At 38.9% G+C, this 142,689-nt stretch overlaps 2 protein-coding genes across 3 annotated transcripts; one reads left to right on the forward strand and one right to left on the reverse strand.

Moving 5' to 3' along the window:
- Positions 1 to 4,656: 4,656 nt before the first annotated feature.
- LOC139452501 (cilia- and flagella-associated protein 99-like) lies at positions 4,657 to 47,981 on the reverse strand. Its single transcript, XM_071234002.1, has 19 exons — positions 47,881 to 47,981; positions 44,729 to 44,890; positions 41,541 to 41,685; positions 28,292 to 28,386; positions 25,920 to 26,032; positions 24,469 to 24,560; positions 24,216 to 24,274; positions 17,012 to 17,119; positions 16,592 to 16,744; positions 14,823 to 14,911; positions 13,110 to 13,314; positions 11,734 to 11,792; positions 11,009 to 11,091; positions 9,606 to 9,658; positions 8,601 to 8,741; positions 7,985 to 8,068; positions 7,386 to 7,465; positions 5,960 to 6,137; positions 4,657 to 4,986 (listed from the first exon to the last, which is right to left on the reverse strand). Exons 2-19 carry the CDS (start codon positions 44,834 to 44,836, stop codon positions 4,849 to 4,851), a joined length of 1,983 nt encoding a protein of 660 aa, XP_071090103.1. The 5' UTR covers positions 44,837 to 44,890; positions 47,881 to 47,981; the 3' UTR covers positions 4,657 to 4,848.
- A 5,334-nt stretch (positions 47,982 to 53,315) lies between these two features.
- Positions 53,316 to 121,605, forward strand: LOC139453148 (uncharacterized protein ZK1073.1-like). Of its 2 annotated transcripts, XM_071234775.1 has the most exons (14): positions 53,316 to 53,432; positions 53,605 to 53,655; positions 92,853 to 92,910; positions 93,312 to 93,429; positions 101,082 to 101,117; positions 105,014 to 105,076; positions 107,620 to 107,680; positions 108,953 to 109,039; positions 110,616 to 110,693; positions 116,214 to 116,329; positions 118,010 to 118,045; positions 118,777 to 118,921; positions 119,559 to 119,610; positions 120,186 to 121,605. In XM_071234775.1, the coding sequence occupies exons 1-14, from the start codon at positions 53,421 to 53,423 to the stop codon at positions 120,395 to 120,397; spliced, it is 1,125 nt and encodes a 374-aa protein (XP_071090876.1). In that variant the 5' UTR covers positions 53,316 to 53,420; the 3' UTR covers positions 120,398 to 121,605. The 2 variants fall into 2 exon arrangements, with proteins under 2 accessions (XP_071090876.1, XP_071090877.1); XM_071234776.1 differs by lacking the exon at positions 101,082 to 101,117.
- Positions 121,606 to 142,689: the final 21,084 nt, after the last annotated feature.

Consider the following 142,689-nt stretch of genomic DNA (forward strand, 5'->3'; position numbering starts at 1 on the left):
CTTATTATTTGATCTTACCGCGAATCTTTTCAGCTGAAGAACACCATCTTACATTATGAAAAGAAACGGATAGTTTTCTTTCGGGTGTTAATAATATTTTAATGCAAAACGTGGCGAATACTTCTGGATGCAGAGTAATCTTTATCAAATTGGAAGATAAACTTGTCATTACAACGAGGGCGAGGATTAGTTTAAATGCGATGTCCGACGAGTACTTATAGCCCGGATAAAGGGACTTACGCGTTCATGAGAACCGTCTGGACTGGGAGAATTTATATCAGGACTTCTACTGTACGCCGTGATTGCAAGGTTAAGTCAGTCCGCAGTGGACCGCTGCATCAGTCATAACACTCGAATCATATCAGTAAGGGCTTTTGCCCGTGAAGATCCGTGGTAGAATAGGTCTTCACCAACCCATGCTTGCCATAAAAGGTGACTGTGCTTGTCGTAAGAGGCGACTTACGGGATCGGATGGTCAGCCTAGCTGACTTGGTTGAAATATGTCATCGTATCCCAATTGCGTGATTGCGTGATGTCCATCACTTGATTGTCTGGTCCTGACTCGGTTATTTACAGACCGCCGTCATATGGCTGGAATATTGCTGAGTGCGGGGTTAAACAACAAATAAACAAAAGCTGGTATTACAGGTTTGAATTTGAATCAGCTGAGAGAGAAAGTGTTGTTTGAGTGACTTAAACCAAATATGCTTGGAGCAGTGGTCTTGGGTCCACTTCATGTTCAACACATAAATTATTTGTAAGCCGGAACAGCTAGACTTCCATCTAGTCTCGAAAAGGAAAACAGCGTACAGAAAAAAACAGTTGTTAAAATATAATAAAAAGGAGCCCGATATTCTGTCTGATACTTAAGTACTAGACTTGCCAAACATTATAGACTGGGCTGCAGTTGATATATTTGTATCAGGGTCTGTAAGACAGACTACCGGAGGAGCCACCGCCTTATATATATTTACGTGATTGTTGTGTGAAACTTTTATCAGGTCATATTAAACCGTTCACCTGCATGAAATATACCATCGTGTCAAGATTAACAAGGAAATGATCTCAACTAACTTTAATTATGCAGGGGATTAAACAATTTTTCATAATTGTCTAAACAATTATGGATCAAGTGAAGACTTTTACAGGCTGGAAGAACATGAATACATGACATTTTTATAATTTTTTTGGATAGTTCCCCTTATATAATACAGGATTGATTATGAACATAAAACACAAAACAGTCAGATACATATGTGTTATCCAGTAGAGCAATATTGATACAAACTGAAAAAAACATGATGATAAAGTAGTATTGATCAACGAGGGAGTAAAAGGTAATGGACAGCTGTTAAATATTGTTAGTATATCACCGCTGTCAAAGATCAAATAAATTACTATCTCATATGTAATTTAAAGTCGTACGGATCAAAACCGATAATTTCACTTATACAAATTCATATTATTGTGAGGGGATTTATTTTTAATTACAGTGATTTATGCCTGTATGGATAGCAAGCGCATGCACAATCTGTGTGGTAGATAAGCCGAAAGGAGTTGCTTCCCTTGAACTGACGCGCCGCCGTCTGCATAAAGTGGACACCTTTTTTCTCCGGTATGGACGTCAGGCGTTATAAGAGAGACAACCTTGACTCTTTGAATACTCCGTAAAATACATTCGTAAGAAAAACCAAGCAATTTTATGCGCAGGTCAGATTTGTTTCTCGTTTCCATTTACTTGTTTGTTAGACGGCCAACAACATGTTGATGAAGATAGGTAATAGTCGAATGATCCTCGCAACCCCTTACACAGCGGTAGGTTTGTGTGATATATATGTTTATTCTATCAACCAAGAAATTGGATTTGGAAGCACCCAAAATAGAGTCACCTTTTGAGCCGGGGGTATATCACCCCACCCTACAAAATGTTCAAACTCCTGGATCCGACTCTGCCCAAAGGAAGTCCTGATAGAAAATGTCGCTAAGGTCACACATTTATTGTTTATTTGTCTTGTTTATTTGGTCAAGGGTAAAGAGATAGCAGCCAGGTTGGTTAAACTCATTATCTTTGGCCATATCTTACGATGGGATTTAAGTGAACAGATAATAAGGTTAACAGAATTTGACTTTTTCCTTCATTTAAACAGAACCTTGGTTGGAAGGAGTTTTGCCAAGGTTTCTTGTTTGTTGTTCAACGCCGCACTCAGCAATATTCCAGCTATATGACGGCGGTCTGTAAATAACTGAGTCTGGACCAGACAATCCAATGATTGACATCACGAGCATCGGTCGTCGCAATTGGGATACGATGACATGAATCAACCTAGTCAGAGAGCCGACCTCCCGATCCGGTTAGTCGCCTCTTACAGCAAGCACGGGTTGCTGACGACCTATTCTACCCCGGATCTTCACGGGTCTGCCAAGGTAAGTGATGGAGTGAATGTAAATATTGTTTAACACTGCAGTCCACAATATTCCAGTTATATCAGGATGTCCTGTAAATAGTATGGACCAGACAAAGCAGTGACTGAGATCGATCCATGCTAAGTGACAGATTAATCTCTGAGTTTCCAGTTTAGTCAACTCTAATGATAAGCAAGTTTACTGGGGACAAACCCGACCCTCACAGGGTTTCCCCGAGGGTGGTTTGTTTGTTTGTTGTTTAACGCTGCACTCAGCGATATTCCAGGCGTCAGTCTTTAAATAATTGAGTCTGGACCTGACAATCAAATGATTGACATCATGAGCATCGATCCATGCAACTAGGATATGATGACATGCATCAAACAAGTCAGCGAGTCTGACCACCCGATCCCGTTAATCGCCTCTTACGACAAGCAAAGTCGTACGGCAAGCATGGGTTGCTGAAGACCTGTTCTACCCCGGATCTTCACAGCCCCCATGATGGTAACCAATTATGATGTCATAAATCTCAACATAACATCACCTTACATTTACCATTCGAGCAATATTCCAGCTATATCATGGCAGTCTAAATAATCGAGTCTTGACCAGACAACCCAGTGATTGATATTATGAGTATTGATCTACACAATGAGGATACAATGACATGCCTCAACCAAGTCAGCGAGTCTGACCTCCATCCAGTTAGTTGCCTCTTACCACAAGCATGGGTTGTTGAAGATTAATTCCCATGGTGTATGTTGGCAACATAGAAATAGACAACCTAAATATAGTCTGGAAGGTAATTTAAGGTAATGACGTTTACTACAATATCTGAAAAATTATTGGACCTACTCCAGTCAAAGTAGGTATGAGATTATTAAACAGTCATACATAACTGGATATTAAATTTAAAGACAATCAGTGCATGAATAAAAAATCTGTCTATTTAGCTATCACTATATTTCATCCACAACCAAACCTTGAACGAGCATTCATTGAAACAGCCATCAGGATAATACTACCCCTGTGTCACAGGGCCATATGACACAGTTGAACCAGTCAACTCAACTCGAAAGGGTGTACGGGAATCACGCACGTTGAGACGCCCAACGCTAACACCATATTTGTGTGTGATTCCCGTGCAACCTTTCGAGCTTCGTCCCATTTTGACAGTAAACCACCGTCAAGCACGTCTACAGAGGTGCAGACAGCATCTGCGCTGGACGGCCATGCAGTGGGGACAAGTTCTATTCACTGACGAGTCTCGTTTTCACCTCAGCCAGCGATGGACGGATTCGAGTGTACCGACGTTGAGGTGAACGTTACGTCAATCATTGTGTCATGGAAGAAGATTGGTTCGAGTGTGGCAGCGTTATGGTATGGGAAGGGATTACAGCAAGGCAGAGGACCCGTTTGATAGTTGTAGAGGGAAATCTCAATGGACAGCGCTACTGTGACGAGATCATCGGCCCTGTTGTTCAACCGTTTTTTGCGTCATCATGGCCCAGGCATTACCTTTCAACATGACAACACCCGGCCTCATATTGCTCGACTTGTTCAGGATTCTCTTCAACAAAACAACGTGAATGTCATCCCCTGGCCGGCTTGCTCCACTGATCTCTCACCAGTCAAGCACATGTGGGATGAGATGGATCGGTGCCTTCGACGTCAACCACGTGTTCCACAGACACTCCAGGAACTTCGAAACATGCTCCAGCAGATATGGACAGATATCCCACAGGACTTTGTGCGACGCCTGGTCCATTCCATGAGACGAAGATGTCTTGCTTGCATCGCAACCAGAGGTGGACACACGCTATTGATTTGTAAATTGACATTTTGGCATGTTCATGTTTTTTTATGAAATCACACATTTTCTGAAGTCCGTATGGCAAATTAAACCATTTGAACACTTACAGGAGTCTTTAATCTGTTGCAAACCGAAATTGTTTCAGATTTGGTTAAAAACATAACTTTGCATTAAATCTTATTCACTGTCACAGGAACTTTTGTTGTTCAGTATATAAGTGCATGAGTGAGTATGGTTTAAATTTTCTTTTTATAGTATTCCAGCAATATGGCGGGGGACACTAGAAATGGGCTTCACACAATATAACCTTGGGAGGATTCAAACCTAGACCTTTGACATGATGAGTGAATGCATTAGCCATTAGGCTACCCCACCCCCCATCACAAAATGAACTGACTTAAAATATAAATAATATACTTTATTCACTGTGTACTGGCAACATTTGTATTCATAAAAAACAAACGCTTGTTATTATGTACAGATATGTTGGTACAACAACAATACAATGGACGGTTTCATTAAATATCAAATCTTATTAATTATTTACAAAATTGTTTGCACAATAACAATATAAGGGATGGTTTCATTAGATATCACAGCAGAAATAATAATGCAAATAGCTCTTTATTCCATCATGTTGTCATGGCAATTGCATTGGCTCCACGGAGGCGACTGGCTGATTTGCTACTGGCAACTCCTTGTGACAATACCCTTGCATTTTTCTCCCTTGACTGTTCAAGCTCCTGCCATCGATTCTGCTCAAGGCAATGCTGCAATGGAGATAACACAAGTGAAGTTACAACATTTGTATCATGGCAGTCTGTAATAAAACAAATAGTGTGGGTCAGTGTTTGAGTGCATGACGTATAAGATGTAGGGTCCAATGATACGACATTGAATATCGTAACCACCCAATCTGCAGTTGGCTCTCAGCATGTGATCCTGAAATCCAGATTGAGTGAGTCTCTCCTTTAAACGGTATTTCAGTTTTTTCACAGGGAGCCAGATGGACGTTGGACCAAAGCCTAAAATGAAGCCTCAGACGTTTACCACTTTGTGAAAACCATGAACTCAAGTATGGTGCAAACCTAGAAACATGATCAGGTCAAATTCACATTGGTTTCAAGCATGCACAAGGGAAGCAACTCTGTACAGCAAATTGCGATGCCTTGAACAAATAAGCTACCTTTCCTTGACACCCAGCAGGGGGAGGGGTTAGTGTACAGGGGAAACAGCAGTGTGTGTGTGTGTGTGTGTGTGTGTGTGTGTGTGTGGTGGTGGTTTAAGTTTACAGGGGAAACAGCAGAGGGGGGGTGTGTGGGTGTGTGTTAGTGTACAGGGGAAACACAGCAGGGGGAGGGGTTCGTGTACAGGGGAAACACAGCAGGGGGTGGGTGGTTTAAGTTTACAGGGAAAACTGGGGGGGTGTGTGTGTGTGTGTGTGTTAGTGTATAGGGGAAACAGCAGGGGGAGGAGTTAGTGTACAGGGGAAACACAGCAGGGGGAGGGGTAAGTGTACTGAGGAAACACAGCAGGGGGAGGGGTTAGTGTACAGGGGAAACACAGCAGGGGGAGGGGCTAGTGTACAGGGGAAACACAGCAGGGGGAGGGGTTAGTGTACAGGGGAAACACAGCAGGGGGAGGGGTTAGTGTACTGGGGAAACAGCAGGGGGAGGGGTTAGTGTACAGGGGAAACACAGAAGGGACAGGGGTTAGTGTACATGAGGAGAAACACAAACAAACCTTCTGGTGGATGAGGCTACGCGTCCTAAGAGCAGAATGGCGACTGGCCACCAGTTTTGCATTTGCTTGTTCCTGAAGTCTCTCAGCCTTCTTCTCCTCCAGGCGGCGCTGCAGCTCGGTCAGCTTCTCATCCTTGACCTCTACCTTCACGCCACGCATCTTCTTCCTCTCCTCATGCCTGCAGTGACAAACAGTCATGTACAGACCTTACATGGTCTCAGGACATCCACCCACTGAGAGCCAGTAATTTACCAGGAAAATTGGCCATGTACCAGTAAAATTAAATCCTACTGGTATCTTTAAGTGCTGCCGGTCCAGTGAACACAGAAACACTGCTAGTGTTTTATTTGCACAAAATACTTCAGGCTTAAAAATGTCTTGGTTCTCAGGCATCGCCCGCATCATTAGAAAGTTTGCCGCACATTTCGTTTTTATTTCCATTTTTAATTTTTTTTATAAAACCCTTAAATTTTCTGAGTCCAACAGTAGTCAAATACTGTATTCCAGTAATTTACTTATCAAGGAATACATTTATGTAGGGCGGACCTTTCCAAGGTTGATTGTATTTGGTTACACAACTATTTACATAGTAGTTTGAACTAAGAAAAATAATGAAACACCGCCCGCACTATATTTTCAAAAACCAATTCTTTTATTTTTTAAGCCTAAGGTATACAGGCTTAAGGTTTTATTTCCCTCATGGGTACAGTGTGTGAAGACACATCTAGTGTCCCTTGCAGAAATATTATTTGGCTCCTCATCCAATTTACAATGTGATCAAGTTGTGAGCGCATGTTCAAATCTCCAGAAATAACGTCATGATAGAACAATGTTCATCGTTATTTTCTATTTACCCTAGGATAGCTCAGCGGTTAAAGCATTCCCTCTTCATGCTGAAGAAGCAGGTTCGACTCCCCACATGGTTAAAATGTGTAAAGCCTGTTTCTGATGACTTCTCTGTGATATTGCTGGAATATTGCTAAAAGCGGCATCCAAACTCACTCACCAACTATGAATAAATGTACATTTACCTGAATTAATCCAAATAGTGAGCTATTTAAGGCTAGGTTATAAAACCGTATTCGACGTAATAAGCGCCCAGGGCACTCTCAAAATTAGAAATAGGGGGCTGTTATTAGAACATCATTTTGGTGAAAGAAGACCAGAGTTGAAACATAAATTTCGTGGTTTATGCTGACAGCCTGAAATGTTTATGTACGACAGATATATTTTTTCCAGAATTTAATTGTCCATAATTGAGGGTGCATATAACACGAGTACGTAATATACGCGAATAAATAAGTCTTGTGTACATTGATCAATCGGAAGAGGTGCTTATTGGGATTGTCCACTAGCCAATATATTAGCAAATATTGTCGTGGGCGCTTATTACGTCAAATACGGTAATAGGGATGGTTGGACTTACTTGAGAGCAGCTGACCTCGTCAGCTCTGTGCGGTGTTTCGAGATCGTTTCCAGTGTATCCAACAGAAGCTGATCTTTGGCCTACAGAGACACATAGGAACACGTGATTTGTTTGTTATTTTATGCTATAAAAATGTCAGCAACATTCTACTATATCCTGGCAGCCTGTAATTAATCAAGATGGGATCAGACAACAAATGGGTATGATCAAAGATGCAGGTTGTCGTGGTAGAATGACACGTAATCAGCAGAGTGCTGTGAACCTGTGAGGAAAATATGAAACACTGTACATGTAGTTGAAGGACCTTTTACAATGGTCAAAACAGACAATGATGCCAACTTAAGCAAGAAATCCTCAAATATTTCTGTTTATATCCCCTGGTGTTTAATACAAGAACATTGCATTCAGAAGAAAAATCTTAAATTGTATTGACCAAAATGAAAACTAACCTTAGATAATACATGGAACTGTTTAGTCACTTGATTTGAAGAATTTAATTTGGACTCAACTTAGTTTGACAATAGATTACAAACATAAAGTAAGAAAATTCTTTAGATATTGGTACTTTGATAACACAGCTCAAAGACGGGTGTGCTGACCTGTTTGGATGCAAGGATATCGTCACGGCGACGCTCTTCCTCCTCCTTTTGGGATGTCTTCATGAGACACAGCCGCTCTTGTAGCTGCGCAACAGAACACACACAACTAACACTGTGTTCTCTCACAGCTTGTACAGCATGCCTAAATCGACAATCAGTCCTTTCTACATATGGTTTATTATTCAGAGAGCTGAAATAGTTTTAATTGTTCAAAGACATTTATTGGGAACAGAATAGGGTACAAATATACAAAATGATGAAATCAAGAAATAACAACAGCTGTTAAATATTAATGATGACAAACAATTAGCTGTCTTTAAATTACTAATTATTGAGAAAAAGAAATTCCCTGCAATATTTTAGTGGATGAAACCAAATATTTGCTGCTGAGCCTTTGCAAGTCTATATGACAACAATGTTTGTTGTTTAACGCCACACTCAGCAATATTTCAAGCTATGTGATGGCAGTCTGTAAACAATCAGATCTGGACAAGACAATCCAGTGATTGACTTAAAGAGCATCAATCTACGCAATTTGGATATGTGGACATGCATCAACCGAGTCGGCGAGCCTGACCACCAATCCTGTTAGTTGCCCTGATTACAATAGACTTACCTCAGCTATAGACATCTCACTCAGCAGCCCCATGCCTGCTGTAGATGTCAGGTCCACAAACTTCTGTCTGATTGCCGGGACGGCCTCCATTGCACGTATCTGATGGATTAGCTCCATCTTGCGCCTCATCTCGATCTCCGCCTGAAACAAAGTGCCGGAGAATGACACCATGTAAGGCCAGTGACTGGCCTCTCCAATAGTTCTCTTCTTCACTCTGTCTTACAGTCCCTCAACCATATTACTTACCCTTTAGCCCAGCCCTAACCCTAAATGAAGCAAGTCTAGATTTTCCACATTTCATCCTATCTCAATGGGGCTCCTTTTCTTTTCTTTTAATCTATCACTTTTGACTCCCATGAATTGTAATATCTCTCTCTCTCTCTCACACACACACACACACACACACACACACACACACACACACACACACACACATATATGGCCTAAATTTTCCTATGTAATGGTTTGAAGATATACTAAAAACTTGGTCGCCAGTGAAAATATATCTTTGTAGATCAATGTATCTTGTTTTATTTGTCATTAAAACATTTGGTTCATTTGGGTAAAATTGGGAAAATAATTATGTTGACAGGAACAGAGAGAGGAAAGAAGTGAGGACTTTCTGGCTTCGCTTAGGGAGATTAGATACTATTAGTATCTCAACTAGTTGTGGACAGTTGACAGTGAAGAAGACTTTTGTTTAAAATCTTAAAATATTTATTGTGTGATGATTTCTGGCAATAATGTAATAAACGTTTTGTATTTGTAGGTATTAAGGAAATGTATGCAGGTCTGTGTTTGCAGTGGCTAAAGACTACTCCATGCATTTGATCTGTTATTACTTTAAAAAAAAGTTACCAGATCTTTTGATTTTTGATCATGCTTATCATTCAATGTTTTTTAATGTTCTTTTCCATCAAGTATGTTTATATTTACCATTTGTAGCTCTTGGCTGTGGTCAGTTTTAAAAACGACAACAAGCAATTACATCAGTCCTATTCATACCTTCTCCAAAGCTTTCCTCATCAGCTCTCGACTCTCCTCGGTCACCTCCTGAACTGTAGACAAGAAAAATATACATGATGAACAACCCATCACAGAGTTTCAATGTAAGAGAGCTGATTATACTCATAGTAAAAAGTCAAAGGAAAACGCAAAATTCAGAGACTTTCAACCTCAACACAAATGAGTGAATGTTGTTCTACTCAGCAGTCAGCAATATTTCACCCCTACAACAGCAACTGTTAATAATGAAGTCAAGGACAGACAAGCTGTTGTTGATGTTATGAGTAATGTCCAGTGCCCCGGGGTATACGATGACAAGCAATAAACCAAGTCACTGAACCTGACCACGCCATCTGATGTAGTCATGTCTTACCACAAACATTACAGTGCTGGGGACCCAGCCTAACCCGAGTCTCCACAGGGTAGTACATTGCAAGTATATCAACTATCATTTTATAACGTCAGACTGCCCATTTGACAAGACAGTGAAGGCTACCATGATAGAAAGTATTGTGATTGTCTTTTACAAGCATAGCTTACATGGGGCAAATTCTACCCATAATTCCCATGGGGGCAATATGACAAGCACAGCTTACATGGGACCAAATCCACCAATAATTCCCATTGCAGGGCAATATGAGAAGCACAGCTTACACGGGACAAATTCTACCCATTATTCCCATTGCAGGGCAATAAGACAAGCATATATTATTTGGGACCAATTCCACTGATAATTCCCATTGCAGGGCAATATGACAAGCACAGCTTACTTGGGACAAATTCAACCCATAATTCCCATGTGGGCAATATGAGAAGCATAGCTTACACGGGACAAATTCCACCCATAATTCCCATGTGGGCAATATGACAAGCACAGCTTACACGGGACAATTTCCACCCATAATTCCCATGGGGGCAAGATGAGAAGCACAGCTTACTTGGGACAAATTCCACTGATAATTCCCATTGCAGGGCAATATGACAAGCATCGACTTTTTTGGACCAATTCCACCAATAATTCTCATTGGGGGGCAATATGACAAGCACAGCTTACTTGGTACCAATTATACCCATAATTCCCATTGCAGGGCAATATGACAAGCATATATTATTTGGGACCATTTCCACACATAATTCTCATTGCAGGGCAATATGACAAGCACAGCTTACTTGGTACCAATTGCACCGATAATTCCCATTGCAGGGCAATATGACAAGCATCAATTTTTTTGGACCAATTCCACCCATTATTCCCATTGGGGGTCAATATGACAGCCATAGGTTACTTGGGACCAATTCTACCTGATATGATAAGCATATAAGGATATTTTGGACCAATTCTACCCAGGATTCCCATGGAGCCAATATGACAAGCTCACATTTGTTAATACAATCGTACCAACCTATTTTCTGCTTGTACTCCTGCAATTTCTTTTTTGCATCCTTGGCGTTTCTGTGTCCCTGCATTGTGTCCTCCACAAGTTGTCTGGAAAATAGTACCACTTGTTATCACTCATCATCCTCAACATCACACATGCTGAAGGAGAAATAGGGCTTAACGTTGCTCTGTGTGTTTGTGTCTGTGTGTAGCTGCTTTTTTAGTCTCTTTTCAAAGCTGGCCTGTTGTGGACTAAATGAAGAGATAAGGCTAAATATGTGAAGACTAATGCCGATATTATAGTGCTAGCCCGCTGAGATATCATGCCGCAGTTTAACATGAATATCCCACTCAGACACAGTATACTGACTCCTAGCCGACCAGTCCTTGTTTTAGCCCCTTATGCTGAGCGCCAAGTACCATCTTTTAACGTCTTTGGGTATGACGAGGCCAGGGATTGACCCACAACCTACAGCTCTCAAGGCAGATGCTCTACCACTGGACCATGGAGGCGGTCTATAGTGGACCATAAACTTTCACTGGTTGGTTGGTTGGTTGGTTTGTTGTTTAACGCCTGACCACCCGATCCCGTTAGTCGCCTTTTACGACAAGCACAGTCGCATTTTACGGCAAGTATGGGTTGCTGAAGACCTATTCTACCCCGGAATCTTCACGGGTCAAAAGTTTCACTGAACTACAGTGAGGTAAATTATGTCTTAACACTGGGACTAGCTCGGCCTCATGACTCACTTCATCATCTGCTCCTCTTGGAACTTCTTCTCCAGGAACTCTTTCATCAGCTCCTCAGTCTAAAAGAAAAAACAAAGCACCATCGTTAAGTCACCATTGAGGTCAGGTGAAATGGGTTTAACGTCTTGTTCATGATTATGGCACTTAAAAAGTTACGTCTGGAATGTCTGGAATGACGGTTTATAGGTTCTAGTCCACTGAGATACCATGCTGCAGTTTAACATGGAAACTGACTCTGAGCCAACCAGTACTTGTTTTATCCCATTAATGCAGATATCCACTAGACCATGGAGGCGATCTCAGGGCAGATGCTCTAGCCACTAGACCACAGAGGTGATCTCAGGGCAGATGCTCTAGCCACTAGACCACAGAGGCGATCTCAGGGCAGATGCTCTAGCCAGTAGACTACAGAGGCAATCTCAGGGCAGATGCTCTAGTCGACCACAGAGGCAATCTCAGGGCAGATGCTCAATCCACTAGACCACAGAGGCGATCTCAGGGCAGATGCTCTAGCCACTAGACCACAGAGGCGATCTCAGGGCAGATGCTCTAGCCACTAGACTACAGAGGCAATCTCAGGGCAGATGCTCTAGTCACTAGACCACAGAGGCAATCTCAGGGCAGATGCTCAATCCACTAGACCACAGAGGCGATCTCAGGGCAGATGCTCTAGCCACTAGACTACAGAGGCAATCTCAGGGCAGATGCTCTAGCCACTAGACTACAGAGGCAATCTCAGGGCAGATGCTCTAGTCACTAGACCACAGAGGCAATCTCAGGGCAGATGCTCAATCCACGACCACAGAGGCAATCTCAGGGCAGATGCTCTAGCCACTAGACCATGGAGGCGAATTCAGGGCAGATGCTCTATCCACTAGACCACAGAGGCGATCTCAGGGCAGATGCTCTAGCCACTAGACCACCGAGGCGGTCCAAGGGCAGATGCTCTAGCCACTAGACCACAGAGGCGATCTCAGGGCAGATATCCACTAGACCATAGAGGCTGTCCAAGGGCAGAAGCTGTAGCCACTAGACCATGGAGGCGATCCAAGGGCAGATGCTCTAGCCACTAGACCACAGAGGCGATCTCAGGGCAGATGCTCTAGCCACTAGACCACAGAGGCGATCCATTTAATTTTGAAGTGAGAGGATGTCATCCTCTCTAAGTACTGGCAGTGGCACAGTACACTCACTTAATATGTTCAAAGGTTAGGATTGTTTTGAATAGTTTCATATTACCACAAATTTAAGAAACATATTCATCATATCGTAAAAATTTGTTATTAGCATCATGTTAGAACGCAGACTCATGATAGAATAATGATTTTTGGGGGAATTTAAAGTTTGACAACTGACAAATGGAGCATGTGACCTACCTCTTTCTTCATGTCCTGCACTTTGCTCTTGTTGTCCCGGATCAGGTTCTGTCGGGCCAAGATGGCCTCTTCATGGCTTAGCTTGCCCTCAAGGCGCCTGCGCTCAATTTCCGCCAATTGCACCTCCAGGTCCCGCTGCCTCATATCGGATTGCCAGCGCATAAAAGCAGAGGAATCTCGCTCCCCAGCCTCCAGTTTCTCCAGCCTGCAACATCACAGGGATCGTGTCATGTTCCAGTCTTACTTTAGGTACACCACAGAACACTGGATACCCATCCGCCATGTTTGTTTGATGCTACTAATACAGCATATCATGGCAGCGTGACCATTTTAAAACTAGATCAATGAAGCTCAAATAAGTAGAAAAAATTACTGAATAAACATCAAAACACAATATCAACACAATTCATTACATCGGAAAATCAAAATCAACATTGAAATGTTACTCGAAAAAGGTTCCATAATGGTATGCATTAACCTCATCAGTGATATCTATCGGGACCACATTTTAACAAACATAGTATTTCTTATTAACTTTGGAAACTAAAAATAGAGAGTACCCGACAAAATATTACCATGTTTTACAAAAAATTGAATGCTGACCTTGACCTTTGACTAATCTTAATCAAAACCTAATAAACAAAGGACCTCTGTCTGTCTACGTATTTGGCTGAATGAACAGGTGCCAAGGAGGCTACACAGAACTGTTTCCCCTCAACTGACATAACACAAATTACAAATCACAAAACTGCAAACGTAGAATTCTTCCCTGATGTATTCTGAAGAGCACCGAAGCACAACACATGCTGTTTGACATGACTTTTTTTTATACTGCTGTATTCGCAGTCATTGCTAACAGGTCTTACTTTGCAAAGTGTATCAAATCACAAGAGCACCTCGATTAAAAACATGAAAAGATTTGAAAGAAATCTGTTGATGCTAAGATGATGGTACACATGCTTTGCAAATCCTGGAGTCGACCGAAATCTGCGCTGGAGGGTTTACGAACCAGATGTTGTTTTCGTTATGTGATTTCGACTATGCATACTCGCGAGTCCAGACAAAATATAGCTCCATAATTCCAGCCTAGTTCTGCAAGGGTGGAAACGGGACCTTTATAGTCAGTTCACAGTTCCCTCCCTTGCCTCGGGAAGGTGGCTTATTACAACACACCCACAATCGTAAACAGGGTTTCACATCTCTTCATGTTCTAGGACACTGACTTAAGGTATTAATCAAATTTGTTAATGATATAAAATAATGTTTTATCAAAACTTAATAAAATCATCAAAATGTCCTATTGTCATTTGTCTCCAGCAAAACCATTGTCTTCTTAAAGGAAACAAATCTTAGCACCAACATATATAAATTACCAACAAGAGAGAATACTGGCCCACCACCACCCTTAAATAAATGACCAGTCACATAACCAGTTACTTCATGCCTCACATAAAAAATATTTTTGCTTTCTGTCTTCAAGCATTGAAACATTCATAAAGAAAAACACATCAGGGGAGATAACTCCATGGTGCAAACTGACAGCTCGAGAAGTCATAATTTGAACACTAGCAATCTAAGTAACAAAGAATCATTTACCATATCACAGAACATACTAACACTATCAAATATATAATCATTTGTCATAATGCATTCTTGTCAAACTACTTTGTTTCGTCTCAGCATTCTACAAATCAGATGTACTAAAATGTTTACTTCTTGATCTCCTCAGACTCTTTGCGATGGTACAGCAAGCCTTCCCTGAGAATACTGGCCGCATTCAGTTTAACTGGAACCTCCTTGGTCTGAAAATAAGTTAAGGAGGTCACTAACCTAAAACTGTATTCAAGTTACCCAAAATACAGTTAAGTCATTCAGACAGAACTGTACCCAAAATACAAAGAACTGTACCATAAAACAGACATTTTACCCAGAGTGCTAACCATGCTTATAGCAGTGTCTCAACTCGGTTGGATGTACATTCTAGGAGTCACCAGGACCCCACACAACAGGTTGCCTTTACTTATATATCAAAGACAGAGTGGCTTAAAGTTGCTATGTTCTAGGACAGGTTGGCTTTAAGTTCGTATGTTCTAGGACAGAGTGGCTAAAAGTTGCTATGTTCTAGGACAGGATGGCTTTATGTTGGTATGTTTAAGGACAGGATGGCTTTAGGTTGGTTTGTTCTAGGACAGGGTGGCTTAAAGTTGCTATGTTCTGGGACAGGGTGGCTTTAGGTTGGTATGTTCTAGGACAGAGTGGCTTAAAGTTGCTATGTTCTAGGACAGGGTGGCTTTATGTTGGTGTGTTCTAGGACAGGGTGGCTTTATGTTGGTATGTTCTAGGATGGCGGCTTTATGTTGGTAAGTTCTAGGACAGGGTGGGATAAAGTTGCTATGTTCTAGGACTGGGTGGCTTTTTGTTGGTATATTCTAGGACAGGGTTGGTATGTTCTAGGACAGAGTGGTTCAAGTTGCTATGTTCTAGGACAGGATGGCTTTTTGTTGGTATATTCTAGGACAGGGTGGCTTTATGTTGGTATGTTCTAGGACAGGGTGGCTTAAAGTTGCCATGTTCGAGGACAGGGTGGCTTAATGTTGCTATGTTCTAGGACAGGTTGGCTTAATGTTGCTATGTTCTAGGACAGAGTGGCCTAAAGTTGCTATGTTCTAGGACAGGATGGCTTTATGTTAGTATATTCTTGGACAGGGTGGCTTTATGTTGGTATGTTCTAGGACAGGGTGGCTTAAAGTTGTTATGTTCTAAGACAGGGTGGCTTTAAGTTTCTATGTTTTAGGACAGGGTGGCTTTATGTTGGTATATTCTAGGACAGGATGGCTTAATGTTGGTTTATTCTAGGACAGGGTGGCTTAATGTTGGTGTGTTCTAGGACAGGGTGACTTCATATTGGTATGTTCTAGGACAGGGTGGCTTAATGTTGGTATATTCTAGGACATGATGGCTTCATGTTGGTATATTCTAGGACAGGGTGGCTTCATGTTGGTATATTCTAGGACAGGGTGGCTTCATGTTGGTATATTCTAGGACAGGCTGGCTTCATGTTGGTGTGTTCTAGGACAGGATGGCTTTATGTTAGTATATTCTTGGAGAGGGTGGCTTTTTGTTGGTATGTTCTTGGACAGGGTGGCTTAAAGTTGTTATGTTCTAAGACAGGGTGGCTTTAAGTTGCTATGTTTTAGGACAGGGTGGCTTTATGTTGGTATATTCTAGGACAGGATGGCTTAATGTTGGTTTATTCTAGGACAGGGTGGCTTAATGTTGGTGTGTTCTAGGACAGGGTGACTTCATATTGGTATGTTCTAGGACAGGATGGCTTAATGTTGGTATATTCTAGGACAGGATGGCTTCATGTTGGTATATTCTAGGACAGGGTGGCTTCATGTTGGTATATTCTAGGACAAGCTGGCTTCATGTTGGTGTGTTCTAGGACAGGATGGTTTATGTTGGCATATTCCAGAACTCACCAGAAATCCAGGCACAGGGTGGGCTTTATGCTTGTCAAAGTCCAGTTTGCAGTCCTCTTCTGACATGATGTTATTGAGAACTTCCTTTGTCTTCTGGGACTTCTCTGGGTTGGCACACGCAAACTGAATCCTGGATGCTTCCATCAGCCTCTCCTGAAGCATTACATACATGAGGCATTATACATGAAACATTATACATGTGACATTAAAGTTCCGATATACAGACTCTACACCTGAGATGGGAATTAACATCATTTGAACATACATTTCCTTTGATTTCTGTCATTTCCAATGGACCAGCAGCTTATAATTTATATATGAAACTGATATTCAGACAGTTTGGCTCTGACAAGATTGATTCTCTTATGAATTAACAGTGAGTCGATTCTAGCTGAAGGAATTTGTTGCTGGCTGTAGTACCTCAGCTGCTCTGCGGTTGACCTCCTTCTGTCTATTGATGCGGTCGAACTCTGAGGGGGTCCGGTACAGTCCAGATGGGGGTAGTGTGTGCTTCTGTAGCTGGGGGATCTGACAAGGAACACAAGCATCCAATAAGTTACCATTCCACAGACCAGAGGATCTGTCTAGGAACACAAGCATACAATATGTGACCATTCCACAGACCAGAGGATCTGTCTAGGAGCACAAGCATACAATATGTGACCATTCCACAGACCAGAGGATCTGACAAGGAACACAAGCATATAATTTATTAACACAAGCATACAATATGTGACCATTCAACAGACCAGGGTTCTGACAAGGAACACAAGCATACAATATGTGACCATTCCACAGACCAGGGTTCTGACAAGGAACACAAGCATACAATATGTGACCATTCCACAGACCAGAGGATCTGACAAGGAACACAAGCATATAATATATTAACACAAGCATACAATATGTGACCATTCCACAGACCAGGGTTCTGACAAGGAACACAAGCATACAATATGTGACCATTCCACAGACCAGAGGATCTGTCTAGGAACACAAGCATACAATATGTGACCATTCCACAGACCAGAGGATCTGACAAGGAACACAAGCATACAATATGTGACCATTCCACAGACCAGGGTTCTGACAAGTCACACAAGCATACAATATGTGACCATTCCACAGACCAGGGTTCTGACAAGGAACACAAGCATATAATATATTAAAGCTACCATTCCACAGACAAGGGATCTGACAAGGAACACAAGCATATAATATATTAAAGCTAACATTCCATAGACCAGGGTTCTGACAAGGAACACAAGCATACAATATGTGACCATTCCACAGACCAGGGTTCTGACAAGGAACACAAGCATACAATATGTGACCATTCCACAGACCAGTGTTTTGACAAGGAACACAAGCATACAATATGCGACCATTCCACAGACCAGAGGATCTGACAAGGAACACAAGCATACAATATGTGACCATTCCACAGACCAGTGTTTTGACAAGGAACACAAGCATACAATATGTGACCATTCCACAGACCAGGGGATCTGACAAGGAACACAAGCATACAATATGTGACCATTCCACAGTCCAGAGGATCTGACAAGGAACACAAGCATATAATATATTAACACAAGCATACAATATGTGACCATTCAACAGACCAGGGTTCTGACAAGGAACACAAGCATACAATATGTGACCATTCCACAGTCCAGAGGATCTGACAAGGAACACAAGCATATAATATATTAACACATGCATACAATATGTGACCATTCAACAGACCAGGGTTCTGACAAGGAACACAAGCATACAATATGCGACCATTCCACAGATCAGAGATTCTGACAAGGAACACAAGCATACAATATGTGACAATTCCACAGACCAGGGTTCTGACAAGGAACACAAGCATACCATTACTTACGTTACAAATAACCAGCTTCAGAGACAGAGAGAGTAGTGATGTTATTAATTTGACATGGATGTCATAGTAACCGATGATGTACAATGGCCACCAAAACACAGGATGAACTTTCATTGTAGCAATCTCAGTTTTAGGTGATACATAATATTAGATTCCATTGTTCAATTGCAAAGTAGTATATCACATAAACTGGATTAAAAAACATGTTTATCTCCCCTTAATACAATCGAAATCCCAATTCACCATAACATGTAATCAAATAGCACAAGCAACTGGTCCTGAAGACACCCTATGCACACGTACAAGACATGGTCAGACAGGAGGGAAATAAACGCTCATGAATAATCAGACAAGGCAGGACAGATAATTATCAGTCATTATAGAAGAATCCTGAAAATAATGACGCCGCCTGGCAGATGTCTCACCGACAATTATCTAGTCAGCAGATCAGGCTTGCTGCGTGAATGGATTGCATCTGCGCGTCTTGGGAGCTTCGGGGTGACGGAATAAAGACGGGGAATAATTACCAGATTATATACATACACCATATAATAACAGAGTTGTTTCTGCCTGACAGCAATCATTATGCTTGTTATGGGTAATTGCAGGGGTTGCATAATTTTAACAATTGTAGCATTTGGCACTATTATTATAATATTAATGGGGATAGAAGGATAGGATTTAAAGGGCATTTGGACATGGTGTAGTTGAAAACACACTAACATGGCATAGTGAGTGAGGAAATTTGTTGAATACACTCGTTAAAAAATATTCCAGTTTGGCAGCCTGTACTAGTAGTAAATTACCATTGTTTGTAGGGGCAACCATACACTTGGTTGGGGTATGATGACACGCAAACAACCAGCATCAAGTACTGTCAGGATAAGATTTCATTCTATTTTACCACTTGCACAAGGTGCAACCAAGTGATTTAATCAGGCTGCAACACCAAAATATTGGCTGCACCATTTTATCATACACTGTATTTTCAGTTATTTTGAATATTAAATAAATTCAAAGAGAAAATAAACTTGAGAATGTGCTCCAGTATTTTATTTTGAGGAAATCTGTATTAGGCTTTTCACATCTTGATATCCAGAAAACAACATTAAACAGAAGTTTCAAAGTGTCTGCTTGTTGTGATTGTAACCTCATAAGTGACTGTTCTAGTGGTAATTGTAAAGAATTAGTTCTGCAAGTTCACTGCATTCAGACCATTTGTGTATTTCACTTTTTTCATGAACTTTTGTTTCTTTGATTCTAAAAGATTTGCAGCCAATTCTAAAAAATTAAGATTTCCACTTTTATAAAATATATCTGCTGCCATGCACTTTTGGTGGAAAATGTTACCTGCACTGGGTGCAAGCTGGCAATACAAGTTACCTGCACTGATGCAGCTTGGATATATCGATCCCTGAGAGTAACAACCTTCCTCAATGGTGGATGTATTCATATGCATGAGGTATTATCTGAAGATCCTGGTTAGAATTGGTCTAACAGGATCGGGTAGTCAGGTTGGCTGACTTGGTTGATGCATGTCATCGTATCCCAATTGAATAGATCGATGCACATCATGTCGATCAAAGGATTGTCTGGTCCAGACTAAATTATTTACATATATTCTGATCACAGCTAATCACAGCATTAACAAAGAGATCAAGGATGTTGTACCCTACTTTCAAAAGTGGAATTTGGAGTAATCTGCCCCTGGTTGTTTACGATAGGGATGGGATGGGTAACTCGGGTACCTGGGTTGGTACCTGGGTGATATATTGTTCAATGACAAAAATTATCTAGAACTCTATGGTTAAACTACAAGTCACTAATGTTCGCATTTCTTTCTGACTGAGCACCCAGTCCTTCTGATTTTTCATATGTTTGAATAAAGATATAATTTAATTCAACTTCAGTGTATGAGTGACCAGATAGTTTAATACTTGTATCTAAATACATTTTGCCAGGGCTATGCTAAAAATGTTCCCAATCGGACATTTTGAGACATCTCCTGAGACCTACAGTGGGTACCTGGGTTGGTTCGGGTAATAGGGGGTGGGTACCCGGGTAGTAAATTTGGACTCGTCCCAGCCCTAGTTTACAAACACAACAGGCTTGATCATTCAAGAGTGAGTGAGTGAGTGAGTGAGTGAGTGAGTTAGGTTTAACGCCGCTTTTAACAGTATTCCAGTTATATCACAGCGTGTCAGCTTAATGTGGGAGGAAAGCCTGAAGTGATGCAGGTCTCAGACGTTTACCACTTCGGTGAAACCCACGAGCACAGGTATGGTGCTGACAAACCTAGAAACATAATCGGGGCGAACCGGATTCGAACCCACAATCATAGGTTTCTGGCGTGCCCAAGGGACGCAACTCTGCACAGCGAATCGCGGCGCCTTAGACAACTGGGCCACCCGTGCCCCCTGATCATTCAAGAAGTTTTGAGATGGAACAGTTTCTAAAAGGCTGGCTATATCTGTATGAGAGCAAGATGAGGGCCTTTTCTTTATCTTACTTGCATCTTATTTACAAGCCCAGTGCAACTGGATACCTTATTAAAACAGCAAATTCCTCCCATCTTTGAACACTATTCCGGATTCAAGAATGGAGCCAGGCTTATATCAAGATATTGGACAGTGATAAAATTCTGAACATTACAGAGTCCACTTACATTAATTCTAAGGCCTGTTACTTTCTGTTCCACTTATGTGACCCATCGTATTACCTTTTTTTATTGTAAACCTTTAACTCTGTGTTTCAATATAATTTATTGACTATTCATTATTGTGTTTCGTGATTTACTGATTTCACAATTTACTTCTGTTGGAACCGATTTCATTTTTGAAAACCATCTCGTGACACACATAGATAACCCCAACAGCTTCTATCTGATGATGTAATTCATTCCTACTGGTATTCATAGTTTTCTGTGTATGTCTCAGTTGAGGGAAAATAAGTATTCTTGTATTTTCAGGACAGATCAATATCCATAGGCCTCAACTTGGAATATCTTCGTCAGTTTGTGCCACACACAGCATCCGCAGCGCTCATTGGGAGTCTCAATCAATGGCTTGCTTCAGGCATGACAATAACACCTCTAAATTGAGGTAATAACTCCAGTGAGACTATAAGATGGAAAGGACTGTGTTGGTTTGGGGCAGAAACCATACCTTGAGATTGGATGGGGATGGAAAATTGTGCACCATAATCCCCCTTAATATTTCCCCACCCTGTTAAGATCTGGGTCAGGATTGGTCTTCAGCAACCCATGCTTGTCGCAAGAGGCAACTATCGGGATCAGGTGGTCAGGCTCGCTGACTTCATTGATGGATGCCATTGTATCCCAAATGCCTAGATCGATGATCAAGATGTAAATCACTAGATTGCTTGGTTCAGACTCAATTATTTACAAACTGCCCTCATATAGCTGGAATATTGCTGAGAGCAGAGTTAAATAAAAATCAAAAACAAATATTCCTGAACATGTGAGTAAAGATAGTAACCAAAGTAATTCAACTGTGAAAACTTTGTAAACTATGATGTAAACTACTGACTCTTATATTGTAATCTGTATTCCTTTGTTTGTTTTGTTTGTTATTTAACATCATACTAAGCTAAATGATGGTAGAGCATGTAAATAATTGAGTGTGGACCAGACAATTCAGTGCTTGATATGTTTGAGCAACACGGGAACAGTGACCTGCAATCCATCAAGTCACCAAACCTGATCACCCAATCCATGAAGTCACCAAACCTGATCACCCAATCCATCAAGTCACCAAACCTGATCACCCAATCCATCACATCACTAAACCTGATCACCCAATCATCACTTCACCAAACCTGATCACCCAATCCATCACGTCACCAAACCTGATCACCCAATCCATCACGTCACCAAACCTGATCACCCAATCCATCATTTCACCAAACCTGATCACTCTTTCCATCACGTCACCAAACCTGATCACCCAATCCATCACGTCACCAAACCTGATCACCCAATCCATCACGTCACCAAACCTGATCACCCAATCCATCATGTCACCAAACCTGATCACTCTATCCATCACGTCACCAAACCTGATCACCCAATGCATCACGTCACCAAACCTGATCACCCAATCCATCAAGTCCCCAAACCTGATCACCCAATCACTTCTTACAACTAGCATAGGTTGCTGGGGACCTATTCTAAACCAGAATCACCACAAGGTGATTCAGTTTAAAGAAATTATTTCTTAACTCTCCTGTCCTATTATCATTGTCTTAACTGCATAAATCACTTCTCACCAGTGCCTTTAAATATCAAACATATGAACATCGGCCAATCAAAGTTCCTTTTGATATCAAAGACACAAATCTGTAGCAATGGTGGCATCATGATGTCACAATTGAAAAGTGACAAAATTATGAACCTATCGTTAAACTTAAAAGCTCTCTTCCATTTTTACCTTAATTTCAATGTATTTATCCAAATCACAAGTTTTGGTGGTTGTATTATTACTTTACGAGTGAGTGAGTGAGTGAGAGAGTGGGTGGGTGAGTAGGTGGGTGGGTGAGTGAGTGAGTGAGTGAGTGAGTGAGTGAGTGAGTGAGTGGGTGGGGTGTTTGGGTGAGTGAGTGAGTGAGTGAGTGAGTGAGTGAGTGAGTGAGTTGTGTTTGTGTTTCAGGCACACCTCAGCTTTCTGTGTGAGAATTAAGACAATGACCACTTTGTTGAAACACACAAGCATGGGTATGATTCTGATTTTCTAAACTAGCATCACCGGGACTACACCCTCCATCTACATCAGCATCCATGAATCCATTTTGTTTGAGGCTTAATATTACTGGCAAGAAACAATACCCAATAACCAACTGACTACACAAACAGCTTTCCAATGTCACAGCCACAGCTAAAACAGACACAACCACTGAAGCTTTTCATTTTACAGACATTTCACAATATGCCCAGAAGCAGGAGGGAAAGTAGAAATCAAACTTCGGATGAAATTACTTCTAGAACAAAGGTCAAAAACAAGAAAAAGGATTTATAAAACAACCTATTTCAATCAAACACATATATGTTTTTATTAAAGTTAAACTGAAAACCGTGGTTGGATAATCAAAACCTTTCAATAATGGCATTCAGTTTGGAATATTATTAGAGGAAATTGGTTACCTGCTATCACAAAGCATGCTATCAGAAAGGATGGCAACAGTTGAATGTGACACACAATAGCACCATATCAATTAAATCATGCATGATAGCACTTCTGTCAGTAATCCAATGAAATACTACCTCTCATTTTAATAAACTGATTATTGAAGCTTGTAATTGCAAAGTGCATTCTTTCCTTTAAAACTCTTTTTATGGTTTGAGGACACTATAACACTGGAGGCAACGATGGCATGGCCCTGAAAACAAACATACACACCCACTTCCTTCTGAGCTCATTTAGAAGTTGAGTAGAGTAGTAGGGGAGAGTGGGAGGAAGAGGACAGGGGGAAAGAGAATGACACAAGGGAAAGGGAGGTTAGAGAGGAGAGGGGAGAGGAGAGGGGTGAGTGTAGGAAGGATTGAGAGAGAGAGAGAGAGAGAGAGAGAGAGAGAGAGAGAGAGAGAGAGAGAGAGAGAGAGAGAGAGAGAGAGAGAGAGAGAGAGAGAGAGAGAGAGAGAGGAGAAAGGAGGAGGAAGAAGAAAGGAGGAAGGAGAGGAGAGGGCAGAGAGAAAAGAATAGATTGTGTTGTACTCACTGGCTCTGGCACTGGAATACTTCTTGCTTTTGGTTGTGTCAAATTGAAAGGTTTCATCTCTGTGAAAGAAACACATTTCGTCAACACGTGGTTTCACATTGTCACATGATTACATGTACTTTGTGACATGTACTCATAATATCACTACATGTACTTTAATAATCAAACAAAACATAATATCAATCACTGATTGTCTGGTCCCGATTATCTGTCTTAACAACCCTAGACCAGATGTGACTGTTGCCTGACCCACCTGTGGCTGGGGCCACCTTCTTCTTGGGCTTCACCTTGTGGTCCAGCTTGTCCTTCATGCACATCACCATCTCCTGCAGCTCCGGCAGCCACCTGCAACATCAACAACATCAACATGTGTCATCATCGCTAACAGCTCTCACAGCCACCTGACACAGCACACACAGCCATCTGACAGAGTATCAACAGCAATCTGATACAGTATCAACAGCAATCTGACACAGTATCAACAGCAATCTGATACAGTATCAACAGCAATCTGATACAGTATCAACAGCAATCTGATACAGTATCAACAGCAATCTGACACAGTATCAACAGCAATCTGATACAGTATCAACAGCAATCTGACACAGTATCAACAGCAATCTGACACAGTATCAACAGCAATCTGACACAGTATCAACAGCAATCTGACACAGTATCAACAGCAATCTGACAGTATCAACAGCAATCTGACACAGTATCAACAGCAATCTGACACAGTATCAACAGCAATCTGACACAGTATCAACAGCACAGTATCAACAGCAATCTGACACAGTATCAACAGCAATCTGACACAGTATCAACAGCACAGTATCAACAGCAATCTGACACAGTATCAACAGCAATCTGACACAGCATCAACAGCAATCTGATACAGTATCAACAGCAATCTGATACAGCACCCGACAGCCACAAATACAATCTTAAGTTAAACCTGCCACCTTATGGTATGCCTATGGTATGCCTATGGTATGCTTATGGTATGCCTATGGTATTGTAGGTATCTTGCCATCTCATTGTAACATTTGAAAAGTACAGTAAATTACGGTTAGAACGAACTCAAAGGGTTCACTGATTTTTGTTTGTTATAACCATAGGCTTTGATCAAATTCCTTTTAAACCGAGACAGGCCGTAATATTTCACTATCAGGTTTTTCATTGTTTTCTTATTTTTTCTTGTAACTCTTGCATTTAGACGGTTCATAGGTTGCATAAAACACGCCTCCACGGATTTGGTTGAAAATATTAAACCTTGAGCTCAGGAAAACCATTGGGCCTTTTCCCCATTTGCGGTTTAACATTTTCAACCAAAACCACAGAGGTGTGTTTTATCCTATACATATTACACATCACTGACTTCAGTTGTCTGCATGCACTTGGCCTTTCTTTCAACTGCTGTCATCAAATTTGTTAGATAGCGTGACTACAGTATTGTTTCACAATAAGGTGTCCCGATATTTTCTTATTCTTTCTGGTACTTTTTGCATTTAGAAGGTTCAAAAGTTAGATACAACTCAAGCTTGAGAAAATGTTACATTTTCAACCAAGAACTTGGAGTCATATCTTAACTCTAACATCAACATGCACGTCACCATCTCCATCAGACCCCCAACATGCACAACATGCACAGCTGTCCTTACACCAAGGACATGTATGTAGGGGATTCCGGTGTCAGACACTCACCTCTGTATGGGGGACAGGAGATTTGCCTCTACAAAACTCTGTTCATAGAACTTGCCCCACTGATCCTTCACCCATGTCAGTAGGTTCCTCTCATCCAGGAAGAAGTTGAGGAACTGCCATACAAAAAATTAATTAAAAACTGCAACCAACATGGTCTCAGTTCAGGGAAGTGGGTGGCATTCAAGACTACTGAACTTGTATAGCGACATATATGTGTGTGTGTTTGCCAGTCCCAGAAAAATTCTGCGATCTTAAAAATATTCGCAGAAAATCTAACTCACCTCAGAATTGCAGAAAAAACATGGAATTTGCCATTTTTATCAACCACACTAATTTTCATTATTTTCAAGTTTTTCTAACGAATGATGCTCAAACATTTAACCTGTGATTCAAAGATACGAAATGTGATCCTGCAATAAAATGACATTTGAAACATTTTTAACATTTTTGTGGTATTATAATATCAGTGACACTATGCATATTTATTTGCATAATCAATGTCTTAATCAATAACTGTTTAAAATTACAGTTTGTGGAATCATTTCGTTTCGGATTTGGATGAGAGTTTTCGAAAAGTGACTGAGGTTGTATTAATGTTTTATTGGGAATTATTTATATTCTTACCACAGAATTTTGTAATTTTCGACACAGAATTTTGGTAATTTTACTGCAGAATGATGATAACTTAACTGCAGAATTCGTCTGGGACTGGCTTGTACTTGTCCAGACTCATTACAATTCTAAGAGCTAGTTCAATCAGAGAAGCCATACTGCAGTTTTAACACGAATACCCTACTCAGACAAAGTGTACTGGCATTACTGACTCCATGCCAAGCACTCCTTGTTTCATTCCCCTAATTCCAAGAGACCGCCTCCGTGGTCTAGTGGTAGAGCGTCCTCCCGTAGAGCGGAAGGTCCGGGGTTCGATCCCCAGCCGTGTCATACCAAAAGACGTTAAAAGATGGTACTTGTTGTTACCCTGTCAGGCGCTCGGCATTAAAGGGCTAAAACAAGGACTGGTCGGCTCGGAGTCGGTATACTGTGTCTGAGTGGGGTATCCATGTTAAACTGCGGCATGATATCTCAGTGTGCTAGCACTATAAATCGGCATTAGTCCGGACTAGTACAAGCAGCCACACACACACATACACGTGCATGCACGTCGCTATATAAGCGCAATAATCTTGGACGCGACGTTAAACCCAATTTCACCTCACCTTAATTCCAAGCACCAGGCATTGTAACCTGTTGAATAACTCAAGACTGATAATTTCCACAAATCTGGTTTGAGTTTTGATTTTATACCACTCTCTTCACACATTTGAATCAAATACAATTAAACTTTATTGAATACGATGACATCCATCAACCAAGTCACTGAGTCTGACCACCTGATCCATTAAGTCACCTCTAACGACAAGCATAGATTCCTGGGGACCTATTCTAACCCAGGACCCCAATGGGGGCCTACTCCATGAACTTACCAAACACAGGTCTTTGAAAGGCATTAGCCTAGCTGGCTTCAATTTGCCTCTTGCAATGTCCATTCTTACACCCATCAGTGCTAATTATACACCAACCCACCCCCATTTGCCCAGTGTCCATTACCAATTACTTAAGTGTTTGCTTCCATAGTCTAATGCCAATCACCTATCAGCGCCAATCATCGGTTGGCTTCCTTTGTTATTTTCCACCTTTTGTTATCTTATTCATTTTGTTGTCCTTACATGTACATATATATATGCTCTCTGCCTCATGGCATTCATTCACCTGATGAACATGATGAAGGAGTAAGCATATACAGTCAAGTCTCGTTAATCCGACACTCGTTAATCCGACAATCAGCTTTATCCGACACTAATGATGGGAACCGATAAAATCAGTTCTATTTAGACCTGTTAATCCGACAGTCTCGCACTCCGACTCCGACACACCTAATTTGCAACGGATTACCGAAATCACTCATTAATCAGTCTCGTTAATCTGACAAAGTGATCAGCGTACTCCATGGTCATCTGCCCACGAGTACACAGCCCGTGTTTTGATGCAAGACGAGTCGGCTGGTAGCTGCATATTACAACGGCTGCAGTGATAAAATTGCTTAACAATAAACAATTAATGCTTTAAATGAAGAAAACAAGATTAATTGCATGCTTAGATGACCGACCAATGAAATGACTTTACGGTCTCTTGTGTTTGTATCATTTTCGATCACGAACGTTGATACTACTAAATCTCTTTTATCCGACATACTCTTTAATCCGACATAATCATGGGTAACCAACAATGTCGGCTTAACGGTACTTGACTGTACTCCGAAACTTGTGTTCCTCATAATAAAGAAGTTGACATCCATATATCCTCTTCCTTACCTTATACAGTTTGCTGGCACTCTGGGACTGCACAAATTTTCTCAGGTGGGGTAATCCAAGTTCATCCAAGCGAAACAAAATCATGTAGCATATCACTGGAAGAGAAAGCACAGAGAATAAGCATGAAAGACTCATATCCCCATCAATATGACATGTCTGTAGTGGGCAAGGCAAGAAATATTGTACGGCTTTCAAGATTTCTCCAGAAACGAGCACTACTGCTTAAGTCAAAGTCATGCTATGGAAACTTGAAAAATAAACATTTCAAAAATCCCAAAATATCAAAAGGCACCAGTTCACCACTAGACCTATCTATGTGCCAAGTTTGGAAAGATATCGCTCTTGATTTTTTATTTCTGCTCCAGAAACAAAATGTGACAGATGGATGGATGGACAGCACCCCTTCCTATATCCCTCTTCCAGTTCGTGGCGGGGGATAATTAAACATTATCAAGCTTCTCTGTTGATGAAGCAGCTTACACATTTCTCTAATAGTGTTAATCTGCTAAAATCATGGTAATAACCACACACGGATGTTGCTTTGTTACTATGCCAAAATGATGAGGTTAATTACTTACTGCAGCAGCAACTTGCCTTACTGATGAGGCTAGCTAAATATTGCTGTCCAGGCATAAATTTCCCCATCTGATGAGGCTAACTGCATATCGACGTTGCAGTATATGTCTACCTTAATGATAATAGTGAGTGAGTTGGGTTTAACGCCGCTTTGACAGTATTCCAGTCATATCGTGGCGTGTCAGCTTAATGTGGGAGGAAAGCCCGAAGTGATGGAGGTTTCAGATGTTTACCACTTCAGTGAAACCCACGAGCACAGGTATGGTGCTGACAAACCTAGAAACATAATCGGGGCGAACCAGGATTCGAACCCACAATCATAGGTTTCTGGCATGCCCAAGGGATGCAATTCTGCACAGCGAATTGCGACGACTGGGCCACCCGTGCCCCCTTAATGATAAGACACAAAAATATTGCTGTTGTTGTAATACCTTGCCATCCCGGAACCCACTATCAATCAAATATATTGCAAGTGATTCTGTGGCATTTGATTAACAAACCAAGAGAGTTTGTTTTGTTTCCATAATTAAAAAAATTCCATAGGCCACGCCCACTAAGAAACTAAGTTTACTGATTGGCTGATAATAGAATGGGTGGAGCTTGTGTTGCACCATTGCACTGAACATGCTGAACGATGTCACCAATTTCATACTGGCTGTCTACAGTATTAATAATTAAACTAGCAGTCTGTGGAGTTATTAATGTTGACTTCAATATTTTTTTGCACCTATGGAGTTTATATACAAACATGAAACCAGAGTGCACATCAGCAGATTTACAGTGTGCACATCAGCGGATTTACAGTGTGCACATCAGCAGATTTACAGTGTGCACATCAGCATATTTACAGTGTGCACATCAGCAGATTTACAGTGTGCACATCAGATTTTATCTCCATAAATGCCATGAATATCACTGAAAGTCTTAAACAGATGCTTGACCAAACAAAATAGCCAAACCAGGAAACCTAATTTAAAGACTAGTCTGGGTCAGTACCAGAAGTCATTGTACTGTGTTCATCTCCTCTACCATCAATCACACTCTCAGAAATTATACAGTTCCATTGAAGTCCTCAAGTAGTGAGAACAAGAGTTTTTGACAGACAACAGGGTTTCATTATTAATTCTCTACAACATTTGGACTGTCAGTGGCACAAAAACCAAGAGAAATGATTGCAAAAATATAGGAAAATGTATTATCGTGTCTTCTTCTTTCAGTTGTTTGTTATTGTTAAACAATCTGGTTAATTTACAGGTTGACATGGCAACCAGTGTGAAAATTGTTAGATGGTGAGATGGTTCGATATCGTGTGTTTGCTTGTAACAGTTGTTGAGGATATCTGGGTTTGATTACAATGATCCAACGGTGCTACACTTCCAATGTGTTCTGTCCAGAGCGTGGTAGGGGATATCTTTGTGTTATCTCTGTATTAGATTTATTGTACAGGCCTGCTTGTGTTTGGTCTGGTGGATAAACGTCAGAGGCCAATGCAGAGGGGTGGGGTGGGTTGTGGTTCTGTATTAGATTTATTGTAAAGGCCTGCTTGTGTTTGGTCTGTTGGATAAACGTCAGAGGCCAATGCAGAGGGGTGGGGTGGGTTGTGGTTCTGTATTAGATTTATTGTAAAGGCCTGCTTGTGTTTGGTCTGTTTGATAAACGTCAGAGGCCAATGCAGAGGGGTGGGGTGGGTTGTGGTTCTATATTAGATTTATTGTAAAGGTCTGCTTGTGTTTGGTCTGTTTGATAAACGTCAGAGGCCAATGCAGAGGGTTGGGGTGGGTTGTGGTTCTGTATTAGATTTATTGTAAAGGTCTGCTTGTGTTTGGTCTGTTTGATAAACGTCAGAGGCCAATGCAGAGGGGTGGGGTGGGTTGTGGTTCTGTATTAGATTTATTGTACAGGCCTGCTTGTGTTTTGTCTGTTTGATAAACGTCAGAGGCCAATGCAGAGGGGTGGGGTGGGTTGTGGTTCGGTATTAGATTTATTGTACGGGTTTGCTTGTGTTTGGTCTGTTGGATAAACGTCAGAGACAAATGCAGAGGGGTGGGAGACAGACAGACAGACACACACACACACTCTGACACACACACAGACACTCTGACACACACACAGACACTCTGACACAGACACTCTGACACACACACACACACACACACACACACACACACACACACTGACACACACACTATCAGTGACACACACACAGACAGACACTCTGACAGACACTCACACACACACACACACACACACACACACACACACACACACACTTTGCACTTTGATAAAAATGTAACAAAAATACAAGTCGATCATAGTGTCATCCTTGTTTTAAGGATAAGACTTTCAAATTATTGTGAGAAGAAAAAATATTATTTCCTCCCTTTTTTCTTGTTCGTAGTTTCATGTCATTTTTTATTTGAAGAGCCTTTCTCAACATCACGTTTCCATCGGGCAAAGCTTTATCAAAACACATTAGACATGCACAGTGTATTGCCCTCTTGACAAGTTAATGCGCATTCTGAGATATGACCCTGTACATCTTCTTTGTTCTACGACCATTAACCCATTTAATCTTAATCTAAACAGAAATACAATTACTTAGAGGGCCATGGTATGTGGACTGTCAGTAAGAGGGGGTTGGTGTCAGGAGGGCGGGGTTGTTATGCATGTGTGGAATCCAGAGTTGGGGCATGGACCTTCACCTGTACAAGTATTGTAAACCTGACAGGTGACAGGTGGCCTCCAAGGTCGCCCAGGTCACACTACAACATGTATATGTCCCATGACTCGGTGTGAGGCTTACAGGTCTCGTCTCGACAACAGTACACACACCCAAATGCATAAATATGTTCATTTGTTTTGTTTGTTGTTTAAACCCACACTCTGCAATACTCCAGCTACTGAAGCGGTCAGTTAATAATCGAGCCTGGACCAGACAATCCAGTGATTGACATCAAGAGCATCGACCTACGGAATTGGGATGCAATGACATGCATCAAACAAGTCCACGAGTCTGACCACCGGATTCCATTTGTTGCCTCTTACGACAAGCATGGGTTGCTAAAGACCAATTCTGACCCAGATCTTCATGGGGCCATAAACAATATCAACAAGGCACCAAGAGTGGAGGACCTCACTGTTTCTTGCTTCTGATATCTTTATATAAAGAAAACAGGTCAAGAAACGAAGAATCTTGATTGGCTTTTACTGCAAAGGAGAAAAATGCCTATTTGAAACATTCAAACATAATATTGTTTCAAAAAAAGAGTTCTGACTACCCATCATGGAACTACTTGTTTAGACAGACCAGGTGAGAGAGGATGAGGATGAGGATTACAGTACTTTCAGCTGTATCACAGAGTGTGGGCTTAGTGTGGGAGGAAATGCCAGCGTGGCACAGGTCATTGATATTTCAGGGTTTAATCTAGGATTCTAAACTTAACGCCTTGGCACGCAAAATGGGAATAAATAATTATTTTGTCCAAATGACAGTAAACTATGTTTAAAACAAACATGCTTATCATTGTTAGAAACTAACATTTTTAGCCCACTAGTCCTTATGATGATAACATATAGCAAAACCCTTAAAAATAGCAAATTTCTACCAGTCCTTATGATACCTTAATTATTGAGTAGATTGGCAAAGACTACAGGACTAGTGCCAGTTTCTAACGCTGTTTATCGCCATTTCCTCTAAGCTCCGAAAATATTAACATGCCATGTGCTGTGCATGACTTCCAGGCTTTGACCTTAATCTATACAATATCCAACAATTTTCAATAATTTGATTTATGGACTGAACAACTAACAGTGCAACAGGACTACTGTATTAAACTGGCAATGAATCATGCAACTATGTTTCAAAGTAAGCTCAAACGATCACCTTGGCCTTCCATGGACATGCAACCCACATTTCATGTAGGATATATAAAGATATGTGCACATATACACATAAAGTTCCAAGCATGTAACAGAAACTGACAATGATATTACCATGTTTCCCCAAAACCTGAATGCTGACCTTGACCTTTGATTAATCTTAATCAAAACCTATTACAAAAGAATCCTGTTTGGCATTTACAGAAAATGCATTCCAACTTTAATCATAAATGCAGGAATAGTTTTTTGAGATTATAACCCCACAGGAAAAACATGAAGAACACATATTTCTGATATTTGCACATTGTCACTTTATAGTTAATAGTTATCCTAGGCATTTGATTGGCTGACTGTGAACCCTGACCTTCATAGGACTACTTTTACTACCTACTAGTACTAGGGAGGGCAGATGGAGAGAGAGAGAGAGAGAGAGCGGGAGAGAGAGAGAGGGAGAGAGAGAGAGAAGCGAGGGGGAGGGGGAGAGAGAGAGAGATGGAAAAGCGAGAGGGAGAGGGAGGGGGAGAGAGAGAAAGAGAGAGAAATGGAATAGCGAGAGGGAGAGGGAGGGAGGGGAGAGAGAGAGAGAGAGAGAGAGAGAGAGAGAGGGAGGGAGATGGAATAGCGAGAGGGAGAGGGAGAGAGAGAGAGAGAGAGATGGAAAAGCGAGAGGGAGAGGGAGGGGGGGGAGAGAGAGAGAGAGAGAGAGAGAGAGAGAGAGAGAGAGAGAGAGTGAGAGAGAGAGAGAGATGGAATAGCGAGAAGGAGAGGGAGGGGAAGAGAGAGAGAGAGAGAGAGAGAGAGGGGAAGGGGGGAAAAGGAGAGAGAGGGAAAAGGAGGGAAAAGGAGAGGGGGAGGAAGAGGGAGGGGGAGAGGGGAAAGGAGGGAAAAGGAGAGGGAGGGGGAGAGGGAGGGGGAGAGGGAAAAGGAGAAAGAGAGGGAAAAGGAGAAAGAGAGGGAAAAGGAGAGAGAGAGGAGAGGGAGAGGGAGGGAAGAGAGAGAGAGAGAGAGAGAGAGGGGGGGAAGGGGGAAAAGGATGAGAGAGGAGAGGGGGAGGAAGAGGAGAGGGAGAGGGAGAGGGAAAAGGAGAGATAGCGGGAGAGGGAGGGAGGGGAGGGGAAGAGGGGGTAGGAGAGGGGGAGGGAGGAAGGAGAGAGAGAGAGAGAGAGAGAGAGAGAGAGAGAGAGAGAGAGAGAGAGAGAGAGGTGGAAAAGCAAGAGGGAGGGGGAAAAGGAGGAGATATAAAAGAAGGGGGAAAAGGAAGAGATATAAAAGGAGAGGGAGGGGAGAGGGAGGGGAAGAGGGAAAAGGAGAGAGAGGGGGAGGGAGGGAGGGGAGAGGGAAAATGAGAAGGAGACTACTTGAATTTCTTTGCTTTAATTGTCTCTTCAAATAAACGTTTACTAAATCACTTTTAATAATCTTGTTTTGAGCTCAGCGACTGCGATAATACTCACATAATTCTGGCATCACATCCTGACACAACAAGTATAAAGACATGCACTTGTACGAAAGACGACACTTAAAACGTTATCCTTGACCCAAAATGTGACAGCTTAAAACACAATAACCATGTTATAGGGCCTTCATCCGTTGGGGATAAATGGGTCACGTGTACGCTCACTGTGCATTATGTAACTACTTGACTGTTTGAAAACACACATGACATATTATTATCATAAGTTATTGGTATTTATAAGATCAACAATTGTTATCATCCCAATTGCTGACTTGTAGGGGATTATAAAGAGCCAATAGCAGGTGTATGTCTTGTCAGCTTGTCATTTCAATGACAGTTTGATAAATAACCAACGATCTATGAGGGGGAGCACTACTTAACTCTATAAAGGCTGTAACTTGAGAACCAACGTTTTCTTAAATGAATAGTATATACCATATTCAACGTAATAAGCACCCAGGGCACTCTCAAAATTAGAAATCGGGGGTTATTAGAATATTATTTTCGTGAAAAAAAAACATTTGAAAGGTTAATTTCGTGGTTTATGCAGACAGCCTGAAATGTTTATATACGACAGATATATTTTTCCAGAATTTAATTGCCCATAATTAAGAGTGCAGATAACACACGGGTGCGTATTATACGAGAATAAATAAATCTTGTGTACATTGATTAATTGGAAGGGGTGGTAATTGGGATTGTTCACTAGGCAATATATAAGCAAATATCGCCATGGGCGCTTATTAGAGCGCGGCGCTTATTACGTCGAATATGGTATATTACAATATTTTGATGAAGACAATACTAAGAAAACAAACCTTGATAATGTTATATCTAGACTTTAGACTATTAGACTTTGGAGAAATCTACGAGCATGGGTATGGTGCTGACAAACCTGGAAACCAAACTGGCACGAACTGGGATTGGAATCGATAATAGGTTTCTGGCATGCCCAAGGGACACAACTGTGGAGGGAATTGCCGGGCCCCCAAATGTTACATGATTGTTGCTGTTTTTGTGTGTTGTTTAACGCCTCACTCAGTAATATTTCAGCTGTATGGCACAGCCTGTAAATAATCAAGTCTGGACCAGACAATCCAGTGATTGACATCATGAGCATCAATATGAGCAGTTGGGATATGATGACATGCATCAACCAAGACAGCGAGTCTGACCACCTGATCCCATTTATCACCTCCTACAAGCAAGGTCGCCTGTTAGCGCAAGCATGGGTTGCTGAAGACCTATTCTAAAATGTCAGTACAGAGAAGGTTGTTTTATAGCACAGTATACACTATCAAGGGTCTGTCAGATTTTGTTTAAGTATTCAAAACCAGCAAACAGCCAGTCAAACACACTGACACAGCCCAAAGCCCGTTTTAATCATCTCTCATGAGTGAAGGGGTACAGGGGACTTCGTCTGAAACCTTGACAACATTTATCGTCCTCTTGACAACAAACTTGCTAAATATTCTGAGACATGCGATAAGTCTTTTTGAAATATTAATGTCACACAGTATAACCCTCAGAGATCGAGGTAGTATATCATAACCAGATTCTATTTTAATACTGTCTGTTTACAACAGTGTGAGATAGTACCAGGTAGAGGTCAAGGTGAGACTCATTGTGCCATGGTGTGTACCAACAACGACCCTGTCTACGTGATGACAGCCACATTGATATATGCCACGGGACAATACCCAAGGTCCAACTTTGTAAATGTCCTTGACAAAAAATAATCTTGAATAATGACAAGATGTAAAGTATGGTTATTTATTCGGATTGCATTCAATCAGTTATCAAAGCGACACTGAGAACTAGTACAATTCAACATGCTGTTGGAAGAAAAAAATCTTCTCACTTACCTGTACTGACAGTTGCTATGTGCCTGACTTGCTGTCTTGTATATTATTTGTTAAAATGTTTACTTTTTTGTATACATTCTATAACCAAGAGTTCCCTAAGGTCAAACTTGGTACACAGTAGTCCTTGCAACAGTTCTAAGGAAGCTATGGATTGGTACAATCTCATTAAAATCAGATCTTAGTTCTCGCTACCGCTAAAAAATTGTTTAGCGGTAGCGAGAACTAAGATCTGATTTTAATGAGATTGTGGATTGGTATGTCAGCTCTGTTAGACTTGTTAAGCCAAAATGTGTTTGTATTTAGTCTGTAATTAAGACTGCAATGCATTATGAGTAAAACAATGTCTGATGTGAGCGTGTTGTACAATATGTTTTACTGGGTCAGTCTACACATATTATAGAAGAAATTTAGTGTCCAAACATAATTATGCCTTACGTATAAACAAAACAAATAAAACTAAGTATCAACCAGACAAAAAGTGAGCAGGGTTCACTAATACCTAGGACCTCAACCCTAACATATTTCTAATTTCAAGACATGAAAAAAGCAAATCCACTTATTGAAATCAAAATTTGCACTGCATCTCTCCTATTGGTATAGAAACTGTAACTATAAAGTTGTTTTCTCAATATAGGTCGCATAAATGTTTCAGTACGAAATTTGGAGTAAAAAAAAAGGAAAATGGCTGTCATTTTTAAGAAAAGTCAAATATTGAAAAAAACCTTTGCACTGCACCTCTCCTATTGTTATAGAAAGTGTACCCCCAAATGGAAAGAATCCATGAAGTTGTTTTCAAGCTATAGGTCACAAAAATGTTGAAGTTTAAAAAAAATACAAGTTCACAATACGAAAAACATCATATTTTTGTCAGAAAATACACATATGATTATCTAACTTTGCACTGCACCACTTTTATTAGTATCAGCGTTAGAAATTCGCACTTGTCCTGTAGTCCTTGCCAAACTGTCCAGTAGTATCATAATGACTAGTAGAAATTTGCCATCTTTAAGGGTTTTGCTATATGTTATCATTATAAGTACTAGTGGACTAAAAATGACAGTTTCTATTGCTGAGTATGGAAACTGTTCCCTAAATTTGAAAAGAATCTATGAAGAAGTTTTCATGTTATATGTCACACAAATGTTAGCACGGTTACCAAAAAACATTTTTTTAAGTAAAACAATGAAAAAAACTGTATTTTTTTCTGAAAATCCAAATATTGAAATAAAACTTTGCAGTGCAATTGGAATAAAAAAGTTCACCAATATTCACAAAGAACCTATGACCTAGATTTAGAAGAGTTCAGACCGCCTCCGTGGTCTAGTGGTAGACCGTCCGTCCGGAGAGCGGAAGGTCCGGGGTTTGATCCCAGGACGCGTCATACCAAAAGACGTTAAAAGATGGTACTTGTTGTTACCCTGTCTAGTGCTTGGCATTAAGGGGCTAAAACAAGGACTGGTCGGCTCGGAGTCAGTATACTGTGTCTGAGTGGGGTATTAATGTTAAACTGGGGCATGGTATCTCAGTGGGCTAGCACTATTAATCGGCATCAGTCCGGACTAGTACAAGCAGCCACACACACAAACACACGTGCATGCACGTCGCTATATAAATGCAATAATCTTGGATGCGACGTTAAACCCCATTTCACCTCACCTAACCTAGAAGAGTTCAACACTTTCTAGGACATCAAAAATATCTTTGCTCTTTTTACATATTGGGCGCAACAAACCCAGCATTGTTCAGTTGTAAATTTGTAAACAATAACTCAAACTTTGTTGATAATGCATTACACATCTTATCGCTTTATCACACTGATAATCATGTTACACACGTCTTGGCCTAGTAGATAATGTGAGTTGTGATGGCTGTCACGCAGTCATTCCTCTCTGAGTGGGGGACAGGATCAGGTTGTCACGTAATGACGCTGGAAACACATACCCGAATTACTTGTGTTATCTAACAAGACCAAGGTCTGCTATATTCCCACGTATGACCTACATCCCCACGATGACATGTCTATATCTCACTTCTCGGGGAATGGGAAAAAGATCCCTCGGTATGACATTCATTTCCTGCCTTATGTGAAGATGCGTCATTTAAGAGTGTTTTCAAACAAATTTATGACTCAATAACACTATCATAAAAGAGAGTTGGTCAAAATATATAGTTTAATGTAAATTGAAGATACAATACCTCTTTGTGTAAATCACAATTAAATGCTTTTCAGAACCGTAGAAAAACGAAAAATCCCTGAGAAGGATGTTTCCTACGAGTTTGAGTCACTGTCATTGCAAGTTGTATGGTAAAATACGAAGTCCATGAAAAAAATAAGCATATTTGTTGCTGCATTCAACAATTTACTGAGTAAAATTTGAAAACCCATTTGTGTTGGTTTTGCTGACTTTTCTTGTCCAGACTTGTTTATTTACAGAAGACTTACCAACAAACAAACAAACAAAATGACCTACCCCGTCAGTCTGTGACAAACACTTTTGAGTCTAGTAGACTCATCTTGGATCTTAGCCTAATCTTTTGTACATTTTGGGGTGATCATATGGACCTTTATTTGTTTCCACCCTTGCCGAACTAGGCTGAAATTTTAGAGTTATAATTTGGCTGGACTAACGAGTCTATGCATAATCCAATAAAAATCGTGAAATTAAACTGACAATCGGTTCATAGACAGTTTGGGGACTGCAGTGTAGATTTCGCTCGATAGTAGGATTTGCAGAGCATCTGTACCTTCAACTGGGCGTCGATAGATATTTTCCAAATCTTTTCATGTTTTTAATGAAGGTGCTCAAGTGATTTGATGCACTTTGCGAGGTAAGACCCACTTTATTACAATAAAAGTCTTGATTATTGATCAGATTGTCTTGACTGGGCGTCACCATTTTGTTTGAAGCAAATGCAAGTGATATGAAAGATGGATCTGATTGGTCAATAGGAGTAACATGGAAGGGACATAACTCGTAAATGCCAGTGGTGGCGCTACGATCAAACCCAGAAATTCCAGCCTAGCTCGGCAAGGGTGAAAACTGGACTTATAATTTCATTAACTCCCTTGCCTTGGGAAGATGAGGTAACTAGGCCAAAAACAATTTTACTAGACCCCGGCTTCGAACTTTGCAGAAATCGCAGACTGCTTATTAAACAAACAGGAAATTACACTGAGCAGGGCTGTGTGGAGCTTGGAGGAATTGGTGCAGTCACATGGGAATCTGTGACATCCTGATTGGTGGCAATGAATGAGAGTGTCTCAATGTCAAGGACACTCTTGATAAAAAGGTTATTTATAGGGGGTCCATTGTGTAGAATTTGTCCTGAAGCCTATGCCGTGGTACACTCTGCAGTTAGAATTATATGCAGCCAACAGTTATATATTCTTGGCACGCATTTTGAGATGTTATCCTTGTGATGTCATTCCCCTTTTATCGGGATAAAGGGGTAGTGACACACTGATACAAGCAATGAAGAAGTTGTCATCCACAACTAGTGGCATGTCTTTTTGTTCTTCCATATTCTGAATACCCATCCAAGACATACAGTACATATAAGTTGAAAAATATCCATTTGTAAGATATTTATGAGGTTCCAAGGTTTTCTGCTGCAGATTTTTTTAATCCAAAAGTTTTCCAGACGTGCCTGGCAAGGACTCTCTTAAAATACTGGTTACATACATAAAACACTGGTTAATCCAAACATGACAAACAAGGCTCTACATCCAGCAGTAGAAACTAACAGTCTCAGTAATAGTCTTTATAAATAACATACAGCAAAACCCTTAAAAATGGCAAATTTCTCCTAGTCCTTATGATAACTTAACAATTGGGCAGTTTGGCAAGGACTACAGGACTGGTGCCAATTTCTAACGCTGTAAGTCTTTGATATGCATATCACCAAAAACATTATGATGATAGCATGATATCAGTTGACAAGTAACTTAAACCACAATATATTTTATGAGAGTGAGGTTGTGCCACTTAGACAACTTTTCAAACTGAGTAAACAATAAACAAGACAATGTTGGGAGACTTGCTGATTATTTAGTTCTGCCTGGCTGAGCCTGACACTGTAGGTTTGTTTACATGGTGTACTCCTGGCTTCATGTGTTTCCGCACAACAACAGTGTATGCGAGATACGCTAAGATAAATACTGGGATACATTCAAATATTCTGTTCATTGTATAATCACTAAAACAAGACCAAGGTTTTTCAATTGAGTTTTGTAGACTGGCCTTTTGATATAAATCTAATGTTGATTTTTGGATTGTAAAAGTCACAATTTATTCACATAAAAATTCCATGATGTGAATTAAACCTGCAACCTCACATGTTTAGTTTTGTAAACCACTGTTTTCCAACTGAGCCACCGGGGCAGATGATGACAGGCTGTTCAATTTTACGTCATGACTTCAGTTGTGTACATGCTGCACATGGTCTTTCTCTTGCACATTTTCAACAAATTCCTTTTATAATGCAATGCACTGTATTGTTTCACTATACAATATCCCCATGTCTTCTTATTCTTTCTTGTATTTCTTGCTGTTAGACGGTTTATAAGACGTCTCGACTGATAATGTAAGCCCAGGATGCATCACCAATATCCCTCTGCTTACTTTCTCAGTCAAGACCTCAGGGTCAGTATTTATCCCTTACTTAAACCACCATGCACTTACAAAAACAATACTTCCAGACATTGTCCTTAACCAAGACAATAGTTACCTATTCTAACCTGGATCTTCTGTTTCAAAATAACCTCAGAGATGACCTTGAACTTTGATAGACATTGCAGCACCATTAGATGTGGTAGGATTTGTAAAGATACAAGCAAACATAAAGTTTCATGCCTGTAGAGGTAGCCATGCCTCAGAAACAATGTTCTACAAAAAGCTACACTGACCTTGACCTTTGTCTTATTTTGACCTATAGTATACCTTTCCAAAGCAGTGCCCACTCCTAAAGAAGGTATTCACTAAGTTTAATGATACATGCATTAACACCTTTTGAGAAAGTGTAACCACAAGCATTTGAGTGAGACTTTTTTCTATTTAATGACCTTGACCTTCAATCTTTTTATTGCAAGTGCCAAAAGAACTCCAAGGTCCATGTGTATGTAATAAGACCATCGTAGGAAATCCTCTAATGTCAATAATCTTGGCGCCATATTCACACGTAAATGACACTACTGCTGAAAATATCCTCCATGGTGTCCTTGACCTTTGACATAAGAGCATTTGACATTGAATGTGGTAGGATTACTGAAAAAAACCCATGTAAATATAGAACCATGTAAACATATCTGTAATGTCAATACTCTTTGTGCAGTTGTCACTAGAAAACACTGAGACAACAGCTCAGTATCACACACATGTCTAGACTACAAATGGGTTTCAGACAGTAGTTAAGTCTGTCTGCAAGTGTGTCAGTATAGTTGGGATGTGTTGCTATGGTTGCTTTTCACAATTACCTGTATACAACGACTGGTCAGACCGAAGTGTGGACTTCCCATCTTTGGCATAGAATCCCTCTGTGACGACCTTCATGATGACTGAATACCTCACACAGCCGGAAAACACCTCCATTATGAACGTTCTGTCGCCATCTTCTGTTACCTAGCAACCAATAATAAAAGAGATATAATGTCAATGCCACATAAAGGGAACCCTCATTAATAACCAATTCTATGGATAAAAAAAAATAAAAAATTAATTATTCTGAATACAACATGACTATCACCTAAAGTGCATATTGTGAAATATGATTACCAATTCCGAAAATTTTCTCATTGCTTTGATATCACTGACAGGAATAATTGACACTTCACTCATTGATGGACAATTTGGGCCCAGGGGATCTGCATTATTTTTAGAGAAAATAAGCAAAACTTCGGTAATCATCAGATTTGTTCACATGAATAAAAATTAGTCTCTTTTCAAAGCTGGCCTGTTGTGGACTAAATGAAGAGATAAGGCTAAATATGTGAAGACTAATGTCGATTTTATAGTGCTAGCCCACTGAGATACCATGCCACAGTTTAACAATAATAATCCACACAGACACAGTATACTGACTCTGAGCCGACCAGTCCTTGTTTTAGCACCATAATGCCAAGCACTAGACAGGGTAACAACAAATACCATCTATTAACGTCTTACCCCCAACATTCTGCAACATTCAGACACACTATGCACTAGACCACTGGGACGATCGATTTTCTAAGAAGATGTAGGTAAAGATAGCAGAAAGGTCACCGCCTTGATCATATTTAGATTTTCTCTTCAATTACGGAAAAATATCAGCCTTCTTCACTCAATTTAGGACTACTTATGGTCTTGAGCAGGTAATAACTCAACAAGTGGACAAAAGGAAAACGGAGTATTTTCAAGTCATATTAATCTCGCTTATGTCCCAATGACTTACAAATCATTTGCATTTGGCTAAAAAGGTCCCTCATCATAAAAGGTACACATTACATACTCTAAAAAAAGGAGGTATACATAGGTACTGGAGGTCATTCAATAGAGAAGATGCACACATAATGTGGTGCAAGGCCTGCGTGTATACACTGTCCAGGCACTGATGCACTGACAAGACGTAGGGGGTAACTCTGTTAGGACTTTTTCAAGCCTTGAGGACAGCTTGGCAGCATCAGCCCACAGAAGCATCCGTTCCCGAATATCGTTCTTGTAGTGCCAAAAGCAGGCCCTCAAGTGTGTGAGGTGGTCGATACCTCCCACAAACTCAGCTATCAAGGATATCCCAGTGACGATAATTCAGAGATGGGTCAGGTGATTGTGCTGGCCATGTTAATGTTCCTTTGCCACTATTGGCATTTCTGAGTGATTGAGTTGGGTTTCGCGATGCTTTTTGCAATATTCCATCAATATCACAGCAGGGGGCATTAGAAGTGAGCTTCACACATTGTACCCATGTGGGGAGTCGAACCCGAGCCTTCAGTGTGATGAGCCAACGCTTTAACCACACTGCTACCACACCACCCCTAGCATTCCTGAAGGGAGGGACATGACATTGAAGGATTTCCTTTCTGTTGGTAACTCTGTGAGTGTACCTGCAACACGGACCAGTGCCGTTCCGGGCACCATGATGGGTACCAGGCCACACAACAACACTTTCACCACCAAAACACAGAACCTACTGCACACAGTTTGAGGCATTGCATGTATATCGATGTCTGTTGATACGAACATGTCCATCAGCATGTATCAGTAGAAATGTGATTCATCACAACAGTCCTCCACCATGCACATGCCCATACCAGCCGCTTTCTGCATAGTTGACATTCGTTCCCACTTGTCTGTGAGCAGCAATAGTGAGTGAGTGAGTATGGTTTTACGCCGCTTTTAGCAATATTCCGGCAATATCACGGCGGGGGACACCAGAAATGGGCTTCACACATGGTACCCATGTCAGGAATCGAACCCGGGTCTTCGGCGTGACGAGCAAACGCTTTAACCACTAGACTACACGACCGCCCCGTGAGCAACAACATCTTAAGGATGGTTAGAACTGATATTCTCCGTCAGGAACAATTGAGGTTGCTGTCAAGAATCCATCATGTAGACGTCGAACCTGACATCGTAATCCTGGGCAGGGGTGGTTACTCCAGGTCGACCTGACCTTGTTTTGTTCCTGTGTTGTATCATGCCCATGACCTGTGGATCACAACCCTGTCACACCCTGTCACAACCCTGTCCCACCCTGTCCCACCCTGTCACACCCAGGTGCCCCGATTGTTGTGATGCCCTAGCTTGTAATCAGCCAATAGCATTGTTGCATTTGGCTTCCACCATTTTTGGCATTTCATTGAAGCCTAGCATGACTTCACATGAGTTCTGTAGATCTCGGTTGTGTTGGCCTTACATCCCCAACCAACAGATGCATCAGCATTTGTGCTCACAGGCCAGCATGAGTAAATGGCTTTGTGCAATTCACAAAATCTATGATCACAGATGTTCATTTTCTAGAACACATCGACAATTGTATGTTATAACAATAATTTATACTCCATTTCTAAAAGAGAATCAATTTGCAGTTGTATACTTTTTTAAGAGGATATTTTGGGATTTCTGTTTGCTTACCAAATTATACTCAAACAACAAACAAACACTACAAATCGGCAGCAAATGTCAGAAAACATTCCCAAATTAGAATTACAGATTTCACAATTCAAACTTTTATTGTTATAACTAATGTAATGGCTTGATAAAGTTGACCTGAATTTTGCAGATAACATAGCCAATATAGAAGAAGATTTAATGCTTACTTACATATTAATGCATTGAACGTATTACTAACATACAATATTAAAAATACCTTCAAATTTACAAAAATAAGAACTTAAAAAAATTTATTCAAATCTTGATCAAATAACATATTTTTCCTTAATTTGCCAAGGGCACTTTGTTTGGAATCGCATATAAATCCATTGACATTATTATTATAACTGCATTTCTTATGTGAAATGTCAAGTAGATTGCAAAACATTATGTCAGTATATTATAAAGATCCTAATGATCTTTTACAACAGAAAAAACTGCTAGGCCATTAAGTTTGAAATACTAACACATGACAAGCTGACACAATGATACAATATACCAGCAAGATAACAGGTTTATTGATGCGACTGTAACATACCTGGTGTTGCTTCAGATAGGAATTGATTTGTTCCTCTAATGATGTCATCTCACTGTCATACGTGTCAATGACACGGGTGCAGTGTCCCAAGAGCTGACCGTGGTTCATTGTTGATGGTTAGATGGTCAGGGGAAGCTGAATGGAATCAATTGTGCAGCTGATCTGGAATAAGACAGACGGCAAGATCATCAACAGCATCATAAACATCTCCCATAGCCATGTCGAGGCCAAGAATGTGGAAGGTGAGAGTTTGAATATTAAACAAACCTCTACATCTGTTTCTGTGATGGTGCATTAAATATGGGGATTACGCAGGTCTTGATTGAACTATATAAAACATTAGGGGTGAAACGATACAGCAAGGTCACGATATGATACATATCACGATACGATACGTAGGTCATGATACGATATGCATCGCGATACACATATTTATGTCAAATCGCATGGAAACTTCTTGACAATTAATATTTCAGAGCAGATTCAAAAAGAAAAGCTAGCTGTAGACACATTTTTGTAATGGCTACTTTAAGTAGTGAACTTGAAACGCTAATTACAACACATTTTCATATATCTGACTGACAAAAACATCAGGGATCATATAACGAGTAGTAAGTAAATTATTTCAGGTAATATATATGTCTTGCATCAATACAATGAAAAACATATCGTGTATCGTTTTGTCACATGAAAACTTATGATGCACTGCTTCATTGACATATTTTTTACCCTATAAAACATGCACCAGTGCAAGCTATTACTGAAAAATGCAACCTAATATTTACGTTAACCTGACAAGTGCATGTTAATAAAAATCAAATTTGGGTCTGACAATCCCTTACTTTCCCACACAACAACAATCTTTGAACACATTCAATATCTCCAAGCTTTATCATACTACAACACTGATCTCTGTGTTATCAAGATTAAGTGAAATTTGTCATGCTTTCTTGGGCATCAGTAAGTCATGTTCCTATTAAGTTTTACAGCGATACATCTTTAATTATCGGTATGTGAAATCATGACACAGTCATCAGAGATCTGAGATTGTATATAATTAGACCAGTTTGTGCAACTATTGTGTCTATGTTTCAACTTTTGATACATGTATGGAACAAGGGTGCAACCTGGTTTTGTCTGCATGGTGCAACCTGGTTTTGTCTGCATGGTGCAACCTGGTTTTGTCTGCAAGGTGCAACTGGGTTTTCAAGTAGTAAGTAAAAGTAAAAATAAAATCAAGTTCCTTAATCGAGACCTGTATAGATGTTTCGAGAAAAAACTCCCAATCAACTATTTTCACTTTGGAAATGAGGAATTGGATTTCAGTCAGCTTAAATATCTAAGCAGAAGTGTTTTAATGCTTTCATTAAAGTGGCATTATTCAAGTCATTACTGCTAAAAAAAAGTGTGTGCTTCAGTTTACTTCAGTGGAATATGAGAAAAAATACTTGCACAATACACATCATACAGAGCTCCAGATAATTGTTTGAGCAATTGAGTTCTTACTCGAAGGTTTCTATTTAATTTGGGTTATTACATTTTTCATTGGGTAACCAATATTCTTTCACTCATCTATTCATCACTCTATTGGTTTTTTTCAAAATTAAGTAAATATTTTGGGGATTTAAAAAAGAAAAGACAAGAAAAAGGTTTTAGATGTTTAAAAGGGTTCTAACTATAGGCTTGACCCAGAAAGTAAATTAGCTCGTAATTGTGTTTTGGAAATTAGCTGCTGAAAAAGCTTCACGGGGTATTTACGCATGCTGTTTTAATACATTTGAGTTTTTCATTTAAGGCATGCATTTCTATACGCAAGTTAAAAAGTAATTGGGTTTTAAATATTTTGGGGGGGTATGTTAAGCAAATATGCAGCTTATCTGTAGCTCTGATTAAATTTCTTTGAAAGATGTTTTGAGGACTAATCATATTAAATCTAAACAAAGGTGCTCAGTCACTTACTTTTTCTACCAATTTTATGCAATAAATGGGTTTTCGCATTTAGACAATACAAGTGGATAAATACTAAGCGTGACACAAGCCCGGCAGTCAAGTGTCATACTTTGTTTCTTCATTGCCTTTTGTGACAGTCAGCACTATGCTAGCTAGATCACAGTATATGGCACCAAGAAGTATCACATATAGCCCATTGGGCAGCCAAGAAATATGTTCTGGTCCTCCCAGAACCTTTGCAGGTGGACCACCCAACACACAAAACACTCTGCAAGTAGGCCCTCTAGATGAGTACAGAGGCATGTATCCCTTAAAAACTCTAGATTGCAAATAGTGCAATCAGGAGCAAGAATTAACACCAGCGCCAGCCTCAGACAACCTTGTGACTGCTGTGGCATGGACACTAAGGCTAGAATATGTCTGTGTTAAGCCTGGGGCATGAGAGAAGGTTGACATCATCTTGCTGTATTTCTTCCAACGAAATAATATTCAAATATTAGACAAGTTTAAAGAAACTATTTCTCCAAAAATTGGATACGCCATCTTGCTTGACAGTAATGAAAGAAGGATACGTCAAGGTTACCAAGGATACGTCAGATCACGGGGGAGGTAATTTGTACAGCACTATGATGTCATTCCATTATGACGTTACTTAAGAAGTGTACTTCATCACAGGATAAAGTTCACTCAGTGCCAAACATCTCTTAACACCTACTTGTAATATAATTGTATTCGTAACTTTGTGTATTTGTTATAGTCCTATTAAATAGTATAAGTGTTCTTATTCCTAAGTTATTAACATATTTTTAATAAACATTCAGTCTACCCATTCCAAATTCTCAACCAGTAATAATTGTGAGGGCAATAATTATTTCATGCTAATATTAGGCCTAACTACATGTAGCAACTTAGTATGATTTAGAGGTTACCCATATTGGCTACTGTATTTTATAAATACCCTAAATTTAAAACAAAACAATGGTACGTACGCGTGATCTTATGTATATCGAAACCGTAGATTTGTAAACGAAAGAATATCCCCATAAGTAACACGAAAGATATCACGAAAACAGGAGTCATGAACATATGGCTATTGCTACGGCAACCGTAAACAAATTAATTCTTCGGTCATTTGGAGGGATTTGAGGTTAATGAAGACATGACTTGAAACATTATTGTGTCAGAGAATCATTATTGATTACCTCGACTAAACCACTACACGGTGAACCAGCATTAGTCCAAGCGAATCACACACTTTGTCGAATAGTTTAGCTTCCCAAATCAGTCTGTCGCCATCTTCTCTTGGTGCATTATGGGAACATACACAAGAAACGATTTTGAGGGGTTCTCCTTGAAGCAATCATTTCATTGAAATAAACTAAATTCGCACTACTTACCGTTAACAATAACAAATTGCTTTATGTTTATTTACCAAAGGACTTTTAACTAGTATAAACAAATTACCGGATAATAACGAGGTCACCGGAATTTAATGTAGACGATCTTCCGTACGACTAATTCACAGCATACCTAACCAGGCGTATCAAAGTTAGAAACGTAGCCAACGGTATGTGAGTTGAAAGGAGCCCAAGAATTTCGGTAATTTGCTGCTTGAAATTTTCTCGGTGACTCAGCACATTCCACTATCTCCCTAGCATATATTCTCGCATTTTTTGGGTCGCAGGGTCCATAATGCACGTGAAAACCTCAGCTAAAAACAGTGACAAAACACGTTTACAATTGTCATTGGCGTAATAGTTTTGAATAATTTCTTTGAAACAGGAATGGTTGTATGCAAAGTTTTGGGGAAAATCTTTGCATTTTAACAAATGAACCATCAATTATATATACAGTAAAGTACGTTTATAACGAACTGTTTATTTTTGTCCCGGCCATTTGCTCTGTATATGCTTATAACGAACAACGGTTATAACGAACTAACATTAGTGATCCCTTTGAGTTCGTCATAACCGACCGCCTCCGTGGTCTAGTGGTAGAGCGTCCGCCCGGAGAGCGGAAGGTCCGGGGTTCGATCCCCGGCCGCGTCATACATGATGGTACTTGTTGTTACCCTGTCTGTTACCCTGTCTGCCGCTCGGCATTAAGGGGCTAAAACAAGGACTGGTCGGCTCGGAGTCAGTATACTGTGTCTGAGTGGGGTATTCATGTTAAACTTTGGCATAGTATCTCAGTGGGCTAGCACTATAAATCGGCATCAGTCCGGACTAGTACAAGCAGCCACACAAACACACACACGTACATGCATGTCGCTATATAAGTGCAATAATCTTGGACGCGACGTTAAACCCCATTTCACCTTACCTCACCTCACCTCACCTCGTCATAACCGTAGTAGTACTATCTCGTTTTAAACAACGCTACGTTGTGCAGCTGACCTAGTTCTGTGCCCATTTCTGACGAAAGGGCAAAGTAAATGCTTCATTCGGGTACTTGGTCCATCTACTTGATACGAGTAATCTCACTCTGTGATACAGAACAAGGTTTTATCGATGTTGTTCTTGTGAACTACTTTGTTTACGTCGCATATAGGTCGTTACGCCATACAGCCATACCGGGTGGACACAGTCTAGAAAAACGCTTAATCTCTGAAGATATATAAATTTGATAGAAATAAACAGCTCCATTTGAATGAAAAAGGGATCTAGGCTTGCTTCTTTGTTAAAGTAGACTAATCACGTTAACGTATACAAAACAGAAAACTGAAATGTTTTCAACAAAGAGAAAACAAATATTTGACAGTCTTTTGGCTTGCAAACTTTTCACAAAATCTCCATTTATAAAAAAGAGTGATTGAGTATGGCTTTACGCCGCTTTTAGCAGTATTCCAGCAATATCACGGCGGTTGACACCAGAAATGGGCTCCATATACATTGTACCTATGTCGGGAATCAAACCCGCGTCTTCGGCGTGACGAGCGAACACGTTAACCATTAGGCTACCCAACCGCCCCCATTTATGAATAAACAAAACAGATGCCATCGTATACCATATATATGTGTGTGTGTGTGTATATATATATATATATATATATACACCTTATATTTACAAGGTGAATCTGACATATCGGTAAAAGAAACAAAACAATTCATACCAAATAATTCAAAACGAACTTCCTTGACCAACAACATAACTCCAATATGTCTCTAGCAGCACTGCGATGTTGTGAGGAACGACTTAAGTCTCGTTTAGCAACACCGCAGCCATATCACAACTGGGGCACGAAAAAATCCTTTTTATTGTGTTCGGGTGATGAGGCGAATACACGCATGAAGCATAAGCAGCTAGAACGTGGGTATCCAATACTGAAAATACACGTCATTTATCGATTCGGATAAGGGGTATTTATCACAAAGTTTTCAGGCCCTACCCAAAATATCAAACGACTGGTCCCTAAGGGTGTGATGTATCAGGATAAATCTAATTGGTTGGATTAATATATGAGTATATATATATTTAAGCCTTTGGACATTTTCCCACAACTGTCCTTGAGGCCTTTTGTACAACAAATTTCCCGCATAGCACGAACGTATTACTTACCGACATGGTCTTTAATAGTAGGCCCGTGAAGATCCGGGCTGTAGAATAGGTCTTCAGCAACCCATAGGAATCGATCCATGCATGCAATTGGGATAGATGACATGCATCAGACAAGTCAGCTAGCCTGACCACCCCATCCCGTTAGTCGCCTTTTACGACAAGCATAGTCACCTTTTACGGCAAGCATGGATTGCTGAAGACCTATTCTATCCCGGATCTTCACGGGTCTCGATGGTGATGTATTTGAAAATGGGTATTATAGGCAATATTACATTCACATATGTGCGCTTGACGTGTCAAGAATCGCAATTTCACATTAAACCGTGATATAACTGGAATACTGTTCAAAACCGCGTTAAACCCAACTCACTCAATTTCACAGTGAGGTGAGATGAAATGGGGTTTAACGTCGCGATTGTAGCGACGTGCATGCACGTGTGTATAATGCTGATTGTACTAGTCCGGACTGAATCCGTTATCATCCGTGGGTGTTCCAGCAGTTGGGGGTTCTATGGTGGAGGGGCGGTCGGGTAGCCTAGTGGTTAAAGCGTTCGCTCGTCACGCCGAAGACCCGGGTTCGATTCCCGACATGGGTACAATATGTGAAGCCCATTTCTGGTGTCCCCCGCCGTGATATTGCTGGAATATTGCTAAAAGCGGCGTAAAAAACATACTCTCACTCACCACTCTGTGGTGGAGGAGGACGCCTCCTGATCTGACGATCTAGATGGTGGTGAGCGAGCTGGTCATGGAAGAACGACGATGGTGAATGCAGCCAAGAAATCCTCTACGACCCTTGCAGTGTGCGTTCTAGCGTTGTAGTGTTGCTGTTGGCGAAGGAATGGTAACACCGAGAGTTGAAGAGCACAAACCCCGTAGATACACTTCCTGAATGTCGCCTTGCGGCAATCAGTTATACACTTTAAACCTTTACCGTAAATGTTTACGGTAAATAACCAAATCTCGTAACTGCAGTGAGTGAGTTTGGTTTTACGCCGCTTTTAGCAATATTCCAGCAATATCACGGCAGGGGACACTAGAATTGGGCTTCACACATTGTACCCATGTGGGGATTCGACCTGGGCCTTTGGCCTGAAGAGCGAACACTTTATAACCCCTACGCTACCCCAGCGCTCGTAACTACATGCATATAAATCGTATATTACATTGGTGACTTAGCGTTTTTACCGTTTTCACCATAAATTGATGTGCTCATCTACTGCTTGCACTGGTAATCAGGAGTAGTTCCGACTGGCGTATATAGTTGACTAGACCCGTGAAGTTCAGGGTATATAATAGGCTTCAGCAACCCTTGCTTGTCGTAAGAGGCGACTAACGGGATCGCTGCCTTAAATGTCGTATCCCAGTTGCGTAGATCGATGCTCATGACGTCAATCACTGGCTTGTCTGGTCCAGAGACGATTATAAGAAGAGTTAGGGAGTATTGCTTTACGCCGCTTTTAGCAACATTCCAGCAATATCACGGTTGTTGATACTAGAAATGCTAGACCATGCGAGGATTCGAACTTGGTCATTCGGCGTGACGAGCGAACGCTTTAACCACTGTGCTTCCCCACCGCCCGTATATAAGTGAGTGAGTGCATGGATGAGCTGGATATACAACCAAGCAATTATTTCAGTTATGTCATAGACAGAGGATAGGCGACACACTATCGACAGGGTCCCACACGACTGTCAACTTAATGTGTCTCGTATCCCCTATCTATATGACACAGTTTCCCGATAGTGTACCACTCAACATGTCTTTTACACACATATACTAACGAAAAAAGTAACTTTAACTTCATACAAAGTGATGGAAGTGTTGTGTCATTGAAAACAGTTCAATTAAACATGTCGGTATCGGATATAACAACCTTTTGCGTTGACACATGCAGGCGAAACGGCAAGGGATGTTCCCAAATTTATGTCAAACAAAGATTGGACCAACTGAGTTAGCGTTTAAACCGGTTGGTTCTGGTCCTGTCGTAGGCGTCTTCCAACACATTCACGACATGTTCTATGGGGAAAAGGTCTGGAGAAACCGATAAAGAAGTTGACATCCACCAGGTGAATGATCACCTCATGAAGGAGTTAGCATATACTCCGAAACATTGTGTTCCTCATAATAAAGAAGTTGACATCCACCAGGTGAATGATCACCTCATGAAGGAGTTAGCATATACTCCGAAACATTGTGTTCCTCATAATAAAGAAGTTGACATCCACCAGGTGAATGATCACCTCATGAAGGAGTTAGCATATACTCCGAAACATTGTGTTCCTCATGATAAAGAAGTTGACATCCGCCAGGTGAATGATCACCTCATGAAGGAGTTAGCATATACTCCGAAAGGTTGTGTTCCTCATGATAAAGAAGTTGACATCCACCAGGTGAATGATCACCTCACGAAGGAGTAAGCATATACTCCGAAACATTGTGTTCCACATAATAAAGAAGTTGACATCCATATATTCTCTTCCTTCTCTTCCATTCATAACATACAGAAGCCTCGTCCTATCTTTCTCAGCTTGGATATATCTGATTATTAAAATTCATCGTCATATTTACAAACGATCTTGTCAAAGAAAAACTAATACTTAACGTATTTCATTTTATTATGACAGACCGGGGATTTTGCTGAATGTAGGGCATAGCCATTCACTCACTTCTCATCATTCGTAAAAAGTTAAAAACAAAATATACACTACACTATCTATATACAAACACATATGCTTGGTCAACAGATCGCATGCTAATAATCCGCAAGAATGATCCGCACTTGTAAAAGGTATACGTGTGGAAGTGCACGCAATAAGGAACAGTGTCTCATTCAGTTGTGACACTCGTAAATGAGTTCTTTTACACGATGTGCTGTAAGCTGTTGAATGCGAAATTTTCCATCCAGTGTAGATGTATGCTCATAAACTTAATGACTGTAAATTGCAAATTACTTTTTGTATAACGAAGCAACAAACGATGGGTTCCAACAGACAACGTCGGAACAAGAATGATCCATATATAACTAGTTGTAGGGAAAATAGAATGTTCCATTGACCTCGCGTTCAACTGCTCGGGAGAACCCAAACAAGAGAGACCTTGGTTTGTAAACGCGCACTGAGGCATTCATAGCAGACGTTCATCGGATATTTCTATACTTTGTAATTTAGAGAACATTTCAAAATGGGATTAGAAGTAAGTGTCTTTTTTGTCAGAAAAATGCAATTGTTATGAATACTTTCTCTGAAGAATCTTAGAAGAAATTCTAGCTAATTGCGAAATTCCATCGATTCCTGAGCTTGGAAATTTGGTAAATCGCAAAGTGAAGAAAATGTTTAAGTGCACTCATATATATTTCTGTTTTCAGGCAAGAGAAATCTCAGCTCCAAGAGTGGGAAGGTTTAAGATTTACATTCAGGTAAGATTTTAAATTATTTCATCCAGAAAGTATAGCGACTTAACTGCTTCTATTCTGACAGCTCAACAGCGAAATGCAGTCTAATTCTTCAAGTACGCATTCCAAAATTACGAGAAAGACAGACGTGGGGGCAACGTGGATCTATGTGCAACTTATTTGTACGCATATGCATCTGTTGTCATTGTTCATTTCCTTCTGAACAATGCGTATTGATTAATCAATTGTACTTTTGCGACGCAGCTGTTTGCTTGCTTGTTTCAACCAGATCGCATGATCAGTCCCCGAGACTGGTGCTAAGTGTCTCTCATAACAAATATTCATGGGCGTTTTCAGGGAAAATCTTCTCCGACGCAATTAAAAGAAGACTTTGATACAAACGTACTGTAAATTGGCCAAGATATAAATGTGTATCTGTATCTATACGTTGTTTTAAGGACACTGCACATTTTATCATATTAGACAATTAATTTTGTTAAAGAATATTAAACTTACAGCAGTTTGTGATTATTGTCTGTTAGGCTAAATAAATTCAAAGAACAGGGAAGAAATATGTATAGTAGGAAAAGATTGATATGAGGAAAATGCTTTAATGAATGAAAATGAGAGAACAACATGGTGTTGCATTTTTTCATGAAATATGCATCTAACTTTGCAACATCATAACATACCACTGCATTTTGTACTAAAGAAAGTAATTTGCTTGCAGTCAAGACTTATAATTGTCTCGTTACTTTATTGCTGTCTTGCTTTACAGTCTGTTTCTTACCAACCACCATTTGTATGTTCAGGTCAACAAATTCTCTCTGCTGGCTCTGTTGTCATGCTAATGTGCATGCAGCAAGGGCAAGCAGTTTGTGGCGGGAAGTGTTTTGCTCAGTGGTTGTGTTGGGTTGTTTACTATCACATGCCCTCATTATAGCGTGCACAAAGGGAAAGAGGTGTTTATTCTCAAACAGTGGACTTGACACAACGGAAATGAAATGACATTTGTGAATTTGTAGTAAAAGGATTGAGATTATGTGTTGCTGAGGTGGGAACAATGGTATCAGTGTTTTTCAACACTGTCTTTTTATAGTGAAGGCAAACTGACTTCATTCAGCAATACTATCTATGATCTAATAATTTTTTTATTGTTGATGTTTGAAACCCTTTCAAGTAGGGCTGGGACGGATAACTCGGGTACCCTGGTTGGGTGGGTACTGAGTAGGACCCGGGTACCCACAGGACTACCTGAACCCGTTGTTAGTCATGTGATATATTGTTTAACGACAAAAATTATGTGGAACTCTCTGGTTACACTACAAGTCACTAATGTTCGCATTTCTTTCTGACTGTCCACCCATTCCTTCTGACTTTTCATATGGTTGAATAATGATGACTTAAGTCAACTTCAGTGTATGCATGACCAGATCGTTTATTACATGTATCTAAATACGCTGTGGTAAAAAAAAAAAATCCCAATCAGACATGTATTTATATCCCTTGAGACCTGCAGTGGGTACCCGGGTAGGGTCGGGTAATAGTGGGGTGGGTACCCGGGTAGTAAATTTGGACTCGTCCCATCCCTACTTTCAAGGAATGCTTATATATCTGAATCTTAAGTCATAGATTTATAAAATATTAATAAGACAAATACATGAAAGTTTTGTTGTTTTCATTCAGGGCAGACCTGTTTAATTATTTGTTTTACAGATCAAGGTTACTTTTGATGTTTTTTTTTACAAAATTATTGGGAAAATAATTGTGTTTGCTCTAGTAATCGTTTAATAATATCAAAACGTACAGTGACATTGACAATTTTAGGTGTGTATTCTCTACTGCTGTGTCCAGGACAGACTTCAACTGTTGCAAAGGAATAGCATTTGTTCATTCTCATAATGAACTCCAGTTTTGTGGGTGTGATTATGCACCAGGAAATGTGGTAACAATAGTAAATTATGGTAATAGGCACAATGCACTATTAACTCAATGGATTTCATTTTGGAATGTAAAAAAAATCCAAAAAAAAATCAATGTTTTAAATAGCAGGTAATATAACCTGACATTTGGATAAATTGTCTGGAATCAATTGAAATATTTTGATTTATTTATTTGATTTATTCCTCTATCAACTTTTATGAGGTTGTGGATGTGGCATTTAAGATGAGCTCCAGTCAAGCTAATTTTGTTTTGAGCTGTTGTGAGTGAGTGAGTGAGTGAGTGAGTGAGAGTAATGGCAAGGCCATTGTAAACAGTATTCCAGTAAAAGCACCTGGAAGTGATGCAGGTCTCAGACGTTTACCACTCCGGTGAAACCCATGAGCATGGGTATGGTGCTGACAAACCTTTCGTAGGAAGCGTGCAAGAAACAATACCCAATAACCAACTGATTACACAAACATCTTTCCAATGTCACAGCCACAGCTAAAACAGACACAACCACTGAAGCTTTTCATTTTACAGATATTTCACAATATGCCCAGAAACAGGAGGGAAAATAGAAAAATCGAACTTCAGATGAAATTACTTCTAGAACAAAGGTCAAAAATAAGAAAAAGGAGATATGAAACAGCATATTTCAATCAAACACATGCATTCCTTTAAAACTTAAATGAATAATCAAAACCTTTCAATAATGGTATTCAGTTTGTCACTTTATTAGAGAAAGTTCTAGCTATCCCACAGCATGCTATCAGAAAGGATGGCAACAGTTGAACAATTTCAAAATAAGTTGCTGATTTGCTAACCGAATATGCAGGGATACTTCACAGTATTTTGATGATACGCCCAAGTTTTATTTTTTTGTAGCGTATCTGTAATGTTTGTTGCATATTTGATTTGCTTGGATTTTATTTTACTGCGTATTTCTGCATTTCTGATGCGTATTTCACGCAGATACGTAGCTTATCTGGAGCTCTGTATCTTTCGTTTTAATAAATTGAGGGAGGGTGGGGGAAGGGACGGGTGGGGTCAAGGAGTAGTAAGGCATTCCATCCTGACTCAACAGGAATAAAGACCTGCACTAAAGACTACACTGATGTTATCCTTGACCCAAAATATGACAGCTTACGACACAATAGAGATGTCTGTTATAGGGCATGCATATGACTGGAATAAATAGGTCAAGTGTAAACTCACTGTGCATTAAACATGACAGACTAGTTCTGCAAGTGTAACTAACTGAGAGGGAGAGTTTTTACAGTAGTACTGTAAGCTTCTAACATTCTTTTATGAATCACAAGGAGAACATGGGATTTAAACCCATGATCAGTAAATCCTGGTGCAACTAAGGGATTCAACTCTGCTCAGCAAATTGCAAAATCTTAGATCACCCATCCCCCAGTAAATGTACCAATAAGTTGGTTTGTAATGATAATCCTAAATAAGTATGAATTTTTTTTGTTTGAGATGCAAATATGTAGACATAATCATTAGCTCAGAGTAATTTGCTCTCAAGGAATTATTTCAACAAGATTGATACATATGTTATTAGTAAATTTGGATGATTAATGATGGAGTCCAGATGCATTTGTTGCATTAATGCCCACAGAAATGGGCAATAATGGCGGATTTTGTATGAGATTATTGATGCAGATTACAAATAATGTGCCCGGGAAGACCATTCTGTCAGAATTCTTCAATAAGAGGATTATTCATTAATTATCTGGGCATGATCTTATCTGATAATGGCAAGATTGTAGGAACTGTTAATGCAAGCTGTACCTCGGCAAGAGAGCAAACATCATGCTTGTTCATTCTAGGTCATTCTATTTTCTATTTAAGTACAGATCTAGTATCAGAAATAGGTGATTTTTTTGTGGGTTTGATCTAGGGATGTGATCATAATTTGTGATATTGATTAAGGTTAATGCTGTATCGATACAAATTTTGATACAGTGTCATTACAAATTAAGGAATATCAATACCGAATCAATACAATTTTATGAATATTGACACTGTATTGGTACAAATTTATGGAAATTTATAGTAATGATTCACTCCCAAGGAAACGTTTCCATTTATTGAGATTACCATGATAAGGATGGACAATGAGAAGGTAGAAAATTCAATTTAATTCATTTAAATAATGGATCAGCTGAGTTCATTTTTAGCATCAAATTGATTAATTGCAGTTCTACACAGGTAATATATATCTATATGCATACAGAATAATCAACGTTGCTATTAATTGATATATTGATATATCTATGCTTTTGAGTTGCTATATCAATACAAACTTTTCCAATCATTGACACTAGTTTGATGGTTGATTGGCTAGAAAGGTGACATCTGTCTTCATGAATTTCATGACAGTAGCAGTGAAAACAAATATGTCTCAATTTGAATATAAAATAGGTTAACTGTACCATAATAGAATGTCTTGGGATTGTTATAAATAATTTATGATCCCATCAGGCTGGACCCTTTGTTAATTCTCTTTAAAATATATTTATCTTTTTGAAGTTTTATGAATATGTTGCCTTATCAGCTTCCGTGAAGCTGGTCTCATAAACCTTGAAGTTTATCATATGTTACTTTTTGTGGTGAATATATGTAGGTTTTCAGTGCTATGAATGACATATACTGCTTTCCAGTTTTAAATAGCTTTTCCTCTGAAAATAAATTATAGCTTTTGCCAACGCTCATTTATCTCAGGTTTAACCAGGACATTTCCCATGTCAAAAGAAACCTGATAGTTACTTGACTCTCGGTAATACTCACTGACATCTTATTTTAAGTATGTTGAGGTTGATGGGTAGGTATAGTACACAAGGGGGAAACAGTGTACATTAATGATAGCATGGCTGTCAGCCAGACACCATTGTATTCAAACCCAAAGTGATACAAAAAAGGGCCTGGTTGCTCATAGAAATATGTTTGAATAACCAACCCAAAAATGGTTACATGACCATGCTACTTCTTAAGATAACTTTAGATTTCCTATTTTAACAACTAGGAAAAAAAATTAAAGATGTCTAACCTGATATTCACCCAAATTACTTTAACTTGTCAGTTATGAAATGTCAGATATTGTTGGCGATTCAATATATTGTTGTGATAGTGTCTAGGTTTTACATTGATAATATAATACAGCCTCCATCCTTTGAACAGATAGATTGATTTGTAGCTCACCTGAGCCAAAGCATATGCTAGTTTATATAACAGACTGCAGTGTTCAGAATTAAGTGGGCACTGGGTCCTTGAAGTTTGCTGCTATAGTATTGGAATCTAGGATTGCCCTTAAATATTCATTTTTAAGCACAAGGGCATTGACAAAGACCCTTTGACTTTTTTGCCTAATTTCAAACCCTGGACTGTTTCTCAAGTGTCCAAAATGTTCACTGTCACAATAGATACACAATAACCTTGATATTGTTTTAGTGATCATATTTTACCTGTCATCAATCCGGGGTAGGACAGGTGTTCAGCAACCCATACTTGCCGTAAAACTACTAAAAGTTGACTATTCTTGTCGAAGGAGGTGACTAACAGGATCGGGTGGTCAGACTCGCTGACTTGGTTGATTCATTCCATTGTGTCCCAATTGCGTGGATCGATGCTCATGATGTCAATCACTGTATTGTCTGGTCTACATTATTTATTCACTGCCGTCATATTGCTGGAATATAGCTGAGAGCGGCGTTAAACAACAAACAAACAAACATATGTGATCTAATAAAGTGTTAGGTACTAACATGATTAGTCCACTAGTCCTTATAATGATGAACATACAGCAAAACCCTTAGAAAAGGCGAATTTCTACTCTTCCTTATGATGGGTACTTATTTCCTTATTTCACTGCAGAGTATCTGATGTATCACTGCAGTACAGAATCAGGATAGGAACGCTGATTGTCACATGGTTGAACAAACCAGAGTGTTGGAGGTAGATTGTTATTTACCAGATTATTTACAGTTTGGATAATTTGCAATTCTTGTTTAGGTAGGTCACGTATTCTCCTGATCTCCATCTATTGTGTTTATGCCTCGATAGGATGCAGAGTGTAGGTTGCAGGATGCTGAGTGCTGCATCCGGTAAAACTCTTAAGATTCTTTTTTCCACTATTATTTTGATGTGATTCCATCAAGCCTGGAGGCTGCTGTGAAAAGGTCACAAACTGGTCCTTTATGGCATTACCATGTAAGACATTTGCTGTATTTATGACCTTGTAATGAATTAAAGTCAGGGTGAATCAAAGGCTAGTTTGGTTGAATTGCTATCTCAAAGACAATATTTAACATTGTCAAGGGTTGAGTTACATTGGAGGGTTTTGACACAGCCTCATTTATCATCCCTTCATGTTGGAGTACCATCATGTCCCTTACTTTCTGTTTCAACATTTATGTGTACTTGTGTATCGTGTTTAGAATTGTTAATCAATGTGTTTGTCTAGGGTTCAGCAATGGTCCTCTGCAACATTCACATTTTGTCATTAAAACTGAGTATTGAAGAATATTTGAATACAGTTGCAGGGATAATTCTAGGGTGAGGCCTTGTGCTTTTAGCCCCTAAATTTGAAAAAAGGCCCACATTTTCAAATACAATGGGGCACTTAAACATTGTGCTGTATAGGCATACCTCTGGAATATTTAAAATTTTCACATAAAGGGCCCATGTCAGAAAATTCCTGTCATCCCTGCAGTTGGCCTGACAAATTTTCAGACATGAGAAACTACCTATAATGTCCCCAATTTAGGGCATTGTCTGTTTTATTTGCTTTTGTCAATGCTCTCTCAGTCTCCTTGCTGAATAAACTACCGGTATATCATCAAAACTCTAATGTCCCAGTGCTCAACCATGTGCCACATTTACATTAGAATTGAAAGCTCATCGCAGGAGTTGGTGTTAGTGGTAATTCTTGAAAAGTGCTTCCTGCTGCTATGCAATGAGCTTCAGTTTCCAGCCTCATGCTGTTACCTGGATTTAGGACCATCACATGATGATCATCATGTCGCCTATTCATTGTAACCTTCAGCAAGATGTATTTGTCATAACTCCTATCTATTAATATAAATTAATGACCCATTTGTTGCAATATGTCCTTCCTTGTCATAACTCCTATTATGTTTATACATATTTATGACCTATATTTACGGTTATTGTTGTCATGACTCCTGTTCTAGTTACACAGGTTCATGAATTTTAATACAGAATTTCATATTCATTACTCCTATCATACTTGACTTTTATTGCAGTATAATGTCATTGTTATAACTCATGAACTTTAAAGCAGTTAACTCCTATTCTGTTAAGTCATATTCATGACCTTTATTTCCGTATATTGCGTACATATACTTTTTGTGTCGTTGTCTTCTGGAAAATTAAATCATTTCATCACAAACGTAAAGCCTTGAAACATAAATTCTCCCTACCTAACTCACAGCGACATTCACAACCCCTGTATGCTGTATGCGACTTAAAAAGTAGTTCCATGTTTGCAAAATCTTAAAAAATGTAACCAAAGGAACAAAAACTTTTTAGTATCATGAAAATTCTTTATCAATCATTTAGATATAATAATATACAAAATCAACTTTAAAGACATATTCTTGACATCTAAAAGACCATTGTTGGAAGCCAAATAATTGACTCTGGTCAAGTAACAAAAATGGTGCTTTGCGACACCAACAGTCTCGATTGACGAGTTAAATGAGAAATTCACAGTTAAAACGAAATATTTTCAAGAGCATAGCAAACAGCAAGAAGCGATATTAACTCTATAAATAACCATCTGTTGTCATTTTGCCTTGTCAACGTGGAACTAAAGTCACCAGTTTGTTTACAGCCCAGACACTTATGATAAAGGGAGACAATTTGCTGGGAGGTAGCTCTTGTATGACGATAGTTCCATCAAAGTGTTATGTTCGCTGCAGTGAAATATCAAGTGTTATGTTCACTGCAATGAAAATGTCACTTTTCTCAACTTCAGAAAACACATTCTTTCACAATGAAATATTATAAATTGCTGTCATAACTCCTATTCTGTCACTATTGATTAATGGCCCTTTCTATAGCAATATGTCTGTTATAATTCCTATTGTAATTAAACACATGTATGATGGTTTTTTCAGTATTTCATTGTCGTAACTCCTATTTTTATACGTATTTATGATCTTCACTGCAGTATTTCATTGTCATAACTTGAATTTTTGAATTGTATAGCAGTTTGTCATAACTCATATTTTTTTATAATGATTTATGACTGAAATTGCAGTACACGTCATTGTCATACCTTTTCTATTCTATATTGTCATGCCCTTGACATTACTTTGGTCAAGGCTCACATTCAGCTACATGGATTCTGACATTGTACTGGCTGTAATGTTTTGTTTGACAGTGTTGATTCAATGGCCTGATTATCTAATGACTCACACTGATGCAGCATCATGTGACAAATAATTTCATTTTTCATGTTTCTTTTGCCAACATGTTTAGTTATCGTAATTGTTAGGACCAATATTAAACATGTATTATAAAAAGTATTGCAATAAACCATGTAGTAATTACATCACTCGTTTCAAATATATTACTTTTATACCCCTGACCTAAAAGTGCAGGAGTATATGGTTATATCTATCAATTCCGTCCGTCCATCTGAGGACATTTTTGTGAGCGACTTGGAAACTAATGCATAGATTCTTTTCAAACTTGGTGAACACTTTCCATACCAATACGGAGAGGTGCAGTGCAAAATTTGATTTCAATATTTGGAATTTCTGAAGAAAAATAAATACAGCTATTTTTTATTTTTTAACTTAGACTCTTTTTACTTTAGCATTTGTGCACCCTATAACAAACTGCATGGATTCTTTTCAAATTCAGGGAATAGTTTCGATACCGTCTAGTAGAAGAAGTGAAGTGCAAAGTGTGATTTTGAAATGTGGATTTTCTGAGCAAATATGAATTTGTACATGTCTTGAACTTTTGTGTGACCTATAACTTTAAAAATACTTCATGAATTCCTTTCCAATTGGGCCGATGGGGTTACAGTTTCTATACCAATACTGGCAATAGGAGAGGTCCAGTGCAACGTTTGATTTAGATAAGTGGAATTTCTGAGAAAATATTGCTTTTTTTCATGTTTTGAAGTTAGAAATAAGTCAGGGGTATAAGTGAGCCCAGCTCACTTTTTGCCTTGTTTCTATAACTCATAATTTCACACAAAAAACCTTGTATGAAATTTGAAAATAGAATAAGTTGTTTGTTGTTTAACGCTACACTCAGCAATATCCCAGCTATATGGCGGTGGTCGGTAAATAATCGAGTCTGGACCAGACAATCCAGTGATTGGCATCATGAGCATCGATCTACGCAATTGGGATACGATGACATGCATCAACCAAGTCAGCGAGCCTCACCACCCGATCGCCTCTTACGACAAGCATAGTCGCCCCTTACGGCAAGCATGGGTTGAAAACAGAATTATGCACATTCAGCTGTATACATATACGCCAATACATCAATTACATAAACATCCTAGGAATTTATTCACTTCTGTCATATCCAAATATGTTGTCATATTCTAAGGAATCACCTATCTTCCTAAATTTGCATATTGTCTGATTTGAGATTGTTTTATAGAAACTGCTATTATTTGATTGTTATGTAGACTAACATATTGTCTCTGAAATGAAAAAAACCCATTATATTTTCTTAATCCAACATGAATAAGGAGATGCCAAGAGAGCTCTTCTTTCTCATAAATTGAAATTTTAGGAATCTAGACTTGCCAACTATTATAGCCTTGCATGGGCTGTATTGGATATATTTGTTTTAGGGTCTGAATGACAGACTAGATTGATATGCAAAGCCTAGAGATGTATTGAAAATATTAAGATGCTATATATATATCCTGAGTTGCTAGCAGGAATATTATCAACCCCAGTGATGTGTCCTTTTCTGAATCAGAGCTGTGAGTTAACCAGAGATGTTGACTCTCGGTCTGCATTAGCTGTAGGATAAGTTGTTATTTAACAGCTCTGTAACTCTGATTTTCACATATTTTAGAAGGAAATCAACTGATGGAGTCATAAATAGTAGTAGATGCTATTCTTGTTTCCTCAAACCGTATTATATACTTTAAAATAGAATTACTCCTTTTCCAGAGTGATATGAAGGCAAAATGTTCATTATAATTTCAGTCGTAGGAAGATTACTCATATAGAGTCAGAGCACCAGATAACTTTTTGAGCAATTGAGTTTTTACTTGAAGGTTTTTCGTTTTTTTTCATTGGGTAACCAATATTTTTTCAGTCATCTATTCATCACTCTATTGGGTTTTTCCCAAAATTAGTAACCATTTTGGGATTTAAATAAAAAATATAATGTTTTAGATGTTTATATGCAAGTTAATTGAAAGTAATTGGGTTTTCAATATTATGGGAGGGCATTTTACGCAAATACGCAGTTTATCTATCTGTAGCTCAGTTATTGATCCTAATATATTTGGACCTGAACATAAATTTACCGAAATGGTTATGTGAGTTCAGTGTTCACAGTGATTATTTGCTTGTTGTGATGGTCTTATGTGAGGCGTGCCCCTTTACACGAATTATAAACCTGTTTTGGATAGCCTCTAGTGCCCTCTTCACCTTGCCCTTATACATGCTGTTTGTTAGCTGTAGACAAGTTTTCTTGTGAAAAAGTAGTCTTGCAACTCACAAAACTGCTTCCTTTTTGCTGAGTAAGGCTGAGGATCTCTATATATTGCAATTTTCTTAACAAACAAGACTTAGTTCAGCTTTGGCGGGGTTGAGAATGAAAATCAAGTGCACATTGATCCATTTAATGTAATGTCTGTGCTTTGAGCATGCACCGAGTGTAGAGGGAAACTCAATATAAGTACATTATTACAGTATTATATTTATTGTCTCTAAATTCTCCATGTCTCACTGCTTCAGCATGCTGGAACATGACTTTGTCCATTGTTTTGAGATATCACGGCAGTTCAAGGGGAATCATAGTTTCTGCAGTAAATAATGTATATCGGATATCACCACTGTGCAGTAATGATATCCGATTCCTCACAATTAGATAGGGCACCTCACTCATGGCTTCACCTCCGTAGCAGTTAAGTAATACCTGTTCATTATGTTTGATAGAGGACGTAATTAGGATGTATAACACCATTTATGCTCCTATGATTTCCTGTTACAACCTGTTATTGCCAGATTGAATTTAAATAGATTGCCAGATTTAGATTTTGGGTTTTGTGAAGCAGAAAGACAAGCAGATAAACATCTTTGAATAACTACGTTGACATCTATAAAGTTTGTTTGAAACATGGTTACAATTGTTGGTAAATCCTTCGAAATGACAATTAAGAATGTTGATTAGACCTAGATATTGTTTGGAATACAAAATAAAAGAGACCATGTAAATATGTAAATGAAGTCTTTCAAGGCCATCAAATCAAACAAGTCGACAGGATACTTCCCAGTTAGACAATATGGCTGAGAGCTGTGGCACCACTGCATATGAGTCCCATGGCTGATAGTATTGTTATGTGACTCAGCAGCAGAAATTCTGACATTTCATCTTTGAATACCTCAAGAGGTTTTAGGCACATTCAGACTAGGACTGGGACGGTAACTCGGGTACTCGGGTCGGGTGGGTACTAAGTAGGATCCGGGGACCCATAGGACTACCCGGACCTGTGGTTAGTCACGTGATTATATTGTTTAATGGCAAAAATTATCTTGAACTCTATGGTTACACTATAAGCGACAAATGTTCACATTTCTTTCCGACTGTGCACACATTCCTTCTAAATTTATGTGTTTGCATAAAGATAAAACTTCAACTTCAGTGTATGCATGACCAGATCATTTTATACGTGTATCTAAATACATTTTGACAGAAGTATGGTCAAACGTTTCCCAATCGGACATTTTGTACCTATCTCTTGAGACCCACAGAGGGTACCCGGGTAGGACCGGGTAATAGGGGGTTGGGTACGTGGGTAGTAAATTTAGACTTGTCCCACAACTAAGTCAGACCATCTGATTATCAAGGCAACCCCAATTTTCTCACAAGATCAGTCAACTCAGACTGCAGAATCACTCCCTAAAACACCGAATCTCAAGTTCAATCAGTCATCATTTCTCTCTCAGGAACACTCAGTCAACTCCATGACCTCAGTCTGAAACAAATGAGAAGGTAGCAGGAAGGGGATTAGCTTTGCATTGGCCCTGTACTTTGTTTATATCTGTAGATGATTTGTCATGTTGAATTTTGGGAGGATATCCATGAAAACAATGATCATTTATAAACAGAATTTCATTTTCATAAGTAAAGATGTATTTCGACTTCACAACATTGTGTGAGAGGCACTACACTGCAGGATGAAACAGGGCCAAATTAGATGACTTGTATTGACCTTGTATCATTGTAAGCCAGACTGTTATACTGTGGTCCCTATAAAATGTATACAATTACCCTGTAGACAAGATGACCCATCACTCATAGGAGCTGACCTGGCACTCTGACACAGCCTGCTCTCCCTAATACAGTTTCATTTAGGGTATAGTCGGTAAAATCCGAACAGAACCATAATAGTTTTATGAGACAAGTCCTTTGTCATCAGTTGAAGGTGACTTTCGGACTAAGCTATCATGGCAACATTTGATACAGATTTCAGTGTTTATCTGGTGTAAATTACTGTGTCACATTGCATGAAAACATCCACATTGCTAACCTGAATGTTGGTTAATGCAATTAGATATTTTAGGTTTATTGGTTTCGGGATTTTTTAGATTTCAGACAGGATGTAGCCCCTTCGTCAGTAAGGGCGGCCTGTGGAAAATGTGGATTTTTTCGATTCCAACCACAAAACTCGGTTTTTGTATGACCTGTGTACTGGTGTCATTGATCTGTGAGCGCTTTGCTGATTTTTTTCTGGTGTTTTTCTTCTTTTCTAAAGGAAATAAATACAATTACCACAAATACTCACAATTATTTTTGTTTCTTAAAGTGAGTTGCACTTCTTTGATAACAAAAAGGGTACAGAATGTTTAAAAACAGGTCTAAAATGCTCTAACTGGATTCCAAAACATTGACCCCTCAAAAAGCCACGTAAGTAAGAGGCCCCGCTGACTGGACATGAGGTTCACATAATCATCATTGAAGAGTAACAATTCTGTACTCATGTTGGAGGTTGAAGGAGATGTCACTTTTGTTGACCATGAATATGTCAGAAGCATCCTTTGTTTATGGTAGGCTGGTATCACAAAGCTATGATGGCATCAGATGACCACATGGGTAAACCAATTGTCAGCCAGGCCTGGCTGAGTTGGTGTGTCAACTTACCCCAATGTTGTACACACTATCATCTGCTGGTGTACCTGTCTGAATGCTAATTGTGAAGATGAGCTACTGCTGATTACAGCGTTGAACCCAAAATGTGCTTTGTAAAAAGTAACAATATTTGTTTATTCATTTTCAGGTAGCTTGTAGACTTGTTAAAACCAGTTTTATAATATGAGACTTTTGATGCCTCTTGACTCAATAGCTACTGACTTCCTGTTCATAATAAATGACAAATGACTGTTTAAGTGTTTAAGATACATTTGTTTGGACAGTTGTCTGGACAGAGATTGACTTTATATGGACAATGAATTGGAGATATGTCTGTTCCTGGTCTGAGGGGAATAGCAAGGGCCTTTTATCATGCAATGGAGTTTTCAGTTTACTTGACATAAATTGAAAATGATGCAAGGCCTTAGCATGTTCTGAACCTTGGTTTCGAAAATGAAGTAATGATTTTGACTTTTTCATGATTATCATCATTGTGCATTTAAAAAATATTATGAAGTGAACATTAAGATACTGTCCTTAAATATTTTAATCATGCTCTGCAGTCTCATGACTCTAAAGTTTAAGTTTTTTATTCAGTATTTAGTCATTTTAATCTTGATGCTATTTTGTTACATGAAGCTGTATTCACTGGTACCTTTGAGACAATGCATGAATATTGTCATTTAATGTTTCCCATAATGTGACTATTATTTTCTACTTCAGTTATTATATTACATTTTAATAATCATTTAATATTGTTTATAATTTTGTCTTATTATTCTTTTGTTTCATTTGTTTCCATCTTCGACCCATATGGTTATATATATGTCATCGATGTTTCCCATTGCATGACCAACATCTAGCTAATTTTGTTTGCAAATTCAGTAACATTGGTGGAATGCTTTACCTGACATCGGAATGATATTTCAGGTGAAAATCTTTCCTGATGCCACTATATATCTAGAAATACAGCCCAAAATATCTGCTGTGACGGCTATGTGTATGTAACAGCAAGTTGAATTAAACCCATCCATATCATTCCGTAGAGATCATCAAATCAATGACTTTGAATGGCTAACTGCTTACTTGCAAAATGGTGGCAGCACATGGCCATATGCCTAGCAATGAAGGGGAAACAGTGGAAAAGCAGTGTACAGATCGCATGTTTGGTGGCACTTTTGGTGAAAAGTGAAAAGTAGCCAGTGCTGGGAGATATCATTCCGTGAAAGACTGTGATTTGTGGGGAATACCATGCAAGACTTAGCCATAATTGACACATGAATATGTTGTTCTTTCTGTATAAATTCATTATATGTGCCATGTCGTGACTGCTATATCGTGATATGTATAGCATCGTGACTTTGTGCATTGTGCCATCCTTAACCCTGTATACTAAACCAGTTGATCTAAGTGGTGTAAGTGCACATATATATGTCAATTCTGTGTTGTGGTAGTGGGGCATCTAGTGGTTATTGTATTGACTTGCATTCAGAACACATGGGCAGTCGGTGCCGTAAACGTTTGTGTCTACTAACCCGAATCTTTCTCTTGACATCAATTTCTTTAGATATTATTAGTTTTAATATATGGACTTTTATTGCTAGACTGGAAGAAATTTTACTACACTCAGGCTATGGACTTGTGGCTAAAGTCACAGACTGCATAATCCCTACATTAGGACCATCTGTGAAGGTCATTTCTTTCGTATGCCCCCAGTGATATTGGGAGAATAGTTCTAAAGGCAGAGTATTACCCTACTCCTTCATTCAATTTTGATGCCTGTGAAGATCTGGGTTATAATAGGTCTTCGGCAACCCATGCTTATTATGAAAGGTAAATATGCTTGTTGTTAGAGGTGACTAATTGGATATGGTTGTCAGGCTCGCTGACTTGGTTGATGCCTGTCATCATAACCAAACTGCGTAGATCAATGCTCATGACGTCACTCACTGGATCATTTGGTCCAGTCTCGATTATTTACAGACAGCCATCATATAGCTGGAAAATTGCTGAGTGCAGTGTTAAACAAAAAAAACCACTAAAAAACATTCAATTTTGTGTTTGCAACTTTCTTCAACAGTGATCAGTGTTGCTTTGAACTATATTTCATATATGTGAATATCATCATTAATAATGTTTCAATATTTTAGTCCATTATTGTTTGTCTGTATCATAATGGATATGATGGACACCGTTTAATATTGTGATGATGTTAAGTTAATGTAGTAGGAATATTAAATAACAATGTGAGCTACAGTGCTTTGGCAGTATTGTAAATTTGTATTAAGGCCAACTTGCCATCTTCATCCTACAATGTTTCAATTATTAGACTTCTTTCTTCAAGACTACATGGACAACTTTGGTGATACTTTGCATGAAAGGTTCCTGAATGCTCTTTGAGCTTTTCTGCAATAGCGTTTCTGATTCTAGTAACCGATGGATGATGAACCCGGTGAGCACTCTGGTTAACTCTAAATATTGTTTATTTCAGAATTAAATGATGGTCCCATAAACATTAAACATTTGTTTTAATTCCTGATATCATTTGAGGAAGAAAAAGTTTTAACTGTTGGTGCCTCAGTGTGCCAGGATAATCCAGTCCACTACAAATTGGCAATTTCCCCAGTGCCACATGAGGAAAGTCAATTTTGATGTTAAATGACACAAGATATTACCATTAATGAATCCTCCATGGTGATAAACAAGATGGTATACAGGAGCTGTCAGCACGCTGAGTCCTTTGACAATACTCTAGAGCCAGATTAATCTTTGCTACTCCCGATGATTACATTAATTGTAAGTTGTGAGATATGAGATTTAGATGTTAACTGTGTGCTGATCAATATTCAAAAATAGGAAATGCTCAGAAAAGAACCCTTAATTGCTTCGTGAGGCTTCTGTACACGTGTGCTTGGTATTCCCTTACACTTACTCATGTCTAGGCCAGGAATGTCGAAAGTGTTGTACAACTAGTGCAGATTTCGCAATAGTGACGTGTATGTGGAAATCATGTTGAGCTAGTGTGCAGACTTAGCAAAATATGTGTGCAGTGGGTTGAGGATATCAATTATCGCATGTTAGAGTGCTTTCTAATTGGGTTAAAGCAGGAATGTTGATTTTTTTATGAATACATTTATTGGTGTATATCTTTTTATCTTCCTATTTGTGTCAGTTGCCATGAGGGAAAATCCAATCTTCTGTAGGACAAATCTGTTTACATTACACATAAATAGGTTTTAACTTGGTTGTCAGTATCTAGGCACTGTTTGAAGGTGATCTCAAGTCAAGGTCATGGAGTCAACCTCTGCTGTTTACACCCTAGGAGTATTTAGGTGAGACTATGTCCCCAGCAGCCGATGCTGGTCTTAAGAGGCAACGAAACAGGATCAGGTAGTCAGACTTGGTGACTTTTTGGTGCCGTGTCATTGTATTCAGACAGTGCATCGTTGCTCGCAATATCGTTCTATTGATTGTCTGGTTTAACTTGATTATTTCCAGGGTGCCATCATGTGGCATTAAAAACACACAAAAAACAAAACAATTCTGCTCTTTACAATTCCATTGATAAATACTATTGGTGCTTGAGACGTAACATATGTAGAATACTAAACGAGCTATGATGCGTGTAGTACCAATTTTATGAAACGAGTGAATAGTTCTGGTATCTGACGAGCAAAAGCAAATCAGATAATTAGATTGGTATTACACGGGAGCCAGTTTAGTATTTTATTTATTACTTGCCGTTTATAATTTTTCAGAATTTTTACTGTCATGTGTATATAGGCATACATCTACATGAACAACAGCATAATCTAATTGAGTTTAACAGATTAATACTTCTAACAGGTCAAACTTAATAATTTTATACCATACAACACCCCACCTTTAGAATTCAGGTGTCTGTTTCGCAAAAACTGTCATGGCATTAAGTTTATTCATATACATAGACATACTCGTGAGTGTTGTTGCGTGCCTTTAACTACAATCGCCTTGTGGAACAGGGACCTGTACCACAAAGTTTACAATCATGTCACAATAACGTATGTCAGTGTTAGAAATTGGCACTAGTCCTGTAGTCCTAATGCCAAACTGCCCAATAGTTAAGGTATCATAAGGAGTAGTAGAAATTTGTCCTTTTTAAGGGTTTTGCTATCTATATGTTATCATTATAAGGACTACCGGTAGTGGACTAAAAATGTTAGTTTCTACCTCTGTATGACATAATTTATATAATTTTGTCGCAAGTTCCACCAGCGAAACAATGCCATCATTGCCATGTGTCTTTGAATAAGCCCTGGGATGTTGAGAGTTTTTGATATTTGTTCATGAAACTTGTATCTGCAATTCATAAGCATGCGCTTTGTATTAGACAATGTGTAATACAGCTTTATGTTTTTTAGATGAGTAATGAAAAACATTTATTAAATGATGCAGGGAGGTTTTATCAGTCAGCAATAAATCCATATGTAACAAACAAAATATACATCAGAATGTACGTGTAGTTTGTGAAAAAACATTTGATTTAAGGTGGTAATGCCATTATTTTCTAAAGAAACGTCCATGAAGAATTTAATGCTAAGATAAATCTGTATTCTGTACTTCATGCTTCACAGATCTCCTATCTTAGCAGCTGTGTTTCAAGATAATCATATTACATTTCTGTTAAAGGGATAAGTAGTGTTTTATATTAACCATGAAAGTCAGGTGTTCTTTGCCAAACCCTAATATTACAAGATTTAGGATATCCCTAGTTTCCTAGTACAGGTGCGAAACGTCAAGAAGCCCATAATGACAGGACGCCCCGTAATATCAAACACTGTAACGTGATGCATCTTTACAAAGGTTACAGAAAAAAATTATGATGATTGATGTATGAAATAAAAGCTTTGAAGTGCAGTTATTATAAACTGTCCTGTGTTTATCTTGAGTAGTGATGGGCAGTGCGGTAGCCTAGTGGTTAGAGTATACCCTTGTCACACCAACGTCCAGGGTTGAACTTCAATTCCCGACATGGGTGTAATGTGTGAAACCCGTTCTGTCCCCCACCGTGATATTGCTGGAATATTGCTAAGAAAGGCATGAAACCATACTCACTCACCTCACTCACTTTTAAGTGTTGAGAAATAATTGGGTATGGACCTAGTGTTACCTATGGTGACAGTTTGTGATGAAAGATAAAAATAGGGAAATGTGAACTTTTTCACCATAATCACTCTGTAGAGTGGAAAACAGCAAGGCTCTTTGTTGAGGGCATAATTGACAGTATGACAATTATATTTTCATTGTGTTCATTGTCATTCCTGAATTCTGATTAGCTGACTTGGTCACTTGTAATTGCATTCATTTTCCAATGAATGTAAAAAATTAAGCCACGCCCACCGAGGCGTACTACTTTGAGTTTGATTACTAAGGAATGTCAGGAATCCAGATATTACAGTCCAGCAATTCCTATTCTGCTCACATGTATCGACATGCGCAGGGCAGGTAGCGAAATTCATGCATATTCATTGTCCACACTACCCTTTGAGACTGGAAGTCAAGAAGGAATGAAACAGCAACTTTTTTTTTCCAACTATATGTTCCCATTCCCAGGGAACTCATGTTTGAATCTGGCGGTAACTGACCATGTCATTTGCCGCCTTCTCCCAAACATAATTGTTCCGGTTCGTTACAGTTCTTCTCGCCTCCTGCCTTGATTGACAGGTCCTATGAACTTTGTTTTGATCATACTCTATGTTGATTGGCTACTGACTTTGTGGGCGTGTCTACTTTTGTGCATAAATTAAACAATCACCTGATTTATGTTACTCCTCAGTCCACAATATGTATTCCTACACATGGAATGTTTATCATTCTCGTCATTTTTGTCTGCCTTAATATGTGAACTGTTTTGGGTTAAGCTATTGTAGATAACTCATTTTTTCTTTGTAAAATTTAAATATAATGATTGGCTGTATTCTTTTCGGTTCACTGAGGTATGAATTGAAAAACTGATGTGCACACTTATATGAAAATCTGCTATGCCGATTCATACAGTTTGCACATTGTTTTTTTCGATTCATACCTCCATGAACAGAAAAATATACACAGTCAAACCTTAAATAAAATGTACATTCTGACATGTCCTTTGATGTATTTGTTGAGTGTTCTTACACAGATATCTAATTTAGTGTTCTAAGATTTGTGGCTGATAAACTGATTTCTGTGAACAATTCATGTCTTTATTACACTCTGTCAGGCTCTGTAAGGAGTGTGTAAACATGAATCATTACTGAAAATATTTTCATAGCAACCACAAAATGAAACTAATTTAGTAATGGATTATGAATAAGAGATAATTTACTGAAGCCATTGTATTGGCCGGTAATGAACAAATACATTTTCATTTTGTGGAATATGATTTTCATCGACATGTAAGCTGTTGAATGGTTGTGAGTGTTTGTGAAGGTTTCTGTGTATTGACTGAGAAAGAAGAAAGATCAATGTAGATGTTCTCGCTTCAGCTTAGCACCGGGCAGGCAACCTCCCTGACCCCACCATGTCTACAGCCACATAGATCTGGAGGCATTGATTTCCACATCTACCAGCAACCTCAGTTCAGACTTCTGGGAGGGTGGATGCCAGTTAGGAAAGAAATCCCCAGAAGGAAATAGATTGACGTGAACATACAGTCAATTTGTTTGCTGTATACAGACTGACACAGCTTCCTCACACTTGCTGAAATAATAAATGTGTTTATGATTCCCTTATGAAATCATGTTGCTGATTATGTGTGATATATGAACATCAGTTAAAGTGATTGTTGGCGGATAACTAATGATATATTTCAGTGTATTTCTGTTCACAAGCCCCAAAAGACTTGGTTGTCCAATTGGCTTCTTAAATATCATCTGTTATTGACTTCCAAGATGATTTGTTCCTGATTTTCACTTCCAGCAGTTCCATCACTGCCTTAGTTAACTTGAATATCAATGATTTGTTGTTAATACGCTGTTTTCCCTCAGCTAAATATGCTTCGATTTTCTTATTACCTTCCTGACAATTCATGCTTGTATTATTGCATGCAGCTTCATTGTGTGGGTCTGTATATCCTGCTGTGCAACCTGTTGAGTGCACTGATATTGTAGTGAGAGTCATTAACCATAGAACACTCCATCTGAACCGCCTGAATCCTGATTCCTTGCTCCACAGACAAGCTTGGAGTCTTCTGCCTGTCAGCAGTATTGATTCCAGTCTCCCTAACTCAGTATTCACCAAGAATTGTGCAGTTGAACACGGAACTGCTCGGCATTTGGGACGCTCTATTAGTGTAAGAATCAATTCTGTGCGTGGGCCACTGACACTGTGCTTGAATTTGTCGTGGAGAGGCAATGATTACGAATTGTTCCACTTTTGTGGGGTAAAGTCTGTTTGGATAGAGATCTGTGAGGGTTAATGGTCACAAAACACTGCTGGTGTATGATCAGTGATCATTACCAGTTCGATCACTTGTTGTGTCCTGTGAGCAGGTTCTCCTTAGTTCATCTGTGTAATGATTACCCTCAATGAATGTCACCACGCACCATCAATAACACTGACGGACACTTGCTGTCATGGTCCAAATTTAGAAATAGTCCTGTTTTCAAGAAATAAGTACCAGTGTTGGCTGAAGAGCGCGTTTTTGCGTCTTGGACGCACAAAAATAAGTTTGAACGCACCTGCGTAACATGTGTGGGTCTCGTGGACGCAGTGACTGGGGCTATATTAATTTCATATCGAATTGACACTGTTATCGTAAATCAAAGACGTACGTCTTTGCGTAAAGGTATTTGTTGCCAAACAAGACAGCGAAGCATGTTGATTAACACTTCCGTTTGCTAAACCAAACCAGTTTCATTATTCTCTCCCTTTTTATGACAAATACCCAAACCGGTTTCTTGAACTATATCTATTGTCGGTTTTGCATGTATTAATTTTCGGTATGGTCCGTAGCTTTGCTTCAGCCAATCAGGTGCCACATATTAAGCAAGTCGGATATAGTCGTAATTAATTTAGCTTGCTGATTGGTCGAAAATATCCTGACCTTGTGTCAAACTAAAAATAGCCAGGCACATCAAGGGTATACTTCAGAACGTGGTAACAGTGACCCGCGAAATCGAGCGACCGTGTAGGATGATACGCTATGTTATCGCGGTAGTTAATTTATAATGGATCGTAGTGGGGCACGCTTACAAACTTATTAAATATGTGATTCACAAAATGTTTGTTGTTAATTGGATTGATTGATGCTGATTTTCTTTACCGAGTTCGGTAAACAAAGTACCTGTCATTGGTGAGTAAGGCTGTGTGGATTATATGGTATATCACTTCCTGTTTTGAATTTTGCATACGATGGAGGTTTGGTCAAGGGACTTCGTTTGAACAAATGGGTTCTTTTTCTAATCAATTTTGAATGGAGGAAGGGGTAATTCCACTTCAAAAACATCCCAGGAACTGTCATAAAAAAAAGTTAACGTGTGTACAAGTAGCCGTGACATACCGCAACGAGTCCTGTATTCGATCATACGATGAAATATATCGTGCTTAGATTTGCATAAGTAAACAGTCGACAGGTTGTGTGGATTACGAGATTTATCAATACCGCTATACTGTATATGATAAAGAATGAATGCGAACACTTGAATGTACAATGATGTAAGCATTGTTTTTATTTAGCGGACTCTGAATATTTAGTTATTCTACCACAGACTTATCAAGCTGATAATAATTCAGTATCTTGTGAGTCATATTAAGAATTGCAAAACACATTTTGCCAGGACCGTTTTTGGTGTTACTGACATGTTTAAACATTTATAGCACCTGAAACATGTTGACTTGATTTATCAAGGAAATGCTGGATCCTGAACATACTCTTACTAAAAAAACGTTCGATATGCCAATTATATTTTATGACTCATTGATCATTGTCACAGTTACAACATGAACTCAATACTCAGTACAGTAGCATCAGAACAGCTATTGAACTTAACTGAATCCATAACTTCAAATCATTTGTAGATCTCGGTAAAAACATTCACAAATGTCTGTCACAATGACCCCTTACCAATGGCTGACCCGTGTACTGCCTTTTCATATACGAAGTTAGATATTAACATGGATAATTTTGTGTTCTAATATTCATTAATAGCAAATGTCCCTTTTAAGAAATTGTTTGTCCCTTAATGTAAACCTCTTGGTTATGACAGCAGGATGCGCCCTGATGTGAACCTTTCTCTCACTTTGCCTGTTTGTTGATATTTTGAAGTTGCGAAAAGATTTCTTATTTTTCACAATCACTGTGTTCTGTTGTTAATGTTATGTTATAATGCCATAAACTGGACCCCTCCATTTTTGTTTGGGACCCCTAATTTTATGATGAAGGGGTCCAAGTGACCCCAAGAAAATTTAAGCCAGAGCAGACACTAAAGTACTGAATTTTCTAAAATTAGATCATCTGTGTTTTTAGTGCCATCTCAAGCAGGATCAGTTTATTTCTTAGCTTATACTCAAGTTTTGCAATATTTAAGTAGAAAAAGCTTTTAGTGCATATGAACGTGATAGTAATACTTCATATATTTTTAACAGCATGACCCCATAGGGATTCTAGATTCCAGTCTCTAGGAAGCTATGTTTGTCATGAAGGTGACTGAAAAGGTTCGGGTGGTCATATTTGGTTACTTGGTTTGTTGAGTATCACTGAGTCGGACCACTCAGTCCGTTTGGTTGCCTCTAATGACCAGCATAGGTTGCTGGAGACCAAGTCTAACATAGAAAACATATGCATTGACTGCTATAGTATATATGCTATTGCAAACATATGCATATAGTCTGGTGTTGTATAATGTACTAGATACATGATGATGGATGGTATATCATTCAGTGAACAGATGTTTTATGGATAATTCATTCCATATATTATTTAATGTTTATATTTTACTTAATGACTAATGTGAGAATAAAGCAATAAATCATTTGTGTGTTGTGACCATCACTTTTACGAGGGAGACACAATTAATATACCAATCTATTTAAAGTGTCAGACATCTGACCAAGACTCATGAAGCTTGTCATCATACGCACAGTGTCATGATCAGCATGTCTGTCTGACTGTCTGCCATTCAATTTGTTTTTCGGTGCAGGACTCCCAAACCATAGAATATATCTTGTTGAAACTTGCTTCACAGATCAGTGTAGTGGTGAACTGGTGCCTTTTGATGATTTGGGATATTGAAAAATATTGAACAGCATTATTTTTTTCTTCACTAAATAGACGGTGTCAAATCATGGCAATGAACCAAAAGTGGGGTATAAGTAGCCAAACTTGATTTCTAAATTGCACCAGATTGGGGGATATGTCATCCCCTGATGACTCTTGTTTAACTTTGATATTTTATAAGACATGCAGCTTCTTTTTCTTACACGTTGCTGCACAAATGGATATATGGTACAGACACTTTTACAACAGCCAAGGGTGTTTCACCTCTTGATGGTAATAATTTCACTGGCAGTTTTATCTCATTACACAACACCATATGGCTGGAACATTGCTGATGTGGCATTATATTTTTTAACTACCTCAGACAGACAGTCAGTGATTTTTTTAAGGTTCCAATGAGTTCGATATATATCTTTTTGACATGTCTTTAACTTCAATTTCATGCTGGGAGCTTATGATGAAAATTTGAATAATTTGTCATTTGCTGGTCCATCTCTTGGTTGTCTGGTTTGTATACAGGCTGTCATCACAGCAGGAGTGCTGCTGTGCATCATCAGGAAACAAACAAACACTTACTTTTTTGTGCAAATTGTGTGAGCGGTGAATGCCGCCAGTGGAGCAGAACATGCTTGCCCTTTTTGTGAACACTTGGTGTTATCTCTGATTTTCAGTGATCCATTCATATAATTTTCTCTCTACTTTGCCTTTTGCACCAATTGGAATCTGTTTTGGCAGATGGTCAGGATTAGTTGACCCCTGTTGTTGAACTTATATGAACTTGTATATTTATGATATGTTATGAGTGAGTGAGTGAGTGAGTATGGTTTTACTCCGCTTTTAGCAATATTCCAGCAATATCACGGCGGGGGACACCAGAAATGGGCTTCACACATTGTACCCATGTCGGGAATCGAACCCGGGTCTTCGGCGTGACGAGCGAACGCTTTAACCACTAGGCTACCCGACCGCCTCCTGTGATAGGTTATGATTTGTCCAGAAGGGGTTTACTAGTACTTGACATTCTGAAACACATGAGGCACTCAAAATGCATATAATTATATTACTAGATGCATTATAAGTGCTAGATGCATTATGGGTGCAGGTGTTACCGAATGTCAAGTAATGGTAAACCACTAATGTTGTGTTCCTAAATGAAAACATAAAACACCAACCACATAGAACAGTCAGGCTTGCTTATCTTCCAAAATAGATTCCAATGTGTGTTAGAGTCAAAACAGTGATTAAAATTATGATTGGATCCCTGAAAACTAGTGATGAGACCAGGTGTTCGCAAAAAGGTAAAGCTGGTATATTTTCTATGATTCATTTCTAAATCAAAACATTCTATATGATTAATACCCATGTGACATGGCATCATTGCTCTACATTGTGATTTCTTTCATGATGAAGTATATAGCATCTGCGTCAGTCAATAATATCAATATCCAACATATTGTGTTTGTGTCACGCGGATGGGGACCAGCTTGTTGGTCATTGTTTCGTATAAACACTACCTGCTGAAAACCATGTTGGGCTAAATCTCTGTTGTTAGATATTCCTCTGAAGATAAAAAGATAATGGCTGAAGCAATTTATGAGTCATAATGTAATATGATGTATCAGAAACTAGATTACTATACAGATTACACTGTCACTGACTGTGCTGGTGTAAAAAGGTGGTAGCTCTCCATGAACTCTCCAGCAACAAGTTATTGATGGTAGATTTAGATTTGTTTCATTAGGTTGTCATGGTTACAGTCTTGAAAGGCTTATTGTGAAAGATTAATGTCACTTTGTATTATTTCCATGGATATTGGTAGCGACTTGAAGCCCAAGACAAACCACCATCAGCCATGCAAAACTACCACAAATTATTACCATAGCCTTTTTTCTTATTTGGGTAAATGCTGCTGTGCATTATTGATGATGAGGAGATGATGAAGGTCAGCTGATGTGGTATTAATTGATGTAAGCTGCAAGATCATTGCCAACGAAGTGTGTCTCTCTTGACACCTCCTGGGATTGATTGGACACAGCTCCACGAAGGATGTGGCAAGAGATATTTCACAGGGGGTCGTCAGCTCTACAATCACACTGTCAGCGCTGGTGATGACAGCCATGACTTAATTGATTAGCCATATCTCATACCTTACAATCATACATCCTGCAAAGTGATTTGTCAATAATTGGTAATTGGTTACTTTTTCACAAAATGTACATAAATATATCATCTTGTATTTGCTTAATAGGTAATTAAAATTTGCATTATTAAATAAAGCATGGGCGTTTGTCCAGTGTTTGTGCAGTAACTGGTACACAGAACATGCAGAAGATGCAGATCATTTTTTCAGTGAAATTGTGTTTTCTTCTGAGTGAGTGAATGTTATTTGTCACTGCAGTCAACAATATTCCAGCATTATCATGTCAGCATCATTTTATTTATCTTATTCTTTGTGACCTGCACCAAGGATTTTGTACAGAATTTTGTACACAAGATGCCTTTCTGAATTTCATGTACCCAAGTCTGTAGGAAAGTTTTCTACCTCACAACATGAGTACTACACACATGCTCTCATCCAAAACATTGAGGCCAAGCTAGTGTTGACCTCTAACCTGTGCATGTATGGTTACAAGGGTTAATCTGCAACATTTAAGCTGGGTTGATTATCTGTGGGTGTGCATATGCTCCATTGCATGTATATGTTTGCACAGCTGCTTCCATGGACGTACTATCAGTAGAACTTTAGCAGGAGATAAACATTTACAAAACATCTCAAGGATGTCTCACGCTCAGCATGTTAAAGCTCATCTGGTGTATCTACAAAAGTATCTTTAACCAGTGTTTTGAGATGTGTTGGAGTTGCTACGCTATCATATGTGATAGCATTATCAAAATGGTAGTACATGTATTCACAGTTCACATTTTTTTAATAGTTTGTTTGTTATGTAATGCCGCACTCAGCAATATTCCATCTATATGACGGGGGTCTGTACATAATCAAGTCTGGACCAGACAATCCAGTGATTGACATCATGAGCATCGATCTACGCAATTAGGATAAGATGGCATGCATTAACCAAGTCAGCAAGCCTGACCACCCGATCCCATTAGTCGCCTCTACGACAAGTGTTGTCGCCTTTTACTGCAAGCATGGGTTGCTGAAGACCCATTCTACCTCGCATCTTAAACATTTTTAATATCTAATGACCAATAATTTTTCCATATTATTGAAAAACCCATTAACTTCCATGGTCAGCAAAAGCATTTAAAATATATGTGTCAAATTATTAAGAAGTATTGTGAGTGAGTTGAATTTTATGTTGCTTGTAGAATTATGTCCAGTGGTGGACATCAAGAATCAGTTGCGCACATAGCACCCATATGGGATATAAAACTCAGGATAATGTGTGATGAGTAAATGTTATTACCATTTCTGTGGGGCAGATATGGGTTTGTGTGTGCAGTATTGACATTGTGTGGGAAATCCCTGAAGGGAATCTCTGCTGTCCATGTGTACCTGTGCTTGCCATCTGTAGCCTATTCTATTGATTCCTTGAGTTGATTGTCACCCTGTAGGCCTCAGTGAACCACGCCAGCTCTCACCATGCCCACCTTCATTCATTGTGGGTCATTGCCAAGCTCCTTTCCCGCATGTAACACCTTAGTTACCTTCCCATTACCATCGCTGCCATCAGTGTGCAAGCAGCTATTACAATTATCGTGAAAATTTCCCCTCTAACCCTAAATGTTGTGACATTTATATTTTTGTGTATGCCAATCTAGTAAATTGGGAAAAGTTTTTTTATTGATTTCGTATTTCCCAGATGAATTTACGTTTGTTTGTTTAGTCAGATTGGTTGGAGATTGTGGGCTGATGGGTAAAGCACCTACTTCCCTCTTGTATTCTCCCTGAACTAATTACATGATAGTTTACATGACATAAAAATTCAAATTGACAAACAAAATAATGTAGCTGGGAAAAGAGTATATATCATAGTCATCACAAACTTTTAAATGTAACATCAGTCAGTTTGCAAGTTAAAGTCTGAACAATTGGTTGCAGGCCACCTTAGCACTGGGAGCGAAAGTTACAATAATGAGCTCTGCGAAGAGCTATCACTGTGAGCACTGTCATTGCTTGTGAGATAATGTGTCAGTACCCACACATGCTGTCTCCTTCAGGTGTAAAGTTTGTACTTTTGACTCACAAAGGCCCACCTTGTTTCGTGAAATCTATTCTTTGCTTTTGTAAACTGACAAGGGAAGGAAATCAATGGGATAGTGAGTCATCTTTTCCAGTATAGGGTATAAGGTGAAAAAGCTTAATTTACAAGTTGTAACAAGTTTTCAGTTGAAAATTGTTTACAAATAGGCACCATATGAACATTTTATGAAGTAAGTTAAAGGTTCAAGATCAGAGATGCTTTTTTGGTTATTTATTTATCTGACGTCTATTGCTTTTGTGCAAACATGTTGTATGTCAAACAAATGGAAACTCCTCGCGCAGGTATTTGCTAAACCAAAAACGCAAACTCAATCAATGGACATACAAAACTCCATTACAGGGTTTGACACTTTCAATTCACTCTTGGTGTATAGTGCCAGGAAGGAGTTATTGATGTGAGGAGCTTGGGGACATACATGTACACCTTTATAAATGATTGAAACATTTAGCATTGGTGTGCATAGAAGTGTATGGTCATAGTTGGATTGTTAAAATGTTGTGTAGGAAGATTTAATTATCAGAATATGGAAATTATTTCATATGCCATCGAAACTCAATTAAATCAACTTGGATATTGTTTTCATCCATGTCCAGTGTTTTTGCAGTAACTGGTACACAGAACATGCAGAAGATGCAGATCATTTTTTCAGTGAAATTGTGTTTTCTTCTGAGTGAGTGAATGTTATTTGTCACTGCAGTCAACAATATTCCAGAATTATCATGTCAGCATCATTTTATTTATCTTATTCTTTGTGACCTGCACCAAGGATTTTGTACAGAATTTTGTACACAAGATGCCTTTCTGAATTTCATGTACCCAAGTCTGTAGGAAAGTTTTCTACCTCACAACATGAGTACTACACACATGCTCTCATCCAAAACATTGAGGCCAAGCTAGTGTTGACCTCTAACCTGTGCATGTATGGTTACAAGGGTTAATCTGCAAGATTTAAGCTGGGTTGATTATCTGTGGGTGTGCATATGCTCCATTGCATGTATAAGTTTGCACAGCTGCTTCCATGGACGTACTATCAGTAGAACTTTAGCAGGAGATAAACATTTACAAAACATCTCAAGGATGTCTCACGCTCAGCATGTTAAAGCTCATCTGGTGTATCTACAAAAGTATCTTTAACCAGTGTTTTGAGATGTGTTGGAGTTGCTACGCTATCATATGTGATAGCATTATCAAAATGGTAGTACATGTATTCACAGTTCACATTTTTTTAATAGTTTGTTTGTTATGTAATGCCGCACTCAGCATTATTCCACCTATATGATGGGGGTCTGTACATAATCAAGTCTGGACCAGACAATCCAGTGATTGACATCATGAGCATCGATCTACGCAATTAGGATAAGATGGCATGCATTATTCAAGTCAGCAAGCCTGACCACCCGATCCCATTAGTCGCCTCTTACGACAAGTGTTGTCGCCTTTTACTGCAAGCATGGGTTGCTGAAGACCCATTCTACCTCACGTCTTAAACATTTTTAATATCTAATGACCAATAATTTTTCCATATTATTAAAAAAACCGTTAACTTCCATGGTCAGCAAAAGCATTTAAAATATATGTGTCAAATTATTAAGAAGTATTGTGAGTGAGTTGAATTTTATGTTGCTTGTAGAATTATGTCCAGTGGTGGACATCAAGAATCAGTTTCGCACATTGCACCCATATGGGATATAAAACTCAGGATAGTGTGTGATGAGTAAATGTTATTACCATTTCTGTGGGGCAGATATGGGTTTGTGTGTGCAGTATTGACATTGTGTGGGAAATCCCTGAAGGGAATCTCTGCTGTCCATGTGTACCTGTGCTTGCCATCTGTAGCCTATTCTATTGATTCCTTGAGTTGATTGTCACCCTGTAGGCCTCAGTGAACCACGCCAGCTCTCACCATGCCCACCTTCATTCATTGTGGGTCATTGCCAAGCTCCTTTCCCGCATATAACACCTTAGTTACCTTCCCATTACCATCGCTGCCATCAGTGTGCAAGCAGCTATAACAATTATTGTGAAAATTTCCCCTCTAACCCTAAATGTTGTGACATTTATATTTTTGTGTATCATGTGTATGCCAATCTAGTAAATTGGGAAAAGTTTTTTTATTGATTTCGTATTTCCCAGATGAATTTACGTTTGTTTGTTTAGTCAGATTGGTTGGAGATTGTGGGCTGATGGGAAAAGCACCTACTTCCCTCTTGCATTCTCCCTGAACTAATTACATGATAGTTTACATGACATAAAAATTCAAATTGACAAACAAAATAATGTAGCTGGGAAAAGAGTATATATCATAGTCATCACAAACTTTTAAATGTAACATCAGTCAGTTTGCAAGTTCAAGTCTGTACAATTGGTTGCAGGCCGCCTTAGCACTGGGAGCGAAAGTTACAATAATGAGCTCTGCGAAGAGCTATCACTGTGAGCACTGTCATTGCTTGTGAGATAATGTGTCAGTACCCACACATGCTGTCTCCTTCAGGTGTAAAGTTTGTACTTTTGACTCACAAAGGCCCGAGTTTCGTGAAATCTATTCTTTGCTTTTGTAAACTGACAAGGGAAGGAAATCAATGGGATAGTGAGTCATCTTTTCCAGTATAGGGTATAAGGTGAAAAAGCTTAATTTACAAGTTGTAACAAGTTTTCAGTTGAAAATTGTTTACAAATAGGCACCATATGAACATTTTATGAAGTAAGTTAAAGGTTCAAGATCAGAGATGCTTTTTTGGTTATTTATTTATCTGACGTCTATTGCTTTTGTGCAAACATGTTGTATGTCAAACAAATGGAAACTCCTCGCGCAGGTATTTGCTAAACCAAAAACGCAAACTCAATCAATGGACATACAAAACTCCATTACAGGGTTTGACACTTTCAATTCACTCTTGGTGTATAGTGCCAGGAAGGAGTTATTGATGTGAGGAGCTTGGGGACATACATGTACACCTTTATAAATGATTGAAACATTTAGCATTGGTGTGCATAGAAGTGTATGGTCATAGTTGGATTGTTAAAATGTTGTGTAGGAAGATTTAATTATCAGAATATGGAAATTATTTCATATGCCATCGAAACTCAATTAAATCAACTTGGATATTGTTTTCATCCATGCATTGGCATATCCATACATTAACCTCAAGTCAAATAAAACAGTTTGAGTTATACCATCAAGACATATCAAGTTTCCCTGTCAATAGAGGCAGCCACAACTTCCAGGGTCACAGTGACAGTTGTGACACTTTGACAGATATGTGCATCTAGAACACTGTTGGCAGTTTCATTTCAGACTTTAAACAATAGTATCATTGTGAGTAGCCTTTGTCCTATTTCATCATGTCTCATTAGAAATATAATCCCCATGTATTTTGAAAGTTTGTAGCATGTATGCACTACTGAAGTTTCATGTAAATCAAGGATGAAGCCAAGAATTGCCCTTGTGTTAAAGCCAGGTCAGGAGCCAATCTTTGTTTTTAACATTACAGGTCTCAGGTTTCCCTACTAGCGTCATCTCACAACTAGTAGGAGGGTCATTCCGAAGGATCTATGTTATTATCTGTCTTGGCAACATTTCCTTCCGAGAAAGGGCCTTATATTGCAAACCAAACCAAACAGTGCTAAAGAACATTGCAGCTTTCAAGATTCAATGCTGGTCTTTTGACAGTCATATACTGGTACCTCCATGGGGGTTATTCTGCAGGTTACACACAACCAAATGTTTTCCCGTAGACTTCTATAGTAACATTATATTTAAAAAGATGTTTAACTTAGCATTCAACAGCTATTACCTGTACGTGTGTGCACAGTTTGGCCTTAGAGTAGCAATAAAAAAATTAAAAAATGACTAGCTTAATTAGCCAGCTCCTTTTCCGAGTACAGGAAGCTGAACACACCACCCCCAGGTTTCGCACCAAATGTCACCTACTTGAAAATAGTTGTGGTCACATTCAGCATAAGTCATCATGTTGAAAAAGACAGTACTAAATATAGAAAAACAAGGTCAGCTTTAATAACTGGATGGATGTACATTTAAAGACATAAAATCGTACACAATATCCTCCAATCACAGTCTGCAGATATCTCTCGATCTGCACTGACCACTCTGTCCTAAATGGTTCTGATTTGGTGTAGTAGAACCTGTATGGTTGGTGCCTATTTCCAGTCTTGGTAAAGATGTTGTAAATAGTGCTATGTAATGCTGGGATGATACACTGATGCATCGGTGGATCACAATTTGTTACTTCTCGATACAAGTATTAATTGATCTCAGTCACACGATAAGTAAAAAATATCGATTCTGACCTGAATGTTTGCTTTAATAACTGTTCCATTAAACTCTAATGAGTAGTGCAAGTTTATAGTGAAAACATACATATCTTCATTTGTTGTGACATATTTCACACTGCCAACTGTAAATCGTCAGTGTCCCAGGTATTTGGCCATCCTGTCTATGAAAAAGATGGCTTTTGCACCACAGATAAGAGCACATGCAAGTATCGTGATGCATATCTGATTTCCGAGTAAGGTATCATATGTAAGGTATACATATGGGATTTCACAGTTGGTGTATCGTCCCAGCCCTAGACTGCTATGTTTGTAATTGGAACATTTTTGTCAAGATTTGGAGGACCTGTATGACCTTGAAAAAACTAGTTATTGTTTAATATTGTGGAAATCGTTAAAACTATCTCTGTAATAGAAAGCGAAAGGTTCAGAAGGTTGGTATTTTGGTAGGATATGAACAACAGCAATGTAGGTCCGATTTGATCATGGAAAATTCTCACTTGTGCTGATCTTGATGATTATAAGTAATACCACCATCTGCACTCACTGGGGCCATTGTTATGAAAATTGGTATATCTTACATATCAGAAATTGCTTATGGTGTGCAGTGATACTTTACCTGAATGTTTATAACATATAATATGAATAATTTACATGCATATTCTGTCCTCTTGCATCAACCAGATCACATTACACAGCTGACATTCCTTACTTGAAGGCCAAAGATATCACTACATGTAACATTCAGCTGACTTGAATGTGCCTGTGAGCAACTTGATGCTTTATTCTGAAATGTGAAACTTGTAATTCCAATTGTTGATAAATGAATAATAGATTTGGGCATTTGATGCCTTCCAGACTAATAAATTTAAGTAAAGAACTTGTTGTGGGTGTGTGGGTGTGTGGGTGTGTGGATATATTTCTTGAAACCACTTAAAGATCACCCGATTCTTTCAAATTACAACAGTCAGTTTGTCATGGCATGACAGATGAACTATAGTAATATGAAAGAAGCAGACGATCCTTAATAATTAATACTTATATACAGTGATAGAAATTGACACTTGCCCTGTAGTCCTTGCCAAACTGAGTTAAGGTATCATGAGGACTAGTAGAACTTTGCCATCTTTAAGGGTTTTGCTATATGTTATCATTATGAGGACTAGTGGACAAAAACTGTTAGAGTCTACCACTGATATATAATATGAACACAATTGTATGACATGAAGGTGTATGACATGACAGTGCATGATGTGAGAGTGTTGTGATTCTATGCACACTATATCATGGACTCTGAAGACAGCACAAACAAATTAAGTTCTTGTAGCATTAATACATGTCAGATTTGAAGTACATGGCTCCAGCGGTCTGTAATGTTATGCCATCATGCTGTTGTGTGTCATCAACATGGTTGCTACCACCAGATGTACAATACTATCCAACATCAACATTTACTTGGGGCTTAATTAAACACTTAGTTTATGCATTTCAAGTTGGTTCAAGTCCTGAATTGTCTCACAGGCTTTTATTTGATGGTTTAGTTGGTGATATTCGAGCTTGTTTATGTACATGAGTAATTGTTTCACTCAGGGCAATCATGGAAATGATTTGATAGTTTGTAGGGATAGGATTGTGTTTAACAATGTGTTGGTGCTGTTCTTCCCAGTTCTGTGTATTGTGTTCGGTGTCATCAGATAAATCTTTGAATAGTGGTTACTCAGTAAGTGTTATGTTTTTATCTCACCTGAACGTTCCAAAGGTACAATGTGTTGGTGCTGTTCTTCCCAGTTCTGTGTATTAAGTACGGTGTCATCAGATAAATATTTGAATAGTGGTTAGTACTGAAATGTTTTTATCTCACCTGAATGTTCCAAAGGTTCAAGCAGATTATGTTACGGTACGTTGTCCGTCATCAGTCGTCTCTTTGTTTTTAGCCTCTCCATCATAAACTTGTACATATTTGCAATTTCCATCAAGTCTATGGAAATAAAAATATGCATGCTACTTAAAGTGACACAAACAGTCAGGGCACTGAATTCTTATTTGATTTTTATCACATCTGATTTCGAATGTCATTTTGGTTCATCCCTCCATTTATTGATGTGTCAGTGTGCAATCACAGCAGAGGCCGTGTATTTTATGGTCTCTGTTTGCAGGATGCATTTTGTATGATCTTATTCTAATGTTACCATTATGACATTTGACCATCACATACTTAATGAATCTAATAAAACTAAATGATCCAGGCAGTGGTGTCATGAAAGGGATAATATGGATGTTGGATTGTTTAAATGTCTTTTTTTCATTCCTCATGTGAACTACAGAGACTTGGTTCTATTTGTATTCCATGGCAGTATCAGCAGTAGTTCATACTGACTATATTCTCTGTTTTAAAAGTCTTTGAATTGCATTTAGAAGTATAATACACATAAGGAAAAGAATTTATGGATGTCAACTTCTTTAGTATGAGAAACACAACATTTAGGAGTATATACTTGCTCCTTCATCAGGTGAATAATGCTATGAGCGAGCGAACATATATATGTGCTTGTAAGAACAACAAAAGTAATAAGATAACAAAGTTGGCATCCATTTGTCCATTTCTAATCAGCTATCAATGCCAATTATCTGTTGGCTTCCTTTTAAGTTTCCATCTTTGTTATATTATTATTTTGTTGAAGGAGTAAGTATATACTCCGAAACATTGTGTTCATCATAATAAAGAAATTGACATCCATAAATTCTTTACAATATACTCTCTGTTTTTTAACATTTGTGACTTACATGACAAATGCTCACTCTCCCTGTGTTGAAAGAGATTTTACATGTAAAACCATTACGCATATCAGACCAGTAAAAATATCTGTTTTCTAGCTAAGAAGTCTTCAAGATACTAAATCACCACTCTACAAGTCTATTGTGGCCTTTCATGGGAATTTAAGTACGCCTTATGTTATTTCAATGTACTGCCAAGGAATTTGAGCCCTGGTTTATTTATGTTATTGCAGCATGTCTTTGGAAAATATTTCCTACAACCTCTTCATCTGCTCCAGAAAAATGTATTTGGAAAGTTCATTGATCCTACAACATGGCTAATTATTGTTTTGGAATGAAAATGAAAGATCACAATGTCTTATTAATTAGAGTATTAACATATTTCCTTGACCTTTACATGAAGCAATATGCAACAGATCGTGTGAAGTGTAGTAAGAACAGCAGATGGGTCAAAAGTACACAACATATCAATATGGAGCAGCTGTAGCTTTGCTATACCTGACTACGTACAAACACTGATAAAAAGGCTGGGTAAGGGTCTTGTTTCATTCCAAATCAATTCTGCCACGGTAGGCTGGTAGATGCTGTATAAACAGTGTAGTAAATATGTAAGGAATTCTCTAGCTTAACATTCTGCTGTAGGAAGAGGAAGTGGTTCAAGGTCAATAGCAACGGCTGAGGGAAGGAAGGAAGGAAGAAATAGGTCAAATTTAACCATAGTTGGGTGATCTTTCAGTTAATTTTAGGAAAGTTGATTTGAAAAAATAACAAAGATGAACCATATTCTTTATGAAAAAAGATCATGAAGAATTCCTATATAAAATACTATCAACACTGATGGAAATTAGGCTGGTACTGGGATCTTTGAGATTTGCTGCTATATTTGAATTTTGGGATGCCTTTGATCTGTAAATATTAATTTTATGGTCATGACAAGGACACTTTTCTTAATTTTGAGTACTGAGACAGTGTTGCACGAATGACGAGCAAGTATGTTAAACAGTCTCCTATGATGACAATGATATGTTATGCAGAAAGGTGGCTGGGCACATTTGGTAGGTTAGGGTGACATTACACCAGATGTTGGTGATTACAGTAATAAGAGTATTATGGAATTTATGTTAGCTATTTTCTAAATATTCAACCAATTACATAGGCTATCTTAGAACCTCTGCCAGATCTGTGACATCTATAATGTGTTCACCAGTCTTCAGTAAACATCAGGAACATGTTATTTCTTACACATATAATTCCATACTGTGCAGATGTGAAGCATAATGTGTGTTATATTACTGTGTCTCTTCTCTCTTCCAATGGTCTGTGTGTCAAATATCTTGATTTATTTGCAACATATGTTTTGAACGGCATGTGGTAGTGTTGCTGCTAACAAGTCTGATATTTTCACCTGTTGCCTGTGTTGATGTACACACACCAGGAACTTCTCACGGACATGTACATAATATGATGCAATTCATGGCATGGGTCTCCGTGGCAGTTTGACCTAGCACAGTACTAGCAGCAGTAAATTTAAGATCTAGGTTTCCATATCATTCTTCCGGTGATAACCATGCAACCTTTCATATTTTACAGAATCTATAATTTTTTTCATGAGAACCTTCTATTGCTTGCATTTACATGTCTTTCTTTATTATCCCCCTGGCATATAATGCGGGGGGATATAGCGATCAGCCAGTCTGTCTGTCCGTCTGTCTGTCCGTCTGTCTGTCCGTCCGTAATCATTTCCTTTTCCGGGGCAGAATTCGAAAACCATTCAGTGTATTTGATCGAAACTTGGCAAATCTATCAGGCACGTACTGAAGTGGTGCCTTTTGATATTTTGGGATTTTTCTGATTTTTATTTTTTTAAATTTTTATGGAATGAAGTTGGACATAGACTCAATTGGGGATGGGGTTTGTTTCCGGGGCAGAATTCGAAAACCATTCAATGTATTTGATCGAAACTTGGCAAAGCTATCAGTATCAGGCACATACTAAAGTGGTGCCTTTTGATATTTTTTTTTTTACGAATTTTTTTTTATAACAATTTTTATGGAAAGAAGTTGGACCTAGACTCCATTTGGGAACGGGTTCGTTTCCGTGCCAGAATTTGAAAACCATTCAGTGGGTAAACAATGTATGCTTCTTAAAGAACATTCAACTGTTGACTCATTACATACAGAATTGCACATTTACTGGTGGTTACTTTACAGACAGCTGCTGGGGGGATATGTCATCTTTCTGATGACTCTTGTATGTCTTAGGTATGATTGAGTTTGTGTTGCTGTGGGTAAGGCCAGGTTCACACAGTGCTCATTATGGCTCCTGTTTTAGATCAGACAGCGCGAAAAGTGTAAAAATCGAATTAATATCCTCAATGATCTGGAATGCCCTATCATTGTCTGAACGCAGTCATACATGTTCGTAACAGAGAGAGTGCTACTAATCGGGAAAGGTCCAGAGAGGTCGGTCAAGCACACCCGACAGTATGGTGCGTCCTGTATCATTCGGGAAACTCAGCCGATTTTGTCTATTTTGACTATGTTGTGACAGATTCTGCTGTATTTGATCAAAATTGTAACAATGTCCTGTGTTGTCTCACTCTGGATGGTGTCCTAAGGATTGGGACGCTGTCGTGATGAATGGACATGAATTGTTCATTGCCGTTTCTTGTCAATTGATTCGGGAGAATTGGGACGCTGTCGGGACCGATTTGGTCGTTTTCTACCATGTGGAAGAGACAAATCGGATCAGATTCGGATTGAGAATGGGAGAAGTGGGACGAATACAGCTGGAAATGCCTGAAACGGGACGCTTCCTGAAGAATTTCTGATTGTTTGTGAATTTCCCGCTGTGAATCACAGGATCTTGATCAAACTTTTGATTCTGTTGCATTTGTTTGACAAAACCAAGTACAAATTTTTGCTCTAATGTTTCCATAATACTACCACTACCACCCCCTACCCCCAAATTAGACCTGGGCCACTAATCGACTACCGTTCTGACATTTACTGATTGGCTGATAATGGAGTATATGCCTTTACATTTATTCCTCCATAAATGCAAAAAACCATTGAACTCAATTCATAAACAAACTTGCAAAAACAGATTATGTTTAGACAATGTATAATTGATCCGTTGGATGCATGGCCAGCAGATCAATTTGCAATGACAGTTTTGCTTTACAAATGATATTTCAGCTGGTGTAAACAGTATGATATGCATAAATGATTAAGTTTTCATTGTGTTCAATGTAATTCATGAATTCTGATTAGCTGAATTGGTTGCGTGTTATTGCATTCATTTCGCAATGAATGTAGATTTTAGAGAATTCATTATAATCACTGACTGGTGCAAATGCGGATTCATACAGTTTGCATATTGGTTTTTCAATTCATACCTCAATGAACCAAAAAAATCCACAGTCAATCCTTAAATAAGAAGTCAGTTTTGATCAAGTCATACGCTGCCTGCAAGAAAATATCCTCAATTCATGTTTGAATTAAAATATGTTGATTTGATAACCAGTGTTAACTATCATACTCTGTTGTGGGTTATAAGTATAGAACTTGTAACATTGTGTATTCAAATACTATGATATCACATATCCCTTCATTATTTTATTATACCAGCCGACCTGAATTGCTGTCTTTTCACCTCCCCTTCTCTGTCCCCACCTTCCCCCCCACACCCCCCAATCCTCCCTAAAGTATTTTCTGTGAGAAATCTGTAGAGCAAGTAAAAAGAAGAAGAATGTGGCCTAAAAGTTATGCATGTGTGAAGGAAACTGACCGATATACTGTTAACTTGTTGACACCATCAGCCTGTCATCTATGTCATCATGACATGGCTAGAACAGTCTCTCTCATTTTCATAACAATATGCATCTGATGAATGCTGATTTAATGTTTGCCACTGTCACAATGATATCCCATTATTTCGTCAATATGCTACATGTCTTAGCTACATAACCGTTTGATTATCATAACAAAAGGTGAATTTTACACAGTCAGTGGGTAATAGTTTTGAGAACCAAACTGAAATTCTAAATCCATGTCTGTTGTCTACTTGTTTTCATTGAAGTGACTATAAGATATATTTTACACACAGATAATTAAAAAAAAGTGTTTGTTGAACCCTTTAGTAGGGTTTTGAAGATCAGTTATAATTACCATCCTTCAGTTGTACCATGTTGTACTGAGTGTGTTTTAGAAGTTTTTGAACATGTTGAAACAGACTTGTCTTCGGGAATAGATGAATTTCCTGACCGGTGCTTTTAACAATAAAGAGCCATAAGATCACACTCTCAATGACTCCATGATATGGATTTTGTGTCCAATGTGTTTATTATCTTGGAATATTTCAGTTGAAAGCATTTTTGATTGATTTTTGTTTTGCAGGGAGACTTGAAACACAACCAGACAGCCGTGCTGACTGTTCATGATCTAGGATGCAACCGTGAGTACCGCAACACCATCATAAGGACATCCTTGCCAAGGAACGCCAAATACTTCACTCAGTCACAAACTGCAAATTTACTTAAGTTCAGATTACTCCACATTAAATGATTAAATCTCACTTAGACATGTTAGACATGATCAATATGTTTGAATTAGAATTCCTCTACCCACAGACACAGAGTTCCAACGTTAGACTGTGTTGATAACATGTTTTGCCAGTATTGGATACTTTCAAAAGAATAGTTAATGAAACCATTTCCTCAATGTAAGAGGTAATTATGGCAAGTTATCTCAAATGGTAAATACTTGAAAGTTTGTCGAATGTGAGGAGTGATAAAAAACATGGATGTTGATTGAAATCAAACAGTGTTAGAGTCTGTACCGACATTGCTGCTTTAGATTCAATGTGGACCAATTTCCTGACCCACCCTTCAATGGAAGAGATCACAAAGCGAGCAGCTTTTATTCACGTGGATGTTCCTGGGCAAGAAGATGAGGCACCTGATTTGCCAGCAGAGTAAGTTAAATTGTCTCCCACACTCTCCCCCACCATTGATGCTCCTTGTCCTACTTGTCATGGTGTAGAATCCAAACTAGATAGTGTCCTTGTTATTGATCTTGTAGGGGACTCATGCTACGGCTCACATAGACTGAAGGTAGTATTGATGATTATAGATGTTAGTTCTCACTCCACTCTCTCCACTACAATGTTGGATGTGTCCAGTTCAATGGCATGATCACATTTAGAAAGGCACTAGTTATCCCCTTCCTGCAACCCCAACCTTTTTCGAAAGTTCCACCTACTTGCCTTTGGATATTTATGTTTCAACATTTATCTTATATGAACCCCTGTGATCTCAATCTCTGTGTTTGTAGGAAGTTTCACCTAGTTTGAACCAAAATTATCTCTACTACTGGGAACCGAAGGATGTGTTTTTGTAATGACCACTGATGACCACACAGTAGGAGTTGATGACCATACAGACACCAGTGACAACTAATTTTTAAATATTTGATTTGTGACCTGGAGATTCATTTCCAACACTGTTGTTTTTTGTAACGGTATTTCATGGGGTTTTACTAATTTTGCTAAATTGACAATTTCACTTGAATCAAATTCAGGAATATACCTAATTGTGATAGAAAAACAATCTAAGAGTTCTATTATGTTATGAGAAGGTTCAAGCACCAATCTTGTTAGGTAAATGTGGGCAACCAAATTTGAAATTCAGTTGACCATATGAGATTGTGCCAAAACACTTCTCGATCATTTGTTTGAACTTACACTTTTACAGCTTTTCACAGAGTTGCTTCTAAATAAATGTGCTATTTTTAGGTTAATGTACACTATCCCAATTTTACTAGACTGGGTTTTAAGACTAGCAGTTATTGGGGACACTGCTGCTGCCTAGACCGATGACACATGATTCCCAATCACTCTCCTTACACACCCTTGGATTTAGAGTCACAGCAGTGACAGATGTCAAGATAAAACGTGTGTTGATCCTGATGAGATTCTGTGATATGTCAGCTGTTCAAGCTGCTGATGGTGGTGTAACAGGAGAAAAAGTCAATGAAGCAGGCAATCACTTGAAATGTACTCATGTTATCGGTGTCCGATCTTAAACACTTAGTGACAATCTCCAATGCTACTTTTCATCGGTGTGTTGCCACTGCGTTACTGAGGATTTTGTCAGTAACGCGTTTGTTGATCGTTGATGTGTGTTAGTTACTGAATGACTGACAATGAACCAGCTCATTAAGACTTTAGACTAGTCCAAACACACTGGCAGCTGCTGTGTTCTGCTTCTATTTGCACTGCACCACAGCTCATTGTTTAGATATCTTGCGTTTTGTTCTTTTGTAATGCATAATTTTTTTTTCGTTATTGATTTCTGATGCTGTTGGAGCAAGAGTTAAAAAGACTCCTTCATGTTGAAACTTCCAGTTTTTGACATTTTTGTCAATTATCAACATGATCAGCATGATCAGTGCTTATTGTGACATCTAGTTCCTCATAATGAGGATGTTACCTAGCAACAACAGTTGCCATAGAGCTGGCTTTGCCGTTGCTGCGACCAGCTCTGCCCAAACAGGAAATGTGTTTTGAAATAGTGCCATAAATTGAGTCTATTGTTTTTTTTAGTGCAAACACATTAATTATATACATAGACTTGATTGTTTTATTATATGTTTGAAATCTTTAGATCCGATTTATCTCCAGGACAGTGTCAGTGTTTTTTAGTTCACATCTGGATAAAATGTTTAGGCTTGTTTGTCTGTCGTCCATTGTAAATGTCGCCAATACAAATACAATCTTTGTCATAAAATTGGAATAGGAATGTTCCCACCTTTGGAGACACATGAAATTCTTCAACTGGTTAATCTCAGAAATTTCCTCAGCATCACCTCATCATGTATGCAGATATCTTGTGCAGTACTTGAAATCTTATATTATTGCTTAGTGGCAATATTTCAGTATATGTTCTTTTTACATATAGACCTACACATTGTACATATGGCATAAAATTGTATGAATACATAGCCATGACTTGATTCTTTCTGGCCACATTAGCAGCACTGTATTTTGCTTCTCATTGTCAAACATGCTTCAGTTGATGTCATAATCCTTTGTAGGATGGTGTAATGCTTTGTTAAAGACAGTTTAATCTACTTGGTCATTATATCAGAATGAGATATATTCTTGTATCTTTGTTGTTTTCCACAAGGGACAAAGCAAACAGGCATGAGTAGATCTTGATGAAGAATGTTCAGGAACATCAGCGTTTTATCTGTGTTTTTTGGCTAGAGTTTTGCAATGAAATAGATAAGTTCAGTATTGGACTAAATGAATATGCTTTAATGCTCAAATTTAGGTTTGAATTAAATGGTGATATGTGATAAGATTGGTTGATGTCTATGAAATACAGACATTCAACACATTAAGCTGGACTTGTGTTGATCTGTAATATGTCATTCAGCGATAAAAACGAACAGTTTTAGCCCACTAGTCGTTATGATGATATCATCAGACATATAGCAAAACCCTTAGAAAGGGCAAATTTGTACTGGTCCTCAGGACACCCTAACTAATGGGCAGTTTGTTAAGGATTATTGGACTAGTACCAATTTCTATTGTGTCATTGTACGTCTGAAAATGTTTTAGCTAACTAATTAGACTTCACACATAAATATTGATTCACCTTTTTCCAAGAACCTGTGAAATAACATTATTCATCTTAGAACATAAACTGATATAGGTGAGCTACAGAGCCATGACTCTTTCTTCAGCTCTTATAGGAATGAAATTATGTGCCTGACATTCAAACGCATGGAAAAGTATGTTTGCTTTTTCATTCTCAACAAGAATGCAAAGGATCAAGGTCCTTGTATTGATGGGCTAATCTACAAGGTTATCTCATGGAGGCCAAGTAATGTGGAGGCAGATGGAGAGTTACCTGATAGTTATTGTACATGACAAATGGCTCGACTGCCATTATGCAGTCCAGTAAGACACAGTTCCTGCTCTGGTCTCACACACCATCTCAGGAAACCCTACTGTTGGACATTTGCTGAGATGTGGGTGGATTTATATCCAAGGAGAGATTGATTGGATTTGTGTCAGAAGAAAGAGATTCTACATTTGACATGTTGCTTGACTGGCTTTCGTCATTATGTGCATCATATTAATGGTTCCATATAATGGTACCATAGCTGAAGCCTTTTAGTTGAGACTCAGTTAATTAATGTTACATTTGTTTGACATCATATAATTAAAATTACAGATTTAGCAATGGACTTTCAATTATCATATTTGCATGTTAACTTTGCACTGAACATTTGAATCTACTAGCCAGCACTGGTCATTTAAAATAATTTTAGGTGACCTAGTAGATTTTAAATAGACTCTATTAGATGATCTTACTCGACCTCTGAAGAAGATGAAGCATGGACATTTTTGATGAAGAACTTGGCAGCTCTAATTCAAAATATTATAAAGACCCTTAAACCAAGGTAGAGGCCATTAAATTTCCAAGTCACATGATAGGACTCAAACCATGGACCTTCTAATCCAAGTCAAACACCTTGTCCACATCACCAAAGAGGTTAACCCCGTCAGCAATCCGACAAGCTACAGATGTTATCTGTACGATGACTCCATGCCCTGCTACATACTCTCCTGTTAATATTAGGCATAGTAAAGTTCTGAGACTTATTTTGCTCAAAGTTGATATGAAGGGGCTCAGCCCAGTGTTGGGCACCAATGTAGAGATCCAAAATCGGACACCTTGTCCAGATGACCAAAGAGGTACAGATGTCATCCGTGGGATGGATGACTCTGCGTCCTTTGCAAAGGATCTGAAAAGTAGTACTGAGTGACTTTAAATCTTGCTTTGCTGTCAGGTCAGGCCTGATCTGGTACTTTGATGTTTCACTATAGATATCAAACATGCACTTTGATTTAATGATCTCGCTTTGTGTCCTTTGGCAGTTCCACTATATTTAGCTGTCAAACATGCACTATGACTTTTGCCTTTGGCTGATGCATCAGTGGAGCCAGTGTCAGTGAAAGTGTAATCTTCATGATCATGTCTGCTAGGCTATGAACTAGGAGGATGCTCCAGTTATTGATTATCTATGTACCTCCTGCCATAGTTCATCATGTCATTGCCTGTTTCTTGGGCACTGACAGAGGAAGCACAATGGTTTACCAACTATTTTCCACAGTTACAAATGAGATCCAATGGATCAAATGCACTCTGGTGTTTGCCATGGGGGTTTAGAGTTCATCAATGCATCAGTGATAGTAATCATGCTGTCTTAGAGAGAAATGGTCTAGAGATGGCCAGACAATTGTTGCTGGCAATTTTCAATCTCCAACATAGCAGACAAGTTGGTCAAGACTGACTAGCAATTACTTGTCAAATATAGGACATTTCTTTCAGAGGGTGGTAAAGACGGTTTAGGAAGGAATCCATCAGCGGCATCCCACTCTCATCATATATTATACACCATTTATTGATATAACAATAAAAGCTTAACACAGGATGTTCAATACCATCAGTGCGTCGTGTCACCAGTTCCATAAACAGGCTTGGAACCGTAGATCAACCCATTGTCTAGTTGTAGAACTATTCTGAAGAGAGAAGATTTACAGTTGCTTTTGTTTGGGCTGGGCCGACATGGTTTTGAGAAAATGGACTTAGTTGGATTCGCGACAGCTTTACCGATATTGTACGCCCCCGTCTTTGAGCCACAGTTTGTTAGTTGTGTCTGTGGGCCAGTGTTTGCTGAGCAGGCACCATGGCTGGTATGATCGGAACACTAATGGTAGGCTAAGGACAAGAGATCTACGTAATTATTTGTCCAAAGTCGTTGCTTGAATGTTCCCTCATGGCTGAGTGACTGTTGTTATTGCTTGCTGATGAGATCTGGTCAAATAAATGCAGCAGTAGCCAAAGACTAGAGTTGATGTTAGGGCGGTATTGTAATCTGTGTCAATGACCTGTAGATGTGACAACTTCTATTGAGACTGGGTTTAGATCAAAGCTAAAGTAGTGGGCTGTGGAACAATTGCATTACAGCACCAGGGCTCCTGACAATTTCTTCTTCTGTGTACTTTTCACACAGAAATTATCATTCACATTCTGTATTTATAGCTTTCTCTGGGTAATCAATATATTTTTAGTATTTAGGTCCAGTCTATTGGGTAGTTTTACACAAATCAGAAAATATTTTTCTTAAAAAATATGCTTCAAATGTGGATTCAGGTGACTTCTCATGTTTCATAATCTCACAACAGCAGTAACCAGGTCTAATTAACAATAAGTTGGACTTAGAGCCATTTTTATGCATTATTCAATGCAATAGTGTTTATGCATGTGTGATGCCTGCATTAAATCAGTAATAAAGATCTGTAAACATGGTAAATTAGTACAGATACTCAAGTTGAAAGAGGATACATTGGGCAATAACACAGAGTGTTGTTTTACTGTTTTTAAAAACTTTTTACATGTATTTCTTTGGAAGCAACTCAAAACTAATTGGGTAGTGGTGAATTATTTTGCATATTTTCTTCACATTCACTGCTTGTATCTGAAGCCCTGCAACATGTTTCCCCATTTTGTTGACTTAGGTCTCCTCATTAATCAAGATACAACCCTAGATAATGAATAAAATTTCGATCAAGTTATCCTTCAATGGAAACTGAAATTGGAAGCTATTTTATATGTCTGTATCTTCACATGACATATAAAAAATCAGAAGTCAGATGAGTGCTTTATAGAAAAAGAACAGTATCAAGAACAATGACAGAGGAGACATTAATCCTTGGAATACCCAGTAGAGACCAAATTGAGTTAGTAGTATAGAATTCCGGTTGGCTTGTGTCAAGCCATGGCCCAGTGTGCCTTCCTCTCCGCTGATGCCGAGACAAATGATATTGGCACTAGCCCTGCTGAGATCTTAGGCTCGGCAACTTCAGATGCTGGGTCCTTAAGGGAATTCTATAATGTCATTATGTTTGTTCTTATATCAACTGGCTTAATATTAGATTTATTCATTTCCTACACAAGTTCAATATGGTTGTTGAATATTAAACTGTAAATAACCATTTGACATTGATCTGTTCAGAGAATTGCCCAATAGCCGAACCATTTCTTTTAATCGGTAAATTACCAAAGTAAAATTCCAGGAATCTATTGCATGAAATACTAAAGTGTATGACAATGAATCAGCATGTTACATATTCAAATGTGATCATTAAGTGAAGTTAAAGTTTGAATGTAATTCGTCTGAGTTTTATTCAATTTGAGGAGATAATCACGGCACATTCAGAGTTGATACCAGCAACAAAGAGGTTCAAACCAATAAAGTTGTGCAGTGCAATAAGGGAATAAATCTATTCTCTCGTGCTTGAAATGTTTGAGGCAATAAGAGAGTTTTCATTAATTTCATGAGTTTGGCTGTGCTCTCTAGAATCATCCCTGGGAGTAGATGTGGTTTATGTGTAGAGTCTTGCTGCTTTGTGGATTGCCAGCTATGATTTAAATGGTTGAATTTTTGACACACAAAAATGAAAAAAAATATTTGTCAGTAGTTGAGTTCACATGACCAAGAGGACAGATTTAAGGCTGACAGTAGTCGGTGATTGAATTTGATCATTTTTAACGTCTTCAGTGGTCCAAGTATTGAACAAGGTCAATGGAGAAATGCAAAAGTGAGACCTAATGGGAAGTATGCTTAGAAAGGATTTAGATTTTGCAAAATAACGCCACATACCAGATTTTGGTGTTCTAAACGTATGTCACTCATGGATAGACGATATATGTCTTGATTCCATCAAGGAATATTATGACAATATTGAAGGTTTTGCTGATTGTAATACAGTCAGATTGCTTGTTAAAAGACACACATATTGTGAAAATGTCTGCACATTTGCACTGATAAATGTTTACTGCACTTTCATGGTCACAAAACACTGTGTTGTTGTGCTAGATTCTAAGGAATGCTGATGCCAACAGGAAAGTAGCCACCAGAATTACTAACACTGCTTCTGAGCAATCTTACACTTGCCTCTTGAACCTGCACTTTAAATATGAACACAGTTCATTTCTGAATCAGTTTCTTATGAAGGTGGTGCACCAACTTCACTGGATGCTGTATGTGAGAACAGGCCATCTGGATTGTTGGTCTTCTTGCAGTTGAACCTAGGGTTGCTCAGTATGGGTCGAGTTACCACGGAAACGGAAATATTTACAATAAATACTGATCAAATATTAGGACACCTAAAGGTTCTACTAGCCCTCAGGATACAGTTGACATTAGAAGACTGACTTGGCCTAACAAGCTAGTCCCAATTTGCATTCCTGGGTTAGTCTATAGGATGATTAAAATACTTATTAAATCACATTTGGTAAAAACTAAGAAACTCTGATCTCAGTGAGAACCCATGATTCTCCTGCAAGCAACCAGATATACAATTTGCTTGTGGTTAGTAATATCAAACCTCTCAATGCTCCATATTTTCCTCGTGTTATGATGTATACAAGAAAACTAATGTTTTTGTTCTTTGCAAATAGACATGAGACTCTGACGTTATGGACGCTTCTGTGTGACATGCTATGTTGACTGTGCTCATATCCAGAACTATTATTCTCATGCTGACAGGTCCCCTCCCAAGAAAGGGTCTGGAATAAGCGTTTGGTAATAAAGTGAGATATAAGTCATCTTCTATGGGCATGGATGTAAAAGTCTGCATGGCTTAGGCAGGCCAGGCCTTCGGCACAATCAATGGACAGCAAACATGCTGTCACTAATTGGCACCAAAATCATGGACACTAGTCACAAATTGAGTACACCTGTTAAATGTCCAGTTCCTATTATCATACACTGATCTGGTATGCCATGACTGTAATCAATTATCGAGATAAACTGTCGCTTACATCCTTTCAGTTTGATTCACTGTAATTGGCTGTCATAAATATTGATCACTAACAGCTAATAAACAACCTTAGGAAGACCGGCGCTGTGATAGGCAAATTAAGTCAGTTCTAGGGGATGTAATATTGTTGAGAACATTTCAAAGATGAATTCTTATATGGTTGTCTTGGAGTGTTGTCCTCATGCTCTAACAGTTCAACGCCTATGATGGCATTGGCAACAAATTTGCAACTGGCCTTAAAACAGTATGTGGAAGCATTCACAAAACAAGGTTTTGTCACTAGACAGAGCAAAATGTTTAGTAAAAAATTCTTTGTTAGACAGAAATATCCAGGTGTTTCTTTCAGTTCAATTCTAAATAATATCTCTATGTCTGTTTAAAGTTTCATGTGAAAATCAATATTGAAACCAGCCTGTACTTGAGTTATTTATGAAACAAAATCAGCAGCTACCTGATTGTTAAATATACATGATTGACTTTTTGAAGAACAAAAACACATTTTATCAAGGGTGCAACAGAAATAGGTGATATTTGAAAGTTGTTACATTCAGTCTAGCATATCAGATTAGGTTTGATGGAGATGTGAAAACCTAACATGGTCTGCCTGTTGTGGCCTGAATGCTTACATGTATAATATTGTTCCGTGTGAGGTACGTACGTACGTCAGTATCGTCGTAGTTCTCCGTGTGAATAACAATTGACTGACTGTATTGCGTCTTCTATTGACATGTGTAACCTTTGCATTTCTCCATGACAGATTGCCGTTGGTCATTTCTTACTGCAGTGCTCTACTGTCAGCTATAAACACATACCCTGAGTTCATCTTACTTACTGTTTTTAATTTTTGTTACTGTAGCATCAGCTGTGAAGAATGCTCTATCTTTCATTTTATTTCATTTTACCTATAAGCCCCGTCCTGTAAATGTTGAATAAATTTGTTTAACATTTAATCAGGTTTTGTTGATCAGTCGTTTTGATTTGTAGCAACTTGTATGAATGTCAGATTGTAGCGCATAGATATTGTATTGTGTTTGATAGTGATTTATTTTTTGACGTTGCTTTCCCCAATAAACCTTTACATTGTTGGTCTTGAGTGTTGCCTCATGCTAGTTGTTTTCCTTGTTTCCCTCTTAGTGTTGTTTGTGTTTGGGTGAGGATGCTGGATCCATATCTGATATGGGGTTGGATGTGTGTTCACTGTGGCCTTGCAGCATGATGGCCTCATACTGAGCTCCATCGTACTATTTTACATGCATCTTATCACATTAAGGTATGCCTATTATTTGATGGTATTCCTTGGCAGTAACCATGGTAACAGAAAAAGAAATATATATGATTAATATTGCGATGTTCCTGGCATGACTTGTCATAATGCCCCTTCCTTAGTACCTTGTTACTCCCCCTGATTTGACAGTCAGCCCATGCACTCTCTGTTGTAGTATGTCATGTCTTATAATAATAATACTCCTTTGCATTTTATTGTCTGCTGTATGGCAGGCTTAGACTGTTTTATGGCAAAAGATGCAACCACTTCAGAGAAAGAGGCTCTTATTTGTAGCACTTTGTCTCATTTCTTATATATTTTCCATTATTTACTCCCCTATTTTGAAATGTACCGCTTTGACAGAACACATATGTAATACTGCAACAGCTCCCTTGCAGAGTTATAATAATGTTTACAAGTGTATTGAGTCTTACATATCTGGCAAGATGTTGTGCTGCTCATGAATTGGGCACGGCTGCACATATTACAGTTCCCGTAACGTATAACAGACAAATGATTTACCAGCCCAGCATGTTTGGACAATTTCTTTCCTTTCATACCTTACACAATCAACTAGTCAGCATCACCAGGAACATGCCAACATATGGATGCCATATTTTTGGAATTAGCTGGAATTTGGTGTTTTTAGGAATTACAGCACAAACACTTCTGCTGCAGTAAGAAACATTGGAGTGGTGTTTAGAGCAAGTCCCTGACTCGAGTTTCTGTCATCCAAGTCACAACCCACACCGGAGACATTTTTCACTGCTGTAATAATAATGTAATTCTTATTGATCTCATGGAGAGCTTGGCCACTTACTAGTGTTTGAGAAAGTGAAGGCATTGTATTAGGTTGGAGACGGTCCCTAAATTGAGAGCAGACTGCCTCGGGATGGAGGCTTCAGTTATGACCTGTCCATGTATCTTGAATCTTTACTCCTCACTATAATGTTACAAACTAAATGCCTTTTCAAGCCATAAATTGTGCATGATAGTAATTTTAACCATGCATATTCTGTAGTCTGTACATGATAATGCTAATAATCTAACAATAAAAAAACTTAAAATGTGATGACAAATTGTGGCTGAAATATGATCAGTAATCATTTATGAATGATTGAAATTTGAGTGTTTTTGTATTGTTTCAATATTCACATTGTGTAAGCATGGTAAAGTAGGAATTAACAGTACATGGCTTACATTATTCTCATTTGAATGGCTTTAAATGATGATTTATTTAAATGTCACCAATATCTACTTATTGTTAGTGTGTTTCATTTTTTTTAACACTGTGTTAGTCTAACTGATAGTTTCTCTTTTAATGATCAAGTCTTTGAGGTATATAAGTACATGCTTACATCCTGTATTTGTTTTTTTTTCATACAGACCTATTCAGCATGAGACTACAGTACTACCATCATATGTGTCACAGCTTGTATATCTACTGAATAAATAAATAATAAAGGTCATTGTAATACCTCATGCTTTGTTAAACTCAAAATGCTATTTTACACCTTGAGAGTTACTTGATCACAGTTAGCATGATTAGTTTCATTCATGACATAAGTGTTAATAATATCAGTCCCAAACCGTAAAACACAAAGTCTTTGTTCCACATTAATGTGATGCTGATATTCAGTAGTCAGTCTCCTTGGGATAGTGGAGAACAATGTTTTCCTGTTGCATTAATTAGTTATGTTTACTCCATCAGGCTGTTATTGATATTGAAAACATCTAATTTCTATTCTCAGAGGATGTTATGGGAATATATTGACTGTAAGATAATATAGTAAAAGTCCCATGTCTCTACATAATCATATATAGGAAAGTGTCAGGTTATGAAACTGATGAAACATAGGGTTACAGCTATTGTCACAACGTATTTGGGAATACTAACAAGGAAGTGTTTATAAAGCACTTATAAACGCATAGCAACATCAGATTAGGATTTAAGCTGCACAACACAAAATCGGAAAAAATCGAATGACCTCTGTCATTGCATGTCTAATCATGTGTCTTCTGCTACTAGTTTTCTGAGGTTGTTCTATTTACAGAGTAGGGTTTAAGTTTATGATGCGTGACAGTTGACTCAGATGAGGAATAATGTTGAAAATTGTAAAAAAAATGATAACAAAACTGGTAGTGTGTCTTACAGTATATTCTATTTTGTATTGGAATAGTGATTACTGCTACCAGTTGTCCTATGATACTACAGCGGTTTTCTTTTGCATTGTCAGCTATCAAATAATTTGCTCCACACCACATTCCATGTTTTCCTTATTTAATTCAACAGCAGCCTCTCTTTGTTGCATTGATATCATGCTTTATAGCCACGTTGACTTGCAGGGCCAGTGTGATCTGCATATATTTGTTGTGTGTATTTTGTTTTTTCAGCTACACCTTTCCCAGCATGCAGAGCCTTGGGGAGGACCTCGTGTGTGTTCTGGACCAGTTGGAGTATGTGTTTCCCCGTCACCACAACATGCATTATACACATCAACTCATTATGTTCCTCTCAATGTGCATAGCTGATATCTCGCTGTGGGATCAGAGCTGTGAAGGCCAGAAGTACTTGTGTCCTCATTTCCTAGTACCGTAGATTCGTGGATGTAAGCCTTGGGAATCATTAACACTTTTAGAAATTGTGGGGCCCTTGGGGTGTTAAATTTAGTGTCTTTATCTAGATCCCCAATTCTTTTTTTGCATTAGAATTATAAATAGAACCCCTTAAATTTTCATCCTCAATTTCATGACACTGACTAATCACTCAAAATCTTCGAGTGCAGTGTTTCCTTGTAAATTCTTCTTTAAGTTCTTCCCAACATTGGTATAATGTATGAAGCCCGTGATGTTCTGTTATTCCTGTAATGGTGCCACAAGTGCTGTAAAGCTTACTCACTCTTCAATGTAAAGCTACCACAATAATAAGTTCGGATTTTGTCTTCAAGAAAGAACAGGTGTAGACCAATGATAACCGTCTAATGTGTGATATTCTTCAAAGGTAATGTAATGTAATGTCATTTTTGTATTGTGCTGTCAAAAATATTTATGAATAACAATGTCAGTAGAAATGAGATATTACAAGCCAAAGTACGGATTTAATCCTGTTACAGCGCATCAGACTTGGTAGACTAGTCCAAGGTGTAACTAAGAGTGGCAGCTGTCATTTAGGATATGCAGTAATCCTGTTTGCTTTTTTATTCATTTAGAAAACATCAGACCTAGATAAGTATCTCAAGAAACACAGTTTAAGAAAATGTTTCAGTAGGGCATCGAGTTAGGAATGAATGAATGTCAGTAGGGCATTGAGTTAGGAATGAATGAATGTCGGCATGCATTTCAAACATTTTGAATTATCAGACGAAAATCCAACATGAACTTGATTTAGTAATCCACAAGTGAACATGGTGAAAGATTAGAAGAAAATAGCAAGAATTAGAAAAAATGAAATCAATAAAAAGAATGACGGTTTGAATAACCTTCAATTGATTCTTGTCCTTTTAGTTTGTTTATGGGGAGAGAAGTTCCTTAGAACTAGGTTAACGTGTAAGAACATTGATCTTTTAGAGAGAGTTTTTGACAGATTTGCTAAGGAAAGAACTAATAAGAAAAGTACAATAAGCCCTAAGGTGTGCTTTCATATCAAATGCATCTGAACAAGTTGACTATTAGCCTTCATTTCATTTACATGTCCGTTTCGTAAATCCTTGGCAGCAATATTAACTTTTTTATGAGTAACATGTAATATGAATTAAGGCTTTGGAAACCTTATAGACCTTAGTGGTTATATATGGAGCTAAGATTTGCAGGGTTGAGAACCTTCTCCGGATCCGTGAATTGCAGCGAATTTTAGTGACCACAACTTTGTTAAACACCCCCCATAAACATGGGCCATGCTCCATTGAAAAGAATTTTCAGCTGAAAAGGAAAATATCCATTCTCATCCATGGATTTGACCCAACCTGGCTGACTCTAATATATCCTCATACATTTTCTCAATACCTAACCCACAGTTTGTACTTATTTAACTTCTGTCTTCTAATGAATAATTGAGTCAACTGATAAATTAAACAGACTTAATTTCTCATTTTAGGAGGTCATTGATCTGTGACACGCTAAATCCTTATCTGAACACCAGTTCACTTGCGATGATCTAGCTCAATACGGATGGATAGCTAGCTAAACGTATCATCATCTTTGTACTTGCAATTTGTAAACATTTAGATTGAGAGAACTCAACAGATTTCATCACTGAGTAAAATTTGGGGAGGGTGCAATGTCAGTTGTAGAAGTAGAAATATCGAGTGAAATTGATTTAATGTCGTGGAGGAAATCACAGTGGGAGGAATAATGAATAAGTTGCATGTTAAGGAATCGTGCTGTAGAAACACCAGTTGGTCCGGGGCTGTATTATTTAGTAAGGATAGAACACATTGCACGACTTACAGACCACATGTCGGGAAAGCCTCTTCTAGTCACAATCTGAGATAGGATGAAGTAATTACTTTTTCTATTTTCCGAAATTTCCGATCACAGGAAGTAGAGTTTACATCTAGCGCATATTTTTGTCTGTAGCCTTCTGATCATAATGCTTAACATTTTGTACGTCACCTTGCAAACTGCTCGGCTTCTTAACTGAGACCTTGAATCAATGATCAGATCAGCCCAATTGGTGATGATCATAGAATATGGTAAATTCAAAACAATCCTAATCTTGTATCAGGATGTTATGATCGAGATATTGAAACTTTAGGGTTATTGCCAGTTCCTAACCTTCGATATTGGTCATGCCACTTGGGCTCTTTGTTATGGCCATGACACCTCTGCCCATGCAGTTATGCATCAAGATAGATGTAGATGCCAGACAAGTAGCAGGACTCTCACTTATGTCAGATTTTATTTATACATTGTCTCAACTGGCGAATAATAACTTCTGGCGCAGTCTGATAAGGAGCTCTTGATGATACAGTTCCTTCATTATATGTGTGTATGTTTTTCAGTGTGAAGCAGGTGATTGGCCTTGGGGAAGGTGCGGGAGCTAACATCATCGCCAGATTTGCGGTAGGAGAATGTCAAATGCCTGATAGTATTACCTGCCTCATTTGTTGTTTTGGAAAATAATAATGTCAAATTTGGCTTCTGTTTGCATACACTGGGTCTTTTATTCTTAAGAATATAAGACATACTTGGATATGCAGATTTGAGAACAATGTATGTATTGTGTTAGATCAGTTTAGCATACCATTTCTTAAATGCCCCTGTTTTATGGCTGTTTTATCAATTTGACAAATATTCTGAGACTAATAGACAATCAACCACGAACCATATAGCATAAACATTTGATGTTTAAGAATTGACTTCAATATTTTGTTGTTTATGGAGGTATAAAGGTAAAAACTGTGAATACTGTGTCAGTCCCTGTATTGGGTTTCCTGTTTATACCTCCATTAAAGTAAACACATTGAAGTCCAATTTTATGAATAAATACATCCACAATAATAACTTCTCAGGCTGCTTATTAAATCATTAACACAAAACTGTAGACAACATTACAAAATTGGTGATAGCGTTTGGCACAATAATGCAACACATGCCCTGCCAATTCTATTATAAGCCAATCAGAAAACAGAAGACCCTCTGTGGGTGGGCTTAACTTTTTTTAGTTTATCGATGCATAAACACAAAGAAAACTTTGGTTAGCCACTGACATGCCCAGAATCATTTGCAATTTATTTTTTGATTTTGCACCCAATTTCTAAATGACTTGTGTCCTGTTTTATGTAAACAGATTAAATACACAAAGATTTCTTGCTGTTAGTTTCAACATTCATTTTTCTTATTTGAGGGTACTTTTAGCAGGGGCTGTCGGGTAGCCTAGTGGTTAAAGGGTTCGCTCCTCACGCCGAAGACCCAGGTTCATATCCCGACATTGGTACAATGTGTGAAGCCCATTTCTGGTGTCCCCTGCCGTGATATTGCTGGAATATTGCTAAAAGCGGCGTAAAACCATACTCACTCACTCACTGACTGACTGACTCACTCACTCACTCAAACACCCACCCACCCACCCACCCACTCACTCACTTATAACATTAGCTGGGATATTGCAGAGTGCAGTGTTAAACAAAACAAACAAAACTTTTAGCACCTAATCATAAAGTTTCTATGCATGCTAATATTTGTTAGATTAGTTAAGATATTATGAAATAAAAAACTGAAACAATATGCTATTGCCATATTTGGATAAAAGTATTCAGTTTCCAATTATATATGATTATTGACATAATTGTTGCAAGAGGCAGTACTTTATTTGAAAACTTTACTTTTGTACAGATGGCCCAACCTAAACGTGTCCTTGGCGTGTGTCTGATCCACTGTACCGGGTCTACAGCGAACTTTATGGAGGCAGTCAAGGACAAGGTATGTAACTGTTCCTGAAGCTTCACACCCTGCTACCTTTATTCTTGTGCGACTGAGTTGGGTTGAATGCTGCTGTGAACAGAATTTCAGTAATATCGTAAAATATTTAGGCATAAAAAAATTAACAGTCTTGGGTCTCAGGCATTGCATGCATCATCATAAAGTTAGCCGCATGTTACATTTTAATTTCCATTTTATTTCCAAACAACAGCACAAAAACATTAAGATTTCTCTCACTTCTGTGCAACTCTGCCCATGGAACAGTGTTGCCTTAGACAACAAGGCTTCATGCTCTGTGCCCCCTGTCCTTGTTTGAGTGTGTTGAAAACTGTCTAACCCTCTTTATGAGAACAAGAAGATAATGCTCTATTATGAGATCAAATACAATGTTGAATTCATGTTTATTTCTATCTCTGATGGATACAGTATGCAAAGCACAATAATTGGAATGATCACCAAGTGGCTTTCATGAGTCAGAAATAAGACCATGTTTCCTTTTGATTTGGAAATATTTGTCTTCCTCAACTTCATGTCTATCGGTACATCAGGTCAAAGCTTTCATCGGATAAAAAGAAAGATTGGATAGAATTTATTTCGATTGAAATGTGTCCCTGTGTTAAACAGTGGTGTTTGCATGAAGATTTATCATCAATGATGTCAATTGACATCACGGACACATCTCTATGCTACTTGAAGCACTTCTCAATGGAACCATTCATCGTTCACAAATGTCAACCTCAGGGCTATCTAGCTAACTCAATAGGAGCTCTTAGGATTCCAAATAGGAGACTGCATTATTCGGTTAGTTATGTAAGGGAGGTAACTCTATACTGTCCCTGAGATTCTGACAACTGTGGACCATTATGCCCACAGAAGTGGAGGTCTGGCAAATTAAAAGATAACAGATTGTAATTGGAATTTTTGTTTTTAATTATTTGATAGAATCCACAATAAAATCCGCTAGCAAAGAGAATTAGGCATAATGTATGTTGTTGATAAGTAAGGCCAAACAATAATTTGATAAAATAATTGAGTATTGTAATTTATGAGCCACAAGTTAACAAGGTCAAGTAAACACGAAATGATTAAGAAAAAGAACCTTGAATGATGTCCAAGTAAGATTAGCTCTTGGGTTTAGTATCTTAATTTTAAGTTTGACACTGATCAGATTGTGTTGATGAGAATTTGCATTCTCCATACAAGACTTGTTTTACAATTTTGTTCTGTTTTTTTTGTGTGCTACTATTGTCCACAGTTAACATGAGTAACTTTATTTTTTTGTTGTGCAATTGGAATGAAAGCATTTTAATTATTATTGTTGTTGTTATTGTTGTCGTCGTCGTCGTCATCATCATCATCATCGTCATCATCATTATTATTATTACTATTATTAATTTATATACCTCAGGTGTCCAGGTACTAGTATCTGCTCAAATGAGGTTTTATTTGTTTCCTGACCAGAGGATCCGTTTACATTTGAGTTATCATTCTCAACTCCCTGGGGAGTATACAAACCATGTTATTTCATCCACCTCTTTTTTTTTTTAATGCAAATCTTGTGTTTATGTGTCCACAGGTTAGGACGTGGAAACTTGACCAGATTGGAATGAACCCATCAGCGGAAGCTTACCTGGTGTTCCACAGATTTGGCTCAGTGAGTAACTGGCATGTTGCTAATACTACTTACCTTCAACATTCTTGTGTATTGACTTGTGCATCATGTTGTGTGTGGAAGGTGTTCGAGGGATGGGCATTAGGGGTGGGATGAGCAGGCATGAGACAGTGGTAGAAGCAACTTTTAGAAACTTCCATTCAAGATGAAGAATCTGGAGATACTTCAAAGAAACCTATCTTTATGTTTGTTTGTTTGTTTGGTTGGTTGTTGTTTAATGACACGCTATATTCTTGTTATATGATGGCAGTCTGTAAATAATCAAGTCTGGACCAGACAATCCGGTGATTGATATAATGAGGATCAATCTATGCAGTTGGGATACAATGACATGCTTCAATCAAGTCAGCGAGTCTGGCCATCGATCCCGTTAGTGTTCTCTTATGACTAGCATTGTTGCTCTTATGACAAGCATAGGTTGCTGAAGACCTATTTTAACCCAGACCTTCACGGTTCGGAACCTTATTTGAGATTGAATTGGTAAGATCGATTTTTTCAGTGATGTGTGAATTAAGTACATCTATTTTCAAAAGATTGTCATGGTTTAATGTTTAGTTTTCTCACTGCCAGATTATAAAGGCATTTGGAAAAAGAAATAAAAAAAATAATTATCCATTAACCTAAATGAAACCTTAGCATAAGAGGAGATTGCACCTTACAATTGTAATATTTTCCTTGTTAGTGATTCATTAGTTGTATTTTATTACAATTATGCTTGGCAGGTGTTATAAGAAGCTTCAGAAATTTCCCCAGTAGGTCAAATGACATGTTTTCTGAAGCAGTTACCATGGTTACCATTTTTTCAGAGATATTTTATACTTTTAGAATATTAGGTGTGTAAAAATTCTCTTCGGGATTAGGGCACACCTTGATAGCATCACATGTGTCAAGTTGTCATAAGCATATCACAGGTGTGTTGCCAATATGGTGTTCATCCATGGATGTGTGGGTGTGATGGGATGGATGTTATTTTGCTCTGAGTGTTTTCAGTTCTTTTAATGTATATATTGTGTGTATTTGTATTGTGTTTCAGGAATATACATGTAACATTAAGGTGCATCGTTATGTTTCATTTGTGTTCATTCTCATTTGTTTGCCTTCATTCAAGTGGTTTTCAAAGTGTTACAGTCTGGAGTGAATGAGTGTGTTAGGATTAATGCCACCGAGAAGTATTTCTGTTATATCACAGCGTGTCAGATAATGTGGTAGAAAAGTCTGTAGTGATGCAGATCTTTGACGTTTACCGCTTTGATGAAACCCGTGATCATAACTATTTTGTGGCAAGGCATAATTGATCAGGGATTTGAACCCATAATCATAGGATTCCAGCATATCTAATGGAGGCAACTCTGCACCTATCCCAGTGGTAGTAGTAAACATTTAAACAGAACCAAGTACATGTGTCCTGTCATCCTCTCTGCTTTGCCCAGACCCACTACAGGCAGGTGAAAGTCATCTTGCCCAATTGTATCCCAGAAGCTGCATCTTTCACATGACCAAGTTCATCGGGTCCTTATAAGAGTGGTGATGTAGGCTACTGGTCAATTAACACTTCAAAGACCCAAAGAAACTGCATAAAACCATCATCACTCACTCACTGCCTTTGAAATTCTCGTTAATCAACTAGCCCGAGACTACTAAATTGTGCTGAGGACACGTAAAAATCCATTGATGGTAGTCCTCATTGACTAGTGGCATTTGAGGGCTGTAATTCTGAACCAGTTCTCAATGCTTTAAGTTTGCTGCAATTTGGAACTCAACAAAACTGACAGAAAATGTAAACTGTGTGAACATTTTTTTCTTCATTAAGCAGGGCTAGCAACAAACTCTGAGGACTAGTGAAATAAGGTCCTCTGTACTGTTCTAAAACTTAGTAAAAGAAATGAATATCTAAAGCTGCCCTCGTGCATGCACAGCTAACACAGCTACTGTCAGCAGGAAGAATTAGGAGAAAATTAGTATAAAGTGATTACAGAAACCTCTTTTACAAAACAGTATGAATTGTTGTTTGCATTTCGAATGGAGAACAAAGCTTAGCCTTATAACAATGCATGGATTGTTGCTTATTAGATCAACCCTTCTAAATAATTTCTTTGTATAAAACAATATGACATTTTGCATTCTAAAATGCTTTTGGAAAGTTGGGCATGTTTTGGTCATGACTCATCGCATTGATGTTATGTGGTTATTCATAATGTATTTACAGTTGATTTGCTTAAATATTTATTTTGTTGTGTGTCATTTCTATTTTCATTTTTGTTGACTGACTGACATTTCTCCACTGTAAACGATATCAGGGCTTTCTAAGCTGTAAATGTGAATTGAAAACATACATTTTATTAATTTGATTGATTGAATATATGCATGTTAAGATAATGACATGGCAAGAAGATCTATGATTTGGAAGTGTAAAATTACATACCCGTACATGGAATTTAAATGGCTTTTTAATGATGATAATGTCCTTTTCTGTATGTATTATAATGATAACAGTGGGAGAAATTGTCATTCAGTATGTATTGTTCATGTCTGTTCTTTGCTTTGACTTCTTATATTGTATTATTTATGCCATTGTGTTACTGTGTGTCCTTCATGTGCATTATTCTGATTGATAGTGTATGATGACTGTTGTTGACAGTAATGAACTAATGCTTGGGTCTCCAAATATGGATAATGGAAAGCCCAATAGCTTGAATAAGGGCCAATGAAGATGAAATATTTAACATTGTCCTAGGTGGGGTAGGAAGGGGTAGGGTGGGGTGGGGTGGGGTTTAGCGTTGCATTCAAGATAATTGCAGTGGTTGCATGCATGTATGTGCATACTAGTCCGGACTAATGCCAGTTATACAGTGCTAGCCCACTGGGATACCATGCCACAGTTTTAACATGGATGCCCAACACAGACACAATATACTGACTCGAAGCCGACCAGTCCTTGTGTTATCCCCTCAATGCTGAGCACCAGGCAGGGTAACAACAAGTACCAACTTTTAGCATCTTTTGGTATGATGCAGCTTGGGACTGAACCACTGACCTGACACTCCATCCACTAGACCACAGAGTTGGTCCCCAATTGTCTGTAGTCTGTACATGTGTCCTCAGTACACATTCACGTTTCACTGTCACACAACTAAGAGGCGTCATCACAGTCACGTCATACTTCTCTGCATCTCTGTTGTCTATTACATTCTTTAAAACAGTTAATACATTTGAATAAATAATATTCATTTTCATGTTAATGTTCTAATACGATCATTATGTAAAGAATGAAATCTATCATGTTCTATTCTAATATGCAAAGGTGTATTGCTATTTTTGGTCACTGATATTGTTTCTACAGAAGATGGGGTCTTTCACAAGAGTATTCCGTTAAAGAGCACTTGCACCATGCAAAAGTTGACATCAACTTTCACTGTCTTTTCATGTTTTCTTTCATGGCTTTAGTCGACTGATGAGGTAACATCTAGCTTTGAAGAAACCCACTTTTACTTACTCTCACTCAGTTTATGTCAGAAAGGTGTCCAAGTAACTCTGTCTTCTCATCAACAGCCGTACAAATAATCGCCATTTGTTTGCTGTTCCAAAAATGCTTTGTAAGAGTCTTTTCCAAAGTTATTTCAGCTCTTTATTATATGATATGGTTTCAATGTGAAATTTTGATAATTTATTCTACAGCAACCTAACAGTGAAACAATAGATGTATAAAAATGTAGCTATGAAGATAAGTCAATGAAAATGAGTAGACAGAGAACTTACATGGACACTTTGCCTTATTTTTCTACTAGTTTATATTTACCCAAGATTTACAAGGGCAGAGGCCCACATGAGATGATCATTATTGATCAGCCTTAACAATGGCTTTGGGGAGTTAGTGCTACAAGTATTAAAATATTCTGGTTGATATATCATGCTGTATTCAGAAACTAGCTAACTGCATGAAGCTGATGGTAAATAATGTCAATTATTATCAATTGACACTAACATTATTAGAGTTATGCTTACCTAATGTTAACCTGACCTAACATTAACCTGAAGTTAGCCTAACATTTAATAACGTGTGGCTGCCTAATCAATATTCTGGGGTGAGGCTAACCTGCAACCATGAGAGGAACAGTAGCAAATATGTATTACCTTGAGATTGAGATACATGTCTGTACATCTGGATTACCATAATAGTACGGCTGATAAATATAAGTATCTGGTTGTATGTCTTCCTACACAACCAGACATGAGTATCATCAATGTGTAGATCCTGTTCTGAATCTTGTCAACAGATGTGTGATATTGATTCCATATTTGCATGTAATTGATCACCTGGGTAGAATATTGCACATTTTCTTCATAATTCTATATTGTACAGTAGGCCTTGACCTGATCCTGTTGGATCCAGACAGCTGTCAGCTGTCATTATCATAGATACAGTTTTAGCTGGTTATTATTACATAGTGCAACAGCGAGTTACATAACTTGTAGAAATAATTAGTGACTTCTTGTAGTGCTGTCACAGGATTTCAAATATTAGATAGATGTTGAAATAAAGTAGGATTTCTGTCTGACAAATCATTGTTTTTTTCAGGATTTCAATGTGGAAAATTACAAAATAATTGTTGACTTGTACCAAAGAGGAAAATTAAATTTTACATTCAGCAAATATTGAAACTTGTACATTTTGACTGATTTCACTTCTCACTACACAACAGTTATTTGTACAATATATTCACAGTACACAGGGTTTGAAATAGAGAAGTGATTCTTTCCTACTGTAGATGTGCTCATTGTTATGTATTTTTTCTCCACGTATGATTGTTTTATCCTATAGTAACACAATAATCATAGATGCTGTATGTTCAACAGCTTTGTTAGAAATAGCGCACATAATATACAAATGAAATTAAAAAATGTGTACAAAAAAATCTTTCACTTTTATATACATGTGTGAATATGTGTTACATGACATTTATGTTGATTTTTTAAAGAGGGCGTCAGTTTGCACAAGCTTGATATTATGTTTGAGAGTGTTCATAAATTGTGTTGTCCACAAGATACAGTGAAGTCAGAACCAGCACTTGTGCCAAGCATGGTTTAGATCCTCCAACAGAAGGGTCCTTTCTTGCAAATCAACCAGCATGTTTGTATGAAATTTTCAACTAAGTGGACTTTCGTTTGACCCACACTTGAATATTAAACTTTTGCATGGAACACACATTTCCAAACTCCTGAGGATTTTTTGTTTAGTGTCATGGCTCAATTTCTGATTAGTCAAAATGGGTAAGGAAGATCATATTTAAATTATCTATAACATAAGCACCATATGTGATTCGTACAATAAGCTCTGAAATGGCAGTTTTGGAAAGTTTCAACAAGAAGCCATAAATAGGCCATGTAGGCAGTACAAATTCACAGACACATTTTTAAGATAACAGTTGATAGGTGTTTCAGAATTTGTTTCAAGTATATTGAATGTGGTCATTATTTTTAGGATTGTTTTACTATGTGTTACAGTTTGAGAAAGCTGAAAATAAGGAGCAGCTCGAGAAAGTGATTGAGTCATTCCAGCAATCTCTACGATCAAAGATCAATGCCAAGAACCTCAAGAGATTCGTCCAGGCTTTCATGAAGTAAGAACTCTCCTTAAACAACCTTGTGATTAGGACAGACCTTTTTTAAAACTTGGAATTACAAATCTGTTCACTTCCAAAAAATGAAATGTGTAAAAAAAATGATTTTTATGAAAACCAGTGTCTTTTTTTTTCATTCTGCCCACCAGAAATATGTAAAATGTTAAAACCCCAAATCACTTACTGTTGCTAATAGTTGCTATCAATATGAATTAATTATTTAAAATGCTCTAATTAAACTTGCTGAAAAAATGTCTTAAGAACTACTAAAAATATTTAAGATCCCAAAATATATTTAAAGTTGGATTTATTAAAATTGATGTATATGTTTTTACTTATGCTGACTTGTTTTTTTGGGGGTGCAAATTAATTACCAAACAGCAACTAATTAAGATACAACATGTACACTGACTAGGCATGTTGTGTTTTTAAATTAGCATTTCTCAGTATGTTTGTCGCAGAAGCTTTTCCTAATGTAAATGTTGGTTAATGAATTTTGCGATCGGCTGATACACAATCATTTTATCTAACAGTTGTAGTATACGCAACCGTTTTATTAAATAGTTGTAATATGCACTTAAATTTTATTTCAATAGTGTATTTTTAATTTTTGTTGCGTAATTGATATGCTAGGATTTGTGTCTTTTTAATTCCATTTTTTCAACAGCTGTGTGGATGTTTGTGAGCAAACCAAAACCATTGGCAAGTAACATCTATAAGAGCATGTCAATGTCGAGTGTAAATGATTGGCAGATTTTTTCAACACAAACCACAATCAGATTACTGCTATCGACCCCAGTGAAACAAACCTTTGTTGCCAAAGAATATAGAAATATATTTAAATTGCCATTATTTCAAATAATAAAAATAGTCATGGTTGTTCTTATTGACTATTGTAAGTCAATATATTGTTTTCATTTGCAAAGAAGCATGCCTTTCTTTTTATTCACTAATTCACATTTGTTGTTTGGACTTGTGGTTCACCTACAGAATACAGAATACCTATCGGCAGTTTCGGTTTGATCATACTAATTTAGCAGCATGAGACGAAGAAGAAGCGCAAAACAAGCAGAAAAAAATGACTGTTTACATTTGTATGATTAAACCTCAAAATTAAATATCAAAGCAATTCATTAACATAATAATTTACTAAGGAAGGAGCACAATAAACAGTTGTGTACAATCTTCCTGGAAAAGGGCCTCCCTACATAAATGTATTCCTTGATGAGTAAAATACTGTAATACAGTATTTTATACAGACTAGGAATATTAGATTTATTTTGTTTTGTTTAAAATGGAAATAAAAATGAAACGTGCGGCAAACTTTATGATGACTATTTTATTTTTTTTAACTTCAACGATTTTAGCCATTTCAACATGTGACATTGTTTTGAGCATCTTCAGATTGTTATGGGGTTCAGTTTGAAATCTTCACTGAAAGCAATGGGCACAAGAAGCTTTCATTAACGATGACAGCCTGCAACAGGCATTTCAGTAAAAGAGCTTGCTGAATTTTGATCTGGTTTTAGATGTAGCTGGATTCTGTTCATAATGATACCTTTCTGAGGTATATATTTGTTCATTCAATAATTTACGGATGTGTCAAATTTAAGCCTTCAAAATTATGTGAACTTTTAGCTGTGTTTATCCAATTCAATGTATGGCATTTTATGATTTCAGACGTTCCAACATTGCTGACAACATTGGAAAAATCAAGTAAGTGTATGCTAGAACCAGGAACTCATTCAAGTCAAGATTGGTTGTAACACATGATAACAGGGTGGTGGTTCATGATAACAGGGTGGTGGGGTAGCCCAGAGGATAAAGTGTTTGCCCAGGTTCAATTCCCCACATAGGTGCCCTGTGTGAAGCCCATTTCTGGTGTCTCTCATTTCTGGTGCTCATGCATTCAACCTCTAATATATGTAGGCCACAGTGATGAAGTTTGCAATATGTAGTTGATGGTTTGGTAAATTTTTAATGTTTATGCTGGTTCGATACATATTTATGAATATCGATTGTAGAAATGCAACAGGATTGTTTATGTTTATTAAGATTACCATAGAAGACAATGAGAATGCAGATAACTCAATTTTAAGCATTTACTGGGTCCACCTAGTCATTATTGAGCATTAAATTGATTGACAGGTCTACAAAGGTGATTTTCATATTAATTTAAATATTGATATGTTTGAGTCGAGTCAATGTGGTGATAATAAACTTTCCAATCAGGGCACCTTCAGCAACATTGGTAACTGCAACATCAACTACATTCACTCACTCACTCACTCACTCACTTACATATGTTTGAGTCGAGTCAATGTGGTGATAATAAACTTTCCAATCAGGGCATCTTCAGCAACATTGGTAACTGCAACATCAACTACATTCACTCACTCACTCACTCACACATTCATGATCAACCATGTTTTACATCTTGTCACCAGGTGCTCTATCCTGATGGTGACGGGGTCGAAGGCATCGGCTAACCAACCAGTGCGCCTGCTGTTCGAGAAGATGAATGATCAGATCTCCAAGAAGAACACTGAGATGATGGAGGTGGATGGAGTGGCCAATGTTCTGGAGGAAAGGGTAAGGAGGATTCACTGCATTAGGATTTCATTCCTCTAGAGCAGAGTAGATCCTCAGTACCACATGCATGTTAGTATGCTATTTCATGGTACCTTTGATGGTAATGACTAATGCTCATACTTTCAATCACTGGTTTACTCACACTAGGCTCTAATTTTCATTTTAGGCTGCTGTGTTATGAGTGTGGCTTACAGTCCCACACAATAGCCGTTTTTCATTCACTCTACTCATTCTTTTGTGTTTAGAGCCTTTTTAAACAGGAGAGTAGATAGTCCTGTTACACGTTTCCATCCCACCTGTTGCAATAAAGGACTTGTGTGGTCTTTGGTCTGCTGGCTATTTCCATTCTAGGTCAATGCAGAGGCTGCAATTAGTGAGGAACTGAGACATTGCCTGTTGTAAGGTTAGATTGATGTACACACATTGTACAGTTTGAGTCAATCGACAACCACAGATCTGTGAACAACTGGAATTAAGCTTGACAAGATTGACATCTGGCCGAAGTCTGGCTTCTGTTTCAGGGCCCTTCACATGTCCTACGTTTACTTAATTCACATTCACAATTATTTTTGTCTTTATGCTGTCAAGACATGCAGGTTTATTGTTAATTCTTATTGCATTTTCTCCTTTATTCCAGCCTGCGAGATTTGCTGAAAGCTTCTTGTACTTCCTGCAAGGATTAGGAGTTGGTATGTAGTTGTGTCAATAGTTTTACCATTATTCATGCAGGGGTGGTTCTAGGATTTTTTAAAATGGGGTTGGGGGGGTTGGGCGGGTCCCCTTGGGCTATTTGTACCTTCAGTGGGTTGGGGGTGTCCACCAAAAAACATGATATGTAGACCATTATTAGGATTAAAAAAAATAAAAGAATTGGTTTCAGGCAATGACTTCTGAAAATATGTGGGCAGGCAGTGTTTTTATTTTTTTTTGCTTGTTCAAACTAGTATGTAACCAAATAAACAGTGGTGTACAATCAACCTGCAAAAGGGCCTCCCTACATAAACAAGCATGCAAACCCCTATTGCCGCAATGACCATAACACAAGATGTGCAGAAAGGCAGTGCACCAAGCTCCTCACAGCGATAGCAATTTGCCCTTTTTAAGGGTTTTGCGATATGTTATCATTATAAGGACTAGTGGACGAAAACTGTTAGTTTCTAACCCTGAAGTGCTGACCTATGAATAACCTGCATCGTCTAGCTGCAGACATTTATAGGATGTCATGTTGTCTGTATGTATTGCTATGATTTCTCTGTGTTTTCAGCTGGTGGGGTACCGATGATGCGGGGACAGAGGTCCTCCTCCTTCGAGGGCGGCACTCCACCCTGCCGCACCAGGAGCATGTCCATGGAGGAGGCTGACCAGCCCAGGGGCATCTACTCCATGAGCCCCCCCAAGTTTGGTGTATCACCCCCTAAGATGAGCTCCAGTCCACCCACAGGCAGTGTGTTATCCTCCAGCCCCACCAAGAGTTAAACAGGGACCCAGAGAAGAAGATTGAGGACGGGGAAGGTGGGAAGGGGGAGTTCTCCATATGTATATTTGTCAGAGAGATTGAGGCTTGTAGGTCCGGTCTTGTTTGTCCTTGTCCTTGCAGGGCATACAGTGTTATCATTTTCTGCAGCCAGCAGCTGTGGAAGTCCGTCAGTCAAAGTAGATTACGGCCAATGGTATTGACAGACAGACAAATGCCCATTACAACCATGCTATGCACTTGAACGACTTGATTGTTGTATTGGTTTGGGCTTGTATGTATTGAAGAAGTCTTTTATCATGCTTTTCTAGAATTGCAGGTGTTGCTGCCTCAACGGTAGCTGCAGCACTGAGTAGCATGTTCCCAGGTGTTGATAACCAGATGCACACATGTGCATGTATGACAAAAGCAATCAGTCGTATTATCTGTGTTCAGTATTTCTGATGTTTGTTTCATATTTCCTGGTTACATATCTTAATGGTTGATGAAATACAGGAGTTAGGTTGGTGCTTGGTGGATGTAATGGACTTGTTGGACTTTTCTTCTGTTGGCTTGACCTGGCTGCAAGACAAGTGTGGGATAATCTTTACCATCAACACTGCAATATGCTGCAAGCAAATGTCAATATGTGCGCACATTTGTGTATGACTACTTGAATAGTGCCACTTCAGGAAGCAACAATGGTGCTATCCATCAAATCAAATTAATATGCAAAGTTGTGTTTCATATTAAGGGTTGCCATTGTAGTTTCAAGCTTCAAAATTGTTCAAAGTTGCTATTTTTACCAGCAATGTTGGTTTCAAGAGAGTTCTCTCCCTTGTGGAGATTACATTTGTCTTGAAGAGAGTTATCTCCCTTGTGGAGCATACATTTGTTTTCATTTTGTTTTGGCGAGGTTCATTCAAGTATTTATGTCGGGCGATGGTGTTTGCTTATGGAAGTATTACATTGGTAGAGCGAATTGAATACAAATACTCAGCTGATATGTAGCATCTTTGAGCTCTTGAATGCATTTCCGCACATCCTGCAGCAGATATTATGTAGTGCTTGTGATCAAATGACATTTGCTTGAAGCACAGTGATGTGTGTTTCTTATGTTGTGAGTACTCAAGACAGCGAAGGTGTTCATCTATATCAGGGCCTGTATTTCCTGTGTGTGTATAGTGGGACATCCAGGGACATCTTCAGCCTGCTGTCCAACTGACGGTTGCTTTCATACCGACAGCTTGACCCGACACACTGCATGATTTCATGTTACTGAAGATGATCATTATCATAAAAGCATTCTACAAGTGACCTTCAGGTTGAATGTAGTAAGTTAAGGATATCTCAGCAAAAGTTTAGCATCTTGATAATGCAGCTGTTTGTCTATCATAATGTTCTTTGAACATTGCCGAAAATCCCTCTGCTAAATGTGTTGTGAATATGTCAAATGATTCTTCATGATGTTAGCTGAATGAAAGACTTCTTTACTCTTTTCTTTTCTTTTCTTGTGAGCATCAGTGTTTTCATTGCAATAATATTTGTGTTACTTGAAAAAATACTCTGTGTCATTAAATGAAAGTAACATCGGTTAGTCACCTTCAGAATATTTTGCTTGAATTATTTCATACAAACATTCTAGCCAGTTACAAGCACCTATTGCAGAAACATGACATTCTGAATGAAAATTGACTATCTAAACAGTGGAAATACTAAACACAGGCATATGCGACAGACTTACTAGTGTTCCTTTTTGTGTCAGCCATCTTGCACCCTACATAATGTTAGTGTTGAATACACTACTGAACAAAGGCAGCACACCATATTCAACATCGTAGACTTGACGTTCCTTGAATGAGGCTTCTGTTCCTGCCAGAACGTCCAGCAAGTCCTGACAATCTCAGCTGACAAAATGTTGTCTTTAAGCAATTTTCTGTTAAGATTGGACTCTTGCACACCTGTAGCCTATAGATCATACTTGAATGTTTGTAGAAGATATATTGTTTCCTTATCTTTGTAGGCAATAAGTAACTGGGCTTGCTTGTTACAGATCTATCCACAATATCATTTGTCATTCAATCTCAAGTAGAAATGTATACAATTCTTTGACACTGTGTCAAACAGGGCATACACTGTGTCCAAGATGAAAGGTTTGATTATTTTAAAGTAAAATAAGGATGAGAAAATTAATTTTGAAACAAACTGATATGAATACATGTATATTGTGTTGACAGAGCTGATAACAATGCATTGTTGCGATGATTGTCACTGTAGTCTTTGTTTTATTTCAATGTTATTCATAGATGTGATTTTTTGTTGCACTTTTGTACAATATCATCCTATATATTCTTATGTATTTTATAAGCAGATGGTGGCAAGGTTTAACCGATACTTATGAACCACATATAATCAGTCATTCCCTGTATCTGCATTGACATTATGTTCTGCTTACAACTGCTCAGATTGTATCAAGTGTAAATTGTAAGTTATATTGCAGTCTGATCTTGTTTTGTCAGTCACTCATGGGTTGCAGTGATATTATTGAAATATCAATTAGGTATTAGGTAGTTTGCAATTAATTGACAAAATACAACATTACTGTACTTGGACAGGTTGACAATAAATGTTTTCTCTGTTACATTAAACATGCTTTCTCCTTGACATTAAATATGTTTTTGTCCTTGACATTCAATATGTCTTCTGCCTGTCATTAATTTGTAAAAGAAATGGTAGAACTAGGACTTCCATCATGTTTATTTTGATGTAGGGATCTCTGGAATCTGACAGATTTCAAATCTAAATTCAGTTCATGTAATGTAGAGGAAATAGTGTTCACATTTGTAATGATACCTCTTTTGTATGAGACCAAAGGGAGCTGGTATGAAAGTGTCACTGCCTCCGGGGACTGTTAAGTTGAATTATATGATTAAGAATGAAGAGATCAGATGGCAGGTTGGGAGAAGCCTTAAGGCTGCGCTTTCCCAGTGACGTTATCTTGGAAACCAGAATAAGGCAGTTACGAGCCGGGATGGAGTGTTGAGTGTTGTCCCTGCTGTCCGTGCTGCGTTCTCATCAACAATGGATGCACTGAAACATTGGGCCGGACACAATGCCCTGCAATAAAGATAGCAACTGCACCCATGTTTGTTTACTCTGACCAATGTTGTCATAGAAGTTGTTTTCCAGTTGTATTTGAATGTTCTGAAATGTTACTAAGGTCATGGATATGCTTGGTGTAACCTAAGACACAAGTTACAGTATCCTAAAAGCACTGTTCTGACCAGTTTTTATGGGGATAATTTGGTGGTGGATTGAGGAAGTGATACGAAATACTGGCATGTGCTTGAATGGTAGAACAGACGTGATCTATTCATGACAATTGACTTGTTTGTGTCCTATGTTTGTTGGTTTCATTAGTAGTTTAGAGTAGCAAGATTGAAGAATCCTCTGATGTCGTACAGGACATCAATTTTTAATCCTTGTCAAAGAGTGTCATGACTAAGAATTCGGGGATTCAGGTTCGTAGTTGTGAACTGTGTTTACCCGATGTAATGGAGTGATACAGCTAAACATGTGTTGAGCCAATATTCCGGTATTACTTACTGTTTGACCTGGTTGAAAAGCAGGAACTGTGTGATATTTAGTCCATAAGCCTTCTGTACATCTCCCATTGTGTACTCAGAATAGTTGTTTGTTGTAAGATGTTGGTTTATGCGAGGTGATTCATGAGAAGCAAGTGGTGGTCATCTTCCTGCCTCCTGTCAGTGCTTCATTGACAAACAGATGGCCTTCTAGATAAGCCGATATATCAAATCTTTACATAGAAGCTACATTTTTTATGAATATTTTAGAGATAACAGTTAAAGAGATCTCAAACAAATCCTATTTTTGTAAAGCGGCTTCTGCTTATGAATTTGTTACTTGTAAGTAGGTCTCAAAATGTAAGATAAGCTTGAGAGACAATATGGTCCCTATTTTGCAGAACATTGTTCCTGATTTGACAGATTGCTGGCCACCTTGGAGCTGGTTCTACTTATTGTGTTGCTGTGAACCACAGAGCTACTTGTAGCCAGTCATAGGCCAAACAATTGCAATAAGCTATGGCTGATCTACTGTGTTGCAGACCCAGAGCAGTATTACATCAGGCTATGATCACACATTTTCCCTGTAGCTGTTTGCTATCTGTTCATATCTTATTTTTAGAATATGATGAATTTGAATAATCAAGATGAACTGAACCCATAAACCTCATTACCGGGTAATTGATGTCAAGATTTTTGAAATAAAGTATTTGCAAATATATCTGTGTTTGTCCTAGTTTACTGACAAGTCCCCGTTGAAGACGCCCTTTACAGTGCATCTGTCAATGCATTGTGTTCAAAATTGAGAAGAATCTTGTGCAATGGGTCCCTGAAAATATTTGACAGATCAATCCTACCACTATCATGGCTAAAGTCATTGAGTTAGGGTTGTTCTTTGAGTTGATTGTTCACTTGGCAGAACATGACCTTTGCAATAGTATAATTGAAAACCGGTTTCATTTTTTTGCAACTCATAAGGACCTGTGGGTATTCTGGGTAGGAATAGATCCCCAGCTGATGACTAAAGGTTTCGATGGCCTGGTTGATTTCATGTCATCTTATCTCAGTTGCGTAGATCAAGGCTTATGATGTAAATCACTGGATTGTCTGGTCCAGAAGTGATTATTTTCAGACCGCTGTCATATATCTGGAGTATTGGCGAGTATAGCGTTACAACAAACAAGCATCTTATAAGAGTCTGAATCAATTGTCTGACATCCTTCTCGGGGAATTTGAAAATGTCCTCGTATTGGCACTTTGACAAATAATAGCGGTGTAAAATGTGTTATGAGAAGGACTGAAGTGCCAAAACAGTTGAAGGTAACATTTGTAACATCAGACCATAACTGCTATGTCTATGACTTCACTGCCAAGGCACCTCAGGTCCTATCACAATGATGACTAGTTATACGTTAATGAAGTCAACCAATGAAGTTTACTGATGTAGGCCTTCGGCCCATAACAAAATACAAACAAACTGTGTATGTCCACCTGGCACATTCTCTTGGACAGCAGGTAGCAGCAGATGTTGGCATGTTCACAGCAGGTGACATCAAGTGACAGCAGGTCGTTATTTTACGTGCGCTTCATACACTCAAAATACTTCAGTATTTTACATCCACTTCATACATTTACTATAAACTGTGATTTTCTATAATTAAACGCAGTATGGATATACAAGGCTAAGACAAACATTAAGTCATTATTTATGGAAGCCATCAGCAGAATAAAGTTATGTAGATTAGGATATTTCCAATACTTAGAAGGAAAGTACTTTGTCCTAATATGTAACAGTCTAATACAGGCAAAAATTGAAATTCATTTTCTGTTTCATCATTATTTCATAGTTTACGGATTCTGTCAATTCTTTGCTATCCCAAATGCCTTCCTTTTTAAATTTCCAGCTGTAATATTCCACATCTCAAGTGTAAAATATCCTGAAAGCCTTTAATAGTTTATGAAGTCATGGATCTTAGGTATAATGTATGAACCACCAGTACAAGTCGGAGTGTTATACGAGGCAGTACATACCGATGTCGCTGCCGCAACTATAGGAGTTCAAGCACATATTCACAGCAGAAACTCGACATACCTTGTTTATTTGTTTGTTGTTTAACGCCGCACTGAGCAATATTCCAGCTACATGACGGCGGTATGTAAATAATCGAGTGTGTATTTAACAACTCAGTGATTTATTTACACCATGAGCCTCTCGATCTACGCATTTGGGATTCATAGACATGCATCAATCAAATCAGCCAGCCTGACCACCAGATCCCGCCTCTTTGTGGGGTAAAATAGCTGTAGTTTTGAAAAACCAATACAAGTATTTGAAAAATATTACAATTATTGGAAGAATAATTCAAACTGCGATATGTACAAATGTCTTAACACTAAAGTCGGTACTTGTTACCTCTGACCGTTTCTGTGGTCTCGTGGAAGAGCGTCTGCCCGGATAGCGGAAGCCGGTTCATACCAAAAGACTTGTTACCCTGCCTGGCGCTCGGCTACTGGGGTTAAAACAAGGACTGGTCGGTTTGGAGTCAGTATGCAGTGACTGAGTGGGGTATTAATGTTTAACTTTGGCATGGTATCTCAGTGGGCTAGCACTGTAAAACCGGCATCAGTCCGGACCAGTACAAGCAGCAACACACACACACACACACACACACACACACACACACACGTGCATGCACGTCGGTTTATAAATGCAATAATCTTGAATGAGACCCTACATTCACCTCACCTCACGTTAACTGAACTAACGGAAGCAGCTTTAGACCACCTGCCAAACTTGTGAAAGAATATTTAGCTGTTGTGTGAAGCGGCCTAGAAATCTTGTTTGTTGCCGCGGATCTCGTTCGGGCTAACGGAATGTTACATGAGCAGGCACAGCAGCAACTGGAGAAAAAGGGCTCTGTGGCAAATCGACAACATTGCAAAACCATAAACTTATTACGAATCCTCTACCCCTATTACATCATTGCCATAAATTCTGTATTTTGGCTTCAACCGTACTATAACTAAATCTTCACTTCTCCACAAACCCCCCCTCCCCTCCCGTCAACTATACACACAACTGGTTGTTCCCGTAACTGCACCAGCAGCATACAGCTCTTCCATGCGCAAAGGCGGGGAAAACCTAATTTCTTTTCTGTGTGCTAGAGGCAACACCTATTGTTTAGTTAGTTAGTTTAGTTAGTTTGTTTAACATCGCACTCAGCAATATTCCAGTTACATGACGTCGGTCTGTAAATAATCGATCTGGACCAGACAATCCATTGATTGATATCATGAGCATGGATCCACGCAATTGGGATACGATGACATGCATAAGAGACCAACTGGTGTCTTTCAGTAGTTAGTATTAGCGTTATTTATTTATTACAGGCTGGTTACGTGAGTATTTTCTAGGGTTGGTATTAGCGTTTTTCGCCGATGGCGTCGTCTGTCTCCCTCCCTTACGTGTCAGAGGAGTGGTCGTTTCATGGTCACTAGAGACCCATACCTTCTGCTGGAAGTGCAGAGACGACTTATGTACCGAGAAGTCCCGTTGCAAGCTCTGTACTCCCCTCTCAAAGACGGCTTTCTGAAAGCTGGATGCCTCTTTCACCAAAGCCAAGCATGAGGAGGCTGCTAAGAAGAAAGTCGATGCCATTGTGTCTTTGCCTGACACGTCAACTCCCAACAAAGCGCCTATCTGACACCTACTACCCCGACAACTCCTCAGCCGGACCCAGCTTCTGGTTTTCAAATCATCATCAGAAACTATTTGCGCAGCAGAAGGCTTTCATGAAAGTCTTACCTACCTCCCATCTATCAGCCTTATTGTCGGAGGTCGACCAGTAATAAAAGCTCAGACTTTACAGGCTCAGAAAAATGCCCCGGACAAGAGGGGAATGTATCCAGTTGAGCCGCGACCATCTTTGTCTGCCAGCGCCTCCGTCGCACGATTTCTGGATGACCAACTGGGTAGCGGTGAGCATTCCCTACCCCTCCGTGACAGCCGTCTGTCTCGGTCCCAGCACGGTCCGCACGACCGTCCGGATATCCCGTTAGGCCCACGGAGAACTGAGGCTCAGCCTAAGGGTATAGGTTCATCTGAGGTCCCGTACGGATCGCTCCGATCGCACTGACTGCCGGCCAGTCTTCTCCGTTACGTGTCTGGACCAGATAATCCAGTGATTCACATCATGAGTGAGTGAGTTGGGTTTAACGCCGCTTTTAACAGTATTCCAGTTATATCACGGCGTGTCAGCTAAATGTGGGAGGAAAGCCCGAAGTGATGCAGGTCTCAGACGTTTACCACTTCGGTGAAACCCACGAGCACGGGTATGGTGCTGACAAACCTAGAAACATAATCGGGGCGAACCGGGATTCGAACCCACAATCATAGGTTTCTGGCATGCCCAAGGGACGCAACTCTGCACAGCGAATCGCGGCGCCTTAGACGACTGGGCCACCTGCGCCCCCGATTCACATCATGAACATCGATCCAAGTAATTGAGATACGATGACATGCATCAACCAAGTCAGGAGCCTGATCACCTGATCCCGTTAGTCACCACTTACAAGCAGAGTCGCCTTTTACGGCAAGCATGGGTTGCTGAAGACCTTTTCTGACCGGGATTTTGACGGGTGTAACCAAATATATTCAGCACTTGTATCGTTTACAATTAAATTTATTATTGCTCTCAATATTGCATGTTCCATGTTATGTCAATGTTTAAATGTGTATCAATATTCGTTTAACCCTCTGTGTGTATCATCTTTTGTTTAATATTTGTGTCACTCTGTAAAAAGACTTCCCTTTCGGGAAATAAAGCTTTATCTAATCTGGTTATCTAACTGGCAGGGTGTGTGTGAAATGTTTGAAGCTATACAGCGCTTATTTGGGGAAAAGGTTCAAAAACTTCCAAAATACAGAAACAGTTAGATGTCAAGATAAGATAAGTTAGATTTAAGCAGATATTTAAGGGTTAGATCAAAGGCTGTTAACTGGCAATTATCTGACAACTCTCTTTATGTTATCCTCATGAAATCCGAGCCAAAGCAACATCTGTTAAGGTTAGTGGATGAAAATGTGATCCGGCGAGTGTCTGTGTGGAAAAATAGCCGCACTCAGCAATATTCCAGCTATACGACGGCGGTCTGTAAATAATCGAGTCTTGACCAGACAATCCAGTGATTGACATCATGAGCATCGATCCACGTAATTGGGATACGATGACATGCATCAACCAAGTCAGCGAGCCTGACCACCCAATCCCGTTAGTCGCCTCTTACGACATGCATAGTCGCCTTTAACGGCACGCATGGGTTGCTGAAGACCTATTCTACCCCGGATCTTCTTTTGCAGTTAAAAGGATTGGACATTTGTAGATATGCACATTAACCTAGTTCAACAATTGGAGGATGCGTTAAGATAGTTCTCTGGCAGTTATGTCATATTCCGTGAGTATAATTTCTTGTATACTCCTATTCACAAACCGAAATTCTTATTTTGTCTTTTATTTGGCTATTGCCCAAGACAATCGGGGTGCACGGTGGCCCAGTCGTCTAAGGCGCCGCTATTCGCCGTGCAGAGTTGCGTCCCTTGATATAACTGGAATACTGTTAAAATCGGCGTTAAACCAAACACACTCAATCACCCAAAGCAATCGGGCGAAATCGTGTATCATATTCTTGCCGGATTATATATGGAACATCAACAGACGAGCCAGCATCACCGTGAGTCAAACTAAACACATTCAGCTTCTTTCTCATCATTTATTCATTGAAAAACAAAGATAGTTATACTACAGACAGAGATAGCAACGTGGCAGACAGCGACGTCGGGGCTAGGCGTCGTACACGTCATCACATTTCTCATCGACAATTGCAGCAGCAACGAATTTGGCAACGCTTCTCAATATGACCCTAAAAAGCACGCATCAAGAGAGGAAGGCACTTGCCGCTTTCAAACATTAAGTATAAAGTAGGTTAGGTCATGTTAAATAATGCACCCTAAATTACCTTTGAATCTGTGAAAAATCATCAAAAGACATTTGAAACAAAACTGAAAAAAATCTTGATGAAAACGCCTCCCTGTTAAAAAAATATCGACGCTCGGCTTGAATGAACGCTTGGTTTATGGACCGTCCGAAATAATTAAACACACTGCGCTTTTTCAAGGATTTCAAGTCCGCACAAAAAATGTTTATCAGTTTGACATAAATAAATGAATACATGTTGCTTTTAAGATCAAGTAACAGAAACATGTTTGTTAAGTTTAAAAGGGAGGAACATGTCTTTGGTGTATAAATAATAACGCTTCCCTACAACTTCTACAGACCGCCTCCGTGGTCCAGTGGAATAGAGCCTCTGTCCGGAGAGCGGAAGGTACGTGGTTCGATCCCCGGCGACCTCATACCAAAAAGACGTTAAAAGATGGAACAAATGGTCAAAATAGCGAATTGCATCGGACATAATGTTTTTCATCACTGATGCGTCATATTTGGCCATGTCCTCCACAAGTCTACCCTAAAACGTTTTGAAAGCTTTACTATGGCCTTGAATATGTAACCTTGATCAAACAACTTCTTAGCAAGAGTTGTATGACGCTCTTTGAAATCTTCGTAGGAAGAGCATGCTCGATTGTGCGTCAAAACCTGCAGGCCTATTGCTCGACATAACGGGAAAGCTGAGTATTGGGAAGTTAAAGTCACTCCTCTTGTCATACAGTCGTCTGGAGAGGTTTTTGTCACAATGAATCTGTAATCATAGATGAACGAGATGAGGTGGTATCACCTTTATTTCAAATTCCGGGGTAAATCAGGAGAAGGAATTGGCTATTTTATGGTTATTGATCGATGTCAGATCATCGATATACCTGAAGCTTAAGTTACACTTCTTGGACTAATCACCTTGTTTGTACTTTGCCAATCCGAGCAGAAATTCCGATTTATATTATTTATGTTATTATCAATGAGGAAGTCCAGCATTTCTCATATTGGTTTGTCAGTAAGCTTGAAGATAAGTCACATGGCATTTGCTTTTATTTTGGCAAATCGAACCTGGACCTTTGAAGATAGATATGTAACTGTATCTATGGTCACCACGTTTTGTAACAAAAGCCTCGTGGATCAAGAGATGAAGTCTCCTTAAGTTTGTCAAGTTAAAAAATCAAATGTTTTGACAGACTTAAACCCAGTTCTTTTCTGAGATTGTAAGCCAAACAATTCCTTGTAGTTTTTGAGAATACACATATTATTGTCTCAAATACTGTGAATATAAAGAAAAATATGTTTTTAATGTATTTTGTATTATTGTTAATCGGGGGCTTGGTGGTACATTTGCTGGACCCAGCAATATATCTGTCTTTGTATGGATATTTCTGGAATCCAGTACAAAAGAGGAATGGACCTGTTTTCATGTTTTAGTATAAAGACAAAGGTTGACTTACGAACTCGTATTTATGGTTTGGGCAGATTTCTACCTCAGTTAACATGGTGGCCTTATATGCGGCATTATTTGATCTGCCACTTATACCAAGTTCTTTCATCAAAGGATTAATATAGTGATGCTTTCATATAACGGTAATATTATTTGAGATCTTGCCAGATGGAACAACTACAACCTTTTCATGTAGAGCAGCCAGACTCTGGATGACAGATAGCTGGGACAGAATGGGTTTATTCCAATTCTGTTACCTATATTTCAGATTGTGCATTCTACAAATAACAACACACCCACTGTAAAATACACCCACCAGGTTCCTTTTCTCTCTTGGCCTATTTATTGGTATATTCTTCGACAGCATCCATAATGATTTTAAATTTGTGATCCCAATTGGTAGAAGGTTGCTCACGGTAATTTGGTCCATATCTGAATAACTGACTAAGGTTGTTATTGTCAACAATAGAGAAGTCACCTGGTATTATATGACAGTCTTGGCAGCCACAAGTAATAGTAAGAAAGCCCCTACTTGATTATGAAAAACTCTTCTTGATTGTATTAAGGATTACAGTTAATTTTTGAGACAGGGGTTCGGTTGTACAGTTGCTGGACCCATCAATGTATTGCTCTTTGTACGGATCTTTTTATGGGGCTTACAATCCAGTAGAAAACAGAAATGGACGTATCTTCAGTAAAAACATGTATTTCAAAGATTTTCTTTAGAAAACGTTCGAGGGGGAATTGTCAAGGTTTAATTCAAATTTTTCCCCTTCACTGGTCAGAGGCATTCCTCAAAGTGGCTTTTTCTGTATGAAATTGGCCTGTTTCCATGGCAACGGAGACGAGTCTAGTGTAAAATGGCAGGTTTTAAGACCGAGTTTATTTGAATACCCACGCTTCTGCTTCACAGCCATCGACAGTCGGAGCAAATCTTCAACATGGTATATATATTGATTTCTGACGCCACCTCAATAATAAGCCAGATTTCTGACTAATGAGGTGGCATAAATACCTTCATTTATATTTGTCAGATTATACAGGTTATCAGACTTACTGACTTGAGTCCCTCCTCTATTGAAATCCTAAAATCTCGCTGTTGTTCATGCAGTCATGTAAGACCAAATAATTGCTTAACTCGGATGTCAAAAGCCATGTAATCATACACACACAGGAATGACCTTATCATTATAGTTTGATGAGGGAATTCTACTCTCTGTACGAAACAAATAAAGGAGAACTCAAATGATTGATAACTACATGCGTGTAGTGTCTAACAAAGTGTTTTACAGGGTTACATCAATGAAAGCCTTGATCAAGATTTCAAATTGTTTTATGGTACACATGTGGAAGACAGTTCAAACGACGCATCAGTGACAAACTGATTACAGATGCAATTCCCTCTTTTGGCTTGTACCACATGTTTCCATGTTTGTCTAGGTGGACACTTGAGTTGGCTTTGCATGTGTTTGAGCAGGATACGCTGAACGTTTCGCGGACACCTGGTATCACTGTTTGATAGTAATCTTCTCCATGACATAGGGGCGGATGGGGATTCGTAGGTGGTCAAGTGGTCTAAAGCGCCGTAATTCGCTGTGCAGAGTTGCGTCCCTTAGGCACACCAGAAACTTGTGATCATGGGTTCGAACCTCGGTTCGCCCCGATTATGTTCCTAGGTTTGTCAGCACCATACCCGTGCATGTGGGTTTCAGCAAAGTGGTAAACGTCTAAGACCAGCATCACTTCAGACTTTCCTCCCACATGGAGATGGCACGCTGTGATATAACTGGAATACTGTTCAAACGGCGTTAAACCCAACTCACTCACTCTAACTATCGCGTATCATAGTATTCCTTATTCCATGACATAGCTACGTTTACATCAATTTTTGTAACCATGTATATCCACATTTCGAACAAGAAGGATTAAAACGGTGTCAATAGTTTCTACCTATCTACTTTCTACATTAATGAGTGACCTTTAGTGTTTACATTTCACATTTCACAACTTTAGAGATACAATCGAACGTGCTCTTTCTACCAAGATTTCGAAGAGCGTCGTACGACTCTTGGTCGGAAGTTGTTTGATCAAGGTTACAACATTCAAGGCGTCGGTAAAGCTCAGGTTTTGACCTCAAAATGAAGGCTTTCTTTGGCTGATGGTCATCAAAATCCTTTGTATACCCGCTTCTCAGATTTCTACATAGAGTCTGAAAACTGACGAATACGCATTGATATACACTAAAGATTAACAATGAACGCGTCCTGAAATCAAATTGATCTTTTTCTCCTGTGACCCTTTGAAAACGAGCTATTTAGAGGCGCTTATCGAGTGGCGAAGTTAGGCCACTAAAATTCAATTACAGAATGGTTCGTGAAAACATCTCCCTTATGATACTTATATATATCGTATACCTGTACTTATTGCTAACATCCCTGCCACTGCCACGTTTCCATTCATCCCCAGACCGTCTCCGTGGTCTAGCGGGAGAGCCTCCGCCCGTAGAGCTGAAGGTCGTGGGTTCGATCCCCAGTCGCGTCGTACAAAAAAGACGTTGAAAGGTGGTACTTGTTGTTACCCTGTCTGGCACACGGCATTAAGGGGCTAAAACAAGGACTGGTCGGCTCGGAGTCAGTATACTGTGTCTGAGTGGGGTATTCATGTTAATCTACGGCCTCAGTGGGCTAAGATTATTAATCGGCATTAGTCCGGACTAGTTCACACACACACACACACACACACACACACACACACACACACACACACACACACACACACACACACACACGTGCATGCACCTCACTATATAAGTACAGTAATCTTGAATTCCAACGTTGAACCCCATTTCACCTCACTTCCTTTAATCCCCATGTCTTTGAGGTAACGTGAATAAAGATAAATTACATAATGGGCAAGCTAAGTAACACGTCTGTGGATTTAGGAGAAATGAACGTTTTTTGAACGCAGCAGAACACCATGTGCAGATTTGTCAATCAGAACTGATGCAGCGTGACGAGGGAATGATTCGGTGTCTGTCCTCGCTGTTCAGCAGGATTGTCACACAGATGCCAGATGACAAATGACACATGATAGTCTTCCACTCTGGTATTTCGTGTGCCCTTATTCTATACGTACTACATAACGGATCATCAGGCAAAGTAAAATGCTAGACAAGTCAGCCTTAAAAAGAAAAAGCTAGACCATCCACAAGAATAACAAATTGAACTTGTACAAGTCCGCCCTAATGCCAGTTTCATTGTGCTCCGAACCGACCTGCACAGTGTTTTATTCCCTTAGCGCCAGGCAGGGTAACAGCAAGTACCGCGACCGGTGATCGACCCACCAACTTTCTGCTTTTTGGACAGATGCGCTATCCATTAGACCACGGTGGCGGTCAGCTAACATGACATAACAGTAATACTCTATTGCCTTGCAAGGAACACCAAAAATAACCACACAGACATCGTTGAGAAGTTGTAAAAACCAACTATGAGATGACGCCAATTTTGGATTTCAGAAGTTATTTTTCTGTCACAGTTTCATTTTAACCAGACTGCCTCCGTGGTCTAGTGGTAGAGCGGAAGGTCCGGGGTTCGATCTCCGGCCGCGTCATACCAAAAGACGTTAAAAGATGGTACTTGTTGTTACCCTGTCTGGCGCTCGACATAAAGGGGCTAAAACAAGGACTGGTCGGCTCGGAGTCAGTATACTGTGTCTGAGTGGGGTATTCATGTTAAACTGCGGCATGGTATCTCAGTGAGCTAGCACTATAAATCGGCATCAGTCCGGACTAGTACACGCAGCCACGTGCATGCACGTCGCTATATAAGTGCAATAATCTTTGACGCGACGTTTAACACCATTTCACCTCACCTCATTTTAACCAGTGTTAGGCAAGGTTTGTAATGAGGCAGCCGATTATTTTAACCGTGGCTGCCATTCATGCCCAAAAATCCATTTAAAGAAATTGAGAAGTTTAGGTATCGACCGTTTGATATTCTTGGGTCAGGCCTGTTGTGTTTTCAAGCAACATGTTTCCTTATGCTATTAAATGTAGCAGCGATCCTTCAGCCTGAATGGGAACTAGTTCTTTGTCTGATGAAACATTCATGGCTTTAAATTGTGTCATATTTGAGGAGTATCATCATTGTCACTTGCCAGGAAGCAAATGAGGACGTTCAGAAAGCGTGATGATGCTTCAGACGGTGCTGAACCATTGGCTACCCAATCAGTCCCATAATTCACAATAGAGAAGTCCAACCTTTCATAAAATAAAATAAACGAAATTATGTCTCTTAAATGATTTTTGAGTATGGTATTTTTGTTTGATTAGTCATGTGTATTTAACTGCTGACAGATCGATAATCGATTTAAATCATGTAAGTTGGTGACAGTCCCCAAACCACTGGGACAGATAACGGTAAATGTGTCATGCACATTATTTGACGTCAATGTTCTCCTTAAAATGACTTTCCCGAATTGGAATTGCTTGGTTACCATGGCGGCTGAGATGCATTCAATGGCAGGTTTTAAGATTGAGTCTATTTCCTAATACATTCATATTTCACAACCATTGTCTGCCAGCAGCTTACCTTCCCCGGGCTGTGTCTCTCGATTTATGAAGGGATATGGATAGACAAATAGGAAGAAAGATAAAAGAGTTAAAATTCACAGATAGATCAATATCTGACAGATACACGTTTTGTATTTCATGTGTTTCCATCACTACTTTTCTTCTTGAAGAGTGAGTGAGTTTGGTTTTACGCCGCTTTTAGCAATATTCCAGCAATATCACGGCGGGGGGCACCAGAAATGGGCCTCACACATTGTACCCATGTCGGGAATCGAAGCGAACGCTTTAACCACTAGGCTACCCGACAGCCCCTCTTCTTGAAGACTTCAGACGTTTGCGAAAAGGTGAGCGTGTCCTGCCCCAACAGTGACATATGTCACAAACACATGCCTAAACACAAGGCAAGGCAAGTGTTCACCTACACAAACACGGGGAAATATGGAACAAGTCAAAATAGAGAATCCCATCGCTCCTACAATTTGGAAATGTCCTCCACTTGTCTCCCATAAAATATTGTGAAAGCTTTACTGAGGCCTTCGATGACTGTCGGTGCGGTGGGATAGCCTAGTGGTTAAAGCGTTCTCTCTCTCTCTCTCTCTCTCTCTCTCTCTCTCTCTCTCTCTCTCTCTCTCCATTGTACGTCAAAAGTTAGGTAGACACCTAAGGCTGGAGCTGCTGGAATATTGCTCGAAAATTGACTATTGGATAGTTGAAGTCATCCTGCTTGTCATACAGTCTGGTGGGTAGTTTTTATCACTCTGAAGACATTTATGTTTCACAACGATTGTCTTCTAGCAGATAACCTTTCACCAGAATGTGTCTCTCGATTTATGAATTATGACCACACAAGCGTTACCAGACGACCATGATCTCATAAATATCCCCACGGTGATATTCCTTGCCAAGATACCAGCAAGCATGGTGACAAGACAGAGAGCGAGCCGTGAAGGGTGTCATCAAAGATCATGTGATGCCACTGTTCAGAGTAAACCCTCCTCAAAGTGACTTTTTCGGAATGGAATTGATCGGTTTCCATGACAACTGAGACGCGTCTAGTGTAATATGGTAGGTTTTGGGGATCGAGTCGTTTTCCAAATACACCCCTTCCGCTTCATAACCCCGATCTGTCGCAGACAAACCTTCAACGTGAAATATATTGATTCCTGACACCATCTCCATGCTGATTTCCAACGAATGTGGTGACATATGTATCCACACGCACATTATTGTTTGCTAGAGTTCCCAAGTTATCAGAAAACTTGTTGACAAGAATTACTATCCCATTGAAGTCCAAATTGTTCACCATTGTGCATACAAAATGCCCCAGCGACTACTTGAGTCCAATAATTGCTTCATTTGGATGTTAAAACATGTAATCATGGCGTTACTCCAGGACAAATTCTTCTCCACGCGAGAATGACCTTGCTATTGTTCGTTGGGAATTCTCTGTAGAAAAAAACAACCAAAGAAAAACTATTGATTGACTGATACTTTCGTGTAGTGAAATGAAGTTCATATTTATGAAAATAATCACCCTCCTGTTTCTGGGGGGCGCGGGTGCAACACGTCGGGCTTTCCTCCCACATTAAGCTGACATGCGATACAACTGGAATACTGTTAAAAGCGGCGTTAAACCCAACTCACTCACTCACTCACTCCTGTTTCTGACCTGTATTCTATCCATCACAAACCGTTACCTTGAACTACAGTAAACTACATTTATAACGAACACGCTTATAACGAACTGACGGATATAACGAACCTACTTTTTGTCCCGACTGTTTGCTGTCCTTATGCTGTATATATGCTTATAACGAACTACGGTTAAAACGAACTTAAATAAGGGGTCCCTTTGAGTTCGTTATAACCGTAGTTTACTGTATATAAATGTAATTCTATTGTAAATACAAGCGAGAAAACCATTTCTATATTCAACCAATATCTCTACTAAAAGCAGAGCTAATTGTACAACATCTCGAATATGTGATAAGCACCTCCACCTCAATACATCATTGTCATATTCCTCCTGCTGTCTTCAGAGATGTTCCTGTGACCTGCTATCCAATTACAGTAAGCTACCTTTATAACGAACAAGCTTATAACGAACTGACGGATATAACGTACCTACTTTTTTGTCCCGACTATTTGCTGTCGTTATGCTGTATATATGCTTTTTACGAACTACGGTTATAACGAACTAAAATTAGTGGTCCCTTTGAGTTCGTTATAACCGTAGTTTACTGTATAACCCTTTTCGCGATTTGAAAATAGAACATTTACGTTCTGTAGCGCAGCGGCCTCGATTTGGTCAAATGATACCCAATCAAGGTTACCCAATGCATTGCCAACACAGTTCCCCTGTCAGTGAAAGTGTTTCATGCATTCCTTTTCAACCTTGACACGTGAACACCGAGGTGGAACTAGGTATCCAGTGTCCTGTCATAAAAGGCGGATACATTGGAACGGGGGTTAGGCAATGTGTATGGAAGATATGGAAAATATGCCGAAAGGGCGAGAAATCTTGACATTTGGAAATCTCACACGTTTGGCATATATAGCTTGTTTCCAAAGGTCCAGATCGCGAGAATAGGATAACGCAATAACCCCTTACTGTAATCCATAGGTGGTTAGGCGCTATGACTTGGTTGATGGCGTGTCATCGTGCCCTGATGGTGTGGATCGTTGATATTGTTTTCATTCGATATACTTACAGGCCGCTGTAAAATAGTTTGAACATTGCTGACTGAGGCGTTTTAGGACATGGACTCAGTGAATCATTTTTCTGCTCTGAGATATCGCAATGATATTACATTATTCACCCAGCGAAATACCTCGGTTTTGTGTTTGTTTGTTTGTTTGTTTGTTTGTTGTTTAACGTCGCACAAAGCAATATTCCAGCTCTTTGACGGCGGTCTGTAAATATTCGAGTCTGGACCAGACGATCCAGCGAAAGAAATTACAGATATTTTTATATTTTTGCACGTTACGTGTTGATATCTCTTAACAAATGTAACATCATAATATTTAACTTTTAACCTTTGACATTTACCTTACGCAGTTTGTTCTTATTTTAGGAATTCAAAACGTCAACGCCAGAGAATAACTAGTCTCGATTATCTGCCAGAAATTTTCCATTGGGCGTAAACGGCAAAATAGTGATGAACATTATATGAATGGATCGCTGAAAATCAGTGATGACACCAGGTGTTCACAATTTTCATAAAAAAGTAACCCGCACCTATACTTCAATCACTGTGATCAGTACCAGGAGCAATGATCCACCACGTTGTGGCACGACGCCACGCTGTTAATCAAGTCACCTAGCATGACCATCTGATCCATCAAGTGGAAGTATTTCTGCATGCATGCTTTGGTCCGCATCAGTTAGGCAATATGGGGCGGTCGGGTAGCCTAATGGTTAAAGCGTTCGTTTGTCACCCGAAGAGCCGAGTTGGATTCCCGACATGGTACAATGTGTGAAGCCCATTTCTGGTGTCCCCCGCCGTGATATTGCTGGAATATTGCTAAAAGCGGCGAAAAACCACTCACTCACTCACTCACTCACTCACTCTATACCAGACAACAAAAACAACCTTTTTCCATCGAGATCTTTTTCATTCGGAAAATATCGTAAATATCCGGAGAATGGCGTCATTCATTATTATATATTTCGAAATACTAAACGGGGGTGGGTATGTTGCAAATGTAATGCCATTAGTTCGGCGAGTCGAGCGGAGAACGTTAGTAATGTATCTTATGTATTTGAAGTGACTGATCTGCGGGTGGAAGTGGCACCTCATACATTATGCCTCTAGGTCAAAAGGAAAACCCACACAGTTGTAATATCAGCGCCATATTGGAGTACCAGTAGTGGCACTTACCTCGAGGCAAAACGACGATGTGCAGAGAGCGTGAGCGTTCTCTTGAACATGCTCAATCATTCCCTTCCAATCAGTCTCGGAATCTATTCAAAGAATTCCACTGTCAACACAATAGTGATTGGACGACTTTCAAGAAGAACATAGGCGCGAGATTATTTCGCCAATATAGTTTTTGAGGGTGATATTTTCCTTTGATTTGAGTTTTGTGTTTCTGTTATCAGGTTGGATATCGATTTAAAACGTTCATTTTGGAGACACTTTCGAGAGTGTATCGCGGATGTGTGGCGATTGTGGTGTTCATGGTTATCCTTCTCGAAGTGTCTTTTGGGGATGAAATTGGTAACTTACCACGCCAACTGTACTACAGTAAACTACGGTTATAACGAACACGCTTATAACGAACTAACGTATATAACGAACTAACTTTTTAATCTTTACTATTTGCTGTAGTTATACTGTATATATGCTTATCACGAATTACGGTTATAGCGAACTAAAATTAGTAGTCCCTTTGAGTTCGTTATAACCGTAGTTTACTGTAGTTTGCAGGATTAAAGACTGATTCTCTTTCCACACGTACCTGCACCCCTTCAGAACTGTTAGGTATTACCAGAAGAACCTGCTTAGAAACTATATCAGGATTTATGTGACGCGATTTGCATCTGCGGTGGAATTATGACTACCTCCACCTTGATGTGTGCTTTTTTCAAATTATGGGAAAACTTGTTGATTTTACATTTTACCATTTGACGATTCTTCCAAATTCTATGCCAAAAAGGGTAACTACTATTCATGGAAAGAAAAAGAAGAAAGTTGGTTGGCTTGTTTGTTGTTTAACGCCGCACTCAGCAATATTCCAGTTATATGACGGCGGTCTGTAAATAATCGAGTCTGGATCAGACAATCCAATAATTAATATCATGAGCATCGATCCACTCAATTGGGAAAAGAAGAAAGTATTTAATTAGAAAGAATTGAGGGAACTTTTATTTTTTCTAAAACCAATATCACAGAAAGTCTCAAGAAATACATACGGTTACCACTATCCATTCTGATATTCTTCTGCTACTTTCCGACTTTTTCCACGTACCCTGACCCACCGGTGGCATTCGTCACAAACACATGCACAGGCACGTCAAAACTGCAGGCCACCAAAGGTTGTATATTTTTTGCAAGAAATAAAGAATATTCGGTAGCAACTGCTTCAAATGTTGTCTATCCAATCCCATATTATTGCCACACTGTTATAAGCAAAGTTCACAATACATCACTTTTGGTCGTTTCGATGATATTTCACCTTGCCCCGCCTAAGTGAAAAAGACATGGCGAACCATAGGAATGTTTAAATCTGGCACCTCGCAACGTGACGTCGCACAAATAAGCGTCCACTAAAACACCATATTATACTTATGACGACGTTATCAACAGAACGACCACGCCAGAGACCGTCTCCGCAGTGGCCACCACCTGTGACACCCCCACCAAACCGCGACACAGGTTCCAGATAGCAACTCTCCCGTACCATCCCTGTCAACAGAGGCGTATCTCCCACGACAGTTTGATGACGTCTACGAACCTACGCCATCCGTGCGACGAGCTCAGCCAGACGGCTAATTCTGACGGCAGAACATCAACAACGACGTCTCCAGCAGTGCAGACAACACGGGTGATGGACAGCATGTCAGCAGAGAAGGTCTCTCGTCACTGATGAGTCCTTCTTCACTGATCCAATGGCGGGACACGTACAGGCGTCGAGGTGAACGTTAACGTCACGTCATGTATTCATGAAGGCGATCGCTTTGGAGGTGGTGGCGTTACGATTTGGGGTGGAGTAACGTCTCCATACACAAATGATGGTAATTGATGGGAATTTGAAGGCTGCGAGATACGGGGAAGAGATTTTGTGAACTGCAGTTTCACCGTCTTCGCATCAGAACGGCCCTTGAGTGACAGTGTAACACGATAACGACAGGTCATATGCTGACAGAGGTGTGCGGCAGGACCTGACTCAAATGACATTGAAAAGAGGGAAGTAACTTTCCATTTTCCGTGTGTTTGTCATTAAGCATGCGCATGGGGTTTTAAAAACTGTTCAAAATTGATATCCAGTTATGAATCTAAATGGATTTATGGTAGACATGTGGAGGATGTCCGATGCAGTTCTCTGACTTGACATGTATTGTGTGTTCCCGTGTTTTTGCAGATGAACCATTGACATGCCTTTGCATGTGTTTGTGGCGGATACTACCGGCGGGACATAATACGCTCACCTTTTCGCAAACACCTGATATCGTCACTTTTTTACTTCAAGTAGAGATTAGTAGATTAGTAGAAATTATAAGGCAATTACTTGCTATATGTGTCACACTCCCCAGGCGTTCTTTTGGGGACATGTCAGGGGGCATTGAGGGCCAGTCCCATGTTCGTCCCATTCTCGGCGGAGATAATCGGTGACGACCTGGGTACGATGTGGTCTGGCATTGTAATCTTGCAGTTCAAAATTTCTGCCTATAATGCAAGCGAATGGAACAACGACAGGACGCAAAATTTCGTCAACACATCGCTGGCCAGTCAAATGTCCATTCACAATAACCAAATCATTTCGCCTGTCATATGTGATACTGCCCCACACCATCGCAATACCGCCTCCATACCGATCATGGTCGAGAATTGTTGCCCTGGCATGCCGCTCGCCGCTACGTCGCCAAAAACTTTTTCTGCCATCCATGAATAAAAAGCAAAACCTCGATTCATCTGTAAACATGGTGTTACGCTATTGACGCACAGCCCGTCCCTGGTGTTGCCTAGCCCAAACTGTTAGGGTCACAACCTTCACTGGACAC

This window comes from Haliotis cracherodii, unplaced genomic scaffold, assembly GCF_022045235.1.
Source record: "Haliotis cracherodii isolate W230 unplaced genomic scaffold, xgHalCrac1.p SCAF_9, whole genome shotgun sequence".
Classification (NCBI taxonomy): Eukaryota; Metazoa; Mollusca; class Gastropoda; order Lepetellida; family Haliotidae; genus Haliotis; species Haliotis cracherodii.

Excerpts from the sequence above, each read along its gene's own strand:
- LOC139453148 (XM_071234775.1), top strand. Across the intron at positions 93,430-101,081 it reads GCACCTGATTTGCCAGCAGA|GTCCCCTCCCAAGAAAGGGT; the intron begins GTAAGTTAAATT and ends TCATGCTGACAG. Across the intron at positions 109,040-110,615 it reads TGGAGGCAGTCAAGGACAAG|GTTAGGACGTGGAAACTTGA; the intron begins GTATGTAACTGT and ends ATGTGTCCACAG.
- LOC139452501 (XM_071234002.1), bottom strand. The coding sequence starts at position 44,836 with ATGAACCACGGTCAGCTCTTGGGACACTGCACCCGTGTCATTGACACG. Across the intron at positions 41,686-44,728 it reads CCTATCTGAAGCAACACCAG|GTAACAGAAGATGGCGACAG; the intron begins GTATGTTACAGT and ends ATTGGTTGCTAG. Across the intron at positions 24,275-24,468 it reads GAAGGTGGCCCCAGCCACAG|AGATGAAACCTTTCAATTTG; the intron begins GTGGGTCAGGCA and ends TTTCTTTCACAG.